The following is a 144,179-nucleotide window of genomic DNA, read 5'->3' as shown; positions in this document are numbered from 1 at the left end:
AATAGTAGATTTGTAATCTGATTGGTCTATTTTTAGATGTAGCTTGTTATGGGCTAAAATTGAATAGAAAAAATGTGATGGCTTAACTCAATGATATGATTAACTCATGTTTTATAAAGAAGGACAATATAATCAAATTCTTTTAACAATTTAAATTTTAATTCATATCGGGATATCTATATATTCTCATTGATATTGAAGTCAATTTATTCTGCTAATTTAATTTTTATTTAATTAAATTCTAAACTTACTCTTTATTATAATAACCAATTTAATTATTATTTAGTTAAACTTCAAAATAATTATTATAATATATATTATGTAGATATTATAAATATCTATATCTATACTATCAAAAGATAATTTGTTACGCGTTATAATGGTATCGGGATAAAATGAAATAATCTACACTTTTCATCAGGATTAAAACAAAATTATATTATTGATTCGGGTTAAGAAAAACTTTAAACAAACTAAATATAATAGTTAAATTTGGTTGATATAATGTTATTCGGGTTAAGAAAAAAAAAGTAAAAAGATTATTCATCCAATTAAATTTTTTTATACAATTGAACCAGGATAAAATAAAATAATTTATATTATTCATTCATACTAAAAAAATATTATAGAGTTAATTGAAAAGAAAATAAAATTAAAATAAAAATATAATTTGACCAACTAAAATATAATCATAAATATTGTTTATCTAGATTAAAATAAAGTAATATATATTATTCATCCAGGCTGAAAAATATATTATATAATTGATCCAAACTAAAACAAAATCAAAATTAAAATATAATTCGACCAACTAAAACATTATCATATAACACATTTATCCAGGCTAAAAAAAATATCATATTGATTCAGGATTTAAAAAAAATAAAATCAAACTAAAACTAATTAGTTGGATTTTGGATGTGTAACGATTCTCGGATTAAAATACAATAATGTAAACTATTGATTCGGTATAAAATAAAGATAATATAAGACTAAACATAATTCGCATACTATTGATCCGGAAAAATACTTAATTTTTAATTAAAACTTAATTATATTTTATAAAAACGCATATATCAAAAAAATTATATTGTTCAGTAACATTGGTTTTTTCAAATTCACCTTATTAAAAAACTTCAAGATGTATTAATACATTTATCACTAAATAATATCATTTAAATATTTTAAATAAATAAATTTAACAATTCAATTCAAATTAAATTTTAAATATATATATATATACATACATAATATTGAAAATAGATTCGTGCATCGCACGGGTTGCTAGGTAAACCTAATATATAGAATTTAATATTTCAAATACAATGCATAATTTATATAAAATTCAAAATAAAATTTAACAATTTTTTTATTTTTTTTCATTAATAATAAAATTATGTGTATTTATAATAAATTTAATTCTAATTTTTTCTTAGATTTTTTTATTATATAATCCTTTTGGTGTAAAAAAATAGAATTTAAAAATGATTTTATTTAATATTTAATAATATTTTTTATATAATTGTATTTATCATGGAACAATGATATATATAAATATATCAAAATTTTATGGAGATGTATATACATATATATATATATATACAATAAAATTTAATAGAGTACTTTTATTAAGTCATAATAAAGTTGTAAATAGAAGTGAATATAACTATTTCTCATAGGTGGGCCTAAAAAGCCCGCCCAAACAAAATAAACAAATAAATTATACACAGAAAAATATCTCGGCCCGGTTAGGAACATAAAACATTTCGATACACGGTTTAAATGTTAGGGCGAAAACATGCGCTAATATTCACGCAAGTATACGCGTTCGCAAGTAATATAGAATACTTTCTAGTTCGTTCCCACAGAGACTCAGACTAATTATTGTCTAATTAAACTCACGCACCAATGTATGATTACTTCTCAATGTTAAGACACTAACACTTAGAATTGTTGACTAAATATTAACTATAATTAATTACTTAATTAATCACTTAATTAACACTTCAAATTAACAATATTAAAACACTCATGAGATCACAACTTCATTACTACTTCCTTCAATAGTTATCGTTATTACCTTTAGCATGTGACAGTGATGATATTAATCGAATAACACGAAACTGATAAAAGCCAACTTTCATTGTACTAATACCATTCTACCAAACATCCACAATTAAGATAGAAGTTGAATAGTCATCAATTATGTTGAGTTCCTATATGTCTACAGAAATTGACAACACAACGATTTAAGCACAAGTTATTCCTTTTGATTACACAGGGCAAATAAAACTGTTAGAGTTACCCACTAATCATGCACATCATACATGAACCTATGCTAGCATGGCAAGTTCTAAATCTCAAGATCCACCGTCGCTTCACAAGAGATTAACACCCTATCTTATATGTTCGCGACGCACATAAGACGAATACGCACAACCAATACTAGATATCATATAATCATCACACACTAAAGTATTAAACAATTAACTAAAGAATTCCATAGTAAATCCGTTGCAACCCCATGATCACGATTAGCCCATAATAGCACTTATCGTCATCATGGGTTCATATGAAATCATGATAAACAAATACAAGAAAATAATAACTAAACTAATTATATTAAACCAGAGCACGTCACAAGAGTAAATAGGTTCAAAGTAAGAAAACTAGCATCCAACGTTACAACGAAACAAGAATCACAAGAAAATATGCTTCCTTTTCGTTGCTGTGTGCTAAAACGGTCTTCTTCCTTATCTCCTTCGCTCCTTGCTTAACGCCACGATCCAACCTCGTGAAAACGTCTCCAAATCTACTTATATACTAGTCCCATAAAACTCAGATTACATAGAAGTTGGAAGCCAAACAGAAGTAGAAGTCTGAAAATAATTATTTAATTTCCCGACCCTGCGCGGCCGCTCAGCATAGCTGAGCGGGCGCTCAGCTTTCTGCGCGGCCACTCAGCATTGTTGAGCGGGCGCTCAGGACCCTACTGGAAAAATCCTGAGTTTGCTCCGTTTCTTCGCCGTAATCTGCCCCTTCCTTTCCTCTCTCAATGGTGAACACATGCCAAGGCATATTCTTGATGATTACTCCTCCGAAATACAACTAATACCCTGAAATGCATAAACACTAGAAAAATGCATCAAATACACAAAATACTTGATTTAAAGGCACCAATTTAAGCCATTTTAAGATGTTCTAAGTGGTATAAAATGCCACTTATCACACCCCCAAACTTAAATCGATGCTTGTCCTCAAGCGTCACAGACTCAAAAACAAATAAAAAAAATGCATGAATGCAATCTATATGAAAATGCAGCGATCCCCCTTACTACGAACAAACCAACCAAATTGCAACATATCAACAAATGCAGTTAGGCGACTAAAGATCAATAAACTCATGCAAACGAACATACAGCCAAAAACGTGGTGTGTGCAGATGCTTAACAGATATGCTTCGGAACTAGACCAGTTATTATGACTCAACTATTATCAAGGCAATCACATGATTATATAAAGAATAAAAATTCTAGGCACAAAGTGACATATAACACTACAAGAATTTTGGAGCTTATTACGGAATCATACTTTTTATTCACGACAATAATGCTTATTTGACCGTGCAATGAGTGAGGTCCACAAAAGACTTACACAATAGTATCCATGTAACGAGCGTTAGGCTAGCGGATCCCAGACTCTAAAAGCCTTGGGTCACTAGGCACAAAGTCCCCTAAGAACTTAATAACTCGAATACCAAAGAGCCCACTCGTGATCAATTATGCATAAACAACACAAATTTTTTTTTTTTTTTTTTTTTTTAAATTTCTGAGCAAGTGCGTTTCGCTCCATCTTGCTCAACCCTAGACTACTCGCATAACATGCGAGCCGGCTACTAGCCATTTGACGCCTAGCCACAACTAGCAACAAATTCCATTTTTACTCCATTTTTTTTTTCATGCCTTTATCACTAAGAACCTATTATCGAATTCTAAGCATAATAAATAGATTAACCTCGAAAACAATCAGATCATAACAACAATCTAGCCCTTAAGCATTCTCTAAGACTTAGTGAAACTACAAGTGCTTCTAGCATGCATATCAACCTACACGACTCAATATCACTTTAATCCTATCACTACACTCGCATCAATATCACAATTCAGTCGATGAATCATCGCAAAAGGGATCATGGTATATGCATGAGCTACATGACATGACAAACAAATAAAGCTATAAAAAAAACTATATGGCAAAATTATGCAACTATATGAACTAAACTATCATGAATATGCAGCTATATGACACACACAAAATATTCCTTAACTACCACCCCCAAACTTAAAATCTTCACTGTCCCCAGTGAAGGTAGTAGAAAGGAACACAGGGTATACCTACTCGGAGTCATCATCATCATCACCCTCAGTGGGTGGAGTATCAGGCGGCGGGTATGCAGAGTCCTCACCAAAAACTGGCCACCGGATATCAGCTCCAAGGCCCCGAAAAGCAGTCCCTAACGCAAGGGTGAGCTCCTGAGCAAACCTGCTCTGAGTCTCGTACATGGCATCCATCCACCGTGAAAGCCTCTTATATTGGGTATCAGCCATCCCAGCACCCTCCTGAGCTCTCGAAGAACCAGCCTCATCACGCTTAGGCCTAGCCATAGTAGCACCTCGTGCTGGACGCCCTCCTGGAAGACGATAACCCAGCCATGCTCCTCGGGCTCACCACCGGTCCACTTCTGCATCCCATTCAGAGTCCCAGAATCAATCGGACCGGCCGGCAACTGCAACTGCTCATGAGCCGGCCAGTTCACTCCCACTGCTCGGCAAAGCTTCGTAACCGTGGATGCATAAGGGATGTTCATATGCTTAGCTCCCCTCAAAAACTTCAGAATTCCTTGGTAGATAAACTCACCAAGGTCCACATAGTACTCCTCATTAAGAATTCCCCACAACAACTGTGCTCTCTCAACTGTGACCTCGTGTGAATGCGAAGAAGGCAAAATATTAGCACAAATAAATGCATTCCATGCACGGGCATACCTGTTCATAGCGATCGCCGGGAAGTGACGATACTCATTAGTGCCGGTCTTGAAGGTCCAAACTGTGCCCGGCCTACAGAGAGTAGCACAAATCAAATCCAAGTCAAAATCCTCAGCAGTCTTCTCATTCCAGTTCTCCTCCTCGGGCTTCCTCTCTCGCTGCCCAATCACACGGCGAATCGCCGCTAGGTGATAATCAACCGTCAGCTCTCGGACCACAGAAAACCCATTCTTTTCGGCCTTCGCGTTCACATAGAACTCGCGAACCACGCTCATCGGCACTGCTTCGGGCGACTCACAAAAAGCTATCCACCCCTTCTCTGCAATCATGGGTAGCAACTCACCATCCCTCCCCGATGGTAAAAACCCTCTCTCCTTCAGAATCGGCTTCCCCAAAAGCCTAGTGTACTCCTCCTCAGCAGCTCTGTCATTCAACCGAGGCCTTGCAGCAGTACCCCTCGATGAATCAACAGTAGGGACTGTGCTGCTGCTATCAATAGTTCGTGCTCTCTTGGGTGCCATTGAATCTTGAATAAAAGTGTTTAAGAACTGAGTTTTTGTGTTTGGGAGAGAGTTTAAGTGTAGAAAGTTTGTGGGAGATATGTAGGATAGGTGTATGTATATATAGGGTGTGGATTAGGTTAAATTAGATTAGGAGTGGGGTTGAGGGATAAAATGATGGGGTAGTAGGAACAAATCGTGGGTTTATGGGCTAAAATTGGTTTTTTTACTTTTCTGATTTTTTTTGTATTTTTATGAACTGTAAAAAAAATTTCTGGCAACCGACCCCTGAGCGGTCGCTCAGCAGAGCTGAGCGGGCGCTCAGGGGGTCACTGGAGAATTTTTTTTTCAGTCCCGATTTTCTGATTTTTTTGTGTTTTTGGATAGGTTATTAACTTCTAAGGGTTCCTGTAACAACAAATCATGGGTTGCCTCCCACGCAGCGCTTCTTTTTCGTCATTAGCTTGACGTTGCGTACCTTTCTCAAGTAGTCAATAAAATGGCACTAACCACTTCTCGGTTTGCCATGTCCCCATAGTAGTGCTTCAAACGCTGACCATTAACCTTGAATGCTTGGTCCGGATCATTCTCAAAAATTTCCACCGCTCCATGTGGAAACACAGTTTTGACAATAAAAGGTCCAGACCACCTTGATTTCAACTTTCCTGGAAAAAGTCGGAGACGAGAGTTGAATAAGAGAACTTGTTGCCCCGACACGAATAACTTAGGATGTAGCTTCCTATCGTGCCACCTCTTCACCTTTTCCTTGTGCATTTTGTTATTCTCGTACGCTTGAAGTCGGAATTCATCAAGTTCATTAAGCTGAAGCATTCTTTTCTTACCAGCTGCATCTAAATCCAGGTTCAACTTTTTCAACGCCCAGTAGGCCTTATGCTCAAGCTCCGCAGGTAATTGACATCCCTTACCGTACACCAACTGAAACGGGGACATACCAAGTGGAGTTTTGTATGCTGTTCTGTAAGCCCAAATAGCTTCATCGAGCTTTAAGGACCAATCCTTCCTTGACGGACAAACAACCTTCTCTAGAATGTGCTTGATCTCTCTGTTAGACACTTCCGCTTGACCATTTGTTTGCGGATGATAGGCAGTAGCAACTCGATCATTCACATTATAACGCTGCATCATAGAAGTGAACTTACAGTTGCAGAAATGCGACCCTTCATCACTTATGATTACCCGAGGTGTTCCAAACCTTGTGAAAATCTGCTTATGAAGAAAATTCAGCACTGCCTTTGCATCATTTGTCGGTAAAGCTTTGACTTCTACCCATTTTGAGATATAATCGACTGCCAGCAAGATGTACTGATTATTGCAGGACGAGACAAAAGGCCCCATGAAATCGATTCCCCAAACATCAAAGACCTCGACTTCAAGCATCACATTTAACGGCATCTCATCCTTTCTCGTCAAATTTCCCACTCTTTGGCAACGATCACACCTTAAAACAAACTGATGAGCATCCTTAAACAAAGTAGGCCAGAAAAAACCTGCTTGCAGAATACGAGCTGACGTGTTCTTACCACCATAGTGTCCACCATAAACCGTGGAGTGGCAGTCTCGTAATATCCCCTCCGTCTCACAGAACGGGATACATCTCCTGATGATCTGGTCAGCTCCCTGTCTAAACAAATATGGTTCATCCCACATATACCACTTCACCTCATGCAAAAACTTCTTCTTTTGAGCCGAGGTCAAATTATGAGGCATTATATTGCTGACAAGATAGTTTACAATTTCTGCAAACCATGGCTCTTCCTCCTGAACTGCGAACAACTGCTCATCCGGAAAAGATTCATTGATTAATGTCCTATCTTGTGAAGTAGACTCGGGATTCTCCAACCTAGAGAGATGGTCAGCTACTTGATTCTCAGTACCTTTTCGATCCTTGATTTCTAACTCAAATTCCTGAAGTAAGAGCACCCAACGAATGAGTCTCGGCTTTGAATCCTTCTTGGAAACCAAATAGCGAATGGCCACATAATCAGTGAATACTGTTACTTTAGTCCCAAGCAAATAAGATCAAAATTTCTCGAAACCAAAGACTATATCCAAGAGCTCCTTCTCCGTAGTGGTGTAGTTCATTTGGGCCCCATTTAAGGTCTTACTCGCATAGTAGACCACATGAAAGAGATTATTCTTGCGCTCCCCCAGAACTGCACCTACCGCATAATTACTCGCATCACACATCATCTCAAATGGCTCTGTCCAATCTGGTGCTGTAATAACTGGTGCAGTGATCAAACTCTTCTTGAGAGTCTCGAATGCCGCCAAACATTTATCATCAAATTTGAAAGGCACATCTTTCTCAAGCAAATTGCACAACGGCTTAGATATCTTCGAAAAGTCCTTGATGAATCGCCGATAAAAACCCGCATGACCAAGAAAACTACGGATTCCCTTCACAGAAATAGGTGGTGGAAGATTTTCAATGACTCCCACCTTGGCCTTGTCCACCTCCAGACCCTTGCTAGAGACCTTATGCCCAAGAATAATGCCTTCACGCACCATAAAATGACATTTCTCCCAATTGAGCACCAAATTAGTTTCCACGCACCTTTTGAGTACGGTACGAAGATTATTCAAACATTCATCATACGAATGTCCAAAGACGGAGAAGTCATCCATGAACACCTCGACATTATTTCCAATCATGTCAGAGAATATAGCCATCATACATCTCTGAAAAGTGGTCGGGGCGCCACATAACCCAAACGAAACTCTGCGAAAAGCAAACGTGCCAAATGGACAAGTGAAGGTAGTCTTTTCCTGATCCTCTGGTGCAATACAAATCTGATTATACCCTGAATAGCCATCTAGAAGGCAATAATACTCATGACCAGCCAACCTGTCAAGCATCTGATCAATGAAAGGAAGAGGGAAATGATCCTTCCTCGTGGCTTTGTTCAACTTTCGATAATCCATGCATACTCTCCATCCTGTAACTGTTCGAGTGGGGATGAGCTCATTCTTCTCATTTGCTACCATAGTGATACCTCCTTTCTTAGGTACACATTGTACGGGGCTCACCCAAGAACTGTCAGAAATAGGATAAATGATGCCTGCATCTAGCCATTTCAGAATTTCTTTCTTCACCACCTCCTTCATGATAGGATTAAGTCTGTGCTGCTGTTCAACGGTCGGCTTACTACCTTCCTCTAGCAGAATTTTATGCATACAATATGAAGGGCTGATCCCCTTGATGTCTGCTATGGTCCATCCAATAGCCGATTTGAATTCTCTCAAAATCCTTAAGAGCTTGTCTTCCTCACTACCTGAAAGGTCAGATGCAATAATTACAGGTAAAGTAGATGCATCACCTAAAAAAGCATACCTCAAGTGTTCAGGTAATGGCTTGAGCTCCAAGGTAGGTGCTTCCTCTATTGATGGTTTGAGCTTTCCTTCAGCATTCTTGAGGTCAGAAGCACCAAGAGATTCAAACGGCATGTCCAGCTTTCGCTTCCAGGGAGAAGCATTCAGATATTGTAATTGCTCATTGCCATCTTCATCATCACTGTCAAAATCCCCCACTAAGGCCTTTTCCAATGCATCAGACATTAGCATGCGATCGAGTTCTGAAGTAACCGCAGAATCAATCACATCCACTTTTAAGCACTCCTCATCTTCTGTAGGAAATTTCATTGCCTTGAACACGTTGAAGGTCACATCCTGATCTTGTACCCGCATAGTAAGTTCACCTTTCTGCACATCTATCAAGGTACGGCCAGTAGCCAAGAAAGGTCTTCCCAAGATTATGGGAATCTTCTTATCTTCCTCAAAATCCAGAATAACAAAATCTGCAGGAAAGAAGAGCTTATCCACCTTGACTAGCACATCCTCCACTATGCCCCTTGGGTAAGTAATAGAACGATCAGCCAATTGTAGAGACATGTATGTGGGTTTTGGATCAGGCAAATCCAACTTTTTAAAGATCGACAACGGCATCAGATTGATGCTTGCTCCCAAATCACAAAGGCACTTGTCAAAAGTCAACTTTCCAATGGTGCAAGGAATGGTGAAGCTACCTGGATCTTTAAGCTTTGGAGGTAACTTTTGCTGCAGAACAGCGCTGCATTCTTCCGTGAGAGCAACGGTCTCAAGGTCATCCAGTTTCACCTTCCTTGAAAGAATACTCTTCATAAACTTTGCATAACTAGGCATTTGCTCCAGAGCCTCAGCGAAAGGTATATTGATGTGAAGTTTCTTGAACACCTCCAGAAACTTACCGAACTGTCTATCCAGCTTTTGTTGCTGCAATCTCTTAGCAAAAGGTGGTGGAGGATAGAGCTGTTTCTCCCCTGTATTACCCTCAGGCAGAGTGTGTTCAACAGTAGTCTTCCTTGGTTCCGCCGCTTTCTCCTTTTGCTTAGCTTCTTTCATCCATAATTTCAGCTTCTCCTTCTTTTGGCTTTTCAGCATCAACAACTTTCCCAGACCTTAAGGTAATAGCCTTGACTTGCTCTTTAGCTTCCTTCCTGCCTGGTACTTCCGTGTCACTAGGGAGTGTTCCAGGTTGACGATTAAGCACTGCATTGGCTATTTGACACATTTGATTTTCCAAGGTCTTGATAGAAACCGCCCGACTCTTGCATAACAGCTTAAGTTCCTCAAAATCAGCACTAGTAGGTGCAGCTGCACTTCCCTGTTGAGGATATGATTGCCTTTGAGCATACTACTATGTTTGCTGGAATCCAGGTGGATTAAACTGTTTACTCACACCTTGCTGATATGGTGGCTGAATAGCATTCTGATTATTACCCCAGCTGAAATTTGGATGATTTCTGTTATTAGGATGATAAGTAGCTGGCACAGGCTGCTGTTGTCGCTGATAATTATTCACATACTGAACAGATTCGTTGACAAGAGAACACTGATCCATAGCATGAGAACCTACACAAAGCTCACAAACCATAGCTATTTGATTAACTCCATATGTAGCCAGAGAATCAACCTTCATCGACAGCGTTTGGAGCTGCGCTGCAATAGCGGTGGCTGCATCGACTTTCAGAATACCTGCTACCTTCCCAGGCATCATCCTCTGAGTTGGGTTTTGTTGGATTTTTAATCGCAGCGGGGCATGGAAAAACACTTTTACACATATAAAATCCAAATAAAAGCATATAAATCGTGGTAAAAACGTAGGGATCGAATCTAACCTTTAAAATAATTCGGAGACAATGATCAGAGATCCTTAGCAGTTGCTCCTCAAGTGTGAAGCACTCCACCCGTATCCACCAAGAAAACGATGTTAAGGAGGAGGAAGGAGGTGGAGAGAATTGGGTTTTCCAAACTTTTTGGGTTTTGGGGTTCTTGTGTTAGAATAAAAATAGGGTCTATAATAGTGTATTTATAGGCAAAATTTTCAGCTGAAATTTTCCCATAAATATTATTATTATTATCCCATTTATTATTCTCATTAATAATTAAAACACCTTTTAATTATTAATTCTTTTTCTAAACACTTTAGAAATAATTATCTCTCTTGATTTAATTTCCAAAAATTAAATCCTTTAATTAATAATATTAAGAACTTTTCTTAATTAATTTATAATCAATTAAATCTCATTTAATCAATTATTAAATTTGCCAATTAATTATTTATTTTACAAATAAATAATTATTAGCCATTATTAATTAATTCCTCCACCATTAAATCATTCTCTTTTTATGGTGTGACCCTATAGGTTCAATATTAAGCCGGTAGTAGAAATAAATAATAATAAAACTATTTTATCATTATTTATATAAATTCTCTAATTTATTAAATATGATTAATTAATTAATCACATTTATTCTACATTGTGAGGGATACTTCTCAGCATATCGCGACTATCCGGATAATATGAATTCACTGCTTAGAATACCAAGAACCTATTTAGTGAATAGTTACCGTACAATAAACTCCTTCTACCCTACAATGTCCCGATTAAATACAAGGCATGGATCTCGTGTCAAGCCTATCTAATTTAATCACTTGCTTACCATTTACTATACGTAGTTCTATACAAATTAGAAACTCCTTTCTAATTTCATTCACTCTGGCCAGAGATTCCTGAACTAGCATAAGTGGATCAGCCTTGAACATTCGCTTCCTTCACTGGAAGGGGTAGATCCTATATTGATCATACACTATCTTCGTGTACAAATTCCTATACCCAGTAGAGCCCTAATAATTATCCCTGGAGACTAAGAACTAAACCAAAGCATAGTTCAGTGTACACAAGATGACTATGATGACCTCAAGTCTAAGGATACTTGTACAACTATCACTATGTGAACAACTACTGACACGTGAGTGAACTCCATCAGTTGTTCAGCTGTGCGAGTCATGTTCAGTGAACTTATTCTATAATAAGCACCTACATACTAGCTATAGTGTCACCACACAAATGTCTATGAGAACAGACATCCTTCATAATGAAGCAATCATAGTATGTACCGATCTTTGCGGATTATTAATTACCAGTTAGTAATCCTATGACCAGGAACTATTTAAGTTTAGAGTTATCATCTTTTTAGGTCTCACTATTATGATCTCATCATAATCCATAAAAAGCTTTACTCTAAACTATGGTATATCTTATTTAAACACTTAAATAGATAAAGCCCGTAATAAAAACAAAACAAGTCTTTTATTAATATCAATGAAATCAAAATAGATTATTAAAAAGTTATTCCTAAATCCTCATACATGATTGGACTTAGGACATATTCCTTTCAATCTCCCACTTGTACTAAAGCCAATCACTCTGGTATCTAATACCCATCTTGTCTTTATGACGATCAAAGTGACTTTCATAAAGTAGCTTTGTGAGTGGGTCTACTATGTTGTTATGTGTGTCAACTCTAATTCAATACAATATAAGAAATGTTACCGCGCTCCCACTAACCCTTTTGTAGACGCATGGTTCATCTACGTTTTTGATAAAATCAAACTCTTTGATTGTCTCATCAAAACGAATGTTCCATCTACGAGAAGCTTGCTTTAAACCACATATGGTTCGCAGTAACTTACACACTAGGTTTTCATTTCCCTCGGAAAGAAAACCATCTAGCTATATGCCAGATCTCATAGTCGTAGTAAGCAGCAATCGCAAGCAAAATCCGAACTGATTTTAACAGGGCTATAGGTAAAAAGTTTCATCAAAGTCAATCCATTGCCTTTGTTTGAATCCTTTTGCCAAAAGCCTGGCCTTAAAGGTCTCCACCTGGCCATCTGCTACAATCTATCTTTTATATACCGTATACATAGATTCCATTCCGGATTTCATGGCACTATGCCATTTCTCTAAGTCAACACTACTCATAGCCTCATTATAGGTCACAGGGTCGTCATCATCAATGATCGACAACTCATTGTCATTCTCAATGAAAAGGCCATATTACCTCTCAGGTTGGAGAGACACTCTCCCTGTTCTATGAATGGGCTGTTCCACAAAAGGTTGTTCAGTCAGAACAGGTGTTTCCACTTGATCCGTAGTAGTTTGTGCTTCTTGAACTTCATCAAGTTCAAATTTTGCTCCCACTGTTTCCTTCAAGGATAAACTCCTTTTCCAAGAAGGTAGCATGTCTGGAGACAAACACCCAATGATCGGTATAAAAGTAATACCCTAAAGTCTCTTTAGGATATCCCATAAAACTACATTTTACGGATCGATATTCCAGCTTATCTGGGTCAACTTTCTTGACATAAGCTGGACATCCCCAAATCTTAACGTGTTTAAGACTCGGTTTCCTTTCTTTCCATATCTCATACGGAGTTTGAGGAAAGATTTGGAAGGCACCATATTCAGTAAATATGCTGAGGTTTCCAATGCATAACCCCATAGGAATACTGGAAGATTTGTATAGCTCATCATGGACCGAACTATATCTAACAAAGTTCGATTTCTCCTTTCAGATACCAATCTGGAGGAGTCCACTGGGAGACTATACCATTTACTTTGAGATAATCTAGAAATACTCCATTAAAGTATTCACCACCTCGATCTGATCGAAGAGTTATAATACTATGTTTGGTTGTTTCTCCACTTCATACTTATACTCTTTGAACTTTTTAAAGGCTTCAAACTTGTGTTTCATCAAACACATATCCGAATCTAGATCTATCATCTATGAAAGTAATGAAGTATGAAAATCCACCCATGGCTTGCTTAGACATTGGTCCATATACATTTGTGTGTACCATTCCTAGCAAATTTGCAGTCCTCTCTCCATGTCTACTAAATGGAGACTGCAGTGCCACAATAAAGTGAGATTTTCATCATCCCTTTTCTTTTATTAGTTTGTTCAATCTGAAGTAAATTATGTCACATTTATACAGACCATTATTTAAAGTACCACGTCCATAAAGAATATTATCTCTAAGAATAGAACATTCATTATTCTCAATAATAAATGAAAATCCATCCAAGTCTAACATGGGAATAATATACCTCACAATCGAGGGAACAAAATAACAATTATTTAAAACAATAGTCTTGCCCGTAGGCATATGTAAATGAAATGATTCTACATCTTCAGCAGCAACTCTTGCTCCATTTCCCATCAGTAGAATTACCTCCTCTTCCTCAAGAGTCCTACTTCTCCTTGGTCCCTGCAACAAATTGCAGATTTGAGAACCACAGGCGGTATCTAATACCCAAGTAGAAATTTGATTTAATGATATATTCACTTCTATCATGAACATACCTGAATCAGAAGCGGTAGTCTCACTACCCTTCTTCTTCTTCAATTCTGCAAGGTAAACCTTGCAGTTCCTCTTCCAGTGCCCCACCTTGTTACAGTGAAAGCAAACAACTTTGCTCTTAGGGTCTTCAGCTTTTGGTGGAACCGGCTTTTCTTCACCTACGTTCTTCTTCTTGGAAGAGTTCCTCTTCCTTTTCTTAGGATTGGAACCTTCACCAATTAGAAGAACAGAACTCTTCTTAGGGGGAAAATTCGATTCCGCAGTCTTCAACATGTTGTGGAGTTCAGGCAGGCTGACATCCAACTTATTCATGTGAAAGTTCACAACAAACTGCGAGAACGAACTCGGAAGCGATTGCAAGACCAAGTCTTGGCTCAGCTCCCCATCCATGGCAAAACCAAGTTGTCCAAGACGTTCAATCAAATTGATCATCTTAAGTACATGGTCATTCACAAATGATCGCTCAGACATCCTACAACCGAACAGCTCCTTCGATATCTCATATCGAGCTGTCCTCCCCGCCACATCATACAACTCTTGTAGATGCATGAGGATAGTGTGAGCATCCATATGCTCATGTTGCTTCTGTAGCTCAATGTTCATGGAAGCTAGCATGATGCATTGAACAACATTTGCATCATCTATCCACTTACGATACACAACATGTTCATCATTATGTGCATCACTAGCAGGTTCAGTAGGCTTAGGTGAGTCAATCACGTATTCCAGCTTCTCAATCCTGAGAACAATTCTCAAGTTTCGAAGCCAGTCAGCATAATTAGGACCAGTCAATTTGTGAGCATCTAGTATGCTCCTGAGTGATAGTGCAGAAGACATTATGTATATTGTAAATCTGTAAATGATAAACACATAACAACACTTAGCAAATATTCGATTTCATTTTAAAACACTATATGAATTGGGTCTTTATTCATAAGTGGTTCCCACTAGTTTATCTAATTTATTCAACCCTCTACGTGAAAAATTAAGCATTCATAATGCTAGTGGGAATAGGGATCCTACATTCCATTACACAACCCCGGCTGTAGCACGAACCGCCATGCAATGTTCAATAGGCAGACAACTCTTGTCAATTACATCTTATGTTATTCCCTAATCAAACTTTAGCCTCTTGAATAATTGAGTCTCGGCTGTAGCACGACAAACTCAATATTCTAAGTCAAGTCTAACCCAACATTCCGTACAGTTAAATCAGTCCCCAAAGGCCCACGGCTGTAGCACGTACCGACCTTTAGATTCTTATTCAATGTACACATCTCTATGTAATAGACAAGTATTTCTTATTTCAAAATCAAAGCCCTCGGCTGTAGCACGAACCGACAATGATTCAAAAATAAGAACTACTTTTCTATCATGTTGGAAGGCTATGACCGACACAAGCCCGTTGTATCATTGGCCAATTACTACTTGATCTTATTTAATTTTAGAGGGATTATATTACGTTACAATCATAATCATATTATAAAGAGATTCTTCCTTTTAAATTAAATATTTCAAATCAATAATCAATAATCAGATGATTCCCAGATCGGGTGGAGCATTGTCAAGAGGCGTCACTTAATAACCCTTTCTTACAGATAGAAATCTGTTGTTGACAGAATCATCCTTTCTTTCATATCAAAAATTCATATTCAATTACGTGTTTCACAAACACAAGATCTCATAATTGTATTCATAATATTATTATTAAGGTTATGAAACTATTTCACTATACTAGGTTGTCTAACAAGCGCCTTATGTTCATTTAAGTTCACCTAAATCTATCATCGCATGATAAACTAAGCATATATCACATATATCAACATGAATAAACATCAAGGTATGCATGTTACATCATCTAGCACATTAGTCTAAGCATTATACATCTCTATGTATCACATGAAGCATTTAAAAGCAGTTAAAACAGTTAAAAAACAGCTTTAAAACACTTCATAGAAATATAAACAGTTCAAAACTTTTATATTAACTAAAATTGATCACTCCATTAGATCCGTCTCAGAAAAACGAATCCAACGGTATATTGCACGCCTAAAACGGAGTTACGAAACTCCCAGAAAATCAATTTGAAAATCAACAGGAGGGCTATAACGCATTACAGGAACGCGTTACAGTACCTGTAACGCATTCCGGTGATGCGTTACACCCCTTTTCAGCCATTAAAGGGTGTAACGCATTTCGTGAATGCGCCACAGGTGTGTAACGCATTTTCGGAATGCGTTACACCCCTATTTTTTTTTCAGCCGCCGCCGTCCTCCTCGAACTGCGTGCGTGACAACGCCTGACAGCCGACAAAAGCTTCTGCTATCTTCTTTGCTTTTCACAGGTAATAGCAGATAACAGACATAATATATATATACAACATATTATATATATATATATATATATATATATATATATAATTACGAATTTAATTACAAGAACTTCAAAAATTCATAATAAAAAATCTATACATCATAAAATTATGAAAAAAATACCCAGACGATCTACAACACTTGTAGAACCCAGATCAACAATGAAAATTATTCTGAGAAACGATTTCTCATCAGACAAAAATAATCCATAATATAACTTGTAAAAATCATAATTAATTCATACAAGCACATAAAATTCTTAAATTTTTACCACAGATCTATATGCATACAACCTATGCTCTGATACCATTGTTGGATTTTTAATCGTAGCGGGGCATGGCAAAACACTTTTACACATATAAAATCCAAATAAAAACATATAAATCGTGGTAAAAACGAAGGGATCGAATCTAACCTTTAAAATAATTCGGAGACAACGATCAGAGATCCTTAGCAGTTGCTCCTCAAGTGTGAAGCACTCCACCGGTATCCACCAAGAAAACGATGTTAAGGAGGAGGAAGGAGGTGGAGACAATTGGGTTTTCCAAACTTTTTGGGTTTTGGGGTTCTTGTGTTAGAATAAAAATAGGGTCTATAATAGTGTATTTATAGGCAAAATTTTCAGCTGAAATTTTCCCATAAATATTATTATTATTATCCCATTTATTATTCTCATTAATAATTATAACACCTTTTAATTATTAATCCTTTTTCTAAACACTTTAGAAATAATTCTCTCTCTTGATTTAATTTTCAAAAATTAAATCCTTTAATTAATAATATTAAGAACTTTTCTTAATTAATTTATAATCAATTAAATCTCATTTAATCAATTATTAAATTTGCCAATTAATTATTTATTTCACAAATAAATAATTATTAGCCATTATTAATTAATTCCTCCACCATTAAATCATTCTCTTTTTATGGTGTGACCCTATAGGTTCAATATTAAGCCGGTAGTAGAAATAAATAATAATAAAACTATTTTATCATTATTTATATAAATTCTCTAATTTATTAAATTTGATTAATTAATTAATCACATTTATTCTACATCGTGAGGGATACTTCTCAGCATATCGCGACTATCCGGATAATATGAATTCACTGCTTAGAATACCAAGAACCTATTCAGTGAATAGTTACCGTACAATAAACTCCTTCTACCCTACAATGTCCCGATTAAATACAAGGCATGGATCTCGTGTCAAGCCTATCTAATTTAATCACTTGCTTACCATTTACTATGCGTAGTTCTATACAAATTAGAAACTCCTTTCTAATTTCATTCACTCTGGCCAGAGATTCCTGAACTAGCATAAGTAGATCAGCCTTGAACATTCGCTTCCTTCACTGGAAGGGGTAGATCCTATATTGATCATACACTATCTTCGTGTACAAATTCCTATACCCAGTAGAGCCCTAATAATTGTCCCTGGAGACTAAGAACTAAACCAAAGCATAGTTCAGTGTACACAAGATGACTATGATGACCTCAAGTCTAAGGATACTTGTACAACTATCACTATGTGAACAGCTGACACGTGAGTGAACTCCATCAGTTGTTCAGCTATGCGAGTCATGTTCAGTGAACTTATTCTATAATAAGCACCTACATACTAGCTATAGTGTCACCACACAAATGTCTATGAGAACAGACATCCTTCATAATGAAGCAAGCATAGTATGTACCGATCTTTGCGGATTATTAATTACCAGTTAGTAATCCTATGACCAGGAACTATTTAAATTTAGAGTTATCATCTTTTTAGGTCTCACTATTATGATCTCATCATAATCCATAAAAAGCTTTACTCTAAACTATGGTATATCTTATTTAAACACTTAAATAGATAAAGCCCGTAATAAAAACAAAACAAGTCTTTTATTAATATCAATGAAATCAAAACAGATTATTGAAAAGTTATTCCTAAATCCTCATACATGATTGGACTTAGGACAAATTTTCTTTCAGGTTTTGATGCTCATTTGCAGCCATAGTCTCGATGAGATTATAAGCCTCAGTATAGCTTTTAGCCCATAAGAAACCAGTGATCACCATCCAATCGGGCATTCCATGATGTGGACACTTCCTCAACATTTCCTTGTAGCGTTCCCAAGCTTCGCACATAGATTCTGAAGGTTGCTGCGCAAACTGAGTAAGAGTACTCCTCATAGCAGCAGTCTTTGCCATCGGATAAAACTTCACCAGAAACTTTTGCGCAAGATCTTGCCAAGTAGTGATGGACCCAGCTGGTTCAGAATGTAACCAGTTTTTAGCTTTGTCCCTCAGTGAGAATGTGAAAAGCCTCAGCTTGATAGCCTCATCAGTCACGCCATTATACTTAAAAGTGCTGCAGATCTCGACAAAATTCCTTATGTGCATGTTGGGGTCTTCAGTTGCAGCTCCTCCAAAAGAAACAAAATTCTGCACCATCTGAATAGTGCCCGACTTGATTTCAAAGGTGTTAGCTTGAATAGCCGGATGAAGAATGCTTGACTGAATATCATCAATTTTTGGCCGAGAAAAGTCCATAAGAGCTGGATCAGCCTGAACAATATGATCACCCATGATTACTGGTTCTTTTTGCTCAGTTCCTGAATCCGAATCTTCAAAATCTATCTTCTCCGGAATATCAAGAACTTCGTCTGTCTCCTCAGCTGTATCTAAAGTCCTCTTACGAGTACGAGAACGAGTTTGCATAAACGCTCGCTAAAGTACCTGAAACACAACCGAAAACAATAAGTAACAACTATGTCCTAATCACTGAGTCCTAATGACCAATGATGGTAAGTACATAAACTAAACAAATACGCCGAGTCCCCGGCAGCGGCGCCAAAAACTTGTTAGGGCGAAAACACGCGCTAATATTCACGCAAGTATACGCGTTCGCAAGTAATATAGAATACTTTCTAGTTCGTTCCCACAGAGACTCAGACTAATTATTGTCTAATTAAACTCACACACCAATATATGATTACTTCTCAATGTTAAGACACTAACACTTAGAATTGTTGACTAAATATTAACTACAATTAATTACTTAATTAATCACTTAATTAACACTTCAAATTAACAATATTAAAACACTCATGAGATCACAACTTCATTACTACTTCCTTCAATAGTTATTGTTATTACCTTTAGCATGTGATAGTGATGATATTAATCGAATAACATGAAACTGATAAAAGCCAACTTTCATTGTACTAATACCATTCTACCAAACATCCACAATTAAGATAGAAGTTGAATAGTCATCAATTATGTTGAGTTCCTATATGTCTACAGAAATTGACAACACAACGATTTAAGCACAAGTTATTCCTTTTGATTACACAGGGCAAATAAAACTGTTAGAGTTACCCACTAATCATGCACATCATACATGAACCTATGCTAGCATGGCAAGTTCTAAATCTCAAGATCCACCATCGCTTCACAAGAGATTAACACCCTATCTTATATATTCGTGACGCACATAAGACGAATATGTACAACCAATACTAGATATCATACAATCATCACATACTAAAGTATTAAACAATTAACTAAAGAATTCCATAGTAAATCCGTTGCAACCCCATGATCACGATTAGCCCATAATAGCACTTATCGTCATCATAGGTTCATATGAAATCATGATAAACAAACACAAGAAAAAAATAACTAAACTAATTATATTAAACCAGAGTACGTCACAAGAGTAGATAGGTTCAAAGTAAGAAAACTAGCATCCAACGTTACAACGAAACAAGAATCACAAGAAAATATGCTTCCTCTTCGTTGCTGTGTGCTAAAACGGTCTTCTTCCTTATCTCCTTCGCTCCTTGCTTAACACCACGATCCAACCTCGTGAAAACGTCTCCAAATCTAATTATATACTAGTCCCATAAAACTCAAATTACATAGAAGTTAGAAGCCAAACAGAAGTAGAAGTCTGAAAATAATTATTTAATTTCCCGACCCTGCGCGGCCGCTCAGCATAGCTGAGCGGGCGCTCAGCTTTCTGCGCGGCCGCTCAGCATTGCTGAGCGGGCGCTCAGGACCCTACTGGAAAAATCCTGAGTTTGCTCCGTTTCTTCGCCGTAATCTGCCCCTTCCTTTCCTCTCTCAATGGTGAACACATGCCAAGGCTTATTCTTGATGATTACTCCTCCGAAATACAACTAATACCCTGAAATGCATAAACACTAGAAAAACGCATCAAATACACAAAATACTTGATTTCAAGGCACCAATTTAAGCCATTTTAAGATGTTCTAAGTGGTATAAAATACCACTTATCATTAAACTAACATCGAATCGACAGGGACAATTAGCAGCCCACACGTGAAGATCTTGATACCGTCATTTGTCAGCAATCAACACCAGGCTACTTGCCACCGTTTCCCGTCAATGTCGTCCCACCTGAAAGCCAAACACGCATGTCTACATGTATGTGCTTCCTGCATAAAAAAGCCCCTATAAATTTTTAATAAATCAACATATGTAAGGATCTCATTTTTTACACATTATAATAAGCTCAATTTTCTCTTCTCTCTCTATAATTTGACTGAAATAATTATTATCACGCAGAAGGTGTCCTCATAAATCTAATCTACACGGGGCATTTCATTTCACATAGCTTAGAATTTGGACTCGACCCAAATATAGAGGAATGAAGGTCTACAAGAATTTTCAAATTTATTATTTGGCACTAGAATCAGAACTTCCAAAGCTCGTCCCCCAGCATTCCCGCTTAGATTCAGTTTCTCCCACTCTCGATTGATAAGTAATTAACTAGGACTCGACGCGGTTAACATCCAATCAATACATGAGGTCAAAATCTCGCATATATCTATCAACAAGTCTAGCCAAACAAATCAGAACGGCAAAGAGGATCATGAACTAGTACCAATATTACACCCTCTCATCCCGCCGTCATCACGAACCAGGGAGAAGTTTAATGAAGAAAGCTTGATCAGTAAGTAGCCGTCGCGAGCAAGAGTTGGCTCGAAAACGAGCCATAAATGCTTAGGCTCAAGCCGTTTTAATAGCACAACCGTCTCCCATTCCACCCAAACAGCCACAATCTCTTATACAATCCCAACTAGAGGCCTTTGTTGGATTGTATCAAACCGTCATTCAGGAAGGAGCGACCATGATTCCACCAACAGTTCTTACCCCCAACCTGATACTTAACCTTATATATAGAAAAAGATGTATTCGAGTCTCAGGACTTAGATGAGAGCTCTCATGTCGGGTCTCAATGACGTCATGTATTATATAAATTAAGTCCCATTGGAGGGGTCGTAGGGTCCTGAATTAATCCTATATACCAGCCATACCACATAAAAGAAATTTTGGACTACTACATAACAATCCCTGAGAACCTTCGTATCATGATTATCCAAAACTAGCCCAAGGGTCATGATAAGTACGATCAGCCCCCGCCTCGCCATCGAGAGAAAGTGGCAAGATCTGTGATTAGAAGTTTTTCGAGAGAAGACAGTCTTATATCTCAATTCATAACAGCCCTCCCCGGAACTAGAGAAAATCTTCATTCGACCAACATCAGACTTTCTATAAGGATATCCAAAAATAGATTGATTAGCTTCATTGTCGCGTTAATGACGAAGAAGACTGCGACCCAAGAGAGTCCCCGTTCACGACTAAGCTGGAAGCCCAAAAACGGAAAATCAAACACCCACAACTCCTGTTTCATAGTGGAGTTCAAAAATCGAAAGATCATATTCAATTTTTTCGACCAACAAATGGACATGTATGTCTACAATGACTTGATCAAGTGTCAATTGTTCGTGTCCAATTATGAGGGTCAGGCTCAAAAGGTGGTTTTGGCCTGCTGTTGGCCTGTAGCACAACGCTTGTGCCAAGTTCCGATCATCCTTGTTCAAATGATTCGGATCCAACCCGACCCTATGACATTCATGCTTGGGTGCCCTTCCCCAACCATGGTTGGTTGGGATCTATTTAGGAGACAACCCGTATTTCCGTAATGATTCATTGCGTAAGGGCTCCTGACTTCCGCAATGAATCATTGCGGAAGGTAAGAGGCTTCCGCAATGAATTATTGCGGATAAATCGAAATTACCCTTTTGCCCTTAATACTTCCGCAATGAATCATTGCGGAAGTCGTTAACTGATAAACACAACCAGCGACTGTTAAAAGTTTTCATTCGATTAAAACACTAAAAACACACACAGCCACACCGATTTCAGGCGATTTCAAGGTTATTTTCAGGCGATTGATTATTCTTCTCCCTCCTTGATTTTCCGAGGTTTGTTTTTCTCACCGTATACACACACACATACCGTATACACACACGAGATGTATGTATATATACGACTATAAACACATACACACACAAGATTGTTCTTGATTATACACACACATGATGTACTTGATTTTTTTTAAATTTGTTTCGAATTATATGTTGAATTGATGATTATTAGTTCGAATTTTGTGTTCTTGATTTTTTTGGTGATTTAATTCGAATTTAGGTTTATTTAACAATTAGGGTTAGGATTATTTCGAATTAAATGTTGATGTTATGCTTTTTAGTTCGAATTATATGTTGATTTGATTCTTTTTAGTTCGAATTTTATGTTCTTCATTATTTGTGGTGATTTAATTCGAATTTGGGTTGAATTTTGGATTTTATAACAATTATGGTTAGGATTAATTAGGTCAAATAAATTAGTTGAGAAATTAGTTTAGGTTTAATTTTGAGTTGTGAATTTCATTCGAATAATTAGGTTAAATTTATATAGGGGAAAGTTTTTAAGTTTAGTTAATTGTAGTGAATTGCGCGGTGAAATGTAGTTCCTGAAAATGGAAGGTTTAGTAATAAATTTAAGGTTATGATTGTGTTTTCGTTAATTTATTTTTAGTTGGATGTTTTGGTGCTTATAAGTACATTGATAAGAATTGCATTTTGGATCAAAGCATTTGAGCTTGTGCAGTGTAGTGCATTTAATTAATATTAGTTTGCACAGTCTAATGTGGAATCTGGAAATGGAAATGCTTATAGTGAATCTCGACCTATATTGGTTTCTCTTGTCGTCTTTTCACTTTTTTTTGTTTTAATTGTATGTTTCCATGCTGATGAGTAGATAGATTGCTGATAAGAAGTTTTGAATTTTTATATAAATTGGAACCCATAAATTGGTTTCGCTTGTCGCTTGTGCAGTTATTTGTTTAGTTGCTTGTTATTCTGCCCTTATTTGTGCATTATAATATCAAACTGAAATAATTCTTGTTTTGAAAATTGCAGATAAAATGAATATGGAATGCGGGCCTATGGATCGATCATTGCTTACCATGCAGGATGATCACATTAGTACTCTTATATGGCATGGGGGTGAGAGGGAGACGCTCGATGTTAGACAGTTGACTGCTAACATGGGTAACTGGGTATTGGATGAGGAGCAGATACATTTGCTTACAGGCTGGGGTTTCGGGGTGTTTGTTAACCCCTTGGTTGTTCCGCAGAATGATATTCGCTTGATCACTGCACTGGTGGAGAGGTGGAGGCCAGAGACTAACTCTTTTCACTTCACATTCGGTGAGATGACCATTACATTGGAGGATGTTTACATGATCTTGGGGCTTCCTATTACTGGTTGTGCTGTTACCCATACGGAGCTTGATAATCTGAAACCGTATTGGGTGACCAACTGGGAGGATTTGAGGATGACTGAGAAGGAGCGGGCTGAGATGTATGGTCGAGGCGGGGTGACTCTTCACAAGTTACGCACGAGATATGGTTCTAGGCCAGAGGGGGAGCAGAGTCCAGAGTTTCTTCAGCAGGATCCTATAGTTTACACCCGGGCATATCTTCTGTTTCTGATTGGAGGTATATTATTTCCTACCTCATCTCGGGATGTGGTGCACCCTCGATATCTACAGCTTATACAGGACACTGATCATATTATCGATTATGCTTGGGGGGCTGCTGTTCTGAGCTACTTGTATAGATGCTTGTCGAAGGCTATGCATAAGTCTTCAGGCAGTCTGAACGGGTGTACTATGTTGTTGATGTTGTGGGCTTGGGAGAGGGTATTGCCTGGCCGTCCGGAGATTGCACCGCGTACGAGGTTTGTGTTGCCGAGGGCTACAACGTGGGCTAGACCGGTAGCTAACAGGAGGAGTAACCCTCACCATCACACAGGAGGTTATCGGGGAGATTTTGATAGCTTTCAGATGAGTTGGTTGACATGGCAGCCATATCGGAGGTTTTATAGGAGGATTGATTATAGTGCCGATGATTATGATACTGACATGATGGATATGTTGCATACGGCACTCGGTCGCATACCGATGATTCATTTTGAGATGGTGGAGTATGTCATGCCGGACAGGGTTCTGAGACAGTTCGGTATGCTGCAGCATATTCCTGAGGAGCCGGTGGATCACGGTTTTCTACGTGTGGAGAGGTTGTCCCGTATGCAATGGGATAACCATACTGTTTTGTTGAGACAGTTTATATTGGAGTGGGATTCTTTTGTTGACACGGGTATTCCTATTGTTACAGAAGGGGCTTACGTACCGATGACAGAGTATATGTACTGGTATAGGAGGGTGAGTAAATTGAAGATAGTACCGTTTGTAGCTGAGCATGCCACTAAGATACGGCCTCGTGATTGGTATAACCAACAGAATATGGTTGATGCGGTATATTTTATAACTCTTCCTTAACTCTTGCAATTTTACCCCTTAAATTGATTAAATCTTGCATTTTTAGGAATAAAATGCCTAATAATTTCATATTTAGGACTTAAAAAAAGAATTAATGCATTTTACCCCTTGAATTGGTTAAATCTTGCATTTTTAGGAATAAAATGCCTAATTATTTCATATTTAGGACTTAAAAAAAGAATTAATGCATTTTAACCCTTTGATTGATTAAATCTTGCATTTTTAGGAATAAAATGCCTAATTATTTATCATTTTTTTATATTTTAGTTGGAGAGTGCTATGAGGTTGGCTCATGTGGTACACAGTCATGATGTTGGAGACTGGTTTTATGAGGCGGTTCCTGATTTTTTGACTCGATATGATCGAGTCATGACCGAGTGGAGGGGTCATTTGGTTGATAGACCCTCCTTTAAAAGACCTGATCATGGCACTGTATCTCATAAACGTGCACGCGAGGTAGTATTATTTATTTGTCATAAATTTCACAATAAACTTGTTTACAATTGATAATGTATTGAAATGTTGTAAATGTTACCGCATGCTGAGACTAGTGATGCACAGTCTTCCGAGGACCCACTTCATGTCTCCCAGAAACGCTTACGCCAGGTACTCCTTAATAAACTTCTTAAATAATGCATTGATATGGTACTCTCTTCTTAAATAATGCATTGATATGTATTAACATGTTATTGTATGGTGAGACTGTTGATGTTCATACTACCCATCCTGTCGGTAGTACAGCACCTCCTCCATCCCAGCAAACCCCTCATACCTCGGCTCCACCTCCCACATCTGTTCCACCTCCTACATCCGCTACCCCTCCTACATTTGTTCCACCTCCAACATCCTCTCCCATTTCTACCTCTGTTCCAGTCGGTGTTGAGGTAGTGTGTTAGGTCCCAATGTGTTTGTAGAAGGGGGGTTGAATACAAACTACACCGAATAATCGAATTTAGTGCGGAATAAAAAGGTGAAACAAAATTCAAGTTAAATAAAAATATTATTAAACTTGAAAGGTGTTACAACAACTGTATCGATTACAAGGAATTAATCTCAAATTAATTATCACAAATTTAGAATAAATTCGACATGAACTTTTTCTATTTTTGTAATAATTAGAATCAAATGCTAAACGCGATTTGAGATTAAGTTCTAGGGATTTTGATCCGCTAGATTGTTATACAAGAACAAGATAAAGATTTCTAGTTGATTGGATTTAACTTTACAATCTAGAAATTGATCTTGAAGTTTTGCAGAGAAGAATAAAATGTTTGTTGCGGCTGCTCTGTTCTTGTTTGTTGACTTGTGTATTTTTATGATTATTTCTTTATGCTGCTTCTGTGTCTTTTTAATTCATTCAACAGAATTGAATTGAACTGGAATGACAATCCTATAGCTGGCAAGACTTTCGGTAGGACAATGGATTGAACTAGCAAGACAATCTGATTGAACTACAATGACTTTCGGTATGACAATCAGTTGAACTAGAAAGACTATCTCCTTCCCAGTAGAACTTTCGGTAGGACAATTGAAATGACTTGGCATGACAATCCTGATTGTCATGCTAGTTCATTTTCAATTGTCTTGCTGATTTAAGACTGTTTTTAATCCAATTTAAATTCTGAAAAATCCTTAATATTAATTCTGAATTAATTAATCAATTAATTCAATTAATGAATAAATTAATCTTTGCAGATATAATTTATTTTCTTAATTAAATTATATGACTTAATTAATTAATAGAGAATTAATACTAATCCTGAGCAGCAACCAATCTTCTGAATATCTTCTGAAAATCACTGAAAATTATGAATCAATTCCACCACTTCAATGTTGACACTCGATGTACTGTCTGGTTCATGAGTGACTAACTTCCGTGACGTTTCTTCATGTCTTGACTTTGATACTTTGATTTTCTTCAGATTAAATCCTTGTAAATAATGATACTCTGACGAGATCTCTGTCACTTGATTAAATCCACACTCTTGATTTATATCACTGAGGCATGATCAATTTCTTGAACTTCTTCCAGTGAATTAATTCCTCAAGTCTGTAGATGAACCTTGTCTCTGAATCCTTTGACAGATATTACTTTGCGAGATCTCTTTGACGGTAGATCCACTATTTACTTATTACATTCTTATTTGAGTTGAGTTAAATCCTCGAATATACAAATAGGCCTATGACATATGCCTTACAATCTCCCCCTATTTGTTTGTTAGACAATAACACACAAATACCTAGAGGATAACTCAACTAACAAATAAGAAAAAGATATAAAAAGAAATACAAAGTAAATAGTAGAACAGTTCTGGACTAGATTTAACATTTTCCAGATTCCAAGTAGATGTTCCTCTAGACTGAACATATCTTCAAGTAGTTCCATCTTCATTTGTACAACCACATTTCTTGTTGAGAAGCACATATCTCTCTTGCTTCTCCCCCTATGAGAATCAACTGATTAAAGAAGATCACCTTCGTTTACCACCTCTCCCGTACAATAGGATCCGCAGATAAAAGCCAATGGTACTCCCCTTTTAAAAACAGCTTCTTCCCTTACTTAGAAAATCACCTTGTGTTTACCACCTCTCCCGTACAATAGGATCCGTAGTTACAAACAACAATGGTGTGGTGTAGTGTACATGTAGGATCTTTTTCTTACTCCCTGCTATTTCTCCCCCTTAGTTGAGGAATCCTCCAAACTATTACTTAAGCTTTTATCTCCCCCTTAGTGAAGGAATGTATGCCGTCGTCTAAAGAAGTTCTCATATTTCACTTGGTTGGAAAAGAAATAACAAGTAGTTTCTCTTTCTCACTGTGAGTGTGTGATTCTGTTTAGTGTACCTCACATGTGTTTCACTCTTCTCTCCACTCGTGTTTACACTCATTCTCACAAGTGTATCACTCTTCTCTTATAGCTCCATAATTCAGCTATACCTGCAAGGAAAATCACCTTAGCCATCCTTAAGGAGGTCATAGGTGGTGCAATGGGAGTTCGCAAATCCCCATCCTTGTTAAACTCGTCAGATGAATCTGAGTCATAATCTACAAGTTGCTAGTTTCCCTTTTAGGGTTCCAGATTTGAATTCTTGGAAGGTAAACAATGATCCAATAAATTTAGCATAAAGATCAAAGTTCCCTTCTAATGTCTGTGAAGACATTTCCTTGTGACTCATCAGGTAATATCTGAATCATTGTCAACAAGTTGCCGATCTGCGCCTATGTCAGATCCACTATCCGCAGATGCATCCAGGGGATTTAAGCCTGGGGAGGTAGACACTGACCACTGACATATGGCTTTTGGATCAGTATCCTCTCCTAACACCTGTAAAGGCAATTGGTCCATTAACGAACCTTAAACAATCGAATTTGACCTTAAAATGGTCGAAACTCTTGTTTCCGTCAACTCATCCTTTGTGTGTGTAACCTCTCCTTGTGTATCAAGAATTGTTTATGTTTGAAGTGGTGACACTACATCGGATGCCTTGGCCGACAGGCAAAATTCAATAGACGCACCATGTTGAGAGAATGAATCTAGTAACTATTTTTGTGCCTTTTCAGCCATTACATCTTTTTGAGAAGATGTATGGGGGCTAGCAGTTGTCTCGGTTTAAATACTACTCATCTATGTAGGAGACAGAGCTACTGGGTTGACTACAGAACCTTCCTTATGTGGTGCACTAAGGCACTATCTCCCTCACGCTCATTCATACTACATTTAGTGGTAAGAGAGTGTTGGTTGGTTCTGTTTCTGTGTTTGTCTTTACAGTCTGGGATAGATGTTGTGGGTTTTCAACCTCATGACTGTCAATGAAAGAAAGTCATTGGAGACTGAACCTGTATCACAGAACATAGAGCAATATAGAGAGATAAAATGTACTTAAGATCCATAATGAATGAAAATTATACATTTAATCTTTTGAGAGTAATGATGTACAATAGTGATTTCAAAAGATTTTACATGAAATAAGAAATCACTAATGTAGAAAGAAGTTTGATTTACTCCTAAAACTCACTGCACATATAAAACAATATGATTGTGCCTAGTGATAAGAGAGTTAAAAATATGACGACTCTACTAGTTCATATTAAACAATAACTTCAGTTAGAGTGCCATACCATGTCCTTGACGATTTCTTGAGTAGTACACTAGTTCATACCAACCTGAAGTGAGACTGTGAAGAAGAGATTGCATAGTCCAATAGATCTGCAGCTGCAAAGTCCATGAACTGTGGGGCATTGACTTCCTCTTTTGACTCACCAACCAGGAGTACACTTGTACACATCTTACTAGAGTCCAATTCCAAGTGTAATGTGTAGCAGGTGCCTGATATGTCGTAATATTCTCAAGTCTCGTCACTGGTGCTATATGTTAGATACTGCTTCCTGATAATAACCTAGCACAATATACAAAATTACAATGATAACATTCCCAGCTTGCAAACAGCCATATCCCTCAGATAAACCTTTGCTGTTATCTCCAAAGGTAGCCATGGGGCCAGCTTTCTCAACCACATTTGATAGCAGGGCTCAATCTCCGGTCATATGTCTTGATGATCCACTGTCAAGAATCCACACTACCGGTTATACCTGTTTAATGCCCTGCACTACAAATGGATTAGACCTTCTTCGGAACCCAAACTTGGTTGGGCCCGGCATACTTGTAGAACTGTCCTTTGTCAGGCAAAACAACATTTTTAATTTTAATTGTCTCAACTTTCTCAATGACTGAACATTTGACCTTGTAAACAGCCTTAACAAATTTCTGTTTAAGCTTAGGCACAAATGTCTCCTTTCTAGCCTTAGAAGGACTAGCAGTCTTAGACCTATCATGCTTCTTGTTATTCACATGCTGACGAGGAGTAGTCTCATCATTAGAAACATGCTTACCATTAAAATAAGCATACATCATATTAAAAGCACAAGACATACAATTAGAAACACCACATGATTTATGAGAGTATTTAATAGCAGGCAATTTATGCATGGCAGACATGGCATTTTTGTTATCCAACTCATGTGTGTCTGAGTTAGTCTCAGTTGCTTTCACAACTTTGACTGGAACTTTTGACACACTTGACTTGGAAACAACCTTCTCATTAGCATGATCTTCAGCACGTATTTCTTCCTGAATAACAGAAGAGGTCGCATCAAATGGTTCAGCAATTGATGGTTTATAGAGGGGTTCATCAACACCCTTAAGCACATGTGGTACTTCCCTCCCTTTAGCACAGACACGAGGAGGGGAGTTTATGCCTAATTCTCCAATAGCAACATTGTAATCATAACCTATTCCAGATGTTTGATTAACAGATTGCTTACTATAGAACTCTTTAGCCTTCGAACAAGAATTGAAGTAGGCTCTAACCTTAGTCTCAAGACCGGTGATCTTGTCTTTGAGAATAGTTTCGAGTTTTCTATAACAGTCAACTCTATTCTCTAGAAAAGATACTTGTTCTTTTAATTTGTCTTGATTAATGTGCACAAGTCTTAATTCATTGACCTCTTTCTCAAGGTCTGTGATCTGTAAACTTAACAGTTCATTATCACGACGTGCACAATCTAAGTTATCTCTTAGATGATAAACCATTTCAGCATCAGAAAGTTTTACCTCTATTCTTGATGATGAAGCTTTTCCATCAATAGCCATAAAAGCAAGATTTCCTTCATCTTCATCTTCACTGTCAGTATCATCCCAGCTTCTTCCCTTTGCCAGATAAGCCCTTTCAGAGTTCTTTCTTACTTGCTTTGGCTTTCTACATTCTGTGGCAAAGTGTCCCAACTCATTGCAGTTATAGCATCTAATGGTGCTCCGATCAACCATCTTTGTTTTGTATCCACCACTGCTGGTGTTAGAGGATGAAGATCCACCTTTCTGGAATTTATTGTAGTTGGACTTGTACTTAAGCTTGGGATTCCTCTTGAATCTGACATGGGAGAATCTCTTGACAATTTGGGCCATTGACTCGTCTTCCAATTGCTCCAGCTCTTCCAAGGAATAAAAATCATCACTTGATTGATTTGTAGTAGGAGGATCATATTCTGCTACTAACATATTTTCCTCAGCCTTGGAACACTGTACCATTCTCTCCAATTGTTGAGATTGCTGTTGTTGTTGACCTTCAGCTACAAGTACAGTAGATGTGCTGACCATTCTATCCTTCCCGTAGACTTCCTTCTGTTGAATCTGCTCCAACTCATAGGTTTTTAACACTCCATAGAGCCTGTCCAAAGAAATCTCACTCAGATCTCTAGCTTCTCTAATGGCAGTGATTCTATGTTCAAGATGAGTTGGCAGTGTTAAAAGGAACATTTTTTTGACCTCCCTGATTGAATAATATTTCCCATTTATGTTCAGGTTGTTGATCAACGCATTGTACCTCTCAAACACTTCAGTAATTCCTTCTCCTGGATTTGATTTAAAATATTCATACTCAGAGGTTAGGATCTCCAACTTGTTCTCCCTAACTTCCTCTGTGCCTTCATTAATCACCTCAATAGTTTCCCACATGTGTTTGGAATTTTTACAGTTCATCACATGTCTGTTCATCAAGGGATCAAGGGAATCAATTAATATTAATTGAAGGCTGGCATCCAAGGAGGCTTCTTCTTTTTCAGCAGGAGTAAAATCTTCAGGCTCTTTTGGATAGGTTCTAGCTTTGGTAATCACAACATCATCTACTATCACCTCTGGTTCAATAACCATCGGAGTTTTTATCCTCTTCTTTAACAAGTTTGAATATCTGGGATTTGCCACTTGTAAAAACAAGAGCATCTTCTTCTTCCACATAATATAATTCTCTTTATCAAATTGTGGAATTTTAACGGTTCCAACTTTTTGTGAAGTCATTATGAATTTTTGAATGAATAAAAATTCAAGGAGTTGAAAAATCATAAAAGTCTAGGATCTTGATTTGTTCGTTAATCAAAAGGCTCTGATACCAATTGTTAGGTCCCAATGTGTTTGTAGAAGGCGGGGTTGAATACAAACTACACCGAATAATCGAATTTAGTGCGGAATAAAAAGGTGAAACAAAATTCAAGTTAAATAAAAATATTGTTAAACTTGAAAGGTGTTACAACAACTGTATCGATTACAAGGAATTAATCTCAAATTAATTATCACAAATTTAGAATAAATTCGACATGAACTTTTTCTATTTTTGTAATAATTAGAATCAAATGCTAAACGCGATTTGAGATTAAGTTCTAGGGATTTTGATCCGCTAGATTGTTACACAAGAACAAGATAAAGATTTCTAGTTGATTGGATTTAACTTTACAATCTAGAAATTGATCTTGAAGTTTTGCAGAGAAGAATAAAATGTTTGCTGCGGCTGCTCTGTTCTTGTTTGTTGACTTGTGTATTTTTATGATTATTTCTTTCTGCTGCTTCTGTGTCTTTTTAATTCATTCAACAAAATTGAATTGAACTGGAATGACAATCCTATAGCTGGCAAGACTTTCGGTAGGACAATGGATTGAACTAGCAAGACAATCTGATTGAACTACAATGACTTTCGGTATGACAATCAGTTGAACTAGCAAGACTATCTCCTTCCCAGTAGAACTTTCGGTAGGACAATTGAAATGACTTGGCATGACAATCGGTATGACAATCCTGATTGTCATGCTAGTTCATTTTCAATTGTCTTGCTGATTTAAGACTGTTTTGAATCCAATTTAAATTCTGAAAAATCCTTAATATTAATTCTGAATTAATTAATCAATTAATTCAATTAATGAATAAATTAATCTTTGCAGATATAATTTATTTTCTTAATTAAATTATATGACTTAATTAATTAATAGAGAATTAATACTAATCCTGAGCAGCAACCAATCTTCTGAATATCTTCTGAAAATCACTGAAAATTATGAATCAATTCCACCACTTCAATGTTGACACTCGATGTACTGTCTGGTTCATGAGTGACTAACTTCCATGACGTTTCTTCATGTCTTGACTTTGATACTTTGATTTTCTTCAGATTAAATCCTTGTAAATAATGATACTCTGACGAGATCTCTGTCACTTGATTAAATCCACACTCTTGATTTATATCACTGAGGCATGATCAATTTCTTGAACTTCTTCCAGTGAATTAATTCCTCAAGTCTGTAGATGAACCTTGTCTCTGAATCCTTTGACAGATATTACTTTGCGAGATCTCTTTGACGGTAGATCCACTATTTACTTATTACATTCTTATTTGAGTTGAGTTAAATCCTCGAATATACAAATAGGCCTATGACATATGCCTTACATAGTGTATTAATTTGGATCTTTAAAACTGCATTTGTGCATTGTGTGCATTGTGTGTGATTATTATTTTTTATTATTTTAGGAGGTTGAGACTGGTACTCCTCTGACACAGCTGACCACTCCTGTCACTCATCCTCCCGGCGTTCAGGTACTAATCAGTATATTTAATCACAACCACCACTTAGTTAGTATTTCTTATATGGGACTAAATTGTTTTGCTGATTCATATTTACTGCATATTGATAGTACTACACCTGCTTTTGCTACACCATCTCTCCCGATTGCTTTTCATCCTGTTGATATGGAGGTATCATTTATTTCTCAGTGTTGAGTTAAAATTCATCATGTATAACTACTCTTGAATGGTTGCATGATGTTTGTTGATTTAATTACAGCTTGCTAGTGGTACTCTTGTTACACGAGGATTTGTTGATTTTCGTGGTAATGTTACAAGTGTTCCTGCTAAGTTAGCCTCCATATTCGAGGTACAATTTAAAAGAATTAATGCATTTTGACATATTTAGTTACTCCTGTTACATGTGTTCATTATTTTGACATGTATTTGCAGATCGACAGAAGTGAAGACTTTTATAAAGATAAGGAGAGGCGCGGTGGTGAGGACAGACGGGGTGATTTGACTAGGCCAATTAAGAACCGAAAGATCGACTGGATTTTTACACATTGGTGGGCTGGTGATCTGCCATATGTTTTTGAAAGACACACAGATATTACCATGTTCCTCAGTAAGAAGCAAGTGCAGACCCTGGCACCCGGGAATGAATTGGAGGATGATGTTGTCAATGCTTATATGGAGTTGGTAAGGCTTCAAAAAAGGTATATGTGGCAAAACGGGGATCTACATTCGCCGGCAAAGAGGTTTTTCATTGCTCCTAGTTTCCTCATGTTCCAGACAAAGCATCTTAGCACAAATCTGAATGTACTAACATCTAATACCTACCTCTCTTTAATTACAAATGTCTATTATTTCTTGAATTGTGTTGTTACTGACGTCTAATTTACATATGGATCCATACAAGAAGACAGGAGAGGAGCTTGCTGAACAGATTGACTTCTTTAAGACCTACCATAGGCAATTTCAAGGGCCAGATATCCAGTTATGTGATTATGCTTTATTTCCTACATGCACTGGAGGTCATTGGATCTTGTTTATTGTGGACCTGAACAAGATTAAACTTCTATTAATTGATCCACTTCGTGAGGATGGGCCCTTCTATAATTTCAAGATGCTTTACTCCGTCCAGTATTACTTCATGGTAACCTCTAATCTTTGCATAATAAAGCCTTATAGAAAAGAATTCATGTCTTTTAGACCTTAATTTGATTTATTATTTGCATATTTAGGATAAAATGCATAATAAAGACTTATAGAAAAGAATTCATGTCTTTTAGCACTTAATTTGATTTATTATTTGCATATTTAGGATAAAATGCATAATAAAGACTTATAGAAAAGAATTCATGTCTTTTAGACCTTAATTTTATTTATTACTTGCATATTTAGGATAAAATGCATAATAAAGACTTATAGAAAAGAATTCATGTCTTTTAGCCCTTAATTTGATTTATTATTTGCTTATTTAGGATAAAATGCATAATAAAGACTTATAGAAAAGAATTCATGTCTTTTAGACCTTAATTTGATTTATTATTTGCATATTTAGGATAAAATGCATAATAAAGACTTATAAAAAAGAATTCATGTCTTTTAGCCCTTAATTTTATTTATTACTTGCATATTTAGGATAAAATGCATAATAAAGACTTATAGAAAAGAATTCATGTCTTTTAGACCTTAATTTGATTTATTATTTGCATATTTAGGATAAAATGCATAATAAAGACTTATAGAAAAGAATTCATGTCTTTTAGACCTTAATTTAATTTATTATTTGCATATTTAGGATAAAATGCATAATAAAGACTTATAGAAAAGAATTCATGTCTTTTAGCCCTTAATTTGATTTATTATTTGCATATTTAGGATAAAATGCATAATAAAGACTTATAGAAAAGAATTCATGTCTTTTAGACCTTAATTTGATTTATTATTTGCATATTTAGGATAAAATGCATAATAAAGACTTATAGAAAAGAATTCATGTCTTTTAGACCTTAATTTGATTTATTATTTGCATATTTAGGATAAAATGCATAATAAAGACTTATAGAAAAGAATTCATGTCTTTTAGACCTTAATTTGATTTATTATTTGCATATTTAGGATAAAATGCATAATAAAGACTTATAGAAAAAAATTCATGTCTTTTAGACCTTAATTTGATTTATTATTTGCATATTTAGGATAAAATGCATAATAAAGACTTATAGAAAAGAATTCATGTCAAGAATTCATATCTTTTAGACCTTAATTTTATTTATTATTTGCATATTTAGGCTAAAATGCATAATAAAGACTTATAGAAAAGAATTCATGTCTTTTAGCCCTTAATTTGATTTATTATTTGCATATTTAGGATAAAATGCATAATAAAGACTTATAGAAAAGAATTCATGTCTTTTAGACCTTAATTTGATTTAATATTTGCATATTTAGGATAAAATGCATAATAAAGACTTATAGAAAAGAATTCATGTCTTTTAGACCTTAATTTGATTTATTATTTGCATATTTAGGATAAAATGCATAATAAAGACTTATAGAAAAGAATTCATGTCTTTTAGACCTTAATTTGATTTATTATTTGCATATTTAGGATAAAATGCATAATAAAGACTTATAGAAAAGAATTCATGTCAAGAATTCATGTATTTTAGCCCTTAATTTTATTTATTATTTGCATATTTAGGCTAAAATGCATAATAAAGACTTATAGAAAAGAATTCATGTCTTTTAGACCTTAATTTGATTTATTATTTGCATATTTAGGATAAAATGCATAATAAAGACTTATAGAAAAAAATTCATGTCTTTTAGACCTTAATTTGATTTATTATTTGCATATTTAGGATAAAATGCATAATAAAGACTTATAGAAAAGAATTCATGTCAAGAATTCATATCTTTTAGACCTTAATTTTATTTATTATTTGCATATTTAGGCTAAAATGCATAATAAAGACTTATAGAAAAGAATTCATGTCTTTTAGCCCTTAATTTGATTTATTATTTGCATATTTAGGATAAAATGCATAATAAAGACTTATAGAAAAGAATTCATGTCTTTTAGACCTTAATTTGATTTAATATTTGCATATTTAGGATAAAATGCATAATAAAGACTTATAGAAAAGAATTCATGTCTTTTAGACCTTAATTTGATTTATTATTTGCATATTTAGGATAAAATGCATAATAAAGACTTATAGAAAAGAATTCATGTCTTTTAGACCTTAATTTGATTTATTATTTGCATATTTAGGATAAAATGCATAATAAAGACTTATAGAAAAGAATTCATGTCAAGAATTCATGTATTTTAGCCCTTAATTTTATTTATTATTTGCATATTTAGGCTAAAATGCATAATAAAGACTTATAGAAAAGAATTCATGTCTTTTAGCCCTTAATTTGATTTATTATTTGCATATTTAGGATAAAATGCATAATAAAGAGTTATAGAAAAGAATTCATGTCTTTTAGACCTTAATTTGATTTATTATTTGCATATTTAGGATAAAATGCATAATAAAGACTTATAGAAAAGAATTCATGTCTTTTAGACCTTAATTTGATTTATTATTTGCATATTTAGGATAAAATGTATAATAAAGACTTATAGAAAAGAATTCATGTCTTTTAGATCTTAATTTGATTTATTATTTGCATATTTAGGATAAAATGCATAATAAAGACTTATAGAAAAGAATTCATGTCTTTTAGCCCTTAATTTGATTTATTATTTGCATATTTAGGATAAAATGCATAATAAAGAGTTATAGAAAAGAATTCGTGTCTTTTAGCCCTTAATTTGATTTATTATTTGCATATTTAGGATAAAATGCATAATAAAGACTTATAGAAAAGAATTCATGTCTTTTAGACCTTAATTTGATTTATTATTTGCATATTTAGGATAAAATGCATAATAAAGACTTATAGAAAAGAATTCATGTCTTTTAGACCTTAATTTGATTTATATTTGCATATTTAGGATAAAATGCTTAATAAAGACTTATAGAAAAGAATTCATGTCTTTTAGCTCTTAATTTTATTTATTACTTGCATATTTAGGATAAAATGCATAATAAAGACTTATAGAAAAGAATTCATGTCTTTTAGACCTTAATTTGATTTATTATTTGCATATTTAGGATAAAATGCATAATAAAGACTTATAGAAAAGAATTCATGTCTTTAAGACCTTAATTTGATTTATTATTTGCATATTTAGGATAAAATGCATAATAAAGACTTATAGAAAAGAATTCATGTCTTTTAGACCTTAATTTGATTTATTATTTGCATATTTAGGATAAAATGCATAATAAAGACTTATAGAAAAGAATTCATGTCTTTTAGACCTTAATTTGATTTATTATTTGCATATTTAGGATAAAATGCATAATAAAGACTTATAGAAAAGAATTCATGTCTTTTAGCCCTTAATTTGATTTATTATTTGCATATTTAGGATAAAATGCATAATAAAGACTTATAAAAAAAAATTCATGTCTTTTAGTCCTTAATTTGATTTATTATTTGTATATTTATGATAAAATGCATAATAAAGACTTATAGAAAAGAATTCATGTCTTTTAGACCTTAATTTGATTTATTATTTGCATATTTAGGATAAAATGCATAATAAAGACTTATAGAAAAGAATTCATGTCTTTTAGACCTTAATTTGATTTATTATTTGCATATTTAGGATAAAATGCATAATAAAGACTTATAGAAAAGAATTCATGTCAAGAATTCATATCTTTTAGACCTTAATTTTATTTATTATTTGCATATTTAGGCTAAAATGCATAATAAAGACTTATAGAAAAGAATTCATGTCTTTTAGCCCTTAATTTGATTTATTATTTGCATATTTAGGATAAAATGCATAATAAAGACTTATAGAAAAGAATTCATGTCTTTTAGACCTTAATTTGATTTAATATTTGCATATTTAGGATAAAATGCATAATAAAGACTTATAGAAAAGAATTCATGTCTTTTAGACCTTAATTTGATTTATTATTTGCATATTTAGGATAAAATGCATAATAAAGACTTATAGAAAAGAATTCATGTCTTTTAGACCTTAATTTGATTTATTATTTGCATATTTAGGATAAAATGCATAATAAAGACTTATAGAAAAGAATTCATGTCAAGAATTCATGTATTTTAGCCCTTAATTTTATTTATTATTTGCATATTTAGGCTAAAATGCATAATAAAGACTTATAGAAAAGAATTCATGTCTTTTAGCCCTTAATTTGATTTATTATTTGCATATTTAGGATAAAATGCATAATAAAGAGTTATAGAAAAGAATTCATGTCTTTTAGACCTTAATTTGATTTATTATTTGCATATTTAGGATAAAATGCATAATAAAGACTTATAGAAAAGAATTCATGTCTTTTAGACCTTAATTTGATTTATTATTTGCATATTTAGGATAAAATGTATAATAAAGACTTATAGAAAAGAATTCATGTCTTTTAGATCTTAATTTGATTTATTATTTGCATATTTAGGATAAAATGCATAATAAAGACTTATAGAAAAGAATTCATGTCTTTTAGCCCTTAATTTGATTTATTATTTGCATATTTAGGATAAAATGCATAATAAAGAGTTATAGAAAAGAATTCGTGTCTTTTAGCCCTTAATTTGATTTATTATTTGCATATTTAGGATAAAATGCATAATAAAGACTTATAGAAAAGAATTCATGTCTTTTAGACCTTAATTTGATTTATTATTTGCATATTTAGGATAAAATGCATAATAAAGACTTATAGAAAAGAATTCATGTCTTTTAGACCTTAATTTGATTTATATTTGCATATTTAGGATAAAATGCTTAATAAAGACTTATAGAAAAGAATTCATGTCTTTTAGCTCTTAATTTTATTTATTACTTGCATATTTAGGATAAAATGCATAATAAAGACTTATAGAAAAGAATTCATGTCTTTTAGACCTTAATTTGATTTATTATTTGCATATTTAGGATAAAATGCATAATAAAGACTTATAGAAAAGAATTCATGTCTTTAAGACCTTAATTTGATTTATTATTTGCATATTTAGGATAAAATGCATAATAAAGACTTATAGAAAAGAATTCATGTCTTTTAGACCTTAATTTGATTTATTATTTGCATATTTAGGATAAAATGCATAATAAAGACTTATAGAAAAGAATTCATGTCTTTTAGACCTTAATTTGATTTATTATTTGCATATTTAGGATAAAATGCATAATAAAGACTTATAGAAAAGAATTCATGTCTTTTAGCCCTTAATTTGATTTATTATTTGCATATTTAGGATAAAATGCATAATAAAGACTTATAAAAAAAAATTCATGTCTTTTAGTCCTTAATTTGATTTATTATTTGTATATTTATGATAAAATGCATAATAAAGACTTATAGAAAAGAATTCATGTCTTTTAGACCTTAATTTGATTTATTATTTGCATATTTAGGATAAAATGCATAATAAAGACTTATAGAAAAGAATTCATGCTTAATTATTTCATATTTGTTACTAATTATTTGAAATTGTAGGAGAAAGTCCTCCCGTGCTGGCTAAATTACTTGGACCCCCAGAGATTTACAAAGAAATTCATGAAGATGGCTATAGTTACGGCTCGGCCGAAGCAAGATACTGGAGTCGACTGCGGCGTCTATGTATGCAAGTATGTGGATGTCATTCTTAATGGGATTAGATTGGAGCACACTTTCTGGCATCCATATGATGATGTAGAGACATTTCGTTATCGCATTACTTGGGAATTGCGTAGGGGGCGTGCTCGTCATCTTTCAGCATGGGGATTGACCCAAAGAAATTTGTGTTTATGATTTATTTCTTAAATTTAGAAGATTTATTGGACTTGTATTTGTATACTTATGTTGGTTCTTGTAGTACTTTTTCGATTGTTCATGTTGGTATGAACTTATTTAGAATGGTTAAATTGTTCGTATGGATTTGGGTTGCATTTTTGATTTGGATTTGGTTTGGATTTTTGATTTGGTTAGCTTTTGAATGTTAGAATAAATGGATAGAATGTTTATCATTTTCGATGAGGATTGGTGTTTGATTTGTTGGATTGGTTAATTTGGATTGGTGTTTGATTTTTTGGAATGGTTATGTATTTTTATTCTTGAGTTTGTAGCGTAAAAACAGGGACAAGAAAACTAGGAATTGCAGAAAACTTCAGAAAACTGCAGGCTGCAGAAACAGCAAAATTTGCAGTCTGCAGATTTCAGTACCCTTCCGCAATGAATCATTGCGGAAACAAGTCCCATCCGAAAATTTTAAACAATAATTTCTGTATTTTTTTCACCATTTCTCATTTTTTTTTCATTTTATTTTGATTTTTTCCTTGAATAATATGTAATAATTCGAATTAAAAATAAAGAAAAAAATAAAAAAAATGGACTTTTCTTTAAAATTAATCAAAAATTAGAGAAGGCGCTGGAATTATCAAAAAATAGTGTCACTAATTTTTTTCACCATTTCTGACTTTTTTCCTTTTTTTTTTATTTTTTTCCTTTAATAATATGTATTAATTCGAATTAAAAATAAAGAAAAAAAATAAAAAAATGGACTTTTCTTAAAAATTAATCAAAAATTAGAGGAGATACTGAAATTATAAAAAAATAGTGTCACTAATTTTTTTTTACCATTTTTCTTTTTTTTGATTTTTTCCTTTTATTGTATTAATTTGAATTAAAAATAAAGAAAAAAATATAAAAATGGACTTTTATTAAAAATTAATCAAAAATTAGAGGAGACACTGAAATTATCAAAAAATAGTGTCACTAATTTTTTTTCACCATTTTTCTTTTTTTTTTTGATTTTTTTCCTTTAATTGTATTAATTTGAATTAAAAATAAAGAAAAAAAATATAAAAATGGACTTTTATTAATAAATAATCAAAAATTAGAGGAGAGACTGAAATTATCAAAAAATATTGTCACTGATTTGTTTTCACCATTTCTGACTTTTTCCATTTAATTTTAAATTTTTTAAAAATTTAAAATTGAATTAATTCCTTAAAAATTCGAAGCTAAGGAAAAACAGGGGAAAACATGGAAAACAGGGGACCTTCCGCAATGAATCATTGCGGAAAGAAAAGCATTCCGCAATGAATCATTGCGGAAGTAGGTATTACTCCCCTGTTTTTTCAGCTATTAATTTTTTAAAATTTGTACTTATAAAAAAAGTAAATTATAGCTCCAATACATACCAAATAATATTTAAAAGCCAAATTCAAATATGACATTCCAAATTCAAATATTACATTCCATTAATTTAAATTTCTACATTCAAATAGAATTAAATCATTTAAAATTTCAATTTGGATTTTTAAGACAACGCCTCCTATCATGTCCGGCCACACCACAAAAACCGCAATAACGGATTTTTTCAGTTGACGTCTCAATACCACTTTTAGACCTTCCTGAATTTTTCTTTGCTGTTGACGTCTCAATGCCACTTTTATACCTTGCTGAATCCTTCTTTCTTCCCTTTGTTTGTGACATTGGAGGATTGAATATTGGATCATGTTCATCGTAAACTTGGAACTCCTCCTCCATTCTTGAATTATTTTCTTCTTCACGAAACTTTTCAATCACGTAACATTTTCCTTTCTCAATCAAATCCATGATGTAATTGTATTGTGGTTTTGAACAACTTCCAAGAGCACCCAAACCTTGAAAAGATTTACACAAAGCACTATATCTTGCCGTTGTTGAATCATCAACATCAACAAGAACGGGAGGATTATAAGGCGAAAAACCATTAATTTTATTTGCGCTCGCCGTCCATCTTGATTTGATAAAAATTGTTGGTATCATAGTTTTTTGTTTCTTGTCAAGATAGCGTAGGATATGTTTGCAAAGCATCCCGGAATGTTCAAATTTTTTACATTCACAATCAATATTTCCTTCCAAATAAACCATTACCCGATACCTTCTTCTAAGATTCTCCGGCACATTGTACTTCTCAACTAAATACAACTTCCACATGTAATTGGAACCATCTTTGCAACTATTTACCACATAAGATGTGCTTTTTCTAAGCTCATTTTGAAATTGCCTAAACATTTCTTTTGTGTAAATAGAAGAAGCATGATTTTCCAAGGGGGAATTAAATATCAATCTCCTTTCCTTATACTCGGTCTCGTAGTCGGCTTTAACCTCATTAAGAATTTGTGTTTCCAAAGCCTTTTGTGAATTCTCAATGAATTCTTTCAATCCGGTTGAAGCTTTCACATACTCGTCAAAAAATAAATTCATGGACTCGCTTCTTGAGGTGGTGGTCATACCGGCGGAGAAATGTTGTTTTGTGTAAGCACGAATCCATTTATCTTTTATGGCATACATATCGTTTAGCCAAACATGATCCTTGAGTCCATACTTATCAACCAAAACCTCCCACTTACCAACAAATTCCGTGGGTGACAACGACTTGTACAAACAATCATTAAAATCCCCTTTAAATTACGGATATTGTGTGTACAAAGCCGAAAATTTTTCGGGAAATTTATTACTTATGTGCCACGAACATAATATATGCTTGGTATCCGGCAAAATCTCGGCAATAGCATTTCCCAATGCTATATCTTGATCCGTAATAATAGTGAGGGGAGGTTTGTTTCCGACGGCTTCAAACCATGTCTTCAAAACCCATTTATATGAAATCTCCGTCTCATCCCGCATGAGTGCAAACCCGAACAAGATATTTTGGTAATGGTGATTGACCCCGGTTATTGGTATAAACGGCATACAATACCTATTGGTCCTATATGTGGAGTCAAATGAAACAACATCTCCAAAATTCGTGTATGCGTTCAATGATCGATGATCAACCCAAACCAAACCTCTAACTCTATTTTCTTCATCCAAATCAACTCGATAGAAAAAGTTTCCAAAACTTTTTTCTTTCAATTGTCGTAGCAATGCCATTCCACTCCCCGCATCACCGGAATCGAACACCCGTCGTCAAATATCATGAATTACGTTACGAACATCTTGATTAGAAAATCCAAGTTTTTCCACACCACCCCATATTTCACCAAGAAATCTCATCGCTTTAGCGGTTTCAATGCCCGATTTATCAAATAACTCAAGCAATGCTCGGGTAACCGGATCTATATTTTTGGACCTTTGCATGAATTGTACTTTATCCGAGGTTACCATATCATGATTATGCTCTAATTTAACCAAAGTTACTTCCCATTTATCATTTTTAACTCTATGAGTGACACACATTCGAGCACTACAATTTGTTCTCGGAATTACATCTCTAATCCTTCTTTTTTCCTTTCTTTCATCATCAACATCCAATTTCGTACTAGAACCTAGTCTTCCACCCTTACGACAAATATACAAACGAGAGGAGATACCATTACCCCGTGAATGTCTATGAGTACTCCTAATAATAATCTCAAATCCAACACTTCTACCATAATCTCTATAAAAAATTTCGGCTTCATCCAAAGTGTTAAAAAACATACCAACGCAAGGCACAACACTATTCATATTTGATTTTGAAAAACCGTAACCTTTTTTGTCAAAACTCATATCATCATTTTCATCATCATCATCAACATCATCATCACTTATATTCATTTTCTCTTCTCTACAAAAATCATCATCATTCATTTTTCCTTTTCCCTTACAATCTCCCTCTTCTTTTTTATGATATTTCTCTTTTTCCATATACTCAATATCATCATCATCATCATCCATATCCAATTTTTTCTTACATTTATAATTATCAACATCAATCAATTCATTAACATCATCTACAATAAGTTTACGATAAACCGGATTTTTCCCAACGGGTGTAAAATAATCAAAATCGTCATGCTCACTAGATGAACTTGAATAATTAAATAAATGAGATGCCATAGTAAAAAAAAACTAACCTCTTTTTGGCTCCAAATTGAAAAATGATAGAGAAAAATGGTGAAATTGGGTTTATAAAGTAAAAAACGAAGCTGGTAAATTTAATGCACACTTCCGCAATGAATCATTGCGGAAGGTGTAGTTAATGCTTCAGCCAACCCACGCGCTAAAACGCGCATAAATTATCAAAATATTAGTTCCTTCCGCAATGAATCATTGCGGAAGCAAAAGTTTACGCTATGATTCATTGCGGATGCAGTTTTGATAATTGTTTATTTTTTGTTTTTTTTTTGGTGAAGAAAATAATTAGTAAAAAAATTTTAAAATTCATAATAACATTCATGTTACTTGTCAATATTACATAATTTTTTTATATCAAAAAATTAATTTTTTTTTATTATTATTGTATATTTTGCCTTTTTTATGAAAATAATACATTAAATATTTAAAAAAATTGTCTAAACATATAATACTTAATTTTAATTTGTTTGTTATAATATAGGTATGTCAAAAAATAAATAAATATTATTTTGTTTAGAACATATATTAAGCACTTGATAAGTATGAATGAAGTACAATGTCTATTAGTAAGTTGTATCATTTCATTTGAAATTTCTAATATTGAATGTTTCATGTTATCTTCAACATTTAAATCTCCATTATTAAATTTGATGATAAATAAATTTGAATTTATAGTTTTATGTTTGATTTTTATATTTTTTAAAAATTAAGTACTTAATAAACCGGGTATACGTCCCTCGAACTAATATGATGGTAAGTAAGGGAAGTGGTTCTTTTTTTATTTTAAATTTTATTCAATGTTTAATTCAATATAAATATCTTTCTTAAATTTTATTAAGTACTTTATTTTTAAAAAATAACATAATTGTTTTAAAATATAAATATTATTTTTGTTTTAAAATATAAATATTATTTTTGTTTTAAATTATAAATATATTTAAATCAAAAACACATTTAAAGCACATATTATTAAATAATTAAAGAAAAACAAAATTCTTCCGCAATGTTTCAAGACGGAAGACTTCCGCTTTGAAATATTGCGGATGTATTCCGCATTGTTTCATTGCGGAAGTCTTCCGCCTTCAAATATTGCGGAAGTCTTTTCCTGTTGGCTGCCAACACGTGGAGCCAACCGTGACTATGGAATTTTACCCTTCATGCTTAATCGAAAGTTTCAAAGAACATTGTTATATACGCGTTGTCAAAATTTAATATTATCTATTATCATATTTAAATAAAGTATTCTATTAATAATAAAAATATATTACTTTTAAAAAATAATCTAAATTCATTGAAATACAAATAAAAACTTTAAATAATTATTAATTTATATTATTAAAAAATCATTTTAGCCAACATTCAATATTATTTAGCAACAAAAATAATAAAAATATTAAGTTTTAATGTGTATCTCCTTTTCTTCCCTAATTAGAAAAATAAAAGATAAAGAATACAATATAAAAATTATAATATAATTTAATTACATCAATTATGAAATATAATATATTTTTAAAATAAAATATTAAAAAATTCTTGATACTATATATATTTGAATTTTCCAATTTATAAATTATACGAGTAACATGAATTGAAAAATAAATTTAAATAGTAAAATATTATAATTTTGACGATACGTGTACTTACTCAATATCATGGACTTATATTCAAATTATCTTACAGTTTGGTTTAACTTAAAAATACACTAACCTTTTTACTTATAATTTATAAGTTAGATAATCTAAACATGTATTTTTGACATGATTATCGATTAATTTTATTCGTAAATCATATTTAAAAATAGTTCATTATCGAGAATGTTATAATAAAGTCATATTTTTGGTCATCCCTGATTTAGAAGTATTTTGATTACAGCATCATAACATCATATATTACGTAAAATTGTCACTGCACGTTAGTTGGTCAAGATAATTTTTATAATCGCCAATTATATACTTGTTTCACGTACCTATACACCTTTTACCGCCAATATAAAATCGAGTCTTAACTAGAAAAAAATCACATAATTGATATTTATCTGAAAAAACTTGCGTGATTGCTTTTTATAAATTTCATACTAGTTTAAGGTTTTTCTTATAAATACTTATAATACAAATAATTACGTTTCAAAGTGTAAATAAGGTATTATATATTTTCCAAACAAGTAAGTGATTTATATTAAAGATATATCCTTATCAAAAATTTTATTTGTAACTATTTAATAGAAAAATGTGCTATTTAATAAAATTTTAATTAGTTTTCATTGTCCTATTAATTTAAAATATTGTTTGGGGAGCTCAATCACTTGTCAATCAAGAAGTTTCTTTCAAATTTGTAATATTTATTACAAAACTCAAGGAGGTAATTTATTCACGATTATCACAAATTTAAAGATCATGAATTTTTTAATTTTTTTTAGAAATAATAAAAAAGAGGGAATAAGAGATAAAAATGGGTATTATGGTCCATTGAATAATAAGATATGAAATCATATCCTCCAAAAGAAAGAAATATAATAAAGGAAAGGGAGAATACAATGAAAGGCAGTTTCTCCGTTGCGGAGAGAGATAGAGATAAAATAAAGGAGAGAGATAAAATAAAGGAGAGAGATAAACAAAGAGTCAGAAAATCAAATTAAAATTTGGAGAGAAAATTTAAATAAATCATGGAGAGAAAACAAGGAGCTTTTTAGATTCAATCAAGGAGAGTTGGTTGGCTCGTGATTTATATATACATACACACATATATATAATCATCTTCTACACCACCACTTTCCGATCTCTCCGATATGCGACGTAACAACAGATCGAAGCCGGCGCCGGAGACGCCGATCGCCGCCGCTGTCAACGAGCCGAGATATCGCGGCGTTCGTCGGCGTCCTTGGGGCCGATTCGCCGCCGAGATTCGCGATCCGTGGAAGAAAACGCGTGTTTGGCTCGGTACGTTTGACTCGGCGGAGGACGCTGCACGCGCTTACGATGCTGCAGCGAGATCTCTCCGTGGACCGAAGGCGAAAACAAATTTTCCGACTTTCTCGGAGAATCGTCACGGCGGAGATCGGAGTAATCTCGGCCAGCCGATATATGTGTTCCGGCCGACGAGTAGTAGTCTGAGCAGTACGGTGGAGTCGTCTTGTGGTCCGAGAGCGGCGGTGTCGAGTACAGCGCCGGCGCGTGTTAAAAACGTGTTTAAGCCGAGGATTCAAGTGGAGGATTTTCATAGTGATTGCGATTCATCTTCTTCTGTGGTGGATGATTGTGACACGGCATCGTTTCATAAGCCGTTAGCGTTTGATTTGAATTTACCTCCACCGTTGGATGATGATATGGATATCGAAAATTCGGATGATTTACAAGCCACAGCTTTGTGTCTCTAATTAAATGAAGACCAAGACGATGATGATAAAAATATCTAATGGTTATATTTCTTTTTTGTTTAATGAGAGAAACTTGTTTTTAATTACTCTTTTAAACCTTTTTTATAGACAATGATAATATTTAGATTAGCGGATTTGATGAACTAGGGTTTGCTTCAACTCTACTATATATGTTGGAGTTTGGAATGTAGAGTTAAATAGCGCACCCCTCAATTTGTATGTGTATTACAGAAGAAAACATTTGAGATCTGATCTTGAGTTTTGTATCTCTTGATCTCATTTCTATCAACCCGCCTTCTTGTTTGTGTTCTTCCCTTTCCCCTCCCCTTCCCCTGTATAAAGATTTTAATAAGATTTTACTTGTTTATACGAAATTCTCTATCCATTTTTTCTTGAGCTTTTTATCTTGTTCCTACGTGCTATATGGTATGTCATAGTTAGGTTTAATTGTATTGGTTGTTTTGGTTTGATTTGTAAGGAGTTTGTTTAATTATCTTGTGAACGGGAAATAAGTGATTCGTACTACTTGGTTATTAGTAATTTACATGACCATTTTAATGGTGATTTGCACTTTTGACGCATAATTTCTATTGGTACGACTAGTCATTTGTAGCTTGTTCTACTGTGATAGTTTGTGTTAATGCCACTAGTGATTTGTAATGGTGTTTTGGACGGCTTTGAAGGATAACTTGTACTAAATTGACTAGATAATTTGTCACTAGAGATTTTTTTTAGGTTGTAAGGGATAGAGCGTTGTTGTACCAATATGGCTGATAATTTGTGGAACAGCCAGGTAGCTGTTAATCCCTCCACCTTGATTATCAAGTTTTAGATTGTAACGGAGAATGTGTTTCAAATTGTTTGGGCTCTTTGAGTTTGTTTTTGGCCTTTCGGTAGTTGATGGTGCTTATAATGAGAACCAGGTATTGGCTATTGCATATGTGATTGTGGAGTATTACATATCCCATTATATTTTCATAAAAGGATTTGTCAAATGCAACAAGTGGTATATCAACACATATCATGGTTAATAGGTGTTGATACACCTCCATACCTTATCAGATAGAAACTTGTAGACACTTTATTATCTTCTATACCACTTGCCTGCATAAAATCTTGGTAATATAGTATGTGTGGTTGAAGATCTGAACATAGACATAATTGGTGTTGGCCAACTAATATTTGTGCACCACTGTAAATTCTCTAGGTTAGAACTCGAATTCTCTGGTTAGTGTAACTTCTTCATGATTTTTAAAGTTTTTCTTGGATGTATATTTTGGACTATGGCGTTATTTTGTATCATTTTTGTGCATCTGTTATAAGACATAAAATAGACTTTTTCAAGTCCAGCTGTTATAATCTGTTGTATTAGTACAATTGTTCAACCACCAGATTTTACGATTCTACATACCTTTAGACCCAAGAGTCTTGATGTTTCATTTGACAAAAGAAAGAAGAATAAGCAAAGATACAATCTTATTGAAACAAGAGGTCAGATGAACAAGTTTTACAGAACAATGGCATTTTCCAACTCCCTTAATTTAAAGGCAAGTGTTATAACTTCGACTCTTGCCTGGGATGCTAAAAAATTGCAGTCCTCTAGTTTTTTTTTAGTCTTCAGTATCTCCTTAATAGTCTGAAAGTGTTTCTTCAAGTTCCAATGCCAATTCATCTTCAGTATCTAGTTCCGTTGGCAGTTCATCTTCACTGTCTCCTCCACTGTGTGCGAGTGCCTGTTCTAGTTCCATTGCCAACTCGTCGTCAGTACCATCTTCTTCCAGTTGAATATCGTCGTTGTTCCCCTGATGTTTGGAGTTCTCCAATTCACTATTTTCACTGTCTTGCTGGTGTCGAAGGTTGTCAGACTCCCTGTATTCACAAAGTTAATTAAAAGGATGTTGGCCATATTTCGTATGTTGATAAAAAAACTTCCTTCACAGTGCTCCACTCTTGAGCAGTGTCTTCCACCAGATACCCTATCAATCTCCGGTTTTCAGTCAGGTGTTTCATGTCCCGAATATCTACCATATCACTGACCTCTTTTACAGCTAACTTCTTGGCTGCTTCATAATCCTCTGACATTTTCTTATGGTAATAAACATCAAGTTCGATACCCAAGTCCATGTGAATAAAATGCTTGAGCTGGCTGTTTTCAAATAACTTTTTCTGTGCAATTCGAATGGTGGCATCCTCTTTAGCTCTTTTCAAGCATTCTGTCGACTAAAGCTAAGGCAACATTCACATTTTTCTTTTTCGAGTCCTAAACAAGTTTCCTGAGCCTCCTAAGCGTTGGACAAACTTAGTATTTTAGACTAAGTTGTGAATCATTTTGAGACTCTATATGAGTGAGACACATTATGTGTTAGTAGTGTGTATTTATTGGAACGTATTCTTCTCTTCGAGGGGATTCCAACGCATATTAATACGCTCAAAATGAGTAAAAGGTGAATGAGAACTAATATTACAAAGTTTTACCTTTTAATATGAAAAGTGGTTTGGTACCCCATCGAGAGTAGCACAAATCTATTCCTTAGTTTTTCTTATAAATACCATGTACCACATCGAAAAGAAAAACAAGTCCTTTCAAGCCTCTCTTTATAAATAGAGTCTTAGGGCACCAGTTTTATTAAGTCAAGGAAATAAGAGTCATCTCTTTCATTCTTGGTCTCTTTAGTCTTAAATTTTTTCAATATTCCGGTGATAGTTCTCGGGCTCAGTTCAAGTTCGCTGAGAGTATATTCGATCTATCGATTATACTAGTATCTCGTTTTATCCTGGGAAGCAGGTCGCTAAACACGGATGGTGCGGGGCGAAACTGCTTTAAGGAGACAGTTTTCTGGACTCGAGATTAAATCCAATCTCTGTTTGTTTTCTCAAACCCTTCTCCTAATTTAATTGTTAATTCTTATATGCTTATGTGATTTAAGAATTAGCAATGTTCTTATGAATTAGTTATATATTCAATATATATATAATAATGTCTTTATCGTACAAGATTGATAACACTAAGTTCTCGTACAGAAATATAAATCCGGAAAAGAGGCTTATATGGTTGAGTCTCGTGGAGACAATAAAGACAATAGAGGCCACCCAACCTAGTAGACAACGACGCATTAGACACCACATAACCAGTGCAATGAGAATAGAGAGACCGCATAAAACAAGCAATGTTAGTTGTAGGCCTCGCCTCATAAATGAACGAGAATTTCTTACAGGTCCATACTTTCTTCATATCAGCTAATGTTGTTAAATCATCTTTGGCGAACTCACCAAGAAGCTCGTCGATGTCTAGTTTGAAGGTTTCGATGTCGAATGTCGGAGCATTCTTTCTCTTTTTAAGCGTGATTTTATTAGGGCCCCATTTGGTCTCGAATATGAATTAAGCAATTGAATCTGAATGATTCCTGCAAGGGTTTGTCAAAGACAAAAGAAGAACTGAGGAAGAAACAACTACTCCTGTGATGGCATCAAAATTACGATTACCCTACGGTCATGATCGTTAATATCTCAATACTACATACCTTTCCAATCATCCCCCTCACAATAGCTCTGCATAACGTATCACATGATGAAGGGCCTGCGTCTACCGAAGGCATGACCGTGCGCTCGGAATCCGTAGGCCCCTAATATTCACAAACCACGAACACCAAGAGGTTGTAACCGTAGGTGTTATTTTCGTAAGCGTTTGGTCCCACGTCACGATCTTATCATCTAAATATTACACATGTTACTCACTGGTATACCCTTTGATCCCCTTCCCCTTTTCTTGTCTTCCACGTGTTAGTAGCCTATAACAGTCACACCTATCTACTAACCTTGGGAATAGATGGCTAATAATAGGGGAATAAAGAACATCGAGGAGAGAGAAATATAGACACAACAAGACAACTAAAAATAAAACACACCCCCTACGGACAATACACAGAAACAATAACACAACCATCAGATTAGCGCCGTCGCCGGGGAACCAACAAAGAATACTAATCATCATACCACAACGACATCCCCTTTTTCTTATCTAAAAACCCCAAAGAAATATGAGTAACGGATCAGATAATGAATCCCACACTTATAGTAATTCCTCTAAAACACCTAATAATTCTCCTACGCATAGTATGTTGTCCAACTTGAGAGCCCAACAGAATTATATGCAACATCAAATGGATTATCTGATGGCACAGATGGCTGCAAATCAACAGGAAGCCCATCACCCCCCCCTCATATTACCCTGAAGTCGTTTCCGAGTCTTATACTGGACGACACTTTCGATCTCCCTCTCCTGTGCGTTCCCAACAGAACTCACAAGATGAGTACTCCCAAAACTCTTATCCTAGCTATAACACCCTACGATATGGAGAACGTCCCCCTCATAGGGCCGAAAGGACTTTATACTCCGAATCATCGGGCAACGACACCTCACATGAAAAGACAGGAGGATTAGATGATCCCTGTATTTACCAAGGAGGGTTAGATGATCCCCTTATCAACCAAGGAGGGTCCATCGAACCGCAACCCCTGTAGAAAGGCAGGAGGATATGATAACCTGTTTAACCAGACTGAAAGGCTTATACCCTGGGGATGCTGTTGATATGACCGCAGGAGGATCGCCTTTTACTAAAGCCTTGGAAGCCATTCCTGTTAATCTTGGAGTGAAAATCATTGTCCTGGAGTCATTCAACGGTACTTCTGACCCAAATGATCATTTGAGTTATTATAAAAATTTAATGATATGTCATATGTATAATGACATCACCAAATGCCAATTGTTCAATTCAACCTTCAAAGCCTATGCTAGGACTTGGTTCTCGAGTTTGGCTCTCAGATCTATCAGCTCTTGGGAGGAGTTTAAGGTATTGTTCCTGTTAAAGTTTGGTGTTAATACCCCTCATGCAGTTCATACGATATCTTTGGAGAATATAAAGCAGGAACAAGGTGAAACCCTACAGGACTACATTGAAAAATTTAAGATTGCGGCTTCCAAGGTTAAAGAACTAAAGCAAACGAGTGTTGTGGATTCCTTTATTCGCAACATGAATTATCAAGAGTGCAAAGATTGTTGTAAAGAGTTATGTAACCGGGAGCCTACAGATCTTTTTGAGGCCTACACCATAGCATCAGCCTACATAGCGACGGACGAAAGGATCTGTGCTTACTACCCTTCGGCTCGAGGAGAATCTTCCTCGCCAGGCCGAAGAGTTATGCAAGTAGATGGAATGGATGATTTTTGAGGTAGAGGCCAAAGGAACTTCCCCACAGATCAAAGGGCCATCCCCAGGAAAATCTGAGAAGAACCAAATTTTACCCCGCTAACCCAAACCCCGTCCTATGTGCTTCAACAAATAAGAGCAAAGAAATTCTTCCAACCACCAAACCCTATGAGAACGCACGCAGAAAAGAGAGACCGAACCCGTTTTTATGATAATCTTGTTGGGATCGGACATAATAGAGATGAGTGCACTTCTCCCAAATATTTTCTAGAAAGGTTGGTAAAGAGGGGGATCTTTAATGATTATCTCCCCTCTCGGGATCGACAGAATCCTCAACACCCGGAAGGTCCCGCAAGTATTGTTCCACCCAGGCATGTGGTTGATATGATCGTAGGAGGAAACATAACACGCCATGAAATTATGCAGCTGGATACCCCTCTTCAGGCCTTTCATCTCACTGGCACTTCCATCTCTTTTTCGGATGTCAACTACCCTGAGGGAAATGTTTGCCAGAACGGTCCACTCACTGTTAACCTCGATTTGGCCAATCAGGATGTTAGGAAGGTCTTGATAGATAACAGCTCCACTATATATATATCATCTTTAGACATGCTCTCAGAATAATGATCCTAAGTACTCCTTTGGAGGAGATGAAGTTCGAGGATGTACAGGGGCCTCTCTACGGATTTAGAAACCATGTCGTGCCAGTTCAAGATGCCATCGACATTACCACCACCTTCGGCACCCCTCCGCAGGAGGTAACCGCTATGGTCAAATACTATATTATCGATATGGCTTCTCCCTAAAATGCTTTTATTGGCCAACCCACCTTATTTTTTTAGGAGCTATTATATTCTCCCCCATATGAAAGTGAAATTCCCTACTCCTATGGGACCTGGTGAACTGATAACTGATCTCGTAGCCTCCCAGTACTGCTATTCCACTTCCTCAAGCTTGGCTCAAACTCAACCAAAGAACAGGAAACCTTACGGAGAACTGAAAGAAGGAAGCTCCCCTAAGGAATCTAATATTTTGAAAGTTGAAACCTCACAAATATTTATGATCGAAAGATCGTTCTCTTATTCAGAAACTTCCCTGACAAAGGCTGAGTTACATTGTACACCAAAAGTCGAGCCTGGAGAGCCCGTAAAAAATATTGAGCTGACAGAGGGAGATCATGCATGGAGTATTTCTATAGGATCATATCTTCAACCTTCCCTAAAGCAAGAACTCATTCAACTTCTACCAGAGTTCCCGAACATATTTGCTTGGAAGCCTGAAGACAATCTTGGCCTTGATGAATCCATCACTGTCCACAGACTCCATGTTGACCCCAATAAAATAGTATTAAAGCATAAAAGGAGGAATTTCGCAGTCAAAAGACAACAAGCCATATATGAAGAAATCAATAAACTGTTGAAATACAAGTTTATATATGAGATACAATTTCCCGAATGGATATCAAATGTTGTGTTGGTCAAGAAAGCTAGCGGCAAATGGCGAGTCTGTATTGATTACACAGACCTAAACAAAGCTACCCCCAAAGATTATTATCCTCTCCCCACCATCGATCAGCTGGTGGATGCGACTGCAGGAAATGTTCTCTTCAGCTTTCTGGATGCTTTTTCAGGGTATAACCAGATCAAACTGGCTCTGGAAGACAGACCAAGACCGCATTCATCACCCATCGAGCGACATATGCCTACTGAGTCCTTCCTATGGGATTAATGAATGCCGGAGCTGTAGGATTTTATACATCACAGAAGCATGGTAAAACATTTTCTTGATATAAAATCCATATAAACGCATACAAATCGTGAATAAATTGAGGGATCGATTACTAATCTTTAATAGCGATCCAAGAACGATGAATGGAGATCCCTAGCAGCTGCTCCTCAATTGTGAAGCACTCCACCGGTATCCACCAAGAGATCAAAATAATGGAGGAAGAGGTTGAGAGAATTAGTTGCCTCCTTTTGTACTTTAGAATTAGGGTTTATTATTTGGGTTGAGGCAAATAAGGTTTATAATAGTATATTTATAGGCAAAATTTTCAGCTGAAAATTTTCCCATAAAATATTATTATTATTAACCCTTTAATTGATTATTCTTATTAACCAATTAACTAATTATTAAAACATCTTTTAATCATTAACCAATTTTCTAAACACTTTAGAAAAATAATTCTCTCACTTGATTTAATTTCCAAAATTAAATTCTTAATTAATAATATTAAGAACTTTTCTTAATTAATTTATAATTAATTAAATCTCATTTAATGAATTATTAAATTTGCTAATTAATTATTTATTTCACAAATAAATAATTACCAGCCATTATTAATTAATTCCTCCACCATTAAATCATTCTCTTTTATGGTGTGACCCTGTAGGCTCAATATTAAGCCGGTACTAGAAATAACTAATAATAAAATTATTTTATCATTATTTATATAAATTCTCTAATTTATTAAATATGATTAATTAATAAATTAATCATGTTTATTCTACATCGTGAGGGATACTTCTCAACATATCGCGACTATCCGGATAATACGAATTCACTGCTTAGAATACCAAGAACCTATTCAGTGAATAGTTACCGTACAATTAATTCCTTCTATCCTGCAATGTCATGATTAAATACAAGGCATGGAACTCGTGTCAAGCCTATCTTATTTAATCATATACTTTCCCATTTACTATGTTTAGTTCTAATGTGAATTAGAAACTCCTTTCTAATTTCATTCACTCTGGCCAGAGATTCATGAACTAGCATAAGTGGATCAACATTGAACATTCTCTTCCTTTCACTGGAAGGGGTAGATCCTTTATTGATCATACACTATCTTCGTGTACAAATTCCTACACTCAGTAGAGCCCTTATTATTGTCCCTGGAGACTAAGAACTAAACCAAAGTATAGTTCAGTGTACACAAGATGACTATGATGACCTCAAGTCTAAGGATACTTGTACAATTATCACTATGTGAACATCTGCTGACACGTGAGTGAACTCCATCAGTTGTTCAGCTGTGTGAGTCATGTTCAGTGAACTTAGTCTATAATAGGCACCTACATACTAGCTATAGTGTCACCACACAAATGTCTATGAGAACAGGCATCCTTCATAATGAAGCAAGCATAGTATGTACCGATCTTTGCGGATTACTAATTACCAGTTAGTAATCCTACGACCAGGAAATATTCAAGTTCAGAGTTATCATCTTTTAGGTCTCATTATTATGATCTCATCATAATCCATAAAAAGCTTTACTCTAAACTATGGTATATCTTATTTAAACACTTAAATAGATAAAGCCCACAATAATACCAAAACAAGTCTTTTATTAATATCAATGAAATCAAAACAGATTACATAAAAGTTATTCCTAAATCATCATACATGATTGGACTTATGACACATCTCTTTCAGGAGCTACATATCAACGGACCATGAATAAGATATTATCTAACCAAATCGGAAGGAATTTGGAAGTATATGTAGACGACATGATTGTCAAGTCCAAATTTGAAGAAGGACACTTGCATGATCTGAAAGGGACCTTCTTAACTATCTGAAGTCATGGCCTCCAATTAAATCCCTCCAAATGCACCTTCGGAATATCCCGCGGGAAGTTCTTAGGCCACATGATCAGCTGGCGTGGTATATAAGTAAATCCCAAAAAGGTTAGAGCTATATTGGAAATGCCCCCCCCCAATGACTCCTAGACAGATTCAATCATTGAATGGATGTTTGACCTCCCTACGAAGGTTCGTCTCTAAGTTGGCCGAAAAAAGTATCCCCTTCTTTGACGCTCTGAAAGGAGTGAATAAATCAAAAGAAGTGCAGTGGACTCCTTCTTGTCAAGAAGCTTTCGATTCCTTGAATAATTACTTGTCATCTCCACATATTCTCTCCCAGCCTCTTTCCGAAGAACCTCTATGTCTATATCTGGTCGTAGCCCTAGGGGTTGTAAGCTCATGCCTAATCCGTGAGGAGGGAGATAAGCAGTTTCTTGTATACTATGTCAGCCACATTTTGTGAGATGCGGAGACTAGATACCACACTATTGAGAAGATGGTATACTCTCTTCTGCCTGCTAGCAAAAAGCTTCGTCCATAATTTCAAGGGCACGACATCAAAGTATACACCAATCAACCCCTACGGAAAATTCTCCATAAACCGGATCTTTCTGGAAGATTAGTAAATTGGGTTGTAGAGCTCAGCCAGTTCAATATTACTTATCTTCCTTGACCATCTATCAAAGGTCAATCTTTGGTCGATTTCTTGATCGAATGCTCTGTACCTCGGAAGCTGAAGCCCTTCCGGAGGACCCCCCCCCCAAGTTGACCCATCTCCCTCTTCCTTGGTTGTTATTTGTTGACGGGTCCTCCACTTCAGACAACAGTGGAGATGGAGTCCTATTGATAAGCCCCGAAGAATTTGAAATCTAACAATCTATAAGATTCAACTTTCCTGCCACCAATAACTGCTCAGAATATGAAGCCCTTCTGGTTGGTCTTCGATTAGCTAAAGATCTTCAAGTTCAACATTTGAAAGCTCACAGTGACTCCCAACTCATTGTAAACCAAGTCCTTGGTGGCTTTATCGCAAAATCCCCTTTGATGATAAAGTTTCTTGAAGAAACTCGAGCCAAGCTTCTGGAATTCCGCATTGCCTCCCTCGAAGGAGTTGTGAGAGAAGAAAACCAAAGGGCTGGTGTTCTAGCAAGGCTAGCCACGGATGAAGTCTTCTCCCCTTCAATTAGTCTTACTTTAGCAAGATAACTATCATCGAAATTAGGCGGCTTGTTAATATATTCCAGATCTCCTAAAAATTTCCATAATGTATCATCAGGAACATTCCCATACCTTTTCGCTTGGTAATAGTTAATATAACCTAAACACTTAAAGTAATCATCTCTCTGAACGTTCTTAGAAGTTTTCACAAACTTCTGGATACAATCTATCCAACCCTGATCTCCAACCAAACTCCCTATCGCTATACGTACTCTACCTTTCCCCTTCTCACTTTCTTGTCTCTGCACCTTAGCCAATTCAACAATTTCTTTTCATCTCCCTCGACCTATCCCGGAAAAATTCAACTCCTCTATTTTCTCCTTCCCCTGGCCGTGGGAGTAGAAATGACCTCTTTATGACTATGCAACCCCCCTGAGAACGGCCATAGGCCTGCTCCCTTAGACACCACCTCTCGAAGGGAACGATCGTCTTTGTCTGATGATTCCCCCTTCGCCGAAGAATCACTCTTAGAGGTTTCGTCGCTTTCGGTATCTTCATCCCCAATTTACGATGTAGACAAGGCTTCATTCTCAGAATCTGTCAAACTCTCGCTCTCACTCTCCTTCACCACAAATCTCCCACGCTTCCCCATCCCTAGATTCTCTACAAATAAAAAGAAAGGGCCTTGTCAATAAAATGGCCACAACATGAAAAATAAAAACGGAAAATATATAAAAAATAATAACAAGCAAAACCCTTTCCCCGTCCACATCTAAAACGCAGATCCCTGAACTCATCCCTAATTCCTATACCAGATTAATGCTACTCTCCAAACATTTGAATCTCTGATCTTTATCCACCATGCATTCCCCGGGAAATCCCCATTTTCCTCAGGACAATGTCGACTTACATGCTCTATACCTTTCAACCCTAAATTATTTCTTAGCCCCTTACACACCCACCACCCACCATTCTACTCACAAATTAGAAGGAAAGCAATACAAAAAATCAATTATAGCAGAATTAAAGCAAGTACCTGTTTGGAAAAATAGCGACTATGCAAACCGAGCAAACTGCTTATGTTTTTCTCCCTTCGTGCGCCCTCCTCAATTTTGTCTTGTCCAAAGGATAAACAAGGAGGAAAATAGAACTAAAAGAGTGTATATATTTAAAGTTTAATAACTTCCCCCGCTTTTCAAGGAAATGAACCGTTGAAATTATAAAAATAAATGATTTACGGGGCCCACAAAAAAGGGAAAGGCAGGCGCGTGAAACCCACTTCCCCTCAAAACCTGTGCCTTTTTCAAAAGGCCCCTCATGGGACACGTCGTCTCCCCTCACACCCTTAAGTATTATTACGCAACCGCTCCTGTTAACCGTTTAGAAGATTAAAATTTATTCAAGACATTATAAATAATTCATTTTCGAATTTAATCGCTTCCTAAAGAATTCTACACTTATGGAAGGGGCAATTGATGGCATCGGAATTACGATTACCCAATGGTCATAATCGTTAATATCTCAATACTACATGCCTTTCGAATCATCCCCTCCCAATGGTTCCGCAGAACGTATCACATGATGAAGGGCATGCGTCTACCGAAGGCATGACCGTGTGCTTAGAATCCGTAGGCCCCTAACATTCACAAACCACGAACACCAAGAGGTTGTAACCGTAGGCGTTAGTTCTGTAAGCGTTTGATCCCACATCACGATCTTATCCTCTAAATATTACACGTGTTACTCACTGGGATATCTTGTCACCCCCTTCCCCTTTCCTTTTTTCCACGTGTCAGTAGCATATAACAGTCATCTATCTACTAACCTAGGGGACAGCTCGCTAATAATAGGGGAATAAAAAAGAACATCGAGAAGAGAGAAACACCAACACAACAAGACAACGAAAAATAAAACACACACCCTACGGACAATACACAAAAACAATAAGACAACCATCATCCTCCAATTTATTACCCCGTTGTTTAAACCTCAACCCAAGCAAAATCTTTAACGTGAATAAATGTATAATTTTACGTCTGTCACAAATGTTTTTCTATATTCCCCTATGTTTGTCACAAATGTTTTTCTATATTCCCCTATGTCTGTGCCGTTTTTTTTACGGGTTAAATATCAAAATAGTCACTGTCATATATCACTTCTTTCAGTGATCTTAACGGAGTATCATTTTGATAACTAAAGTCATATAAATATCAAATAAATAATTTTAAAAATGCGATGAGAAAGTAAATATTATCGTCTGTTATTTTTCTACACATTTTTCTTTAACGCTACTATAACGCTAGTATAACCAAATGAAAATTTATGAACTCTAGTATTTTAAATAATATATCTAGATTTAAAAAAATTATTTACTATTTATTTTAAATTTTACAGTTATTTTATTTTACTTAAAATTATCAATAAATTATTTTAAAGATGATTTAAATTATCGTAATTTTAAATATTTTGAGTAAAAATTACGTAAATAAAATTTCGATTGTTTTAAATTACATAAGTTAAAATAAATTATTATAATTTTTTTACAGTTATTATCTAGATATATTACTTACGATTTATACACAAATAAAAGGAGTCTTTTATTTTACTTGTGGACCATTGTTTGATATTAAAATATCTAGAATATATTTATTTTATTTTACAGTTATTTTAAATAGCCGTAAAATGTTTAGATAATATCAATAAATTATTTAATCTAAAATTTACCGTTACAAATTTTAAATTTATAACCAAATGAGAACTTATGTTAAAATTACAATTTAAAATTTATTGGAAAATTATGTATTAATCGAAATGATTTATGAGAGGAAAATACAATATATTTTACCATGTTAATTATATTTGATTCAAAATTCTATTAGTAACTGATAAATTAATATATTTATTATATTATATAATTGATATTTATTTAAATTTTATTAAAATTTTTGGATATCAAATACTTTATTTTCAATATAGAGATCAACACGAATTTAAGAAATGGGATGGAAGAATTAATAAGAAACTTTTAGAACTCTATACTTTTCAGAAAATTATTTAAAGTCCTTCAACAAATAAACATGTAAAGTAGCTCGCTCATCAGTCATCATCGTTGGGTCACACAATTTCATCCTGCCCTTCCAATTAAATCAATTCAATTGTCTGCTTTTGCCCTAATTCAACTCTGTTGTATTGAGTCTTATTATAGACTTGACATTATAATACAATTTTTCAACCGGGCGTGTAAAGTTTAATAACATAATTGTTGTAATAGGAGCAGTATGTATCGATTTAGGACCTCCTCAGGGTCCGCCAAATTGAATCTACCTCACTTTAAGAAAAAAGCTTTGAATTCATGGACTGCTGTTCAGGACACTTATTTCTCCACCAAGGTTTAACACAATCTTTGAATTGTCTTTTTTTTTGCTAATTAATTACACGCACGCACGCAACAGGAGTCGAACTCGTTGTAAATGTACTTGTGATATTGAATTTATGTTTTGTGATTACAGGATACATTTGAGAGGCACAAAGTGGTTTTTACTGTCTCTACATCTGTTGCTTCTGTTGCTACAGCATGGCTTGGTAATTTATGCCTCTTTTGTTTTGCTGATTGTTATTGATTTTAATGGGATTTATGAGGTTTTGTTAGGATGTATTATTTGTACAGATTGATATAGGAATTAGGTTTTGGGATCGATTTGTGTTTGTAAGACTTGGTTTGACTTGAATGTTATGATTTTATAGGTTATACTTTACGACACATGCACGAGAAGAAAGTCGAACAGAGGCTCAATTCAATTGAAAATGCTGTGAGTATATGTTATGGTGTTTGATTGTATCTGTTCATATTGGTGTTTCTTTACTGTGTGTTTACAATTAGACTTTGAGTTTAAGTATGTGGTATAAACTAATAAAGTATGGACATTTACCTAGCTGGCGTCAGGATTATCGTGTTCACTTTGAAGCTTTGTCTATCATACTGGAATAACTAGACTTAACTTAATTAATCATCTGTAAGCAGTTTATTTCTGACAGCTGTTATGTTTTGTTGTCCAAAATGCTCAAAGTAGCATCCTTGTTACAAACAGGGAATTCTGTCAGGCGACTTAACCTTAACTTATTATGTTCTCAGTACTCCAACCTTGGTTCCTCCTCTTTCTCGCAATCATGGTTGTCACGTCGATGAGTCGAGGCGAGTCGACGGACCTCCCGCTAGTCGACTAGTCGTAGACTAGTCGACAAAAAATAATATATTATTATAAATTAAAAATATAATATACATATATATCCACATACACAAATGTATATATATTATGTTTTTTAGATTTCTAAGTTCTAGGTTCAAAGTTCCAACTCCTTCCACAATGTTTTCTTTAAGATTCTAAGGAATTAAGAATCCAACACTTGGAGAGAATGATGAAAAAACTAGAAGAGTTAAGAAATGACAACAAAGAAAAGTACTTGCAATCATCTAACAATTTAGTGCAACAAAGAAAAGTATTTGCAATCATGTGAAATATGTAACAATTAATCAATACCAATTGTCTGAACAAAGAAAAGTATTCGCAATCATGTCAAATATGCAAAAACAATTTTGCAGAATTTTTTTTTACACTGAGCAGCTCGACTAGTCGACCGATTAGTCGACCAGGCGACCGAAATATCGACATTCAGATAGTCGATATGTTGAGTCGACATCCAATCACCGCTACAACCATGCTCGCAATGCATTAAATGTTGTTCAAGTGCTGCAGTCTTTTGTTCGTAGTATGTGTCTTAAACAAGCACCTCAGAAAATTCCTCCCCAATTAATTTTTTTCATGCAGAATCTGTAGAATCCGTCGCTCATAATGTTTTCATTAGTTATTACTAAGTTTCTTCTCTCTTCATATTTGAGCCATATATTCATGTTACCATTTATTATGGGACACTAGAATATGTTAATGGAAATGTTGAGAAAGTTTGAGAAAGTTCACTGTAGAGCTCGACTTGCGGCGGTCGACTAGTCGACGAGTCAGTTTGAGAAAGTTCACTGTAGAGCTCGACTTGCGAATTGTCGAGACTAGTCGGTCGACTAGTGCAAAATCCAATCAAAATTATAAATGAAAAAAATAAAAATAAATTCTAAAACATACTCAACATCAGCAACAATCAACATGCTAATTTCAACTTATATATCTTTATGTGGGTGTGGGTGTGTTTGTATAAATTGATTAAAACTGAATATACATGTAGTATAATCTGTTTATATATTTGTATAGTCAGCTTATCTATGTGAGTATATAGAATGGAAAATAGATATGTCTGTGTTTAACATCTTTATTTTTTTGTTGATATACATATGAGTATAAGAATGTTAGACTTTTGTTGTGAAAAGCCACGTATCTAAGAAATATATTAATATATATTATTTAATTAATTATTATTAATTCGTGGCATTTGTTTGTATCTGTTGCCATTGGTGTTTCTTTAATGTGTTTATAATTAGACTTTGAGCTTTAGTATGTGGTATAGAGTATGGACATTTGCTTGTAAGTATTGGTCGGGTCAGCTGGCATCAGGAGTATGGTGTTCACTTTGAAACTTTGTCTATCATACTGGAATAACTAGATTTAACTTAATTAATCCTCTGTAAGCGGTTCATTTCTGACAATTGCTATGTTTTGTTGTCTAATTTGCTCATAGTAGCATCCTTGTTACATATAGGGAATTCTGTCAGGGGTCTTGACCTTAACTTATTAGTTATTATGTTGTTCTTATTACTCCAACCTAGGATCCTCTTCTTCCTCGCAATGCTTAATATGTTGTTCAACTGCTGCAGTAGTTTGTTCGTAGCATGGGTCTTAACAACTACATCAGAAAATTCCTTATCAATTCATTTTTTTTTTCCAAAGCAGAAACAATCGCTCATAATGTTTTCATTACCAAGTTTCTCCCCTCTTTTCATATTTGAGCCACATATTCATGTCAATCTGTATTACTGGACACTAGAATATGTAAAGGGAAATGTTGGAACTAGAATTTAATTGTAGAAATATCTTGTTGGCTATGTTTACTCTTCATTTTTTTCTTGCTTCAAAACTTGTCGATATGTTTTAATATAATTTTTAGTTTCTAATCAGTGTAACCTAGGTGATTACTGGTTAGTGGTCAAAATATGTGAAAAACATTAGAGCCTTTCATCATTTTATTTATACAGTTTAAAATTATTTCACCTATTTGTATTTGCAATATGCAAACAAGAAAGAAACCTAGCATCCGGATGAGGATCATAAAGAGCTGATTTGATCTCTATGTGTTATTCTTCGTCATTCTTATATTGAACATCCTCATTGTTCCTTAGTTATTCTCCTTTTGTTGCATTAATCGCTCTTGATTGTGCTTCCCTGAATATACACACTTCAGTGACTCTTTAAAAAATACGCTTCGCTTTTTTGATGCTAAGCCCGAAGCACACCTTTTGCACTTACACTGCACATTTAATAACACTGAGAGAACCTGAACTTCTCCGGGCTGTGGTATGAGGTCCTTCTGAGCTAGCCAAAGCATTTTTGAATAAATGATAATTCTTTTAGAAGTCCCTAATGGGGTACAAATCATCACTTCCTTGTTAAGAGGATAAATCGTACAATTGTCGAAGTTTCTAGACGTTTTTCCACTATTTTTTATGTGCCTAATCTTCTTCAAAGCTTAGGTCCACATTATTTTAAGCTTTGTATGAGTTTTTTGTTTTCCTTTCTACAATGATGACACATGTCCAATATCTTATATCCTCATTCTTATTAATTTTGACAGATATATTCCAGTGTCAGTTTGCTGAAGCAGATTTTCAATAGATGTATATATTTACAGACCATTAGGAGGATAATTTGGATTTTAATAGATAAGCTGTTATTTTTGAGATCAGTATTTGGATTAGGATGATAAGTGTTATCCACCAAGTAGAGAGATTTACTATTTGCAAATAATAATTCTTGAAGATAAATATACCAGAATCATAATTTAAATATCTTCCAAAACAAGGGTTATTAATATTTACATCATCATCAAAACCTTGCAATTTGATGGGGGCAATAAGTCATTGGACAGATTTTTATGAAGTTTTTGGATAGTTTTTGTGAAATTTTAAAGGGAAGCAAATTAGCAGTAATCCCTTAGGATATAGTGCAATATGACAACATCGAATACGAGTAGTTAATTTCACAGATGATAATTGATAGATGTTTATCGACTGTATTAGTTAATAAGCCCCTTAGGGGAGTTGCAGTAGTACTTTTACTTGAGTACCAAATGTTCAAGTTAATTTACAGGATGCTGCTGTGATTATCATGAATTATTCATTCACAGCATTTCCTCCCTGTTATCCCCTCTGATAGGTACGTGTGCTAAAATATTTGATTTAATTATGAGACTTAACCATAACATATCTGCTCGTGTAGTGATGCTTTTGAAGTCTTGCTATTTGAGATTAATGTTGTGTGTTCTTTGAGGGAATTAAATTGGGAGGGAGTGCGATAAAAATTAAAATATTTAATGTGTGAACATGTATAATTTTCATTATGTCCTCCATTATGTTCCTACTGATTTAAATTAAAGTTCACACTTTCCGATTTGAAGATAAATGCTCCATTATCCTTCCCTCATTTCTTCACGCCCCTCAACATTAAGATGCTTCGCTCATTTATTTCCACCATTCTTTCTTACATCCTTTTCTTTTCCATAAATTAGTTCACAATTTCTCATTGAGGAATCCAACATCATATTTTTTTTCTCTCCAGAGCTTAAGGATATTTTATGTATCTTGCTTCTATCTTGTGGTTTTTTGTACCTGTTGATGTTTTTTATAATTTCCCAAGACCTCCTACATTCTTTTTTTTCGGAATTGGATTGGACCTGATATGTATATTTTTTATTATTGTAGATGAAAAGCAATTTTGATATGGAACACAGCGAGTTTAAGAAACTTGTTGGAACAAGTGGTACTACTACTGCAGCCTATATTGCAACAGCTGGAACCAGTTTAATCCTCGGGTTTGTTCGTTTTCCTTTGCTGTTGTCGGTTTTTAAATATTGGAAAAGGATTAGACTCAGGTTTTATTGTACATGACTCGTGTTATCATTTTATTCATGGACTTTAGTTGCAACGAGGGCCAAGTATACTAAATGAATATTACCCGATTACTAAAAGCTTTATTACTTGATAAAATATTTTGGTTATTGCTTTATGTTTATCTGCTTAAATATGTAATCCGAGTCTTCCAGAGTAAATTGGTAGAGATTTGATAGAACTCATTTTGCCAATGATGTGATGACTAGTATTCATCCCAGTATCCCAGTCCTAATTACTTGGACACTAAGCTTCTTTGAAGGCAATTTGCAGTTTCTGACAAGTTAAGAGAACTTATATGAGTACTCTTAAGATAATGAGTTGTTTAGCCTTGTTTCTTTTTAGTCCTCCGTGGTTTCTCTTATTCATTCTCTTGATTTATAACATTAGCTTCTACCTTGTGTATAAGTGACACTATTATTCATTAAAGTATGTTGCATCAACTGGGCTTAGTAATACGTATTTCAAACACACGTAAATGCCAAAGGTGACTATTTATTGGAAAAGAAGTAGTTATCTTTGTCTAAAAGCGGGGACTGCCTTTAATTTACTTTATATATATATATATATATACACCATTGTTTGGTACTTGGGGTTCTACTCTTTTATATTTTAGTTTTAAACTGAATGTTTAGTCTTTGGATATGCGTGCAGGTATGGGCTTGGTTGGCGAGGAGGAAGATGGTTTGCAAATAGGAAGTTTAGAAGGGAGCAGATGAAATTGTTAGGACAGATAAAACCTAGAAGATGGCCCCTCAAGTTCCTAAGAAGACCATCGCTGAGATTTAAAGCAGATAGTTCAGTTAAAACATCAGAACCATTGCCAAATGATGTGCCCCATGCACATGCACCCACCAAACCTCATCCAATATGTTAATCGATATAGATATATGCAACAGCTCTTTAAATTATTATCGAATTACATATACACAGAGAGTCGGCGGTATTACCAAATGTATAAATTACATGTTCTTCTGTAATCATCTGATTGAGAAGAAATATATTCTATTCGCTTGTCATATGTTAAATAAGTGTAAGTACTCGCTGTTCTGATTAGTTTGTGCAGTTTAATGTGCATTCTTGCCTTCGGAAAAGTAGTTGTAATCTCACCGGAGGAGTATTATGCTTTAGAAAAGGAATTAGAAAGTTTACGTTGAATATTATTGTTTCTATGGTATCCTTCCTCTACAGTCAGCTTGCTGCATGATTTTGGCTTGAATGCTACTAGCGTTGGATATTTGCAATTTGCCCATGTAAAGATAACCTTCTGTAACATATCTCCTTTTATTATATTGATTCTCCTTACTATATTCCCCGTGACTCCTGAGTCTTGTCCTGTCTTGTTTTGTTTGATCGTAGTTGTAAATATATTTTATCATTTAATCTACCAAACCAAAAATGTCTAATGTATCTTGGACTTAAAATTCACTTTTCGGTCTACATGCATCGTGGAAATAAGTTATACTATTTCTTTCTTGTCATGGCCAATAGTAGGATTTAATTATAATGTGCCTATGCGCCGTATGCTAAGTTTTGTAGATCACTGAGCTGTTTATGTCTAGTGAATCTCGTATTTGATTGCAAAGCAGCTACATTTCTGTAGCGGTTTGGCCAAATCGGAGGTCTGTCGTGATCTATAAATTGCCAAATCGGTCTGTAGTGATCTGAAAATTGAGACAAGCATGAGAGCCTCAAGTTGATTTGTAGAACAACAGTCTGCTGCAGGAAGTCATTGGATTTATACGCGGCATCAAGATAATGAACCCTAGACTTTGCCAATAAGACAAAAAGCTGACTGCCGGAATACATGTTTGTGATTAACCAAAGGAATTTTAATTAATAAACTCTAATGAGCAGCATAAGGTAAAAGTCCATTCATTCATGTATATATGTGCTTTTGTTTTTATTCAGTAACTTTTGGAACAATTTTACATTCATCTAGTCTTTTTATCACCTATAAATCATGCTCGGTAGTTGGGTGTTTACCTTGCAGGAGTAAACCACTAATATGGCCGGTGGTTTTGTCTTCGAAATTCTACTGGTTATGTTCTGTTTCTGTGAGTCAGCTGTTGGAACCAGGACAAAGTTGCTCGGGGCCAAGAAAGCCTTATCTGCAGCATCTGATGATGGCATATGTAAGTCGGTGGTTGATCCTCAAGGATACGTTTGTCAAGAACACACTGTAATACCCCTAAGCTTTGACGATGTTTCATGTTTTCTTGCACGATTTACAATGCTTTACTGAGAAAACACTTGAATTACAGGTGACTACACAAGATGGTTATATTCTTAGTATGCAGAATATTCCACATGGGCGGTCGGGTGGGAGTACAAGGAACAGGCCACCAGTCCTACTGCAGCATGGGCTCCTGATGGTAAGAAGGCGTTTTTCTTTGCACTTTAGTCTCAAAAATTGAATGTTGTTTGATGGAAATATGTAATGAATGTTGTGGTAGGATGCAATAACATGGTTGCTGAGTCCTCCAGACCAATCTTTGGCATTGCTCTTAGCTGATAACGGATTTGATGTGTGGCTAAGTAGCACCCGTGGAACTAAATACAGCAGGGGACATACTTCTCTAAGTACAAATGACGCTGTTAGTTTTTTCCTGCAGTCATATCACACAATGAATAGCTTAGTTGTTCTTCATTCTTATTGCCAATTAAAATTGATGTGTAATGTTTGCAGGCTTATTGGGATTGGTCATGGGATGAATTGGCAGCTTATGATCTTCCTGCTATATTTTTGTATGTCAGTTCAAAAACAAGACAGAAGTTGCATTACGTTGGGCATTCCTTGGTAATCCATTGCTATAATATTCAGGATATTTTTCTCATTCTTCATGTAGCAGCTCCTTTTATTGATTATGTAACTATTTGAATCTTTCTAGGGAACTTTAACTGCCTTAGCTTCATTCTCGAAAGGTCAACTGGTTAGCAAACTTCGTTCAGCTGCACTTCTAAGCCCAATTGCGTATATTGGTCAAATGACCTCTCCGCTGGCAACAAATGCTGCAGATAACTTTCTTGCTGAGGTATGGACTCTTTTACTATTGGATTGCGATTTTATTTTCCATCAAAGCATGTACAAACAGTAAAGTACATCTTTGATTATATCCTAATAGGCTTTGAAGTGGCTGGGGATTCTTGAATTTAATCCTAGGGGGTAAGAGTTATTCACCTTTGTTACCTTTCTCATCATATTACTGTTTGACTGAGGACTCTGAAATCTATAGTCTATATGACTCCAAGAATGATAGTCTTCTTCAATGCAGTATATTATCTGATCTTTTTCCCACGCAAGGCATATAGAAAACAATTTCAGTGCAGAGCTCTTTAAATGATTTTTTGTGATAAAAATTTCCTCCTGATTGTTCAGAAATGCGGTACTCGATCTGCTTAAGGATATATGTGCAAAACCAGGTGTTGACTGCACAAAATTACTCACATCTTTCACAGGTAGGTGTGTATCCAAATAAGTGTTATCGTATTAGGCATCAGATTCTTGACCTTGATTATTTTAGCATCACTTTATGAGTATTTACTATGACTACAGGTCAGAATTGCTGCCTGAATTCTTCTGTAGTCAGTTCCTTTCTAGAACACGAGCCTCAGTCATCATCAACGAAGAACATGATTCATGTGGCTCAGAGTAAGTAATCAGAATCTTATTTGCGAAAAAAATGCATGGTCAAATTCTGATATGAAGGCTTAAATTGCAGTGATCAGAAAAGGAACCATCCAAATGTACGATTATGGCAATGCCGATGATAACAATCGACGCTATGGACAGCCCACTCCACCTGCCTATGATATGTCAAGCATTCCAAATGACCTTCCTCTGTTTGTTGCTTACGGAGGGGCTGATACACTTTCGGATGTCAAAGATGTGAAGCTCTTGAATGACAGCCTGAAAGATCATGATGGAGATAAGTTAGTTTTTCAATACCGAGAGGATTACGCTCATGCAGATTATGTAATGGCTGTCAATGCTAAACAAGCTGTGTATAATCCTCTCATGACTTTCTTTAGGCTTCAATGATTATATAATTGTGACATCCATCAGTATATTTTTTGTCTTATTTTTCTTATAGTGTTCTGCTATTTAACTTCTGTCAAGACAATAAGTGTATAACCATTGAGTAAGTGTAATTTATTGAATAAACCGAAAGTGACTGAATTTTAGATAATCTCTTATTCTTTTCTGTTTCATAGCTTAGCATGCTACGAACCCTGTTTTATTTTGTCATTTAAACTCTGTTTATTAGCCAGTAGCAATTGGATTAATCTGGCGTGTACATCTGTGATTAGTTCAATCCATAAGCAAAATTTCAAATTTAAACAAAAATGAACGGTGTGCAATTTAAAAATCAATATATGGCCAACACAAACAGCAATGTGGATGAAATAAAGACAAATTGCAACAAGGAACTTGGCATCTCGGGCATATTGATTGATAGTTACATTATTGTTCAAGCAATGAAATCTAAAGTTCTATGGACATTGGCAAGCTGCAGATGTAATCAGCTAGCTCTACGTAATTTATTTGTGAAGAGCACACTGTAAGAACTGAATCTCCATGACTTCTTACATATAATTAATTTAAATTTCTGTTATGTCATCCACCGAAAGGTCTCTGTGTTATGATACAACATGGGTTGCTCATCGTTGATATCTTGCTGTCTGCGTTTTTTCCTCCCCAAAACAGTCATATTTTTAGTTTTAAATCCACTTCTATTGTTATTTTTGATACACAAAGCAGCTCATATAAGTAACTATTTTGTGACAGGATGGAATAACATGGCTGTTGAATTCTCCAAATGAGTCTTTAGCTTTCATTTTGGCTGATAATGGATATGATGTTTGGATAGGCAACACAAGGGGAACTAGTTACAGCCGTGGACATACATCACTTACCCCTGCTAATCCAGTTCTCTTTCAACTTATGTGTTCTACATAGTGTTCCTCACCAAATCCAGTTAAGTCTTCGACTAATCTGGCTCTTATATGTTTTACAGGCCTAGTGGGATTGGTCGTGGGATGAATTAGTATCATATGACTTTCCAGCCACATTCCAGTATGTTCATGATCAAGCAGGCCTAACATTGCACTATGTTGGGCATTCATTGGTAATACAAAAGATTTTCTTGCATTCTGTTTGTTCTATTTTTCCTGGTTCCAAGCCATGCTAACACTTAAAGTATAAAAGAGGTTTTTTCTGGTGATACTTCTAATCAGGGAACCTTGATTGCTTTGCTTCTTTTTCCCAAGACAAGACATTGAATATGTTACGTTCAGCTGCAATTGCTAGCATAGGCAAGGATTGCTGTGTGAACTCCTCCGCGACAGATATTTTTCTGCAACATGAGCCTTAATCAACAGCAACAAAGAACATGATTCATCTAGCTAGCTCAGAGTAAGTAAATGTCTAGTAAACCAAACCAAAATAATTCAGTATGTCCTACTCGGAAGGGTATAAATTGTGATGTACTTGTGAACGTTGCTCGTTGATCCTGTTTTAATATCGTGTTGTGTTTCATTGGACAGTGATCAGACAAACCCCTCCGGAATACAAAATGGCAAGCATTCCACCAAATGTTCCGCTTTTTCTGAGCAATGAAGGCCAGAACTTGCTTTCTGATGTGAAGTATGTGCAGACTCTGATCACGAAAGCCACAAGCTTGTAGTCCAGTTCACCGCAGACTATGCACAGGCTGACTATGTTTTTGCTGGGAATGCAAAGCAAGTTGTTTATGATCCTCTCATGGCCTTTTTCAAACTTCATCAACAAATTCACCTCCACAAATGTGGATTGACTTTGAAAATCGTGTACTGCTACCAGTTTGGTCATGCCACAAGAACTTGCTGTAAAATATAGACCATGTCCATAATTTAGGTTAGACTTCGTTACTTTAATTTTCAATATTAAATATTTTATTTTTTTATTTCATTACGCAAAAATATTGTGGCAAATATTTTTAGCTTTCCTTGAGCAAATATGCAAAAAAATAATTCTAATGCAAAAACTTAGTTAAATTTTTTATCACTCTCTTAATACAGATGATAAGTTTGTTAGGGACCACAATCACTACTCAAAAATTAAAATACAAAACATTAACTACTTATGAATCTATGTTATAGAAATCAGTTAATTTTTTAAAAATTGTCGATAAATTGCTCAAAAATCGGTCAAAAATATTGATCTTATTTGACCAATTCCCGATAAATCGCCGATAAATTATTCGATTCTTTAAAAATCATCCGATAAATCATAAATCGGGATATCTCAACCGAATAATTTTAACTTCCGATATCTATAAGGCTGCTTATGACAAAGCTACTTATGTTCATTTCTTATTTAAAAATTATATATATTCAAAATATTAGGAAGTCAAATTTATTAAAAAATTTATAAATTTTAAATGTTCCTGTATTGGGTAGAAAAATAAAAGATGGTATGGATTACGTGTAAGCCTCTTATTGGGCAATACACGTAGCTCAATTCAGCAAATAGAGAGAGCAACTTAAATCAACCCCAGGGTTTTTTATTTCTCCTCCTCACTCGCTCACCTCGTCGGAACTCGGATCAGTTGACTCACCGAATCACCCTTCGAATAAATAAAAAATGCATAAATCTTCAGCTATATTCATAACCATTTCATCAATCTTATACTTATCTCTATTTAGCGCCACCGTTGAGGCATTGTATGGATCATCATCACCTGTGCTTCAGCTTACTCCCGACAATTTCAAGTCCAAGGTACTATACACACAGCTTTTATGTACGTATTTATACATTTATTTGCTTAGATATTTCATTTTCACTTGATTAAATGATTTATAGTAGATCTGATGTGTTAAATTTCTAATTAGCAATCACTAATCTAAAATTTGCATATAGTAGATATTGTGTATAGTATGTTATACTGATGAAAGTGAACACTCACATTAGGTTTCTTCGTAAAACAGTAATCGACTTATCGGTAATTTAGAACGTATTGTTTTTGCTTGTGTATACTGCACACGGATTTTGTTAGTCAGTTTTTCTGTACTTGTCTATTATTAGGTTTTTACTTGAAACTCGTTTTTGCTTTTACTATTTTTAGCATTTTGCTATATAAAAATCCGAAGATGAAAAAGTAAAAACCGTAAGAGTTAACATATTAGTGCTTATAGTGTGTTTTGCTTCTGCGTATGTGTTTACTTAAGTGGATGTATTTGATTTTTATATTTATAAATTTGACATTAATACATTACTTTTGTGCGTGCTCAGATAAATATTTGTTATGAATTTGTCCTCTGGCCTTATTAATGCTTATCTACTTAGTTTGTATGCTAGCATTTGATACTATGTCAGCAATTATAGGCGAAAAAGCAAAAATGCATAAGCATAACATGTTTTCAATAATGTTATCCTTTTGCAAATGGTTGCAGGTTCTGAATTCAAATCGCGTAGTATTAGTTGAATTTTTTGCACCTTGGTGTGGTCATTGTAAAGCTCTTACCCCCGTCTGGGAAAAGGCTGCTACCGTCTTAAAAGGTGTTGCAACTGTAGCAGCTCTTGATGCTGATGCTCACAAATCACTTGCTCAGGTTTGATATAGCTGGACAAATAATCTTTTAAATGTGTTATCTGAACATCTTTTCGTGCATGGATTCTTTACTGGATTGTTATCACTGAATCTTATTCATAATTGGCGAATGTCTACAATTAATGGGAAATAATTGGAGGAAAACTGTTAGCATGAGTGCATAATTATACCAATACATGGTATTTATATACTTCGGCTTAATGCTGTCATTTTCTTTGCCTTGTTTAAAGGTCTTTATGTTTTGTATTTTCAACTTCTCATATTGTGAAATTACACGTATAGTCATAATGAATAGGGTACAGATAGATAAACACAAGGAACTTACGTATCATTGTACATGATCTTTCATACTAGTATCGATTTACAGAAATTCTCTCTACAAGCTTTCTTGTCCTGTTAACTTGCTCTCGTACAGGCAGTTCCTATCTGTTCAAGTTTTTATATAATACTGTACTTGTTATTTCTGACCTAGTCTTCTTTCTTTATCAACTCTAGGAATACGGGATTCAAGGATTTCCAACAATCAAGGTGTTTTTACCTGGAAAACCTCCTGTAGATTACCAGGGTGCTAGGGATGCCAAAGCAATTTCAAATTTTGCATATCAACAGGTTGGCGCTTGTAATCTGAGTAGTCGATTTATTATCCCACCTCTTGTTGCTTAAGGTTGATAATGATAAGTTACATGAACCGGGGAGGAGCGTCTACTTGGACATGTATTCTCTGAAGTCTCCAGCATCTTTTCCAATTTTCTACATTAAGATGATGGTCCCGGAAGTATTAGAACCTTTATGCATGTCCAAGTGTCAACAATGGTCGAGAATAGTACTGTGACTAAAGTTTTCATTTAACGTTATCTTTTGCTACAATAATATGTGATGGGGCAACGTCAGATCATTTTTCATTAGATGAGAACCCGTATTACCTTCTATATATTATTAGCGTAAGAGGGTTAATGTGTTGTGGTAACTTTGACATCTTGATTTTCAAAATTGCATTTATAAAGCTAAATTTAGACGCAACATATAATATTTTTTTTCTTTGTTGTGCATATTGATCATTTTCAAGATTGATGGAGCTTAGGGCCAGCCCTGAGGTTGACGCCGCCATAGTCAAATCCATATTAGGGGACCCTAATACATATGCATACTAAATGTTCACTGATTTATATGTGTATATATATAGAGAGAGAGATTTAGAAATTCTGAGGCCCTTAAGTTCGGGGGGCCTAGACGCAAGTCTTGTTCACCTAAAATCAGGGCCACCCCTGATAGAGCTTTAATTGTTGATCCCTGTATATCTCCCATGTTAGCTAGTCTATATGGGAGGGTGAGACTTGAGAGCTTAGCATTTATTTACATGTTATACTAATTGTAAGTAATATTTATGATGATGTACGAAAAGTTGCCTAGCTAAAATATTGTTTGCTGATGTGTGCTGCTTTATACAGATTAAGGTGCTTTTAAAGGAGCGGTTAGATGGAAAAGCAACAGGAAATTCAGGTGAAAAATCGAGTGCGAAATCAGAGCCCAGTGCATCAGTAGAATTAACTTCTCTGAATTTTGATGAGTTGGTGCTTAAAAGCAAAGAGCTTTGGGTTGTGGAGTTCTTTGCACCTTGGTAAGTAGTAAGTCATCTGTGTTGAATCCCATATATAGTTGTGGAAAGGAAGTTATACCTTTATTCTTTACTCTGAAATATCTTGTTTCATAATTTTGGCAAGCTAGCGTAACTGAAGAGGTCCTAAACCTTAAATATTGTGGTAGTTTGTGAGGATACAAACTAGTGTAGGTACTATTGTAGTAACTATAGTCTATAGCATGAAAATGTATTTTATGGAGGCTTTATGTTTCTAAGACTTCTGCAATTGAAGAAGCAAATGACAAGCCAGGTGTGATAAAGTTACTTTTATTAAGAAGACCAGAACATTGATGGATTAAAATTGTAAATCAAGTAATATGAAAACCTGTAAACAGTAAAACAGATTTACTGAATAGGTTACCTACACTTTAAGTTATGCCTCAACTAAGTACATTATTAGATTTTTAGAGTAAAAATTTATGAATACAAAAAGTAGTTTATATAGGGAAAATTTGGTTAATGTCTTCAGATGGGAGTTGGACCTTGTTGTGAACATTTACCAAGCCATCCCGTGTAATACTATAACAACATTAAGAGGAACTAAGCAGTGAAGTACCTTTAGCACCTACTTACTGAAGTGGACACATAAGTGGGTATGTCATTTTGTTGTCCCACCCTTATAATAAGAAGATTAACAATTTTATTATTGTAGACATTACTGTATGAAAGTGTCTATATTTCTAGTTTACTAGATTTTTTAGCTCTTTATTATGTACTTAATTAATATTCACTATTTATTGTTCAATTATAATTTACTTGGTTACTTGTTCTATAGGTATCCGTATACCAGATCTCGTTAATCTTGATTCTTCTTAATTGGGTCAATAATACACTACTTAATCTACTCTTCTAAAACACCGAATTCGAGTCCAGCTTTGTTAAGTCCAATTAGATTCCCTGTTATAGTATTTGGTTATATTAAGCTTGCCTCATATTTTAAAGTCATTCTATGGTCTTGTCTTTAGCTGTCCAAGCATAACGTGAATGAACTTCAAACTATCCTGATTAGTCTGGTTATACACGGACATATTATGTCTCACTGTGTATATCATGTTATATCACGAGTTCTACGTGATAATTTTTTCCATTTCAAGGTGTGGACACTGTAAGAAGCTTGCTCCAGAGTGGAAGAAGGCATCAATTAACTTGAAAGGCAAGGTGAAGCTGGGTCATATTGATTGTGAAGCTGATAAGGTACCATTTGGTTATTCTGTTTCTTTTTTGTTCTGTCTGTTCGATTGTTAAATATTTGTAACTGTTTGTTTGTTTAATTTTTTTTTTGCTGAATAACTAATTGCTTGACCAATATGCTATCATGTAATGCTTTTCAATTTGGTTATAGTTTTTCGCTATTGATTGCTGACTTGAGCAAATTATATAGTTATTTGCCTTCAATCACATTTTCTTTGTTCTTTTTATGCGAACATTTTATGGAGCACCAATTTGCATTATGACAGTCGGTTAATTTGGAATGTGTTCATCTGATTCTTGTTGTGGTTTTGGATTACCAGACTCTTATGAGCAGGTTCAACGTAGAAGGTTTCCCTACTATCTTGGTATTTGGTGCAGACAAAGACAGACCCTCTAGATATGAAGGAGCAAGATCTGCCTCCGCAATTGAATCATTTGCTCTTGAGCAACTGGAAACTAACCTTCCACCTCCAGAAGTTACCGAGTTAACAAGCCAAGTAAGCTTTTTTAAAATCATGTATTGCAATTGACAATCGTTGGTATATATCATTTTCTTTTCTTTGACAAGTATCAATACCTAAAGTGCCAAGTGTACAATCTTATACTGTTTCTTTTTTATATTTTTATATAGGACATAATGGAAGATAAGTGTGGCTCAGCTGCCATCTGTTTTGTTGCTTTTCTTCCTGACATCTTGGACTCAAAGGCCGAGGGAAGGAATAAATACCTAGAGCTGTTGTTATCAGTTGCTGAGAAGTTCAAAAAGAGTCCTTATAGGCAAGAGAGCACTATCCTTTATTCTTGTCTAAATTATATCTGAAATCAGAGTTGTATATGTTATCCTTTGACGTACCAAAATCCCAATATCCAAGCTAGTAGCATGTGATTGTTAGAAGATATAAGAACTAAGATAAGCACTAACATCATACACATATGTTAGCTGAGAGAAACATGATAGACTGGTAATTTGTGTAGGGAAATTATAACGAGATTTTTATCTCTTGCAGCTATGTCTGGGCAGCAGCAGGTATGCAGCCGGAGCTTGAGAAGCAGGTAGGGGTTGGTGGTTATGGGTATCCGGCTTTGGTAGCTCTGAATGTGAAGAAAGGAGCTTATGCCCCACTTCGCAGTGCTTTCGAACGTGATCAGATTATGTAAGCATACTTTGATGTCAATCTTACATTATTCTGTTAATTTGACGGGATTGTGAACCTATATTGTTGGATCTCGTTTTCAGAGATTTTATCAGGGAAGCTGGACTTGGGGGAAAGGGTAATCTGGCTCTTGGGAGTGCACCCCAGATTGTAAAGACTGAACCTTGGGATGGAAAGGATGGGCAAATTATTGAGGAAGACGAGTTCTCTCTTGATGAACTAATGGGGGAAGAGAGCAAGGATGAGTTGTGAACTTTTGGACTACATGAACAGCACAGAAAATGAATTGAAAGTGTTGCAAGATTTTGATCTTAACAGCATGTATTGTATTTTATAGATAAATTTGAAGTAAGAAACCGATAATCACCTTCCTTTTTTTGGTCATGAAACTGATAATTACCTTATATTCATCAAATTATTGCAATGGTGTTTTGACTTAAATTTAAATCCCACGTTCTCGTTTTGTCCAATTTGACCGATTTCCAATAAATCGCCGATAAATCATCTGATTTTTTAAAAATAATTTGATAAATTGCAAATCGATACCTCAACCCAATAATTTCAATTTCCGAAATCTGTAACATTGGTGAGAAGCAATGCAATCAAATTCTCATATCTTGTAGCTACTGGTCATAGTTGGAGAATGGATAATGCCCATTCGAAATTATTACATGTATTGTTTAACGATATGAAAGCTTAATAAATTTCTTTTTTGTGGCAAAATAATAAATATTGAATGAAATATATAGACTTGAATGATAAATAAAATTTCAGTTTTATATAATTATCGGCTTGGACAAGTCTACGATTGAAAACTTGGAAGGGCGGTCCAAAATGTTACTTCTTCTCTTCTGTCCTATTCATTTTTATACATTTTTCCTTTTCGGATATCCTATTCAATTCTGCACATTTCAAAACTTATCAAAAATAGTAAAAAATTTATAATATAAAATTAACTACACCCACTTAGAGAAAGTCCAATGCAATGTTATAAGTGATGTTATTTCTATAATTTGAAATCAAATGTCAAAAATTTCAACTCCAAAGTAGTTCTATACTTGGATGCAAATATGTATATATGCATACTTGTTCTAAATTTGAAACCAATGATGCATTTATTCATCTATCCACATCATCATACTCAAAGAGAGAGAAAGTTCGAAAGGTATCTGGAACTAGTATCGGAAGATGAAATTAAGCGGGCAATATTTGCTATGCACACAGAAAAATCACCGGGAATTGACGGGCTCAATCCGGCTTTTTTTCAAACATATTGGGATATTGTGAAAAGAGTAATGCTAGATAACCCAAAAGTTGTACCAAAATAGTTACAAAATGACGTGGCATAACATATGTTGAAATATAATTCGTGGGTACATATGAAAGCACGCGGGTCTCGTATTATTACGAGGAAAGTTAACCTTTATAAAGGATGTTACCCACTTATGTCAGAAGTTTTTTGATACAGGCGAATTACCTGAGGGCATAAATCGCACTCTTATTTGTGTAATTCCAAAATTTAAGAAGCCGAAACAGATGTCGGACCTTCGACCTATCTCCTTGTGTAACGTTCCCATGAGAATCCTGTCAAAAGTCATGACGAATAGATTAAAGCCCTGCTTGAAGTCAATAATCTCTAAAAATCAAAGTGCCTTCATTGAAGTTCGCTTACTCACAGATAATGCATTGATACTTTTCGAGTTAAATCATCATATTCGGAGAAAACCCAGGGGGTGGCTGGTTTAAAGATCGATGTATCGAAGGCCTATGATCATTTGGAATGGCAATTTGTGGAGCACATGTTGAACAAATTCGGTTTTCACTCAGTTTGGGTAAGCAGGTTAATGGCTTGTGTTACTATAGTATCTTACAGTTTTCTTCATAATGGGATATTTTTGGGGAGATTAAGCCCTCAGAAAGGGGTTCGTCAGGGAGATCATATCTCTCCTTATCTCTACATCCTATGTGCTGCAGCATTGTCGGCCATCTTGAGACGCTGTGAAGAATGTAATTTAATTCGAGGTTGTAAAATTGCAAGAGGAGCTCCAAGTGTTTCTCACCTCCTCTTCGCCGACGATTGTTATTTTTTCTTCAGGGCAACACAAACGGAAGCAGGAATTATGAAGACAATCCTAAACATATATGAGAACTTATCAGGTCAGGCAATTAACTATGAGAAATCAAACATTGTATTTAGCTCGAATACAAGTATGGAGGATAGAGGTTTGGTCTGTAATAGCTTGGGCGTTAGTGAAGCTAGTAGTCCTGGTAAATACCTTGGAATGCCAATGACCGTTGGGAGAAATAAGGGGGAAGTCTTCGGTTTTCTGACTGATCGTGTAAGGAAGAAATTGGAGGCATGGGTTAATAAGGAGTTAGCAAAAGCAGGAAAAATCACGTTATTGAAATCAGCTGCACATGCGTTGCCAAACTTTTGGATGTCCTTGTTCTTGATCCCAAGTAATATAATTGATGCAATAGAAAAGTTAATGAATGTGTTTTATTGGGGGGGGCAATGCGAGTGGTAAAGGTATTGTTTGGTTAGAATGAGATAAATTTTGTAGCCCGAAAGCTGGAGGTTGTTTGGGGTTGAAAAACTTAAAAGAACTTTAATATAGCTATGTTAGCGAGTGACTGCGATTATGAAGGCACGGTATTTCCCTACGTCGGATTTTCTAAATACAGAACTAGGGGCTAACCCTACTTATGTTTGGCGCAGTATTGTCAGTGCTCAGGAAGCTTTAAAAGCGGGATGTCGTATAAAAATTGGAGATGGTAAATCTACAAATGTATGGAGAACTCCGTGGCTTCCAGATCAAGATCATGATAATAGTTTTATGTCGACTGAGATGCCTTACCAACTACATGATGCTTCAGTTGCAGGCTTTATGTGTATGGAAGGTAGGAGATGGGATTTAGAAGTGCTGCAAGATATCTGCAATGACATGGACTTAGAGCTTATTAAATGAATTCCAATTCCATTGATGGAACGTAAAGATACTTGGTTCTAGATTAAGGATGAGAAAGGCTTATTTACTGTAAAGAGCTGCTACTAGTGGCTGCAAGGGGAGTCTACTATGGTCTTTGAAAATTTATGGAAAAAGTTGTGGTCATTGAAAGTGCCAGGAAAAGTCAGTGATTTCATGTGGCGTCTCTGTCGTGGGTGCTTACCAACAGCTAGTGCTTTGGTCATGAGAAGAGTTGACATTGATGTTTTATGTCCTTGGTGCCACAGTGAAGTGGAAACTGATGGGCATGTTTTGTTTGCTTGTGGTTTCTCCAAGTCTGTCTGGCAAGCTTCAGATGTTAATTCTTTGATCCAATTTGTTCCTGGTGACTCTGCGTTTAATGTCCTGAATAAATGTTTCTCTGTTGGTACGAATGAGCAATGTGTTCTTATTGGAATGATATGGTGGAGTTTGTGGAATAGAAGAAATAAATAGGTTTGGGGAGAGTGAATGGGTCGGATTTTGGGGTTTTGGTTGCTGCTTGTAATTTATTTTATGATTGGAGGGAAGCTCAAACCACAGCCAGTTTGTCTGTGACGCAAGAAAGGAACCAGGCATTGAAGAAATGGCGGAAACCCCCAGATGGTTGGTTTAAAATAAATGTGACGCCTCAGGAGTTGTTAATGGCTGTGTGAGAATATGTTGTGTCATTCATGATACTCGAGGAAACTTTGTGGGAACTAGATGCTCCAAGGTTAAAGGACGATGACAGCCTAGGGAAGCTGAAGCCAACAGCCTTAAATAAGCAATATCCTGGACTAGACTGCTCGGCCTCAAATGCTGTAGTTTTGAAATTGATTCGCAGATGCTAGCTCAGGCCTGCAAGGGGCAATCTGGTGATTCATATTTTCATACCCTTATTTTAGATTGTATTCAAGAATTAAAGCACATTGATCAAGTGCTAATAGATTTCGTTTATCGGTTTGCGAATTGTATAGCTCATTTGCTTGTAAATACTGCGCATTCTTTGTCAGGCTGTGAAGAGTGACTTGTCATTCCTCCTGATTTTATTAATCATGTACTCATAATTGATACTTCTTAAGTAATGCAAGTATGACGTGTTAAAAAAAATGAAACTTATAACAAAATGACAAAATGACAAAATTTAGGCAAATAAGAAAATATTTGATTTCAAAATATATTTATCATTAGAGTTAGTTTTGTTTTAGCACCAAAATACACTTTTTGATACCAAATTATAGCAATAATAACTATAATTATTTTGCAGTTATTTTGCATTTTGCATTGAATTGGCTCTTACATACATTATTTTCTTCCACTACACTAAATTTATATATTTAATATTGATTGATTAACCCCACTGCTTTTCCCATTTTTTTTAATTTTTTTTATAACATTTCACATTTTTTTAACATACTGTACATGTCAAAAACCAAAAGTATACTACTTAAATTTAGGCCCATGGCAAGAGAGCCCACTCTCACTGACCCGCACTGAAGTAGTCCAATTTCTAAAACCCACAAATACAAATCGCCGGTGCCGGAAAATCATCTCCGCCGTCACAATAATTCTGGTAAATTTTATTGTAATTATAATTTTATTTTTTAATAATTACGTGGTTCTTATATAAGTTGTTTATTCTTTTTATGTAATGTCTGCAATTATAAGCGTATCAATTGATATTTAAGTTGTAGCTCTAGACATGATATTATTTATGTGTGTCTTTGTTCAGGGAGATCTGAAGATGTTTAGAACATTAGATTTTTATGAAAGAGTGAACAGTGTTTGTTTATTTGCACAAGTGAAAAGATGGTTTTCGTATTCTGCGGTAGATTTGGCTTTTAAAGATGGAGAATTAAGGGTTTTTATAGTTGCTGGAGAGGTTTCTGGAGACTCTATTGCTTCTCGTTTGATGGCTTCTTTGAAAAGCCTCTCTCCGTATCCTACTCGCTTTGCTGGTGTTGGAGGGTAAGCTACATTAGCCCCCTATTACACCTCATGCTTATTTTCCGTAATATATGTGGAAACACCCCGTAATATATGTGTATTATGTTAATTTCCCAATGCTGTCGCGGCCTGGTCTGGTATAGTGATTTTAAAAACATTTATGTTTGTGAAGCTTTTAGTATGATCAAAGGCGTATTTTTTGTTGTTTGAAAATGTTAATACTATTACTGAGCGGTGATATTGACTATGGGATTTCTGTCGTCATGCTTATTAAATTGTCTGCCTAATTAGTTGAACAAACTACTTGGAAATTATTCTCTTCCATGGTTGAAGGAATGTAGGTTAGTCATTAACATAATCCTGAAACAAGAGAGCCGAAGACAACAAAAGTTTGTGGGAAAAACCTGAAAGGCGTAAGAATTATGATTGAGACCATGCTGAAGCAATATTATCTTCAGAATGTTCTTTCTCCAGATATGACTATTTAAGATCTTTTGCTATATACAGACTTAGACCGCTATATGTACGTGAACTGATGACCTTTAGACCATGACGCCCCTCACTTAGTTCTCAAACACCCTGTTTACCAATGTCGGGACAAGGGCATCAAAATGAATCAAATGCCTTTTAGCATCAAGGCGAGCATATCCTAGAACAACACCATCTAACTCGTGCAACTCAGCTACTCCCTCCGTCCCGTTAAACGTTTCCCCTTTTGACTTTTTGTACTGTTCACGGTAAGCGATTGACTACTAATTTACGTCTAATCTATAATATCAAACATAGTCATGAGTGATTTTGTTGGATTCGTATTTATGAGTACTATAATATGGTGAAGTTTTTATATTTAATACTAATACGAAATTAAAGATATTAACAATCAAAAATGTGCATTGGCAAACGTGTCCAACACAAATAGGAAACGTATTTAGGGACGGAGGGAGTACTTGTTAATTTGTTACCCATGTTTGAATTGGGAAAAAATGGCAGCAGTGTTCAGAACTTCCATGCATAAAGTGTAATAAAAATTAAATTTCAAAAATCAGGTTTGTAACAAAAGATATTAACTTAGGCAGTTCTGACAATTTGGGTTTGCATGGCGTAAATCACCAATGTTCTTTGATGTCATACTGCAGTGGTTGTAACATGTAGTCAGGGATCTTCAATAGAATGTGCTGTTGTTTTCAGACTTAATCAGTGCTAACTAATATTCTGTGCCTTGCAGGGTTATGATGTCGAAGCAAGGGTTAAAATCTCTATTCCCCATAGAGGATATAGCAGTGATGGGGATCTGGGAACTACTGCCACATCTTTATAAGTTCAAAGTAGTTATATGTCTTCAACTAATCTAAACTTGTAGTACAAGCAAAATAGTGGCGAAGTTTGGTGCTTCCTTTTATCAGTAAAGTTTTGTTTATAGGCAGGTTAGGTTTCCTGAAACAGTGAATCTGATCGGGACTAATCTTGTATTAAAATTTGTTATGGCAGGTTCGTTTGAAAGAGACAATAAAAGCAGCAGAGTTGTTTCAACCTCATGTTGTGGTGACAGTAGATTCGAAGGGGTTCTCATTTCGTCTTCTAAAGCAATTACGGGGTACATATTCAGCCACCAGAGATTGATTAATTCCTAAACCTTGTTCTTATTTATCTAAAGTATGTTGTAGGAAAATTGCGGAATCCTTTTTGCAGTTAGATATGCTCAGCAAGGATTGGTTGGTCCTCCACAGTTCCACTATGTAGCACCATCGTTCTGGGCCTGGAAAGGAGGTGAAAAGAGACTCAAAGGGCTTTCTCAATTTGTTGATCATGTTTTGTGCATCCTTCCATTTGAGGAGTATGTTTGCAAACTAAATGGACTACCTGCAACTTTTGTGGGCCACCCTACACTGGAAGATGTTTTAGAGTTAAAGCTGGTAATAATGCATTTTTAATTTTTTTGTTCTCTGTTAAAAACTTATTATATAAGATAGTGTTGAAGGGCATACATAATGGAGCAAGTGCCGGTTCATGATGCTCATGTCAACTATCCATCAGTTACATCGGATTTAGATATTAAATAAGATTTTTTTGATCTTTATTAGGCAAAGAATGTTGCAATTGATTGGAAGGTGCTAGGAAATGCCGAAAATTTTAAAACTAAATATGGAATATCTTCAGGTAGAGTGGCTGATCTTTACCAAACTTTAATTGTTAAGGACACATGTAAATTTCGCTTGCAACTGTAGGAGTAAATCTTAATTTTTTTTTATCTGTTTGAGGTTGCCCCTATACAAAAAGAAAGTTTGATGTGTATTTGAGCAAAGTTTCCTCCACTAAATCCATCTACTCATGATTTTTTAAGGATCCACTATTGTTACCCTGCTTCCTGGGAGCAGATTACAAGAGGTTACCCGAATGCTTTCTGTCTTCTCAAGCACTATGGAATTACTAAAGAGCTCATTTCCAGAGTTGACTGCAGTAATTCATGTAGCACCTAATCGGCATGTGGAAGACTATATCAGCAAAGTTGTTGACGAGTGGCCTGTACCAGTTGTATTGATACCTGGGGAGATATCACGCCTCAAGTACGACGCATTTGCTGTAAGGCATCTTAACCTATTTACGTTTCTTCTGGAACTCTACCATTAGTTACTGGCAGAGTACATTTCAAGCATCTTCTTTTATAGGAATATGAAGATTGGGCATCTGTAGTAATTCTAACCCAAGACTTCAATAACATGTAGTCTTGTTCTGAAAAGTTTACCGTATGATCCAAAGAGAAGTGATGACTGATGACATTCTTTTTTTCCCAAGTGATGACATTCTTTCTTTGTAAGGAGAGAGGAGACAAATATCAAATATATCCCTGGTTAGCAAATTGCTTATTCGTTGCAAAATCTCTTCTACATTTTTTCCTTTTCACGCTAACCCAAAATATTTCCCGCTGGATAGATAATGCCACTTAAAATAGTGCTTGTGTGGTTCATCGTAGGATTTGGATTTCATTGGAACTTGGTGTTAAATTCCTTTACAAAATTCCTAGGATGTTGAAAAACACGTTTGGTTGACATATAGGAATCTATATTTCGTGGTTGACATGTGGGTACCCAACATACGATGTTGGGTTCTTGCAAGTTTCACTTGGGTCCCATATCTGGATTTGCACAAAAGGCCCACCGGGCCGGGCTTTGACCGGACCTTAAAAAGCCCGGGCTTTGACCGGGCCGGGCTTTTCGGGCTTTGACTTTGACCCGGCCGGGCCGGGCTTTCCGAAAATGTCAGAGCCCGTTTGGGCCCTCGAGGCGGGCCTAACCGGGCTTTTTTTCGGGCGGGATCGGATCGGGCCGGGCTTTTTTCTAATTTAAATCGGATCGAGTATTATTAGAGATTCTGAAGAATATATATATTAGCAACTAGATCATCATAAAAATGTATTAGTTTACATGAAATATTTTATGAAAGCATTACTTCGTTGAAAACATTTAAGTTCGGCAAAAAGTAAACATGTTTATAGAATAATATGTTTTATCATTGTTATGATAACAATGATATCCAAATATATACAGTGTACTTATTATATCTTCTTTCATTATTTATGTAACGAAGTATATAAATATTATTAATCACAAATATGTAAATATATATGTGTTTAAAATATTATTTATATTTATAGTAAATGTGAATTTATAAATATATAATAAAATATATTAGAATAATCAAATTATAACCGGGTTTTTTCGGGCTTTTAATCGGGCCGGGCCGGGCTGAAGCCCGGGATTTTAACCGGGCCGGGCCGGGCTTTGCCTAAAAATATAGGGCCCGTCGAGGCCCGAAGCCCGGGCCGGGCTTTGACCGGATCGGGCCGGGCCAGATTTTCGGGCCCGGGCTTTTTATGCATCTCTGAATTCTGGATATAGACTGAAACATAGAGATTCTTTTAGATTTTTTTTAAGTTTGATTTTATTTTTTTATATTAATAGTTGTTTTTTTTACTGAGAACGTTTCTGTATTCATGTAGGCAAGCAGAGTAGCATTATGTACATCAGGGACAGTGGCTTTGGAATTGCAGCTTGCACAATTACCATGTGTAGTTGCATATCGTGCCCATCTATTAACTGAGCTGTTCATACGTTATAAAGCTAAAGTATCACATATCTCCCTGCCGAATATTCTTCTGGGCTCGTCTGTCATCCCTGAAGCTCTCTTCACAGCGTGCACTCCCTCAAAGCTGGCACCGCTGCTTATGTAAGATGTGTTATTGTAACAGAAATGCTTTTTTTTATCAAGTCTTCTTAGAAGTATGAAATCAGAGGTCTGGACAAATACTTTCTTATTGTCACAGTGATGAAGAATTTCAATAAGAATATAAACCTGTTTGTTATGAGCATTTACCTCGTTAGAAGTCTAATAGAAGTGTTTATTACTACATGAGGTTGACAAATCACCTAGATCTAAAAAATTATGAAAAAGTGGTGTATGAAAGAGTCTTGTGTGGATTGTTCCCCTCTGTGCCACGTAACATTGTCAAAAAGTATAGTAAATTCTTGTATTAAGTATAGCATTACTCAAGATATTGTCAATATTTTGTTTTAATGCTATCTCGTTAATAAAATATGCTTTAATTTTAGTAGTAATTATTTCTAACCCGTCCTTACTTCAAAGATGTGCTGTTTACAGGGACCTCATAAACAATGAAGCCTGTCGAGAACAACAGATTGCTGCTGCTAAAAAGGTTATTAAATCATTGTGTCCAATGAAACGACTTGAATCGATTGGCTCTGGACTGAATAATCCAGAAAGTTTGTTGCCATATTACACGCCAAGCTCTATTGCTGCCCATACTGTTTTATACAATCAGAGAATTTTATGACTTGCAGTTCAGTCATTGTAGTTGAAAGTAGTGCCCCTGTTCAGAATGGAGATCAATACCACAACAGTTGGGCAAAAAGGAGATGTTTTTTGAAACTTGAAGGTCCAAAATGCAGTTGGTCTTAGAAAGGAATTTTTGCCAAGTCAATTCGATAGCTTGTAGTCTGTGCTACAGGTTGTAGTTTGAAAACCACCAAATTTTTAAAAGCTTGCTATCTTATTCTTAATATTAACAAATTTCTACTGTACCCCGGGGTAGCTGAATAACTCATTTTTCTTATAATCTTCGCTTGAAATGGCATTTTTGTATATTTACCTATTTTGAAGTGTTTGTATACATTGGTCAAATAGTAGCAATTAAAATAGGGAGCTGATACGTGCATACCCTAAATTTAGACTTAATTGCAGTAACCCGCATAACTGAAATTTTAATTTTTTTAACGGACGATTGCATTCCGTCAAATCAGTTTAACAGACGTTAGTTTGCAGGGGTAAATTCGGAAATCTAAAACTAAAGCTGTTAGGTAATGAATTATACACAGGGGTGAATATGTTTTTGTGTTTTTATACTTTTCTTGAATTATTTTGGCTGTGAACAAAGTAAATCAATTGTTGTAGTAAAATGTGTTCATGCATAAATTAAACATGCAATGATAAAGAACACATATCTTTTCAAAACTCACTTAATTTTATATTAAAATTAAGAATGTTTTGCTACAAAATTTCTAGACTCTTTGTTGATAAAGAGCTTAACTTCAATCTTGAGAGAATACAAGAGTTCCTTATCTAAAATTGTCACAACTAACAAAGGACCAGTGTTAACTTTATAATTTAGTTAACTGCTAGTTTACACAGTGTATAATAAGACATGCTATTAACGTTAGTAAGCTGTCATTTGTCATTTCCATTTAAGAAAAAGTATATCTTCCATTTCTGGCTTAGCATATCTTTGCATACTATGTTAACTTTGATCTTCCTTTGTCAGTTAATCTTCATCCTTGATCTTGCACACACTTCAAACTGCTTTTTGTAGACTTGTCAATCCAGATGGTTGGATTGTTTGTTGATTGTAAATCTTGGATATTGAATAGGTCTGCAATTTTGTACTTTGGGATTTTACCCCGAGATCTCCATTTTGGTCTATAGAGAACTTGAAATCTCGATAAGTATATTGGCTTATCGAGATCTCTAATACTCCATTATAAGTTTGACTTCTAGAAGTCTCTCAGTTCTCTATAAGAGAATTTGGCTTGTCGAGATCTCTAGTCTTCATATCTTCACTTAGACTTATCGATATCTCTGGGTTCTCTAGTGGCTTATTGACTTATCGATAACTCAGATTTTCCTAGTCAAATTTGACTTGTCGATAACTCAGAGTTCTCTAGTGAAATTTGACTTATCGATAACTCAGGGTTCTCTAATGAATGTTGACTTGTCGATAACTCTGAGTTCTCTAGTGAAGAAGTGACTTGTCGATATCTCCAATCTTTATGTCTTCAATTTGGCTTGTCGATATCTCTGAGTTCTCTAATAGCTTTCCTGACTTCTCGATAAGTCATTTGGAGTTCTCGAAAGACTTCTCTATAACACTAAATCTGTGACTTGTAGAGATCTTGACTTAGAGTATTTTTCCCAGAACAGATTTATTCAACTCCAAGCTTCTTCATAATTCTTCTGAGGCATGATCTTCTTGATCTTCTTCCAGATAGAATTCTTAGACTTGATACTGTTTACAGAAAATACCCCAGTCTGCTCTTTTGACATTTTTACAGACTTTAAATGTTACAAGTACAAAATACAAATTAAGATTAAAATACAACTTACTTAGGGTTGTCAATTTGACTTAGTCTTGTTGAAGTACAGACATGTTTTGCACAACAATCTCCCCCAATTTGTGAGAAGATTGATTAACACAAATTCATGCATGTTAACAAGACTAACCCCAAGTTTAAAATGGAAAATGAAATTAATACACAAAACTTGACAGAATTACAACTTTTATACATTAGGAGATTTACAGAGTTTAAGTGGTTACAAGTATCAGGTAAAGATAATTTTTTGCTTCTGCTTCTTCTCTAAGGAGATCCTTTAAGTAATCAAGAATTTCAAGTTCTATAATAGGTGTCCCACTTAGAGCTTCCACAAGTTTTTGTCTTGCTGCCTTTGGATAACCACTGTCTAGTAAATCAATCCTAAATCTTGGGAATCCACCAACTTTAATGTTTAGAAATTTCCCATCGTTAGAGATTCTGCTCATTCCTTTGGCCTTGAGCTCTTCTGATCTTTTTATGAACATTTCAATTTCCTCATCATACTTCCTCACTCTTTCTTCAGATTCAGCCTCATTTCTTTTTCTTCTTTCCTCCCTTGTAATCAACCATTCAGTTAGAAATGATCTCCATGCCCTTGTAGCAGTATCTTTGTCCTTTAGCAAACTTATCATTCTCTTAATATCTGTGGGAGAAAGAGCATCCACTAAATCACAGCCAAGGAAGGTGAAGGACCCATCTTCATAGTAAATTCTAACTTCCCTTAGAAATACAGCCCAGACTCTGACTATTTCTTCAGCTAGATGTTGGAAATAATCTTCATCTGAGATGCACCAATTTAAAGGTAGAAAGTCACTTTGCTTGAAGCAGTTCCAGATGGCCGTTTCAGTAATTTTAACTTTTTCAGTAGACTTGGCCTTCTTAGGTTTTCTCCAAACAGTCTTAAAATGAGTTTTGTGTGATGGTTTGACAGAGGGTAGACTGAGATTTTCTTTAGAGATGTTTGGCTTGTGGTGATTGGAATTTTTAGGAAAGGGTTAGCAGTTTGCTTGTATAGAAATTTAGGCTTAGAGGCTTGAGGTATTTTGATGTTTGAGATAGTTGATTTTGAAGGTTGAGCTGAAGGTTGAGCAAAAGGTTGAGCTAGTTGTGTTTGGATTTTTAGGGTTTGGTGTGGTTTTGAGTCATCATGTCTCCTCTTACTCCTTCTCCCATTTGCTCTTTTCTTGTCATCATTTTTCTTCTTGTTCTCTCCACCCTTGCTTCCAGATGGCTTAGTGGATTGACTTGGATTTGAGCCAGAAGGATTTTGATCATCTTTCTTCGGCTCATCATCATCCAAATTATCCTTGTTGATTTGAGTTTTGGGCAAGTTGGCTTCAGCATCACTCAGGTATCTCCCCAACAGCTTTATCATCTCTACATCATCATAATTCTTATTCTTCTTTGATTTTAAGTCAATTTCCAGAATCATGATAAGCTTCTTGTTTTCCATGATACATTGTTTAGGGATTTGGAAATGTTTGAAGTGTTTGTTGTTTGGACAGATTTATGCTATTCCTTTGCTTGGCTGTAGGTATGCTTCAGGAAAAGCAGCCACTTGTGCATTCTTCAATTCAGTTAGTAGCAAGGTGTCTTCATGAGTCACAACTCTGACTTTGTTTATCATAATGTCCAACTCAGATGCCCTTCTTGAGACAAGATAATTGAGGGACACCTGCATACATCTGTCTATCCTAGAGTCATTTGTATTTACCACAATCCTCTTTTGTAGAAAATTATCTTGATTCACCATAATCACCCTTAAGAAGTTTATTGTCTTGTCCATGGCCTTCTTGTAAGTGAAGTGATTATTGTTGAGGGAAGCATTTAGGGCCTTGATCAATTCATCAAATTCTCTGCTCAGACTAGGTCCTTCAGCAGCCCTAATAAGTCTCTCCATATCAAGATCTACTTCTTGATTTGAGTTCTTTTCAGCACCCTGGACTTGTTGAGTAGATGCTCTGGATCTTGTTAGCCTAGCCTCTATCTCCCCCTTAGTCTTGTTGGCAGGCATGAGGAGGGGAGTAGGAATTTCAGGCCTTATCTGTTCTGGAAGTGATGGTAGAGGGATGTTGAGTTTTCCCATGATGGCTCCCAAAACAACAGAGTTTTGCATTTGAAGGTGCTTGTGAGAGTCCACCAGGGTCTTTATGTTTGTTTGTTGACTTTTGAATAGAGAAGTCAAAGCCTGAACCTGAGTATGGAGAGATGCATTGGAGGTTTCCAGAGAAGCTACTTGAGTCTTGAAGTCTTGAATGTCTTGTGAAGAGGAGCTTGTAGTAGAGATAGCAGTAGATTGACCAAAAGTAGCTTGCACAAATTTCTGAATTTCATCCATGACCAAAGGTGAAGGATTGTATCTTGCAGTGTGCATTTGATCCAACTTCCACCTTGTATCATTGGTTTTTACTGATATGATCTTGAACAACTTTGTGCAAGGCTACAACTGATACCTTGAGTTAATTTACACTTTTATCAATCCCACTGAGATCATACCTAGACATTTGTTCTGAGAAGATCTTAAATTGGTTTTTGATCTCAGTTCGTGAAGGGATTATTTGGTCCATCTTTTCTGTGACCATCTTCATTACTTTGTCTTGATGTCCATTCAATGTTATTTGTAGAGCTTTTCCAAAGTTGTGGAAAGCCTTGATTTGAGCCTTGTAGACCTCATTGATGGCATCATATACCTCTTGTGGAGTAAGAGATCTGGCAGTGCTTCCCAAAATTATAATGTACTCCTCCCTGAATTTTGCCAACACAACATCCATCTCAATTGTGAACTCCTTATCCAACCAAGCATCACAGTTAGCATCCGGACTAGCTTCATCAACAATCTTTGCTTGATTATCTTCTACATCATCCTGATAGGAGATCATGATAGCTTGGTAGTCTTGATTGGACATATTGGATGTGAGTAGCTGTTGTGAGATTTGAGCCAGGCCTCCAAGTTGATCAACTCTAAGATCTTCAATAGTAGTTGGTTGATTTTCAGTGTCTTGGAGCCACTGAGAGATGAGGTGTGATTGAGAGGTAGAGGGATGTGAATCAGAACCACCTGTGACTGAAATCACAGTTTTATTCACAGATTGCTCTGCGGTTTTGACAAGTTGTTGTTCCTTACATAAAGTGGGAACCTCCAATTGAATTGGAGGGGATTTGACTGGGTTACTGTCATGTGCATCAGTCTCAAACCCTTGTGCTTCTTGCAAAGCACTGTCACTTGAATGTGATAAACTTGCCTCCCCCATAACATGATCATTAACGATTGTGCTCCTAGCATCTACTACCACGACAATTTCTGCTAGGGTTTTGAGGAGAGTTGGTCCTACATGAGGAACCTCTAATTGAATTGGAGAGGATTTAGATAGCTCCCCCTCAGGAGTACTACCCCCCAAACCTTACAGTCTGTGAAGACTGATTTGCACATGAAGGTGCATTTAGTATCTCCATGGGGTCTTCAGTAAAAACTGATGAATCTCCCATAGTTTTGATGGTATCATTAAGGTCTACCCCAACTAGTAGCCTCTTACCATCTAATTGAAGTGTCTGGGTGGTGAGCAAGGTTTCTTGAACCAAGTCACTTGATTGAGCTTGTACTTGAGAATTTGATTCAAGTGCTGTTGGTAGAGAAGAAATTTGAGATATGAGAGATTGTTGCTCAGATGTGAGTATTGGAAGCTCCCCCTGAATGGATAAGGGAGCTTCAAAAGATGTGCCCTCACTGTGTGTGCCATCCATATTCCTCCTACCATACAATTGAATTGCTTCAGGTGCAGGCTGTGCAGACTCTGTACAAGGTGCATTGGGGTGAATGCTCTTTTCAATAGACACATCCTGTTGAAATGATGTATCTAGAGTCTGTTTAGCCCCCATTTTTACAACTACATCCTGCTGGGAGGATACAGAGGTGGCTTGAGTGGTCAGCTCAGATTTCTTATTCTTCTTTGATCTCTTGACCAAGGGTGACTCAGTTTCTGTTTGATCCTCACCACTCTCAGTTATAACTGTTAAAGTTACCTCATTTCTCTTCCTTTTACTCACCTCATCATTTTGAGAAGATGAGGTGGTTGGTTTCCTAGCAACTAAGGGTTTTGAAGAAATGGTTTCAGCTTGGGAAGATCCCTGTGGGTGTTCCTGTCAGGGGCGGAACCAATATAAGACCAAGGGTGGCCTTGGTCCCCCCCATTTTTTTAGCACCATAGTAGTAATATGAGGTGTGTTGTTTATATGTGGATTCTATTTTCTAAAATGGCCCCTCCCAATTTAAGTTGGCCCATTTAAGGCCCAATAAACAAGTCCAGAGATAAGGTAAAAAAATAATTATTGGTGAACACGTACACATTTCCACTGCTAGGTCTCTTTAATGCTCCACCAGGCACCATATCAAACCTTCTTTCCATTGAAGTTCAAGAAGGCAGGAGGCAGGAGCTAATTTAAAAAGGTACACATAATTCTACAAAACCTTTGTTAATTTGATATATGTTATTTGTATTGTAATCCCTAATTTCTTTCATAATTCTATTAGGTAATGAGCAGATTTTAGAAATTAAGGTATCTTACTTGCTAGTTCTTAGTGTTATTTTTAAGATTATAGTCGTGTCTCTGATCTTGATTACTATTGTCAATTTGACTCTGATTAATGGTTATTATAGATGGTAAAACTGACTAAAATTGAAGCATTTTTCAAAAGAAAGAATGTTGAAATTTCCCGGCCTCAATCTAGACCTCAGTCTGTTGATCAGGAAACCAATGTTCATAATTCTAGTAACTTAAATTCAGCAAGTCAGGCTCAACCCAATAAAATTGCAAGGATTGATAAAAGTAGAAATGATGATATAAATTTATTGAAGCGGGATCCAGGATTACGACCTCCCATTTGGGATTCTCCTATTGACAAATGTGATGAAATCCGAAGAGCTTACATCAAGGCAGGCCCGTATCAAATTATTCTTTTAAAGTATCCTAGATCAAAAGAAAAACACCCGCGTAATTTTCAAGCATCATGGTTTAAGCTTTTTCCCACCAGGTTAGCATATTCACCAACCAAGGATGCTGCTTTCTGCCTTCCATGTTACCTCTTTTGACCGCAACACGGGCCTTATGAAATTGATGCATTCACAATTAATGGTTTTCAATCTTGGAAAAAAGTGAGGGATGGAAGAAATTGTGCATTACTAGCACATATTGGCAAAGATTCATCTTCTTTTTATCGCAATGCCGAGAGAGCATGTGACGATCTTATGGATCAATCTCAACATATTATTCAAAGGTTTGAGAAACATACTTCTGAACAACTTATTGAGAACAGACTTAGATTGGAAGTTTCAATTACTGCAGCCAAGTATCTAGCATTTCAAGGAAGTGCTTTTAGGGGTCATGATGAAACCAATGATTCGTTAAATATTGGAAATTTTAAAGAATTTCTGAATGTCATAGCCTCTTACAGTGATAAAGTAGCAAAAGTGATAGCTAATGCTCCAAAAAATGCTACATACACATCACCAAGAGTGCAAAAAGAAATTCTGCATGTCTTCTCAACCAAGGTAAAGAAGGTAATTCGTGATGAAATAGGCGATGCAAAATTCTGTTTGATCGTTGATGAATCTCGGGATGAATCTAAATGTGAATAAATGTCTATTGTGTTCCGATATGTTGACAAATATGGCTATGTGCGGGACATATTTTTTGGTGTGGTCTATGTTAAAGACACTGCAACAATTATATTAAAGGAAGCAATTTTTAATGTTTTATCTAGTCACAATCTTAATGTCCAAAATATAAGGGGACAAAGTTATGACGGTGCAAGCAACATGTGAGGTGAATGGAATGGTTTACAGGTTTTAATATTGAGAGATTTTCCGTATGCATATTATGTTCATTGTATGGCTCATCGCCTACAATTGGCATTAGTTGCTTCTGCAAAAGAAGTCATCCCTGTGCATCATTTTTTTACTAAATTGAATAATATAATCAATATTGTTGGATCCTCGTGTAAGCGTAATGATCAATTGAAAGCTGCCCATGCTTCCAATATTGCTTACTTTCTTGCAAATGACGAGCTTCAGAGTGGTAAAGGAAACAATCATATTGGTTCTTTACAAAGGGCTGGAGATACTCGTTGGAGTTCCTATTTAAAATCAGTTACCAACTTGTTAAAAATATTTAGTGCTACTTGTGAAGTCTTGCTTAATATTATTGAATATGGAGTTATACCAACTTAACGTGCAGATGCAGATGCGGCGTACGAGGCACTAACTTCGTTTCAGTTTATTCTAATTTTGCATATTATGAGGAAAATTTTGGAGATTACGGATTTGCTTTGTCAAGCTCTACAAAATAAAGCTCAAGACATATTAAACGCAATGCAACTTATTTCTTCAACTAAATTATTAATTCAAAGGTTGCGAGATGAAGGGTAGGATCAACTACTATTAGATGTGAAGGCTTTGTATGAATCAGTTAGTATATCATTACCAGACTTGAGTGCTCAATATATTGCAAGAAAAGGAAGAGCTCGACATCAAGAAGAAAATTTTACAATCGAGCATCACTACAAGGTTAATATATTTCTTGCTGTGCTAGACTGTCAGTTACAAGAATTAAATAATAGGTTCAATGAACGGACAATTGAGTTGCTTGTTTTGGGTACTGCTTTAGATCCAAAAGAAATGCAAGAATCAATTAGGATTGATGATGTCCTAAAGTTAGCTCAGAAATTTTACCCTCAAGATTTTGCTGAATTTGAGATGGCTCAATTAAGGATGCAATTCGAGCATTTTGATCATGAACGACAACATCAAATATTTGGAACTTTGTCAACAATTTCAGATTTGTCTCAATGGCTAAAGAAGACGAGAAAAGCAGACATATATCCGCTTGTGCATAAACTAGTTGCTCTTATTCTAACACTTTCTGTTTCTACAGCTACAATAGAGCGATCTTTCTCAGCCATGAGCTTCGTTAAAAACAAGCTTCGCAACAAAATACATGATGAATATCTCACAGATTGTCTAATATTGTTTCTTGAAAAAGAAATTGCTCGTACTATCACCATAAATTCGATTATAAATGATTTTCGTGACTTGAAAGAGCGAAGATCTTTATTTTGATGTAGTATTAATGATAATATGAATTTATACTCTCCTGGTAAAAAAAATATTTGGCCCCCGTCGTGGGTTGAGTCTGCGTCCGGCCCTGGTTCCTGTGTTTGTACTTCCACAGGTTTAGGAATCATAGCTGTGCTAGATTGTACATTTGATCTCATGTCAGACATTGGGTAAGGGTAAGTCCTAAACCTCTCCAACATGAATGAAGTGATTTTAAGACTTACATTTACCTTGTTCTTTGTAGTAAGTGAACTAATATTATTTTGGACACTTGTTTATAATTGCCTATTTTTGTGCTATCTATACCATTTAATAAATGTATGTCTGCTACTTTATGATTTAAAGTGGACATAATAAATCTAGAAAATAAAATTTCCTTACCTCTAGCTGACAGGGGCATGGTCAGCTTGGTTGCAAGTTCTTCCAGGATCAATAGACCAACATTCAAGTGTTTGTTGTGTGCTATTGAATACACCAACTTCTGTACCACACTTAAAATATTGTCATACCCTGTCTTCCTGCATGTGAAGGCCCTCACCACAGAATCAAAGACAAAGGACTACTCCTTCCTTAGATTGGTCATGTTCAAGCTTGACAAGTTGATTCTTCCACCATAATTGATGAAGTCCAGAAACTCAGTCAGCTCATCAGGAGTTGGCACCTCCACCAGATTTGCAGTTGGCAGCCTCAGAGCTTTATTCACATCTTGCTCACTAAACTCAATTTGTTGGCCTCCAACTGAGCAAGTTACCACCAAAGATACAAAATTGTCATTCATAACAGTCCTTACCACAGCTGTAGTCCAAAACTCATGCAGCACATCCAAGTACGATACCGGGTTAGCAGTTAAAGCTTCCGCAAGATAAGATTCAGACAGAAACTTTACAAACCGCTTGAAACTATCAGGGGCTTGGTTAGCATCAGTAAAAGCTAGGTAGTTTGTTCCTTTTTCTGGGATAGTTGCTCTAATAGTGTTTTGTGCCATTGTTGTTTAGTGAGTGTGAATGGGTAAGAAAAATTAGTGAGAAATGAGTAAAAACGAGAGAGAAATCGGTTTAGGATTGAAAACTAGGTCACTTGAGATCTCGAAAGTTGTAAGTATGTATATGTATCGAGATGTCTGGGTATTTATAGTAAAAGCAAATGACTTGTCGAGAACTCAAATATAGATGTTTGGAATTAGTCAATCGAAAAGTCATTTTAAGAAATGAAATTATATATCGAGAAGTCATTTTTAAAATTACTCTAATAGATAACTAAAAATTGACTTATCGAGATGTCAAATAAATACTCAGTTTGTCCAGAAATGGACTGAATTAATTTCAACTTTTATTTGAATAAATCAAAATAAAATCAGAATAAATTTGCCAAAAGTATTTTACCAAAATAATTTATTAAATTAAATTATTCCAGTTCTGAGTTATTGATAAGTCTAGAAGTTGTATTTGTAGAGAACTCTGTGAATTAACACTACTAGAGAACTCTTCAAGGACTTATCTGTTAGATATATTTGATAATGTCATGACTAATATGATTTATGTTTAGTTTTCAGATCTTACTTAAACAGGACAAATCAGTACTTAACTGAAATCAGCACTTATACTGAAGTCAGAACTTAAGTCATCAGTACTTAAGGTTCAGGAGATATTTATCAGGAGATAATATCAGGACTTAAAGGAAACGTTCAGATAAGGAAGGCGGCTGATTGAAAGGAAAGAAGATCAAGACAAACGTAAGAAGAGATATGCATGAAGAAGGAATTCTATGAAGAATGGAATACTTGGAAGAAAAGATATCTGATTGATATATTTTAGGAAGCAGAATTATATTCCATATCAATTAGCGATTATCTTGTAACTGTGAAGTATATAAACACAGACATAGGGTTTACACTATAGGTGTTATCATTATCGAGAATATTATTCATTGTAACCCTAACAGCTCTCGTGATATTTGTTCATCACTGAGAGAGGACAATTCCATATTGTAACAGAGTTCATTGCTTTGAATAAAGTCTGTTTTCTGTTACTTGTGTTATTTGAATTCGATTTGATTGTGCTATACACTGTATTCAACCCCCTTCTACAGTGTGTGTGACCTAACAAGTGGTATTAGAGCCGATCTGTTAACACACAAATAGTTTAAGATCCAAAAACAATCATGTCTGAAGTAGAAACTCCAACTAAGCCCACCAAAACTGAAGAACCTCCAAAGACACAAATCCATAGTCGATATGAGGCAATTAGAGTTCGCATATTGAAACCATCTGAATATCCCATATGGAAGGTGAGGATGACTATGTTTCTGGAAGCTACAGATCCAGAATATCTTGATAGAATCAAGTTAGGACCTCACAATCCAACAAAACTCGCAGTTGCAGTTGCAGGTGAAGTAGCAAAGTCTGTACCAAAAGAGAAGAGTGATTACACTGCTGAAGATATCGCATCAATTGCTAAGGATGCTAAGGTATGACACTTGCTGCATAGTGCCATTGATAATATAATGTCAAACAGGGTAATAAACTGTAAAACTGCAAAGGAGATATGGGATGCCTTGGAAACAAGATGTCAGGGAACTGATTCAATTAAGAAGAACAGGAAGACAATACTCACTCAAGGGTATGAACACTTTGACTCAAAGGCTAATGAGTCATTGACTGATTTATATGATAGATTTGTCAAACTCTTGAATGATTTGTCACTGGTTGATAAGGAGTATGATCTTGAAGATTCAAACCTTAAATTCCTGTTAGCTCTTCCTGAAAACTGGGATTTGAAGGCCACAATCATAAGAGACAACTATAGTCTTGAAGAAACAACTCTTGGTGAAATCTATGGGATGCTCAAGACTCATGACCTTGAGATGGAACAAAGAAGCAAGAGGAAAGGAGGAAAGTCAAGGACAGTTGCTCTTAAGGCTGAAAAAGAATCTCCCAAGACAGCTACCTCAAGGAAAGGCAAGGGTAAAGCGCTATTCACAAAGTCTGATACTGAGTCATCAAGTTCTAATAGTGATGGTGACTCAGAAACTGAAAGCTCACCTGAGATGGATGCTGATGAAGAGATGATGAAGCTGTGTGCTCTTATGGTAAAAGGAATCACAAGGATTGTATACAGGAAGTTCAGGAAGGGAAAGAAGTTTTCCAGGAAAGGTGCAAGTTCTGATAAGAAGAATTTCAGAAAATCTGAAGGCAAAGGAGGGAAGTCTGACAGAGGAGACTACACAAATGTCAAATGCTATAACTGTGGTGAGAAAGGCCACATATCTCCTGATTGCAAGAAAGTGAAGAGTGACAAAGGCAAGGCTCTTGTCACAAAGAAGAAAAGCTGGACAGACACTTCAGATTCTGAAAGTCAGGAGAACTATGCCTTAATGGCAAATGCTGATAGCAGTCCTGAAGCTGCTGAGTTAAAGGTACCTCAAACTACTTATGCCTTTCATACTGATGATATTAATGAGTTGAGAAGATATCTTAAAACCATGTTCATTAGCTATATAGATCAAACTTTAACATGTGAAAGATTAACTTCTGAAAATCTTGCTTGTAAAAAGAGGAATGATTATTTAGAAAAAGAGTTAGTCATGTTCCATCAAACTCAGAAAGATAGAGATGTTGCTATCTATGTTAGGGATGAAGTACTTAAAATGAATGAATCTCTAAAAGTTGAGTTAGAAAAGGAAAGAGATATTATCAGGACTTGGACTAACTCTGGCAGAACAACTCAGAATTTGTTAAGTAGTGGAAACTGGGAAGAAGGCTTAGGTTATGGAGATGATAAGAATGATAAAGGAACTGTAGATATTAAGCCTATAGTTGTTAAACAAAAGCCAAAGTTAAAACCTGTTAAGTTTGTAGCTGTAAAGTCTGATACTGAGAAATCAGAAGTTAAAAAGGAATTAACTTCTGACAAACTAAAACAGGAAAAGACAACTGAAGTAAACGTAGGCTTAATGACTAAGAAGCAGCTTAAGCACAAGCTGAAAGATGTTAAGAATGCAAACAAGGTAAAATCACCTAGAAAAAATAGGAATAGAAAGGAAGGTGTGAATAAAAGCAATGATTATAAGCCTGTTCCTGATGCTCCTAGAAAAACGTGTTATAACTGTGGAAGTTCTAACCATCTGGCTTCTTTTTGTAGGAAGAATAAGAATATAAACTCCTTACCTTCAAAGTCAGGAGTTAAGAGTCAGTCTGTTAGATATAAGCCACAAAATCCTTGTTTTCATTATGGTAGTTTATGGCATTCCATTTATACTTGTAAGGAATATCATAGTTTGTACTATGATTATTATCAAATAAAACCTTCTTTAAAGAAAGTTAACATTGTGCCTTCTAGTGTAAGTTCTGATTTAAAGTCTGATAGTGTAAATTCTGATAAGAAAAATGTTAACATAAACTCTGATGCTAAAACCGCTGCAAATGTTAACAAACTTAATAAGGCCAAATGATCCAAGCAAGTCTGGGTCCTTAAAACTAATCATTAGTGGTCTTTGTGATTGCAGGGCAACAGGAAACATATCCTAGTTCTGGACAGTGGATGTTCAGGATATATGACTGGAAATAAAGCTCTGCTATCAGACTTTGTGGAGAAGGCTGGCCCAAGTGTTTCTTATGGAGATGGCAACATTGGAAAAACATTGGGATATGGCAATATCAATCTTGGGAATGTCATCATTAAAGAAGTAGCTCTGGTCTCAGGATTTAAACACAATCTGCTAAGTGGTAGTCAAATCTGTGACATAGGTTATCATGTGGATTTCTTTGAAGAACACTGTGAAGTTGTAAGTAAATCTAAAGGCAAAGTTGTTCTGAAAGGATACAGGCATGGTAACATTTATGAAGCCAAGCTTTCAACAAGTACTGATGGTTCTGCAATCTGTCTGATGAGTAGAGCATCAATTGAAGAAAGCTGGAACTGGCACAAGAAACTCTCTCATTTAAATTTCAACAATATAAATGAATTAGTCAAGAAAGATCTTGTGAGAGGACTGCCAAAGTCATTATTTACTCCTGATGGCCTTTGTGATTCTTATCAGAAGGCTAAACAAAGAAAATCTTCTTTCAAGAGCAAGACTGAATCATCAATTCTTGAGCCTTATCACCTACTACATGTTGATCTATTTGGTCTAGTAAATGTCATGTCTATTGCAAAGAAGAAATATGATATGGTCATAGTGGATGAGTTCACCAGATACACATGGGTGTATTTCTTGCACACAAAAAGTGAAACTCCATCTATCTTGATTGATCATGTCAAGCAACTGGATAAATTGGACAAAGATTCTGTGAAGAAAATAAGAAGTGACAATGGCACTGAGTTCAAGAATTTGATAATGGAAGAGTTCTGCAAAAACCATGGAATCAAGGAGGAATTTTCTGCTCCTGGAACTCCACAGCAAAATGGAGTTGTTGAAAGAAAGAATAGAACTCTTATTGAAGCTGCACGAACTATGCTTGATGAAGCAAAACTTTCAACCTATTTTTGGGCTGAAGCTGTGCAGACTGCTTGTTTTACTCAGAATGCAACACTCATTAACAAGCATGGAAAGACACCATATGAGATGGTGAAGAAAAAGAAGCCAAATCTGAAGTATTTTCATGTATTTGGATGCAAGTGTTTTTTTCTTAAGACTCATCCTGAACAACTATCTAAATTTGATTTAAAAGCTGATGAAGGAATTTTTGTTGGATATCCACTTTCCACAAAAGCCTTTAGAGTCTACAATTTAAGAACAAGAGTTGTCATGGAATCAATCAATGTCTCCTTTGATGATAAAAAGATTACTGGACTTGAAGATTTCTATGATCATGATCAGCTGAGATTCGAAAATGAAGACTTAAATTCTGATACTGAAAATCCTGACAGTCTAAATTCTGATACAGCAAACTCTGATGGATTAAACTCTGATGTTATTGAAACTGTGGTGACTACGCAAAAGGAAAATGCACCTGTGCAGGGGGAGCATACTGAAGATATAACCACATCTCAAGAAGCATCAGAACATATAACTGGCTCTTCAATTTCTGATTCATCAAGTTCTGATAAGCCAAGTTTTGATAATTCTGAAAATTTAAATTCTGAAGAATCCAATTCGGAGAGCATACTTTCAGGGGGAGCATCAGAAGATGTTGATGAAGATGGCATGGATCATGGGGGAGCATCCAGTTCTAGAGAAAACCTTCCATATGCAAGGAAGTGGACTAAATCACATACACCTGATTTAATTATTGGAAATGCCGATGAAGGTGTCAGAACTAGAACAGCTACTTCAAGCGAATGTCTCTACAATTCTTTTCTTTCTCAGACTGAACCAAAGAAAGTGGAAGAAGCTCTTCAAGATGCTGATTGGGTGCAAGCAATGCAGGAAGAGTTAAATGAATTTGAAAGAAACAAAGTCTGGACCCTAGTGCCAAGACCAAAGAACAGATCTGTTGTTGGTATAAAGTGGGTGTTCAGAAAAAAAACTGATAGTGATGGCATAATTACAAGGAATAAAGCAAGGTTGGTTGCAAAAGGATATTCTCAACAGGAGGAAATTGATTATGATGAAACTTTTGCACCAGTTGCAAGATTGGAAGCCATAAGAATATTTTTGGCTTATACTGCTCACAAAAAGTTTACTGTCTTTCAAATGGATGTGAAAAGTGCTTTTCTCAATGGAGAATTGGAGGAGGAAGTATATATTGAACAACCTCCTGGCTTTGTAGATCCCAAATATCCAAATCATGTCTACAGGCTTGATAAAGCACTTTATGGCCTTAAGCAAGCTCCAAGAGCATGGTACGAGACTTTAGCTCAGTTTCTTCTGGAAAGTGGATTTAACAGAGGAACTATAGATAAAACACTGTTCTACCTCAACCATGGAAAGGACTTACTTTTGGTTCAGATATATGTTGATGATATCATCTTTGGTTCTACAAATGACAGACTTTGCAAGAAGTTTGCCAAACTGATGCAGTCAAGATATCAAATGAGTATGATGGGAGAACTTAGCTATTTTCTGGGCCTTCAAGTCAAGCAGAATGAAGAAGGCACTTTCATTTGTCAAACCAAGTACACCAGAAACTTGCTGAAGAAATTTGGAATGCAAGATTGTTCAAGTGCATCCACTCTCCTGGCCACTGCAACAAAACTGGATAAGGATACTGGTAAATCAGTAGATATTACTGATTACAGAGGTATGATTGGCTCTTTACTCTATCTAACTGCTAGTAGACCTGATATCATGTATGCTACCTGTCTTTGTGCAAGATTTCAAGCAGATCCAAGAGAACCTCACTTAACAGTTGTGAAAAGAATATTTAACTATCTTAAGGGAATAGCTAATCTGGGAGTGTGGTATCCCAGAGAATCAGATTTTAAACTAATAGGTTACTCAGATGCAGATTTTGCAGGTTGCAAAATTGACAGGAAGAGCACAAGTGGAAGCTGGCAATTTCTTGGAGGCAGATTGGTTTCTTGGTTTATCAAGAAACAAAAGTCAATTTCCACATCAACTGCAGAAGCAAAGTACATTGCTACATGAAGCTGTTGTGCACAGATTCTTTGGATGAAGAATCAGTTACTGGATTATGGGTTAACATATTTTAAAATCCCTATTTACTGTGATAATCAAAGTGCTATTGCTATGACAGGTAATCCATTTCAACACTCAATGACAAAGCACATCAGCATAAGGTATCACTTCATAAGGGAACATGTGGATGAAGGTACATTGGAATTGCACTTTGTTCCAACAGATCAACAACTAGCAGATATCTTCACAAAACCACTATATGAAGCTACTTTTACAAGATTGGTAAATGAACTTGGAATGGTTTCAGGTTCTTTCTTTAAATTTGCTTAGCTTTTGTTCTGATGCATCAGACTTTATGAATCAGTATTTACAGATATTACTATCTTTGTATGTTCTGTGCTTAATTGAAAATTGCTTAAGTACTGATTGTTGTCTGATGTGAACTTCTAAACTCTGATAGTGATATAAATGTTTCTGTGATGAGTCAATCCAATGAGGATAACTGTGCTAGATGCTGACCCAATAGTCTTTAATATGCTAAAGATCCCATGATTGAAGTAATTGTTTATGTGGAAATCTCTTAACACAAGCAAATTCTGATATTGAGCTTAGTTCAATTTACTTTGTGTATCTTATTACTAAGACAAAAACTAGAATAATGCTTCTTATCTGTTAAGTTCTGATGTTAGTAAATCTGATGGATGTACTAAGTGCTGATAAACCTCTAGAGATCTAGAGTAAAGAATGTGAAAGGGACGACCCAAGTGCATTGCTGGTATTAAGTAATATGTATCAGAAAAGCAAATAAAAATTTTCTTGGTGACTTTTCACACTCTATGATTACTGGAGAAATACTCTGATAATAGCATAAATTCTGATAAGCAGTCATGACTCACTTACACTGAGAAGCCACTGTAAAATGGAATTTCAAAAGATGCATAAAATGAGCACAAAATAGTTGAGGTAGACTCATGCACGAACTCATTCTAAAGTAGACTTCAGAATTTTGACAAATTTTGAGCAAAGTTCTTAGTTATGCCTTATTTCTAAGATGTACTGAAGTGAATCAGACTTTAATCTTTATCTGATATTTAGCTTACTGCACACACATACACTCCATATGAATGATGAAAATTACTGTGGTGATAAATGATGTTTTAGATGAACAATTTATGTGTCAGATTGCATACATTCTGAGGACAGGTTCTGATGATTAAATTCTGAAGAACCGAAATCAGAATTTGTGTGAAGAATTACAGAGATAGGCATTCACTTTTCGAGTTAAGAAATCATGTTCTGATGACTGTTAAGTTCTGATATAAGTCTAAGTTCTGATATTAACACCTGATTCTTTACTTGACTTATTTGTGGTTAAAATCTGAAACAGTCGTATTTGAAATCAGAATATGTTTAGGTGAGATATTAACAGTCAATATAATTTGGATTAGTTGTACACAACTATGCACAATAATTTTTACTTGTTTCATGTGCACATTAATTCCTGTTTTACACTTCAGATGACTGTTTTTCTTCTCCTAAATCTAGGGAGACGAGGTAGAATTATTTCTACCTATAATCATTAAAATTTTCCTTGCGTCTCCTGACATTCCATTGGCTATAAAAACCAACACTTCATTTCAGCCAACACATATATCATTTACTCACAAAACTCACTCTCGTCTTATTCTTATCACCAAAAATGGCTGCGTTTGGCTGGTTCTACAATTATGGCGATGAGACTGTACATGTCTTTATAAATGGAATTCCAACTCCATACCCTATCAACAACATCCCTCACAATCTCTGGATTCAATTTCCAGAGATTATTAAACGTGATCTGTTGACAGTTCGAAGAGAACTACATCTCCGTCGTCTTCGACAGCAGGAGCGAATCATTCGTCTCGCTGTTCTTTTTGTTGAGAGTAGGAAGAAGAAATAGTTTCTGCTCCCTATTTCTCTTCACCGTCAGCTTTGTCAGGCTTCTTAGCTTGGACAATAGTTATTGATGTTAGGAGTTGTAGCTTAGGACAATCTTGTAATTTTGTGATGTAATTTAAATTTCATGAAATGTATTCACTCAATATATTAATGAAATTTTATATTGTTGCAAGATTTTGTCTCTGAGTTGTTTGATATTTTGATGCGTTTTTAAATCCTGATTTATCCATATTCTGATGACCGTTTTATCTCTGATACAAATCAAGTTCTGATTCTGACGTGTCAGTACCTGTTTACTTGATTTTTTTTGGTCATTCTCTCACTCATTGTATTCTTACAGGATATTGGACTCGCAGTAAAAATGATTTACTAAGTGGGAACAGTTTTAAATTTTAAAATTAAAACTGAACTACCTTAATTAATGGGATTACTTGATAAATGAAACAGTTTTTTCCTTGAAAAACTGCATGTGATAAGTAATGATTACTGTTTTCCCGTGCCCATTAATTATTCTTTACTGCTGCATGTCTGACAAGTGTCCAACGGTTACTTTTTCCACCGTGTATAAGTAAAAGAGAGAGAAGATTGTAAAATCTTTTATTTACTTTCACACTTTATCTCTCTTTCTTTACTTCTATTCTCTCTCATCTCCTGACGTTTTTTTTTCATTCAGACATTTTATCAAACACCTTACAGGCAACCATATTTCTCAATTTTTCTCATGGCACCTAAGGATTTAATTATATATGGAGCCAAGTTTGTACCCAACAACTATGCTGCGATCTTAAACCATGATGAAGCTCCATCTGATTTGTACTTTGTGCAAGATCTTCTAGCACACAGTGAGATTGGGTATGCATTGACCCAACCTCAAGTCATTTCCAGCCAACAAGTTCTGACGTTATGGAGGACTGGGCATTTTGATAATGGTAGTGTTACTGGTACTCCAAGCATTATTTTGAAGTAAATAATGTTGAGCATGTGGTAACTCCTGGAGCAGTTCGTAAAGCTACATTTACCAGAAGGCTGCATTTTCTCAATAGCGGAGGAACCCGTTCTACAACAGATCATGGCCAATTTGGGGTATGAGAAGAGTTTGGCCAAGCTTGGACAGTTAAAACGAGCACATATCAGAAAGGAATGGAGCTTTTTCTTCGACTGTATCACTAAAGCATTCGGAAATAAGTGTTCAAACTTTGATGCCATTCCTATTATGAGTCAGCACACCTGGTATGCTATTATTCACCAAACTCATTTTGATTTTGCAAGTGCTGTGCTAGGATTTATAGGGGATAGGATGACAGAGGATAGGAATGTAGTATACTTTGCTACATTATGTCAGCTTATATATACTTTTTGCTGTGCTGATGAACCTCAACTAGCCAGTTCTTTATTTCCACCCTTTGAACTTGCAAAACAGGCTTTTAATGACTTGGTAAATGCCGACCTTAAGAAGAAGGTGGTTAGACCCTTACAGATACCTCAGTCTGTAAAACAGATCCTGGTAAATGCTGATCCTCAAACTTACAGATCTGTTTACCCTGATATTCAACCCATCACCACATCCCAGACACCACAACAACCATCAGAACATACCACCAATACACCTCAAACTACTCAACCCTCTATCCGAACACATCTCAAACCTTCACAGATAACACAACCTTCATCATCAGCACATACAGTGAAGCCTTCATCTTCCAAGCCCAAGAGGACAAAGACTGTACCTCAGACACCATAGAAGAGAAGGAGGATTATTCTGAGAGATGAGTCAGACAGTGAGGAATAGGTTTCTGTATCAGAACCTGTTATTAAAGAAGCTGAGAAGGTCTCTTCTCAGAAGGATACTGGAATTGGGGGATCTAAGCTTCTCAAACGGCTTAGAAGGATGTATTCTGATGAAACACCCAAGGTATCTCCATCTTCAAAGAAAAGAAAGAAACAGAGAGCTCACATACCAGTTTTAGAGGATGAGGATGAAGCAGCTAAGGAAGGAGATCAAGAATCTCTGATCTCAAAAGAGCCAGAATTTGCTGAAGCTACTGCATCTCCACCTCCATTGTCACCAACTCAGGAAGCTGCTACAGATAAAGCATCTACACCACCTGTGTCTCCTGTACATGAACCAGTATCTACTGCAGACCCAGGCACAAGTGCTGAGATTGATATTCACAACCTAATTGTGCCTGAGGTTCTCTACTTAGAAGCTCCACCAGCTCCACTCAATCCATTAACAACACCAATTCCTGATGCTATTGATACTCTAGAATTGTCTACAACACCTTCTCTGCATCTAGACATTGAAGATCAGACTATAGGTGAGCATCAAAATATGGCTGTTGATCAGAACTTGGAAGCAGATCAGCACTTAGAGGATGATGTTGAAGCCTTCATAGCCTCTCATACTGTTCTTTTATCAGAGGATGCTGAATCTGTAAGTTCTGATGCTGCAAATGCTGATGATACTGGTGATGCTGCTACAAATGCAGATGCTGATGAAGCTGGTCCTTCAGGACATGCACCTCAACAAACTGTTCCTAAATCTGAACTAGTCAAAAAGTTTGTTCGAGGAGATGCACCAGTACCTTGGAGTGAAAGTCTTAGAGGACAGGAGTGGACTAAGGAGTGGAACACAGTTACCTTTGTTCCATCTGACAATATTCTTGCTGAGCACTTGGCAAAAGCTGATGAGATGCTAGCTAATGATGATTTCAAGTCACAGCTGAGAGTTACTGCATTGAGTACACGACATCTTCAAGGTCAACACTCAACAACTCAAGCTGAGTTGCATAAAATTCAAGAAGCCTTACTCAAGCAAGAAATGACTATGAAAATTGAAAAGAAAAGTTTTTTCAAACCTACCTTTGACAGAGTTGCTTACATTGAGAAATTCCAAGAGAAGCAACAATCTCAGATTGATGAAATTTTGAAAAATCAAGCTTCTCAGCAATCTCAACTCGATAAAATCCAATCCTCAGTGGAATTGCTTGTCTCTCTTCTTTTACCTGCTGATGCCAAAAAGGGGGAGAAAGAAATTAAGTCCAAATGCAAAACTGTTAAGATACTGAAGGGGAAGGATGATGAAAAAGATGACCAGGGAAACTCTGGAATGGGTGGAGGTCATGGTCAAGGTAGAAGTCTCTCATCAAGAAGAGCTGGAACTACAAGTCATAAAACAAGTTCTGATACCGGGAGAAGAATAACCTCTGATACCGGTAAAAGGATAAGTTCTGATGAACTTTTGGATCTTGATGAAGAAATTTCAAGACAGTTATTTCTGAAAGAAAATCCAGGAATGGACTTTCAGAGTCTGATGGAAGAAGAAGCTAGACTTAAGTCAGAAAAAGTCAATTCTAAATCTGAAGCTTCTGTTGGTAAAAAGAAACTTCCTAAGGCCAAAGGCATTGTGATAAAAGAAAGGACAAATTTTGAGGCAACCAAGGCTAAATCACAATTGCAGATAGATCCAAGGTCCAAGGGCAAAGAAAAAGTTGGTGAACCTATAAAGGTTTATGTACCTCCTGTGGATGATGAAATTTCTATTGAAGATGCTGATATTACTCTAACTTCAATAAATATTTCTAAGACAACCTCTGACATGGCTCAAGTTGTTCAGAGTCAAGATATAGTTAGTTTAGATATAACCTTGAAGTAAGCAACCTCTGACATAGCTCAAGTTGACTTGATATCAGAAGATAAGGAAAAGGAAACCTTTGACATTGCTCATGTTAAACCTTCAAAGATACTTCTACCAGGTTTCACCAAAGCCAAACAGACTCAACCTTTGAAGACTGCAGTAAGTGGTTTTGAAGCAAGAGTGGTTACTGGAAAGGAAGCAAGAGATAAATCTGGATTGAGTAGTGCTGATGAAAGAAGAGTACAGAACACAACCAATGATCCAACTTCCTTAAGTGAACCAGGTGTTGGAGCAACTCCTGAAAGATTGAATCAACTAGAATCTGTACAAATGGTTTACCATACTTACTTGAAAGAACACATCTTGTTATATTTCATGACAGTTGGTAGGTTTTACCATATAAGGGAAAATGTTATTCCACTGAAGTATTTTGAAGAACTGGAACATGTATTATTCTTACTTCAAGTTAATGACAGAATAACAGAAAGTGCTGCAAACTATTTGAAGACTCAAATTCAGAGACAAAAAAAGCTTTATTCTGTAAATTCTGACAGCACATATCTTCCAAAGTACAGAGATCACAAAGGTGATATTGTTGAGATGAAGCCTAACTTTGCTAAGATTATAACTACCTTTCTGGGTTATAAGGCTGTAGAATTCAATCTTGAGTCTAACAAGGCGTATTTGATCAGACCGGATCAAGACATAAGGAAAGCTAGAATAAATGATCTCAGGGCTGCTATCTTCCAAACTGGTGAAGATTCTGCAGAACTCAAAGATGCTAAAAGGAGGATGGTTGATGAACTCAGATATGCTGAGAGATGTTTGTTAAAGAACTATCTCAGAACAACTCCTGACATCAGAGAGATCAGAAAGTGAAGCCAAGTCAAGATCTACAACTGCTCAAATTCTGATATGTATACAGACTGAAGTTGTTATCGGAAGTTAAAGTTGGTAAAGCTTTAAGGACTGTAATTTGTAGTTATCTAGTCAATTTCTCATGCATTTGTACTTAATGTTTTTGACATCATCAAATATCTGTTAAACTTGTATATTATGCTAATTTACAAGTTGGGGGAGATTGTTAGATATATTTGATAATGTCATGGCTGATATGATTTATGTTTAGTTTTCAGATCTTACTTAAACAGGACAAATCAATACTTAACTGAAATCATCACTTATACTGAAGTCAGAACTTAAGTCATCAGTACTTAAGGTTCAGGAGATATTTATTAGGAGATAATATCAGGACTTAAAGGAAACATTCAGATATGGAAGGCGGCTGATTGAAAGGAAAGAAGATCAAGATAAATGTAAGAAGAGATATGCATGAAGAAGGAATTCTATGAAGAATGGAATACTTAGAAGAAAAGATATCTGATTGATATATTTTAGGAAGCAGAATTATATTCCATATCAATTAGCGATTATCTTATAACTGTGTAGTATATAAACACAGATATAGGGTTTACACTATAGGTGTTATCATTATCGAGAATATTATTCATTATAACCCTAGCAGCTCTCGTGATATTTGTTCATCACTGAGAGAGGACAGTTCCATATTGTAACAGAGTTTATTGCTTTGAATAAAGTCTGTTTTCTGTTACTTGTGTTATTTGAATTCAATTTGATTGTGCTATACACTGTATTCAACCCCCTTCTACAGTGTGTGTGACCTAATATTATCGATAAGTCATAATTAAGCTTATCGAGAAGTCACTCAAGAAGTCAGTAAATTGACTTATCGAGAACTCACTCGAGAAGTCTTAAAATGACTTGTCGATAAGTCAGTTAGACTTATCAAAAACTCAGTTCTCTATATACTTTTGATCACTGCAATTCTGCCTTGTATTAATTTTACATATTAAAGATGTAAATTAACAACTGAGCAGTTTACTTAGAATTTGAAAAATTTCAAGTTAAATTTTGAATTTTGAAAAATAAATATGCAAAGATTTCTAAAATATTTATAATTCATATTTCAGTTAATTTCCAATTAAATCAAATAAAATTTGATTTATTAGAAATTGATCTGTTGCAAAACATTAGCTGAGTTCTTGCCTTAGGATGAAGAATTAAGCATACCAATTTCACCTACAAGTCTAGTGAAAGTTGCTTTATCTAGAGGTTTAGTAAAAATTTCAGCTAACTATTTTTTTGTTGGAACAAAAATGAGCTAAATGGTACCATTTGTAGCATGTTCTCTAATAAAATGGTACCTTACATCAATGTGCTTTGTTCTAGAATGATTAACTGAATTAGCCACTATAAATATAACACTAGTATTGTCACACATGATAGGTATTTTGTGTAACACTAGGCCATAATCCATTAGCTGATTTCCAATCCAAAGCACTTGAGCACAACAACTTCCTGCAACTATGTATTCAGCCTCTGCTGTAGAAGTTGATACAAATTGTTGTTTCTTGCTATACCAGGATAAAATTCTTGACAGCTTCCACTAGTACTCTTTCTGTCAACCTTGCATTCAGCAAAATCTGCATCTGTGTAACCAATGACTTCAAAACCAGTTCCCTTTGGATACTATAATCCCAAGTTTGGAGTCCCCTACAAGTATCTGAAAATCCTTTTCACAGCCATTAAGTGTGATTCTTTTGAATTGGCTTGAAATCTTGTACATAGACATGTAGCAAACATGATGTCTGGTCTACTTATAGTTAAATAAAGCAATGATCCAATCATCCCTCCATAGCTTGAGATATCTACACTCTTGCCCTTTTTATCTTCGTCCAACTTTGTTGCAGTAGACATATATGTAGATGCAGGTGAACAATCAACCATGCCAAACTTCTTTATTAAATCTTTAACATATTTAGTTTGGCTGATGAAGATTCCATCACTTCTTTGACTGACTGGAATTCCAAGAAAGTAACTTAATTCCCCCATCATGCTCATTTCATATTCACTCTGCATAAGCCTGGAGAATCTTTGGCACAACTTTTTATTAGTAGAACCAAAGATGATATCATCCACATAGATCTGACATATGATCATATCTTCACCATGTTTCTTGTAGAAGAGTGTCTTGTCTATAGTACCTCCAGTAAAACCATGTTTAAGTAGGACATCTAACAATGTATCATACCAAGCTCTAGGTGTCTGCTTTAGTCCATATAGAGCCTTGAGTAGCTTGTACACAAAATCTGGAAATTCTGGATCTTCAAAGCCAGGTGGCTGTTGCACATAAAACTCTTCTTCTAGCTCACCATTTAGGAAGGCACTCTTGACATCCATTTGATACACTTTAAAATTTGAATGTGCAACAAATGCTAGAAAAATTCTTATTGCTCCAAGTCTTGCAACTGGAGCAAATGTTTCATCATAATCAATTCATTCTTCTTGTGAGTAGCCTTTTGCAACCAACCTTGCCTTGTTTCTGGTAACTACACCATTTTCATCCATCATGTTCCTGAACACCCATTTTGTTCCAATTATGCTTTTATTCTTTGGTGCAGGAACTAACTCCCAAACTTTATTTCTTTCAAACTGATTCAGCTCTTCCTGCATGGCAGATATCCAATCAGGATCTAGTAGAGCTTCATCAATTTTCTTAGGCTCTACTTGAGACTGAAAACATGCATGTAGGCACTCATTATCAGTTGCACTTCTAATCCTCACTCTAGCAGTAGGATCACCAATAATTGTTTCTATAGTGTGACTCATATCCCACTTCCTTGTATGAGTTTGTTGACTTGTGCCTTCATCATTTTCTTCATTATTGATAAGACTGGTAGATCCTTCTTCTCTTTCTCCCCCTGAGTTTGTTCTATCAAATTCAGGTGTGTGAGATGAGCTTCCATTCCCATGATTTTCTTGTTCAGTAGTCTATTCATTTGTTATTTGTTGTACATTATCTTCATCTTCTCCATCAGAATCACTATCAATGTTGAGATTTTCAAATACAAGGGCTTCAGCTTCATTATCATCAAAGCATTCCAAGCCTGGACACTTGTCATCATCAAAAGTCACATCTGTGCTTTCCATAATTTTCTTTTAATCAATCACATAAACCTTGTAGGCTATTCTCTCCAATGAATATCCCAGAAAAATTGCTTCAAAAACCTTTGAGTCAAATTTTCCCACATATTCAGAGTTGTCTTTCAAAATGTAACACTTGCTTCCAAACACATGAAGATGCTTTACAGTAGGCTTTCTCTTAGACATGATTAAGTAAGGTGACTTGCCATTAACCTTGTTAATGAGATATCTGTTTTGATTATAGCATGCAGTGTTAACAGCCTCTTCCCAAAAACTTGTTGGCAGCTTGGCATCTTGCAGCATGGTTCTAACAGCTTCAACTAATGTTCTGTTCTTTTTTTCAACTACTCCATTTTGTCGAGGTGTTCTAGTAGCTGAAAATTCTTGAACCATGCCTTTGTTTTTGCAAAATTCATTCAATGTTGCATTTCTGAATTCTGTTGCATTGTCACTTCTTAATCTTTTTTTACAATTGTGATCTTCATCCTGTTATTCTATCTTCTTGATGTGCTCAATTATGATGTGTGGAGTCTCATCCTTAGAGTGCATGAACTCTACCCAAGTGTATCTTGAGAAATCATCCACCATCACAAGTGCATATTTATTTCGTGAAATTGATAAGACATTTACTGGTCCGAACAAGCCCATGTGAATGAGTTGCAATGGTGCACTTATAGAATTCACAGTTTTTGACTTGTGACTTGATCATTTCATTTTTCCTTTCTGACAAGCTTCAAAAACTTCAACTTGAGCAAACTCCAGTTTAGGCATGTATCTTACTAACTCCTTTTTGACCAAGGTGTTAATTGCCTTGAAATTCAAGTGAGACAACTTCTTATACCGTAACTTGCTTTGTTCTTCTGATGCCTTGGTGTAGAAGCAACAAATTCCATCCTTATTTGTTGAGTCCAAGCCTGCAACAAACAAGATTCCTTTCCTTGCTCCTTTCAGAGCTACTTCACCAGTTTTCTTGCTGATAAAGGTGCATTCTTCTTTGTTGAATAAAACTTCAAAACCTTTGTCTGCAAACTGGCTAACACTGAGAAGAATCACTTCAAGACCAACTACCAGTGCTACATCATCAATAAAAACATTTCTAGAAACAATTTTGCTATATCCCATTGTGAATCCTTTTCTATTATCTCCAAAGGTCACCAAAGGGCCATCCTTCTCCTCAAACTGTGATAGCAGGGCCTTATCACCTGTCATATGTCTGGAACATCCACTGTCAATGATTCATATGACCTTCTTCATTTTGACCTGTGTTTTAGATGAGGTCGATTCTCCTTGCTCCAAGGCCATAAGTGCATAATTTCCAAATTCTTCATATTCATCATTTTCAGAATCATCCTAACTCTTTCCCTCTGCAATATAAGCTTTGCTTTGCTGTTTCTTTAGAAGAGGTTCATACTTTGCATCCAATTCAAGATAAACTTTATCTTTCTTTGATTTCTTGGGTTTCCTGCATCCTGTAGTAAAATGGCCTAGTTCATCACAGTTGAAGCACCTTATCTTTGATATGTCAACATATCTAGTTTTATAACCATTTTTGCTATCAGATGTGTACTTCCCTTTTCCTTTCCAGTTGCTGTCTTTGTTGAAAGTCTGTCCTTTACCCTTGAAGAATCTTGGCTTCTTTACTCTAATGTTAGAGAACTTTCTTGCCAGATAGGCCATTATCTGATCAAGCTCATCAAGTTCATCCAAGGTGTAGAACTCATCTTCTTCCAGTTCCAGAATGACTTGTTCTTGTGAATCATTTATTCTTTGCTCACTTGTTCAGACAACTAGAGTTTAAGATCTCGGATCATCATTAGAGATCTAGCTTTCATTGACAATTAGAGCACTTGAACCATCTACAACATGTCCTTGACCGGATCTCAATGATTTTCTTTGAATTATTTCTAGTTCATATGTTTTGAGAATTCCATATAAAACTTCCAGTGTTATTCTGCTCAAGTCCCTCCCTTCTATGATTGCTTAAATTTTATGTTCTAAATGCTCAGGGAGTGTAAGAAAAAATTTTAAGTTCACTTCTTCAGCTTCATAGTATTTGTCATGGAGCTGTAAGTCATTTATCAGCTTATTAAACCTTTCAAACACATCAATGATACTTTCTTTTGGCTTGGCCATGAAACCCTCATATTGTGAAATCAGTATCCTTCTTTGATTAGATCTAACTTCTTTAGTTCCCTCGTAGAGTATTTCAATCTTTTCCCAGATTTGCTTGGCAGTGTCACAATTGACAATGTTATTATACATTACATTGTCAAGTGACTCTATCAATATCAGCCGCAAGCCACTATCCAGGGAAACTTTTTCTTTTTCAAGCTCAGTGTACTCAAAAGGATCTTTTGGAGCATAATGAGCTGGAATAACCATGTCTCCATCTGTAGATTCCTCAACTCTAACCAGAGGAATGAAGGGTCCATTTTTGAGAATCTGAATGTAGAGTGGATTGGCCATCTTGATAAATAACAATATTTTCTTTTTCCAAAGAGTGTAGTTAGCTTTGTCAAAAGTAGGAATTTTGATGCTACTGATTTTCTGTGTATTCATTCTTCCAAGATCTTAAATCTGTTTGCTTTCAGATTTTGCTCTGATACCAGTTGTTAGGTAATGAATTACACACAGGGGGGTGAATGTATTTTTATGTTTTTATGCTTTTCTTGAACTATTTTGGTTGTGAACAAAGTAAATCAATTGTTGTAGTGAAATATGTTCATGCAAAAATTAAACATGCAATGATAAAGAACACAAATCTTTTCAAAACTCACTTAATTTCATATTAAAATTAAGAATGTTTTGATACAAAATTTCTAGGCTCTTTGTTGATAAAAAGCTTAGCTTCAATCTTGAAAGAATACAAGAGTTTCTTATCTAAAATTTTAACAACTAACAGAGGACCAGTGTTAACTTTATAATTTAATTAAATACTGGTTTACACAGTGTATAATAAGACATGCTATTAACTTTAGTAAACTGTCACTTGTGATTTCCATTTAAGGAAAAGTATATCTTCCATTTATGGCTTAGCATATCTTTGCATACTGTGTTAACTTTGATCTTCTTTTGTTAGTTAATCTTCACCCTTGATCTTGCACACTCTTCAAGCTGCTTTTCGTGGACTTGTCAATCCAGATGGTTGGATTGTTTGTTGATTGTAAATCTTGGATATTGAACTGGTCTGCAATTTTGTACTTTGAGATTTTACCTCGAGATCTCCATTTTAGTCTATAGAGAACTTGAAATCTCTAATACTCCATTGTAATTTTGACTTGTAGAAGTCTCTGAGTTCTCTATAAGAGAATTTGGCTTGTTGAGATCTCTAGTCTTCATATCTTTACTTAGACTTATCGAAATCTCTGAGTTCTCTAGTGGCTTATTGACTTATCGATAACTCAGAGTTTCCTAGTCAAATTTGACTTGTCGATAACTCAGAGTTCTCTAGTAAATTTTGGCTTATCGATATCTCTGAGTTCTCTAGTGGAATTTGACTTATCGATAACTCAAAGTTCTTGAATGAATGTTGACTTGTCGATAACTCTGAGTTCTCTAGTGAAGAAGTGACTTGTCGATATCTTTAATCTTCATGTCTTCAATTTGGCTTGTCGACATCTCTGAGTTCTCTAATAGCTTTCCTGGATTCTCGATAAGTCATTTGGAGTTCTCGAAAAACTTCTCTATAACACTAAATTTGTGACTTGTAGAGATCTTGACTTAAAACATTTTTCCAAAAACAGATTTATTCAACTCAAAGCTTCTTCATAATTTTTCCGAGGCATGATCTTCTTGATCTTCTTCCATATAGAATTCTTAGGCTTGATACTGTGTACAGAAAAATACTCCAGTATGCTCTTTTGATATTTTTACAGACTTTAAATGTTACAAGTACAAAATACAAATTAAGATTATAATACAACTTACTTAGGGTTGCCAATTTGACTTAGTCTTGTTAAAGTACATGCATATCTTGCACAACAAAAGCTATACATACATATTTGTATATATAATCAGAAGGGAGGAAGGGAAAGTTACAAAGCTTGATGAAATCAAATTATTTTTGACAGAGTATCATCTCATACTAATTAAGGATTAATAGTTAGTTGAGTGGTGAACATTTTATCACTGAAAGTCTTGAAATTTTGAGTTGAACTTCCATTTGGTCCTGTACTTTCTAGCAAAAGGCTTCTTACTATTCCAACATTATCAATCAGGCCACTGAATCACTCCCCCCTCTGATATAGAAAACATCCCCACTCTAAGCTTGTTTTTTGATATCAATCAGGCCACTGGACCAAAGCAAGTAACCACTTACTCCCTAAGTGATACTGGTAGTTGCATATGCTATACAAGAGCAGTTTTCCAAGCACTTTATCTTACATTCCTCAAGCTTCATGCTCATATGATATGATGAGCTCCCTATATCTGGAAATTTCATGTTTGACTGCCGTTTAAAGTCATCTTTATTATTGCAATTTAATGGTATCTTTCGGGCACACCCCTCTGAAAAATTTAAACTACTCCATGCCTTAATTGTAATATCCCATATTTTCAAAAATTATTATTATTATTATTTGGAATTGTTTATATGATTTTATGTGAATTTAGGGGATTATCTGGTAATTGGAGTTGATGCTTTGAATGTTTATATGTGATATTTTTTGAGTATTCTAATTTTATATGTGCAGAATAAAGTATAGATAATTATAGTATTTTTCTGGTAATTTTTGGACTGTTATATGATTTTACAATGATTTATGGATGTATTAATTATTTTCTGAGTAATTATAAAACTATTTTATAAAGCCGGGAATCGTCCAATCTCAACCGTTATTACGTTTTTACAACCCGAAACTCTTCCGAAAACTCCTTCCTAACCGAACCTGGATATTCTGAACATTTTCCGTATTTTAACTTTTTCAATCCGGATTACGGTTTGACCCGTACGAGTCCCGGCGTGAAATTTTCAATACGCTAATCATTTTATAGATCGATAAAAATCCGAATTCTCGGAAGGTGAGATAATATTACTTTATTTTTGTATAAAGTATTTTATAGGAAGCCCAGTTTTGATAATTATCCATATAGGGTATTAAATTGTATCGTTATATAGTTACTTAACGGATAAGTCATCTAATTTCGAATCTGATATGTAAAGGTAATTATCGAATTATTAAATAAATAAATTATGTGCATGGGTTATGTGAGCTGGATATTATTTTGGTTAATATTTTTTTTATTAATTACGTAAGATTATTGATGTTCGAGTATCGTTTGTGTAATTAGTTGTGACGCTGTGTTACTTTGTTTTTATAGTTAAAAGTGATTTTATTAAAGAACCATTTTCATAAATATTTGGATCATCTCTAAAATCATTTTTATTGCTTCATAATCTTATTTATTATTTTAAGAGTTTATAAAATTTAGAAATCATTATTTTATTGATTATTAATCTTTAAATGATTTTCTGATTTCATTTAATTATAAAGTCAGTATTAAATTCTAAAATTTCTCAAAAATTATGAAATTCATATTTTATTAATTTTATGATATTCTTTGAATTTTTAAAATTTGTTCGAAGATTTTTGGGATCAAATTAACCCAAGCATTTTTTCGTTTAATCATCAAAATACGGGTCCGATAAGCATTTCAAAAATGGTTTATAAATTCCAGCAATTTTATTTTATTAACCACTAATTATTCCGAGGCCTTCAAATTTATTTTATGAATTCTCGAGTTATTTTACTCATTAAAGATTTGTTAAGTCGATAAATTGCGATAGTTTTAGGGTTAATAATCAGATAAGGGTTATTGTTTTATTACTTTATTTTTCTTCCCCTGTTTTTCCTACACGAGTCGTCTGTCTCTCTCTCTTCGCGACTTTATCTTCTTCAATCTCCTTTCTCTCGAATCTCTCCCTCCTTCAATCTCTTGTGTTCTGATTCTTTGATTCTTTATACTCCCATCTGAACCCCGTTTTTTGGTAAGTGTTGCTTTCATTTTTTTTGGTTCACGCCGCCCCGTTGCCGCCGGTTTCCGGCGAAGTAACGGCGGTGGCGCATTTCTCTCGCCGCGTGTGTGTTCAGTCTGTGTATATTCATGCTTCTGTGCAGCCATGTATATATATGTGTGTTATTCTGGATTGTACCCTCGTGTTCTAACTTATAATCGCCGCCCTCACCATTTTCCGGTGAGAACGGCGGTGTGTGGTCGATAAACCCCCCTCCCTGAGCTGTTGCCTTGTAACGTTGCCTGTTGTTGCTGTTTTCTCTTCCCTGTTCCGGTGAATTGTCACCGCTGCCGCGCGTGTCGCGCGTGTTGGTAGCGGGATATTTCCCGGGTGGTTGCCGTAGTTGTTTATGCGTAATTGATTGACATTATTTCGATTAAATTACTTAATTTCTGAAAAAAATTAATTAATTGATTGGTGATTCATGAAATAAAATATTTTATTGCGAGACTTATAGTAATTAATTGATGAAATTTACGAGGAATGCCCGATAATTACGGGAACCCGTAAATTTTATTGCCTTCGGCGATGAGTTTCGGCGAGCCGACAGTGGAATATGATGATTCGATTTGAGTCCTACGATTTAAAACACAAAATACGAATAAAAATTATAAAATACGGATTAAAACATAAAAATATGGATGATAACGATTACTAATTGTATTTAATTGGTATTTTTGAATTTGCGAATTGACATTGTTGACTGAAGTGGGTGATTGGATTTTTGGATTGTGATTAATTACGGTTGTGATTGATTTGACGTCGGGACGTTCGACGAGTAGGCCGATAAACAAAGGAGACGCTGCCCGATTTTTGGGGAATTAATTTCGAAAATACGGGACGTAACCTATAATTATCGGAGATGTCGAACGAGGATATGTAATTAAATTTTACGAAACCTAATTATGTGTTGGGACAAGATATTTTATAAATAAACTGTTCATCCGTTTAACACGAAACAAACGCGTACAGACTCAGAAAAATATTCCGCATTCAATAAAAATACTTTCGAGACCCAAATTCTTTTGTTTCGAAAGGTCGCTTATTTTATGAATCATTCTGAGTCAATTTTTAATTGATAAATCATATTTTTGACCCAATTTCAGTTTTAAACGTACCTAGTTGAACCTTTTGATGAACCGAGTCATATGTGATATGAATTATGTGATACGTGGATTATGTGCTTACGTGTTATATGAATTACGTGCGTATGTTAGTCAGAATTCTTGTGTTTGACTGTTTTCTTTATGTGTGGGCTATCGTATGGGTAGACGATAGGGTTTTGACGCGCCATTCGTCGAGTAATTATCTTTTAGATGATTAAATTGTATCTTTTAATTATAGATACGGATCGTTCGAGTGATCAGGACAAGGTGTTGGATAAAGAATGAGATGGAATGGTATTGGATATCTGGCTTCTAGCAATCGTAGGAGCAGCATATTAGTGAAGTGTTGAAAAGAAGGACGGTGATATTTTGAGACAGAATGTCAGAATAGATGCGTCTTTGCGAGTGTGACTAAATACTAAATCCCAAAGGGAAATATCCCTATAATCACTTATTGTTCAAGTGATATTTATTTTGAATCTTATCATGCAAGTATTGCTTTTCCTATTCTCAGTTCAGAATAGATAAATATTTTATGTATCGCTGAATTAAATCATTCTGTTTATGCAAATATTTTTCTGCTATTCTATGTTCAGAATAGCTAAGTGATTTTACTTATCAAATCACTGGATTTATAAATATTTTGGATTTTGAGAAAGATGAATTTGTTGCGAGTATTTCTGCCCCAAGTGAATGGGGGAATAAAAATTATTTAGGATGTCAATCGATTCGGCTCCTTTTTAAATAAAAAGGTTTTTAAGATTGGAATGATTACTGGTTACTGGTTACAACGTAGGTGATCGAGATATCGGTCCCGCTGTAATATCTTTCAAGGCGAGTATATGCCTTTTCTGGCGCTCTATAGGTACCGTATGACTGCGGGATACGGGTAGTACCTATATTTACGGTATGGCTGTGGGATATCGGTGCTGTTTCATGACTGATCATCAGGAACAACATGAAATATAATTGGTTCCAATCTAAACTGTTGTTTATAGATTGTTTTGATATTCATAGAATAAATGATTTATCAACTGTTTCCGTTTTGGACTAATGGTAAAATGCAGTTTTGATTCAGTTTCTGATTTAAGTTGATACTTACTTTGTTGTTAAATATCAAAGGTGGTATTAGTATAGATGATTGATGTTGACTTCAGTATGGGATGTGGTGAGCATCAAAGTTCGTATTGATATCTAATTTGATATGACAGCAAAATGAGTATTAATTTCAAGAGTTCGGTTTTGAGTAAAGTTTATGTCTCATTCCATAATCATTGCTTCTTGTTATTGTTGTTTACGGATATTCCCGTAAACACTGTTTTACGAGTTTTATTCTCGCCAATATTCAAAGTATTGTTGAAGCATTTCGCTCAAAAATATCAAAATGGTTTTGAATACAATTAAGGAACCAATTCTGGGGTTCCTCAACTAAAATTTTATGATTCAGCAAGTGTGATTTTAAAATGTTCTGCGCTATTGCAGATGTTGGTTTAATATCAAAATGACCCTATAATTGTCATAATGATCTTGTTGAACATTTCTTCTGCTCATACTTGCCTGTTTTAAATTTGACCTCCAGTGAGGATTAGCTTGCGCTATTTAGCCGCGTAATTCGAGGAAACAAAGAAGAAGCTCTTGGAAGGTGGTTGGTCCAGGGTTGCGGGGTAGTGCTATTGCAGATGTTGGTTTAATATCAAAATGACCCTATAATTGTCATAATGATCTTGCTGAGCATTTCTTCTGCTCATACTTGCCTGTTTTTGAATTTGACCTCCAGTGAGGATTAGCTTGCGCTATTTAGCCGCGTAATTCGAGGAAGCAAAGAAGAAGCTCTTGGAAGGTGGTCGGTCCAGGGTTGCGGGGTAGTGTAAGTTTTATTGTATAAAGTTGTTTATATTATATTATATTATGATTGTGTTATTTTATAGTTGGGCCTAGCATACTTTTTTCGAAGTTATACTAACGGGTTAGTATTATATTGGAATTTATTGAAAAGAGTTTTAAAAGAAAGTGAAAAATTTATTGGTGGAATTTGGATATCTTGTTTCTAGAACTGTAACCTTAAAAGATCTTGGATTAGTTGGGATCATAGATGCTAAATATCTTCCGCTGGCATTTACATTTTGATTTAATAGGTTAATTTGGATTGAGGTTTTATAGTGACGACCAAATCCTCTGACCCCGGATTTGGGGGTGTTACATTAATGTTTTTGGGTTGAAATCCATCTAAACAGATATAAAGAGAGTCATCATTACAACTCCCAAATTCCCCACAATGTGCGTAAACCTTACAGTATTTAGCCTAAAGTAATACAAACGGATTCCATGTTCTATAGCCGTCAGTCCATGTGTAGAGTATTACTTGCCCATCAGGCTCTGTGCTTATCATGATCTTTGAAAAAGTTCATACTTATAATATATGTCTTGCTCATTCAACACAAACTAAGATATAAACGTATCACTTGGGTCCCAAGTAGGAAATCCAATGAATCTAACACCATTCCAGGGACCTGTTTGGACGTATCTAGCTGATCCATTCCATAGGACTAATTGTGGATAACCGCTGACATCAAGTTCAAATCAAAAATTTCCTGGAGAAGGATCAATAGTGCTTTTCAATAATTTTTAGTGCCATTCTTGCGCAGTTGCCAAGTTCTTTTCTAACCTTATGCCTGGTAGAAGAGTGTTATCAGGAAAATCAAAACTTTGCCAAAACAAATTTGCTGGATCAGAGTCATTATCTCCTCTAATAACAAGATTTCCCGAGTCTAATAGCCATGCCATGGGATTCTTCAAATATTTTTGATGAGTTTGAAGACCATATTATGTTGTTTCTTCCATCGAGAATATTGAGAGTGCCCTTGCTACTTAAAGTTAACATGCCTGATGAATTAGTAAGGGGTGCATCTCTATTGGAAACCCATGCTATCGTTTCAAATGCCTTATTGTATCGTATGCTCAAGTACCGATTCTTTGAACTTCCCGGACTAAAGAAACCAAGTTCAAAATCACCATTACATAAACTTCTACTGATATCGTAGAACTTGCCCTCCCTCCCTTCCTCCCTTATGATTATATATACATATATATATGTATAGCTTTAATTTTAAATTTTCAAATTTACCCCTATAAAATTAACGTCTGTTAAACTGATTTGATGGAATACAATCGTCTATTAAAAAAATTAAAATTCAGTCATGCGGGTGCCTGTTATTATATTTAAGTTATTTTTGTGCAAAAAAATTAAAATCAGGCCATCATACTGCAATTAAGTCCTAAATTTATAGGTGCACACCCTTGTTATGCAAGACATGCCTGTACTATAACAAGACTAAGTCAAATTGACAACCTTAAGTAAGTTGTATGATAATCTAAGTTTGCATTTTGTGTTCTATCACTTAAGTCTGTAAAATGTAAATAGATTAGACTGGAGTATTTTTCTGTAAACAGTCTCAAGCCTAAGAATAAACTCTGGAAGAAGATCATGAAGATCATGCCTCAGAGAAAGTTTGAAGAAGCTTGGAGTTGAATAAATCTGTTTTGGGAAAAACATTCTAAGTCAAGAAATCTATAAGTCACAGATTAAGTGTTATAGAGAAGTCATTCGAGAACTCCATAATGACTTATCAAGAAGTCAAGAAAAGCTTATAGAGAAGTCTCAAAGATATCGACAAGCCAAATTGAAGACATGAAGATTGGAGATATCGACAAGTCATTTCTTTACTAGAGAACTCTGCGATATCGACAAGTCAAAATATCACTAGAGAACTCAGAGATATTGATAAGTTAATTCTGCATACAAAGAAATGGAGACCTCGACAAGTCAAGCTCATTCGAGAACTCAGAGATCTCGATAAGTCATGATTATACTCGAGAACTCATAGATCTCGATAAGCCAATTTTACATTCGAGAACTCAGAGATTCCGATAAGTCACAACGACTATAGAGTAATAAGAGATCTCGATAAGTCATTATACTTGTCGAGATGTCTAGTTCTTTATATACCAAATTGGAAATCTCGAGGTAAAACTCAAAGTACAAAGTGCAGACCAGTTAAATATCAAAGATTATCAATCAACAAATAAATCAATCACTGATTTGAAAAGTCTACAAAAGCAGCTTGAAGAGTACAAGATCAAAGGCCAAGATTATCTGACAAAGTAAAGTCATAGACATGCATGATTTGCAAAGATACACTAAGCCATAAATAAAATGTTTTAGTTAACTTAAAGTAGGGTTTATGACATGCTTATGTATGATGTGTAAAACAAGCGTTTACTGTTCTATAAAGTAAACACTGTATGCTTTGTTTTAAGTATAACAAACAGATCTAAATTCTTGTAACTCTCAAGAGAGAAGCTGAGTTCTTAACATAACAAGAACCCAATAATTTATAGCAAAACACATACTTGATTTTAATATAAAATTAAGTGGGTTTTGAAAGATAGTGTGTTCCTGTGCATGTTTTATTATTCTTGTTGAAACACATTATCTCTAAAAGTTAGATTACTTTGTTCACCATCTAAAAACAACTCAAAAAGATTAAAATTGTCCAAAACACATTCATCCCCCCATATGTGTTGTATTCATTACCTAACAAGTGGTATCAGAGCAAAATCTGAAAGCAAACAGATTAAATATCTTGGAAGAATGAATACACAGAAGATTAGCGGTATCAAAATCCCCACCTTTAACAGATCTAACTATACACTTTGGAAAAAGAAAATGCTACTATTTATCAGGTTGGCCAATCCATTATACATTCAGATCCTCAAGAATGGGCCTTTCACTCCCATGGAAAGAGTTGAGGAATCTACAGATGGGGACATGGTCATTCCAGCACACTATGCTCCTAAAGATCCTTCAGAATACACTGAACCTGAAAAAGAAAAGGTCTCTTTGGATAGTGGCTTGCAGCTGATCTTGATAGAGTCACTTGACAATGTAATGTACAATAACATTGTCAACTGTGACACAACCAAATAAATCTGGGAGAAAATAGAGATCTTATGTGAAGGAACAGAGGAGGTTGGGTCAAACCAAAGGAGGATTCTTCAGTATGAGGGGTTTATGGCTAAACAAAAAGAAGGAATCACTGAAGTTTTTGAAAGGTTTAATAAATTGATAAATAACTTGCAGCTACATGATAAATATTATGAGGCTGAGGAGGTTAACCTAAAGTTTCTGCTAGCTCTTCCTGACCATCTTGAACAAAAAATATTAGCTATTAAAGAAGGAAGAGATTTAAGCTGAATAACTTTGGAAGTTCTATATGGAATCTTGAAAACTTATGAACTTCAAATGATGCAAAGAAAGTCATTGAAAGCACACCATGATCATGTTATTGATGGTTCAAGTGCTTTAATTGTGAATGACAGAGAAGAAAGTGAAGATGAGCAAGATGATCAAGTTTCAGTTGTTCAAGATATGGAACAAAAGAACAAAGGACCTCAGAAGCAAGTTGTGTTAGAGCTGGAGGAAGATGAATATTATACCTTGGATGAGCTAGATGAAATAGACCAATCCATGGCTTATTTGGATAGGAGGTTATCCATCATAAGAGTCAAGAAGCCAAGATTTTTTAAAGGCAAGGGACAATATTCCAACAGCAATAATTGGAAACCATAAACTCAGTACAATTCAGTTAGCAAAGGTGGCTACAAAACAGGATCCGTGGACAGATCAAAGATAAGGTGCTTCAACTGTGATGAGTTGGGTCACTTTTCTACTAAATGCAGAAAGCTTAAAAACGTGAAGAAGGACAAAGCTTACTTGGAACTGGAAGCAAAGTATGAAGCTCTTTTGAAAAAGCAGTCTGGAAAAGCTTATATTGCAGAAGGAAATAGTTGGGATGATACTGATGTTGATGATGAGGATGAAGAAGTTGGAAACTATGCACTCATGGCTTTTGAGTAAGGAGAAGCATCTACTTTAAAATCAAAGGTACCAACTCTAACCACTATTGATTTAAATGCTAGTCAATATAAGGAGACTGTGGAAAAGATTTGTGTGGAGATGTTTCACATACACACTAGCTTAGTAGCAGCTAATGAGGAAGTCAAAAGGCTAACTAAAGCAAATAAGAAGCTTGAGAGTGAAAAACAAAAGATGGATCTACTGCTTATGGAGCTTGAGTCAGTTAAGCAAGAAAATGAATATTTGAAAAACAAGCTAAAGTGTGCCAATGAGATTGAAACTGTGTTAAAAGAAAAGATTGAGAAAAATGAGGTGAAATTGAAATCATTCAGGAATGCATCTGAGTTGGTTGGACAATATCATGAGAAGAACAAGCCATGTGCTAATATAGCCATTGGTCTTGATTATGATGCTTTGAACATCAAGAAGAAAGATATAAGTTGTAAATGACAAACAATAGAAAATGAAGATGTTCCAGCTATGCTGAAAAAGGTTGGTTCACCTATGTTCAAAGCATGTGAAGTAGATTTCAGTGAAGAATAGTTGATCATAAAGCAAGAAATTGCTGATGAAGATAATGAAAAGAAAAATGCAGAAGTAACTCTAGCATCAAAAGCTTAAAAGAAACCCATGGTCAACCAAGATTCCAAGACACATGTTAAGGAAATAAAAACTGAAGATGCAAGAAAGAAGAAGAAGAATAAAAATGGGAAGATAGGGATAAACAAAAGAAACAACTTTGCTTATGTTGCAGATTCTCCAAGAAAACAATGTCAAAAATGTGGCTCTATGAATTATCTAACTCACCTTTGCAAAAAGGTTGTTAGTAATTCAGGAGCAGGAGCATGCAAATATAATGAAGCAAACACTGAAGATCCCTACTCATTCTGTGACAAGTTTGATTGCATACCTTGCAACATGAAAGTAATGACAAGTTGTCACAAGCTGAGAGTTGATCTTAAGGAAATCAATTTTAAATCTTCAACTAAAAAGGATAATGCACTTCATTCAATAAACTCTATTCTATATGAATCATCAAACTCTACCTCTATCAAATCTCTTAACAAGAAGAAAGTACCCAACACTGCTTGGGTTGCTAAACACACTAAACTCATTGTGTGCAGGGCAAAAAGAAGAAATTCATATGGATCATAGACAGTGGATGCTCAAGATATATGATAGGTGATATGGCCCTGCTATCACAGTTTGAGGAGAAGGCTGGCCCATTAGTGACCTTTGGAGACAACATCAAAGGTTTCACAATGGGATATGACAAATTGATTTCCAAAAATGTTGTCATTGAAGATGTAGCACTGGGAGCTGGTCTAGAAGTGAATCTTCTCAGTGTCAGCCAATTTGCAGACAAAGGTTTCAAGGTTTTATATAACAAAAAAGAATGAACTTTTATTAGCAAGAAAACTGGTGAAGTTGCTCTGAAAGGAGCAAGGAAAGGAAGCTTATTTGTTGCAGTCTTGGACTCAGCAAATGAGGATGGAATCTGTTGCTTTTATACCAAGGCAATTATAGAGCAAAGCAAGTTATGGCATAAAAAATTGTCTTATTTGAATTTCAAGGCAATCAATACCCTAGTCAAAAAGGAGTTGGTGAGAGACACGCCTAATCTAGAATTTGTTCAAGATGAAGTTTGTGATGCTTGTCAAAAAGGAAAAATGAAAAGATCAAGTCACAAAAGTAAAACTGTAAATTCTATAAGTGCACCTTTGCAACTCATTCACATGGACTTATTTGGACCAGTCAATGTCCAGTCAATTTCAAGAAAAAGATATGCACTTGTGATGGTGGATGACTACTCCAGATACACATGAGTATAATTTATGCACTCCTAAGATGAAACTCCACACATCATAATTGAACACATCAAGAAGATTGAAAAGCAGGTTGAAGATCAAAATTGTGTGAAAAGATTAAGGAGTGACAATGGAACAGAATTCAGGAATGCAACCTTAACTGAATTATGCAAAGACAAAGGCATTGTTCAAGAATTCTCACCATCTAAGACACCTCAAAAAAATGGTGTAGTTGAGAGAAAGAACAGAATATTGGTGGAAGCTGCTAGAACAATGCTGCAAGATGCAAAGTTGCCAACTAGTTTTTGGAAGGAAGCTGTGAACACTGCATGATATACTCAAAACATATATCTCATTAACAAGAATCTTGAAAAATCACCCTACTCAATCTTATCTAAGAGGAAGCCTACTGTGAAGCATCTTCATATTTTTGGAAGCAAGTGCTATGTATTGAAGGACAACTCTGAATATGTGGGAAAATTTGACTCTAAAGTTTTTGAGGCAATTTTTCTGGGATATTCATTGGAAAGAACTACATACAAAGTTTATGTGATTGAATAAAAGAAGATTATGGAAAACACATATATCACTTTTGATGATGACAAGTGCCCAGGCTTGGAATGCCTTGATGAAAATGAAGGTGAAGCCGCCAAGTTTGAAAATCTCAACATTGATAGTGATTCTGATGATGAAGCTGAAGTCAACACAAACCACAGAGTTGATGAAGAGTCTACTGAACAAGTGAATCATAAGAATGAAAGCTCATTATTGAGTGGCATTTATTTTACTTTATAACACTCCGTAAAACTTTAAATTGGTGTTTTGTACACAAGTTGTTGGTGTTTTTGATGTGTTTTGCGAGATCAACTTAAATCAGCAAGAAAGAAGAAGTCAGAAAATTCTCCAGAGAGTCAGCGCGCCCGCGCCAGTGGTGGTCAAGCACGCGGCCACACCGGGTCGGGATTTCAGAATCCTGATTCTCTTGTGATATTGATTCGTTGGACTTCTACTCTGCATGGGCTGCTATATAAACATAACTTAAGGTCGTTTTTAATAACAAGACGTACCAGAGCTTAAGGAGAAGGCGTAAGAAGACTATAGAGCACAATTCAAGCAAGGCAAAGATGATCTAGTTTAATCTTGTGATTCTTTGTTTTAAGTTGTAACTGTGTATGCTAGTTTTCTTGCTTGTGAACCTATACTCTTGTTTCGTACTTGGTTTATTATTTATTCAGTATAAAGACTACGTTTATTATACCATGCTTTCATCAGAACCCACGTTGATGATGAGTCCGATTATGGGCTAATCATTATTGTGGGATTCTAATGGATTTATTTATGGAATTCTTTAGTTAATTTGTTCAATGCCTTAGTGTGTGGTGATTGTATGATAACCTAGTATTGGTTGTGCTTATTCATCTTATGAGCGTCGAGAACTTATAAGATAGCGTGTTAATCTTTAATGAAGCAAAAGTGAATTTAAGGGTTTAGAACTTGCCATGCTAGCATAGGTTTATGTATTAGTTATGCATGATTCGTAGGTAATTTTAACCATCTTACTTGCCCTATATAATCACGATAGATAACTTGTGCATTAAACCGTTATGTTGTCAAATTCTATAGACATATAGGGTCTCAATATTATTGGTGTCTATTCAGCTTCTATCTCTTTTGTGGATGTCTGGTAGTATGGTATTCGTACAACGAAAGTTGGCGTTATTCAGTTTCGTGTTATCTGATTAATGTCATCACCATTGCATGCTAAGGTTAAGAACGAAAAGGCTATTGAATTAAGTATTTAATGAAGTTAGAATCCCATGTTTGTGTCATATAGTATTCAATCCCCTTTATTCTCTTAGTTAATGTTCTTTAGTATAATTCCTTAGTTAATCATAGTTAAATAACCTCAATTTGTTATTTATCTTAGCATTGGATAATAATCATACCATTCTTGCATAAGTACATTGATTGAAATTAACCTAAACCAGTCCCTGTGGGAACGAACTAGAAATAATTCTATATTACGTGTGAACACGTATACTTGTGTGAATATTAGCGCGTGTTCTAGCTTTAACAAGTTTTTGGCGCCGCTGCCGGGGACTTCAGTGTTAATTTTTAGTTTATGTTTTTGTCATTATTGGTCGTTAAAATTCAGTAACTCGGACATTGTTACTTACTTATTTCCTTGACGTGTTTCAGGTACTATAGCGAGCGTGTATGCATACGTGTGATGGACCCACACTACTAACTAGCAGAAATATGCATAATATATTAATTGAACAGTAACGTACTATAAAAGATAGAATATTAAAGCTACAACCCTTAACCACAATCCCCGAATACACAGGAATGAGTTTGAACAACATCTAACATCTTCATTATTATAGACCAAAAATATCTTTAAGTCAAATTACTACCAAATTTTTAACCCAAAGTTTATAATCCTTAGGGAACTACTAGTTCCCTACCTACTCCAACATCTGACGGTAGGCATACCCCGAGTCCCCAGAAGTCTTACGCGCGGTTTGTTTGAAACAAACCATCTTGGGGTTTCACTGAAGGGATAACATCAATAACAATATTAATGAGGTTTTAACAGTGACTGGCACCTCAGTCTTACCAGAACATACCATCCAATTCATTTTAATAATTCATTTTAAATTTAAAGGGTTCTTGATCAAGGACAAGATAACAAGGGTTGGTATTGTCAAAGTTCAAATGAGAGGATATTATTAGTGTTTGAGTTTACAAAAGAAATGATTCTAATTTATGAGGGGTTTAAGGTTCACACGATATATTACAGGACTATTGTAGGGTATTCAAATGGATAAGAGGTAATATGAAAGATTTCCCATTCCTTAGCCGGAAAGTTAAAGCATAGTTAAGTGTTGGGGGGGTTGTTCAGCGAACGGGAAGCAAAAGGTGAAAAGGGATCAATTCAAGTATGATAGAGATTAACTAAATTCAAGATCTAATCATTGGGTGATGTCAGGGACTAATTAATCTTAATGAAACTGTAGTCATACATTCACAGGGTATTTAATCACAAGAAACATAATTATAGAGGTAAGTTGAGAGTTTACTTGCCTGAGCTACGCTTACTGATTACTTGAATGGAATCGTCTATGGGTTCCTTTCCTGGCCTCCTACTTGAACCTATGATAAATAGTATTTTCATTACAACTCTTGCTAACCACCCTTTTGCGTATACTATAAATACATATATACACATATACACACTGATAGGGATAGATAAATCCTGATTGTGTAATTAAATATTATATTGATTATACAAGATGTAGGCTGCTAGGCCCAATAAGAAGATGTATGATATTCAGACCAAAAGGTTAACACATTGATCAGGCCTGATGGACCAGATCAGGCCTGATGGACCAGATCAGGCCTGATGGAACAAAGAAGGCCCAAAACCCTGATTATTAATTAATTTCGTAATTAATTAATAAGGGAGAAAAACAACTATTAAGGTAAGTCCTAGTGGGGATATAAATCCTTGTAGATTGACCTCCAAGGAACCTCATAGGATAAGGAATCAACTTCCTACTTTCTAGGACTCCTAAGTCCATCCTAATTCAGAGACTTGACCACCAAGTCTCCTATACCAAGTCCAAATTCAAGGACTCCCAAATCTATATAAGGAGCTTCGCCCCACAGATCAGAACTACGTTTTTTGGCTTGATTCTCTAATTCACAGAGATACGTAGGCATCTTGTAAAGGCAGAGTTAAACTACGAAACATGAGAGCAACCATTAAAGGTCTTGAGCTCACGTTCTTTAGTAATAAATACAGCAAATAATAACCTTAGTTTTTTATCCATAACATTTGGCGCCGTCTGTGGGACGGGCACAACAATAACCATGGCGAGAACACGGAGAACAGTTAGAGCCCTTGAAGGAGGAACACCAACGGGGACAACCCAAGTGATTTCTTCAACTGTGGAGGTGCCTCCTCACTCAACCTATGCAACCACGTAAGGAGAAGCCCATATAGGGGCAACTGAACCTCAGCAACAAGGGATGATCCCCTCGGCTACTCAAGGTACGAATCCTCAAGTTCAACAAGTACATGAAATTGTGAATTCTCGACCTGTCGGGTATGAATATTCAACTGTTGTTTCTACTAACCCCCTTATGGGATGCCCCTTTACCCTGAGGTTGGAGGAAGTGGACATGCTGGGCGGAGTGAAGCTCGAGGGAAATCGCCCCTACATACAAGGTTTGGCTCCTATCCGTGAGGATCGGGAATTTTCTGGTCCTTACATTGAAAGAGACTCCGAGTCTTCGGATGATGAAGTAGCCCAAAGAAGGAGGCGTGCTGGAAAAGAGCCGATGGCTGATGGAAGCCAACGTCCTCAAAGCACCCAAGGGACGAATCCCCAGGAAGTACAGGAAAGGATCAGGGCTCACGAGGCTGAGATTCAAAGGCTGAGGCGCGATTTGGAGGCGCACCAGACCCCAAGCACCTCCTAGGGGGAGAAATCCTCCTCCTGTCATAGACCTGGATGGTCCAGTGTAGAGAAGGGCTGTTGTCCTAAGGGCTGATCCAAGCAATCTTCTTCCTCTTGGAGATCCTGATGATCCTAATCCACCCTTCACTGAAGGAATAATGAATACCCATATCTCAAGGAAGTTCAAGATGCTAACTATCAAAGCTTATGATGGCACGGGAGATCCCGCTAATCATGTTAGAACATTCTCTAATGCACTGCTGTTGCAGCCCGTGAATGATGCTATTAAGTGTCGGGCCTTTCCTCAAACCCTGTCGGGTATGGCTCAGAGGTGGTATAGTCGCTTGCCCCCAAACTCTATTGGATCGTTCAGAGAATTAAGTCAGGCTTTTATTAAGCAATTCATCAGTGGGAGAGTTCATGAGAAAAGTTCAGCATCTCTTATGAGCATTGTGCAGGGAACAAAGGAATCCTTGAGAGATTAGCTGAATCATTTCACAAAGGAGGCTTTAAAAGTTCCAGACCTGGATGATAAGGTAGCCATGATAGCACTGCAACAAGGAACTAGGGATGAGTTTTTTAAGATGTCCTTGGCCAAACGTCCCCCCGAAAGCATGTTGCAGCTCCAGGATAGGGCAGGGAAGTATATCAAGGTTGAAGAAAGCATGAGGAAGACCGTAGTAAGTAATGAGCCCACTGGAGGTAAGAAGCGAAAAAATGATCTGGAGTATATCGCTAAGGACAAGTATTCTAGAACCGAGCAAAACCCTGATTCAACCCCCAAGAAGGGAGGACCTGGGCAAAAGTTCACCGAGTACGCTAAGCTGAATGCTCCTAGGAGCCAGATCTTGATGGAAATCGAGAAAGATCGAGATATTCGTTGGCCTAAGCCCTTGAAGGCTGATCCTGCCAAGCTAGATAAGAGCAAGTAATGCAGATTTCATAAAGATGTTGGTCATGACACCGATGAGTGTAGGCAACTAAAATATGAAATTGAGTTCCTCATTCGAAAAGGAAGATTGAACAAATACACTGGAGAAGGAGGGGATAGAAGCAACAATGTGAGAAGGAATTTTGATGATCGAAGGAGAGATCAAGAAGATCAGGGGCGAAATCCCCAACCTAGGGGACCGGTGGTAATACAATCTTCAGAGGACCGCGCCCCCGAGGGCCTGTGATCAACACAATTTTTAGAGGACCAACTGTTGCTGGATTATCCAAGAACTCCAGGAAAGCATATGCTCGAGAAGTTATGCATATTGTTGGGGAAGCCCTGAAGAGGGCCAGGACAGGAGTAACAATGTCTTTTGATAATTCTGATCTGGAGGGTGTGAAATTTCCCCATGAGGACCCATTGGTCATAACCCCGATAATAGGGAACAGCCCGGTAAGAAGGGTCCTTGTGGATAATGGTGCTTCAGTGGATATTTTGCTTCATGACACCTTTTTAAGGATGGGATATAATGACTCCCAATTGACCCCAACCGACATGCCGATAAATGGATTCACAGGAGTGGAATGCCCTATAGAAGGAATAATCAAGTTGTCAACAACCATAGGGCAGAAACCAAGGCAAGCAACTCAGATGTTGGACTTTGTGGTAGTGAAGGCTAGTTCGACCTACAACGCTATCATGGGAAGAACAGGGATACATGCCTTCAAGGCAGTCCCTTCTTTTTATCATTTAATTATGAAGTTTCCGACTCGATATGGGATTGGAGAAGAAAGAGGAGATCAAAAAATGGCTAGAAGCTGTTATATGGCCTCTTTGAGGGCAGATGGAGTTGGGGGGCAGGTTCTTCCTATTGAAGATCTTGATATTCGAGAGAATGATGAGAAAAGGGGAAAGCCAGCAGAAGACTTGGTTTCAATTCCTTTGGCCCCCGAAGATCTTGGGAAGGTGACTTTTATTGGAGCAACGCTCGAGGAGCCCCTTAGAGGGAAGTTGGTGAGATTTTTGCAAGAAAATAGTGATGTTTTTTGCATGGTCAACAGCTGATATGCCAGACATAGACCCGGAACTGATTACTCACAAGCTGAATGTGGACCCAAATCAGAAGACAGTGAAGCAAAAGAAAAGAAGTTTTGCTCCAGAATGGCAAAAAGCTATAAAACAGGAAGTGGAGAAGCTCATGGAGGCTGGTTTCATTGAGGAGATTCAATTTCCAGAGTGGTTAGTAAACCCTGTAATGGTGAAGAAGGCTAATGGAAAATGGAGGATGTGTGTGGACTTCACTGATCTAAATGATGCCTGTCCTAAGGACTGTTTTCCGTTACCAAGGATCGATACTTTGATAGATGCCACTGCTGGGCATAAAATGCTGAGTTTCATGGATGGATTTAGTGGATACAATCAGATCAAAATGCACCAGGACGACATTCCAAAGGTATCATTCATCACTGACTTTGGTATTTATTATTATCTTGTTATGGCGTTTGGTCTCAAGAATGCAGGAGCCACCTATCAAAGGTTGGTAAATAAAATTTTTAAGGATCTTATTGGCAAGACTATGGAAGTTTATGTTGATGATATGTTAGTCAAGAGTCTAATAAAGACTGATCATATAGCCCATTTATGGGAAGCTTTTGAGGTCCTGAGGTACCACAAAATGATGTTAAATCCTACAAAGTGTGCATTCGGAGTAGGATTTGGAATTTTTTTGGGATTGATGGTCTTCAAGAGGGGGATCGAGGCTAACCCCGATAAAATAAAGGCAATCCTGGACATGGAACCACCAAAAACTATCAAGGATGTTCAGAAGCTTACAGGAAGGGTTGCTACATTGGGACGATTCATCTCCAAGTCAGGAGACAAGTGCCTATCATTCTTCAAGTCACTAAAAAATATTAAGGACTTTGCATGGAGTGAGGAAAACCAGAAGGATTTCGAAGAATTGAAGAAATATATGGCGCATGCCCCGTTATTGGCCAAGCCAGTTTTGAATGAAGTTTTATTCTTGTACTTAGCTGTTTCAGAGAGTGCCTTGAGCGCTGTATTGGTTAAGGAGGAACTGAAATTCCAGAAACCCGTATACTATGTCAGCAAAATTCTGCATGGTGCTGAGTTGAATTATTCAACTATTGAGAAATTTGCTCTAGCCTTGGTAATGGCTTCGAGAAAACTGCGTCCTTACTATCAGGCTCATCAGATTGAGGTGCTAACAAATCAGCCCCTGAGAAATATCATTCACAGTCCCAAGGCAAGTGGGAGATTGATCAAGTGGGCAATAGAGCTGGGAGAGTTCGATCTCAAGTATAAGCCACGAACGGCAATAAAAGCCCAGGCACTAGCTGACTTCGTGGTGGAATGTACAATACCCAACCAAGAAGTCGGGGGGCAGGAAGATAACATACCTCAAGATAAGGAAGTTCATAATGGGGATAAAGAGAAGGTTAATAAGGAAAAAGAATACTGGGTTCTCTATTTTGATGGAGCATCAAAAACGAATTCAAGTGGAGCAGGTTTGGTTTTACAAAGCCCTGATGGGTTCTTAATTGAGTATGCCATGAAGCTAGACTTCCCAACAACCAACAATGAGGCAGAATATGAAGCTCTGATAGCTGGTCTTGGCTTAGCAGGGACACTTAGAGTCAAGAACTTAAAAGTCTGTGGAGACTCGAAGTTGGTCATATCCCAGGTAAAGGGAGAGTTTGAGGCAAGGGATGAGACGATGGCTAAGTATGTCCGCCTAGTAAGGGCCGTGATGACCCAATTTGATGAATGCCATGTTGAGCACATTCCAAGGGAGGAAAATGCTAAGGCAGATGTATTGTCAAAGTTTGCTTCATCTGAGATGGAAGAAAGTTCTGGAAGTGTATACTATCGCGTTTTGAAAACACGGAGCATTGATGTTAAGCTTGTGGCTCCTATAGGCCTAGGGATATCATGGATTGATCCCATTAAGACTCACTTTCAAACCGGCTCGTTACCAAACAATGCTACTGAAACACGAAAATTGGCTGTTCGAGCACTAAGATACTCTTTAATAGATGGGATTTTGTATAAAAGATCTTCTGTAGTTCCTTACTTAAGGTGTCTCAGGCCTGATGAGGCATGTTTGGCTCTTGAAGAAGTACATGAAGGCATATATGGACAACACTTGAGGGGCAGAGCATTAGCTCATAAAATAACCCGTTTAGGCTTTTATTGGCCAGAAATGATGGTTGATGCCAAAGAATATGTGAAGAAGTGTGACCGTTGTCAGAAGCATGCACCTATTGTTAGACAACCCCCTGAGATGCTGACCTTCATCAACTCACCCATCCCCTTTGCTATGTGGGGAATGGATATACTTGAGCCTTTCCCCATGGCCACGACACAAAGGAAGTTCCTGATTGTAGCCATTGATTATTTCACTAAGTGGATTGAAGCCAAACCCTTGGCCAAAATCACAACTAAGAAGGTTGCACAATTCCTGTGGGAAAATATTATGTACCGGTATGGAATTCCCCGTATCCTAGTCACCGATAACGGAACACAATTCAACAACGAGGAGTTCAAGAAGTAATGTGAAGAAAATGAAATTGAGTTACGGTTCACCTCTGTGGCTCACCCGCAAGCCAATGGGCAAGCGGAGGTAGCAAATCGAATAATCCTGGATGGACTAAAGAAGAGGATCGAGAAATCGAGGAATAATTGGGTGGATGAGATACTTCCAATATTATGGGCTTATAGGACTACCTGTAGAGTCACGACTGGAGCAACTCCCTTCATGTTAGCATATGGGGCGGAAACAGTTGTTCCCATGGAGATATCACTTCCTCTCCCAGGATTCAAGCTTTCAATGCTGAGAAGAATGAGGAAGGACAAAGGTTAGCCCTGGACTTAATTGATGAAGTGCGAGATGAGGCACATGCGAAAATAGTAGAATATTAGAAAAAGGCTTCATTCTACTACAACCTGAGAGTTAAAGAAAGATTTTTCAAAAAAGGCGACCTAGTCTTGAGGAAGATAGAAGCTTCTGGTGTAGGACAGAAAGGGAAGCTTGCCCCGAATTGGGAAGGGCCCTACAAAGTCAAGAGTGTTCAAGGTAACCTACAAGCTGAAGACTATGGATGGTTTTGAAGTCCCGAGAACCTGGCATGCACGAAATCTGAAGGTTTAACAATATGTAGGGCAACTGAGTACGATTCTCACTTGTCAAGATGACAAATAGGTTGAAAAGCACCTTGAAGCTTTGCTTGCGTAGGATTTTATATTCTAGTAGAATTTACATTATCGAGTCATTATTGTTAAGGGTCGAACCCATACTATGTAAGGTTTTGGAAAACTATACTTCATATTAATAAGTTTGAAATTATTTCGACATATGAATGTTTAAGTTGTGATAATACCTTGTGTGGTTTTAACAAAAAATCATGCTTTGATCATTGAAAGAAAAAGACTTCAAGGATTCTTTTATAAGAGTGCATGTTGCACAACTCAAAGGGCCAATTAGTTCAAGTTTAAATGCATATTAAGTATTGGAAAGATAAAGGAGAAAGATGTGAATAAGGAAAGCAGCATATAAGGAAAGCAACATATGAAATAACCCCGAAGGGTAATAAGTTCTGATACAAACAAAGTTCAGACATAAGTTAAGGATAAAATTACAAAATAGAAAAACTACTCCTCCATGCGGGAGCCTTCATTTCCTTGCTCCTTATCAGCACCTTCAGCATCCTTCGCAGGAGAAGCGGGAGGAGAAGCAGTGTTAGGATCCAAGATGCGATCATCTGGATGAGGGGATTTAAAGAGGGCATCTATACTGTCCTCCGTCTCAGCCTGCTCAGGACTTATAAAGTCCTTAGGGTCAACTAAGCCTGGATGCCTCTCAGAAACCGCCTTTACGGCCGCATCCCATCCCTGAGTAAACTGAAGGGAGTAAAGACCCTCATCATGAATCTCCATGAGATTCCTAAACTTGTCAGAATCCATGTAGTCATCGATGAGTTTTTCCTTATCGCTTCTCAGTTTCACCAGCTCAGAATGAGCCTTAGCCAGCTCCTCCCTCTTCGTGTCCAACTTCTTCTCCAGGACTTTAGCTCTCTCCTCCCATTTCTTCATCTCCTTCTCAAACTCATCAGAGTTACCCTTCCAGGACCTAGCCTGATGGAGGGCCGCCTGGAAATAGGTGTTACTCTGCAAAGAAATATGAGTTAACACAAGTTCAATGAAATACGAGAAAGTTGGAATTTAGAAAAGAAAGAAAGAGTAGAAAGTTACCGCAGCTTGGGCCTGAGAACCCAGAAGCTCAATAGTCTCGATGTCACTCCCCGTAACGATGTCAGTGAAGTCATGAGGAGTGATGGAATGGTACAACCAATCCTTAGCATGTTTGGTGGATCCAACCACCGTGTTACTTCTCCTAAAGCCCCAGTTAGGCCTGAAGGAGTGTGCCTTAAGTGGAGGATCCACGTCATCCCCCAGCTCCACAACAGGGACGTGGGGCTTAAGGAAAGCAGGAGCATCAGGCTTGCCCCTGGGGTCCCTGTTTAGCTTGGCCCCCTTCTGGTGGCCAGATTCCCCCTCCTTAGGCATGTTGACGTTATTAATAGCCTCACAAGCTGAAAGAAAAAAGTAAAAGGAATAATAAATTTCAGAAGATAATAAAATTGCAATTAAAGGGAAGGAAAAATAGCTACGCAGGTATAAATTTACCCTTATCACTGGCCTGAGAGAGACCAACTTTCTTCAAGGAAAACTCCTCTAAAAGGGTCCAGGTGTCTGTTTTCCCATCATCTGAAATTAAGGATTGATAGGCCACCTCCTCCTCATCAGTTAACATGATGCTACCAGGACTACCATATGATACTTTGCAAAAGGGCCTACGGAAGAGTGTGGCCCAATCACCCCCGGCCCAGGTCAGCCTAACAAACTCATCCCTCCATTTAGGGTTGTTCTCTACTATGGAGTTGCTATCGAAAATATGGGGAATTTTGGGCCGTTGACGAATTAAAACCCAGCCCGGTTGACTCATGGAACTATTATAAAATTGAAAAACTTTCCTAAAGACAGCTACAGAAAGAGGAAAATTGTTTCTAAGACAAAGAACCATAAAACAGAGAATATTCCTCCATGCATTAGGGGGAAGTTGGCAAAGGTTAATTTTTACATCTGCAAGCAGACGAGGAATAAATTCATGAAACAGAAACCTAAGACCCGCGTTCAGGGCTCCTCGATAAATAAACAAGGTATCCCCCTCCCAGTTACATGTCCTATCCCCGGGGGCAGCTGGGGTAATCCTAAGATAAGGTGGAAGTTTATACAGGGTATTCAGGGACTCAATTCTATCCTCTAACTCATGAAAGGTGTTACCATGGTTATAAGAATCTAATTCAGATAGAGAAGGATATTCATCACCTCTAGAGTTTATCATATGAATTAAGGAAGTATACGGAGATTGAATTTGAATGTTTGTACCTCTCTTAGAGACATTCATCTTCCCCAAACGAGCCAAGTCACGATCCGCCATTGATATGCTTCGGATGAATGCTTGAAACCCAGAAAAAACTTGAGAAAGGTAGAGCTGCGATGGCTGAAGCCGCCAAAAATCGCCTTCTTAAGAGAGAACTCTAAAGAGAATTTTGAGAGGAAGTTTGAGAAATGAGGAGTGAAGTGAGGATTCTCACTTCGCACTTCTCTTATATAAGCGAAAAGCTCGGAATACGAGGCATTTTTAGGCCCATATAGCCAGGCTCAACTTAAAAAAGCCCATTATCAAGAGGTGTCAGGAATAATCTAGAAGCACCGATGGAAACTGAAGGGTAAAAAATCGACCAGAATTTTAAAGAAATGATTCGAACAGAGTCCTGATTGACAGAGAAAGGAATCCTGATCGATACTTCATTCGATCAAAAGGGTAGAAATTCACTTAGTTCGATCAGAGTCCTGATCGACAGAGAAAAGAATCCTGATCGATATTTTATTCGATCAGGAGGGTAGAAATTCACTTAGTTCGATCAGAGTCCAGATCGACAAAAAGAAGAATCCTGATCGAAGGTACCGTCGATTAGAGTGGCATATTGTGAGCTAGTTCGACCAGAATCCTGATCGAAATCGATCAGGAATCCTGATCGATTCTGTATAGATCCTGGTCAAAGATACCATCGACTAGAGTGTTACTCTGAGGGCTAGTTCGATCAGAATCCTGATCGAAATCGATCAGGAATTCTGATCGATTCTGCATAAATCCTGGTCGAAGAAACCATCGACTAGAGTGTTACTTTGAGGGCTAGTTCGATCAGAATCCTGATCGAAATCGATCAGGAATTCTGATCGATTCTGCATAAATCCTGGTCGAAGATACCATCGACTAGAGTGTTACTTTGAGGGCTAGTTTGATCAGAATCCAGATCGAAATCGATCAGGAATTCTGATCGATTCTGCATAAATCCTGGTCGAAGATTCCATCGACTAGAGTGTTACTTTCTGAGTTAGTTCGATCAGGATCCTGATCGAAATCGATCAGGATCCTGATCGAAATCGATCAGGAATCCTGATTGAAGATCTAATCGACCAGAATGGTAATATCACAGTAATATCGATCAGGATCTTGATCGATTTTGACCAGGATTCCTGATCGATTCGGCATGAATCCTGATCAATTTTAAGCCAGGAAATTAAGGAAAAATCCCAGAATAAAGGGAAAAATTCCAGAAAATTGAGGAAAAATCCCAGAATAAAGGGAAAAATTCCAGAAAATTGAGGAAAAATCCCAGAATAAAGAAAAAAATTCCTGGAAATTAAGATTATTTCTAAATAAAAAGGGATAAAAGTAAATCGTAGTAAATGTGTAGGTCGCCCCACACTTTACGTAAAAATGATACCCTGTAAGGGAACCAATGAACTTAACTTCTGCGAAACCTAGTCTCTGTTTCCCAAAAGTTGGGGGGCAAATGATAGAGATAAATAAATCCTAATCGTGTAATTAAATATTACATTGATTATACAAGATGTAGGCTGCTAGGCCCAATTAGAAAATGTATGATATTCAGACCAAAAGGTTAACACATTGATCATGCCTGATGGACCAGATCAGGCCTGATGGAACAAAGAAGGGCCAAAACCCTGATTATTAATTAATTTCATAATTAATTAATAAGGGAGAAAAACAGCTATTAAGGTAAGTCCTATTGGGGATATAAATCCTTGTAGATTGGCCTCCAAGGAACCTCATAGGATAAGGAATCAACTTCCTACTTCCTAGGACTCCTAAGTTCATCCTAATTCAGAGACTTGACCACGAAGTCTCCTATACCAAGTCCAAATTCAAGAACTCCCACATCTATATAAGGGGCCTCGCCCCACAGATCAGAACTACATTTTTTGGCTTGATTCTCTAATTCACAGAGATACGTAGGCATCTCGTAAAGGCAGAGTTAAGCTACGAAACACGAGAGCAGCCATTAAAGGCCTTGAGCTCACGTTCTTTAATAATAAATACAGCAAATAATAACCTTAGTTTTTTATCCATAACACACACCTATATATATACACTTAAATTCTAATAATTACAAATAATGTATGCATCACATAAACCACATAACACATAGCAAGAAATGGCATGGCAATTTATCATTTAGTTAATAGTACACACCTAGACTCTATTTACGACCTTAGTCAATTAAGAAATTAATCATATAACATGCAATTATCATGACCAATACTCCTAATCATCCTTCTACAGACCCCAAATAAACCTAAATTTAGTAAGGCACACTTATGCCTCATTTCAAATGACTCAAAAATGCAATGCACACTATTTGACTTACCGAATGAACACCTTGGCACCAAATGTGTGCCTTGGCAAAAATATGAAGTTCTACCTTGGGCCTTTGCTATATTCTGACTCCTATGACTTCTTATGACTTTAAGATAACTTTAGAAATTGGTTTAACATCAAGGCTTCACTTAGAATACACACAAATGCAATGCACTTCTCTAAAGTTTCCAAAGGCAACTCTAATGGTGACTCTCGGGTGTTTTGGTGGAAATAAGGTATCTCCACCTTGGGAATTCACTCTAAACCAACTCTCAAGGGTTATTAAGACTCTAAACTGACTCTCAAAGTTGGAATGACTCAAAGGCCTCACTCAGGCCTCCCTAGGCCTCAAGTGGAAGTTGACACAAAACTGTTTCCCCTAAATACCAAACTGCCCTGATTTTACCAACTTAAAACTCATCTATCCAATTCAATTGCTGGTTTTAATGGATTATTAAGATTCCTAAGACTTCATTATGTCTATTTAGACCAATTCCCCATGAAAGCCAAACCTATGACATGATTATAATCAAACAAAGGTCAAGTTTACTGAAATCTTTCATATCCTGAGCTGCTCTCAGGTTTTTGTGTGTGTACCTAACCAAATGCAAGTTTTTATGCAATCTAAAGCTAATGGAGTCAAGTATGAACGAATTACCAACTCCCTTGAGCTCAGGCCTACCAAGGCCTTGCTAAAACTCACCTAAAATGACCTAAACTTCTAGTACAAAAATCTGCATAGCTATGACCAAGTGACTCCTTCCACCTTAACTCCCTACATTACTCCAAAAACAATCAACAACCAACCTAGGAAAGTCCTAAAATACACTTAAACCTACTGATTGACAACATATAAGGTTCATTTTCAATCCCTTAAGCATGAAAACCAAGTATAAAAACAAGCAAAGTAACACATCACAAGTCGAGCCATCATTTTAGCATTTTTAAGCAAGAATTCGAAGTATGCATGCATGGTAACTTCATGAAACCTACTGAACTTAAGATCATACCATCATATATAATCTAAACTAGAATTTTATCAAAGGAAACATGGCATAAAACTCACAAAAATCAAGTATCGAGAGGTTAAAAGAACAACTATAATAACAACATCATCTTCGAGTTTTTAAGCAAAAATTCGAACTATATAATCAAAATAATCACTTGATATCTACTGAATATAATCACTTATCATCATGGAATACTTCATCTAGAATTTTATAACCAAAAACCACAACATGCATCTCATACAAGTCAAGTACCAAAGCACAAAATCAACAAGTATGGTTTCTACTTTGAAAATCACTTGTAAATCGACATGCAAGTATTATATCCAACATGCAAGTGCTAAAATCAACATGCAAGTACTAAACTTAAGATATATTGAAGGAAAAATGATATGCAAGAGTTTAAACTTGATAAAACAACATTTTTAAAGAACAATACTTTCAAAATCAACATGCATGATCATTCTTTATAAGAACTATCCAATATCAACACTCTAAACATTCGGCTCTGAAGAAATCATTGCCAAATGTTTATGAACAAGATCATGACTTGGCAAAAATAGAAGTTTAACACCTCTCCAAGATCATATCTTGCTCATTTCTACAAGCCACCATGGTTGCAACCTTGAGTTCATAAGAACCAAGG

At 35.7% G+C, this 144,179-nt stretch overlaps 7 protein-coding genes, 1 long non-coding RNA gene, 1 other non-coding gene and 1 pseudogene across 10 annotated transcripts; 8 read left to right on the top strand and 2 right to left on the bottom strand.

Annotated features, from left to right (window-relative positions):
* The first annotated feature begins 18,699 nt into the window (after window positions 1–18,699).
* LOC141699037 (small nucleolar RNA R71) lies at window positions 18,700–18,806 on the top strand. Its single transcript, XR_012565528.1, has one exon. It is a non-coding gene; the product is annotated as a small nucleolar RNA R71 (small nucleolar RNA).
* Window positions 18,807–34,617: 15,811 nt separating this feature from the next.
* On the top strand, window positions 34,618–40,609 carry LOC141695307 (ubiquitin-like-specific protease ESD4). Its single transcript, XM_074499564.1, has 2 exons — window positions 34,618–34,869; window positions 40,316–40,609. The coding sequence occupies exons 1-2, from the start codon at window positions 34,618–34,620 to the stop codon at window positions 40,607–40,609; spliced, it is 546 nt and encodes a 181-aa protein (XP_074355665.1).
* A 1,497-nt stretch (window positions 40,610–42,106) lies between these two features.
* Window positions 42,107–43,720, bottom strand: LOC141695306 (protein FAR1-RELATED SEQUENCE 5-like). Its single transcript, XM_074499563.1, has 2 exons — window positions 43,321–43,720; window positions 42,107–43,248 (listed from the first exon to the last, which is right to left on the bottom strand). The coding sequence occupies exons 1-2, from the start codon at window positions 43,718–43,720 to the stop codon at window positions 42,107–42,109; spliced, it is 1,542 nt and encodes a 513-aa protein (XP_074355664.1).
* A 3,509-nt stretch (window positions 43,721–47,229) lies between these two features.
* Window positions 47,230–48,433, top strand: LOC141697794 (ethylene-responsive transcription factor 3-like). The gene has a single exon (XM_074502340.1). It carries the CDS (start codon window positions 47,472–47,474, stop codon window positions 48,057–48,059), a length of 588 nt encoding a protein of 195 aa, XP_074358441.1. The 5' UTR covers window positions 47,230–47,471; the 3' UTR covers window positions 48,060–48,433.
* A 12,653-nt stretch (window positions 48,434–61,086) lies between these two features.
* Window positions 61,087–70,269, top strand: LOC141695305 (triacylglycerol lipase 2-like). The gene is made up of 15 exons (XM_074499562.1): window positions 61,087–61,397; window positions 61,518–61,590; window positions 61,753–61,817; window positions 65,930–66,039; window positions 66,770–66,987; window positions 67,307–67,368; window positions 68,115–68,297; window positions 68,380–68,490; window positions 68,572–68,712; window positions 68,805–68,915; window positions 69,007–69,150; window positions 69,241–69,281; window positions 69,495–69,574; window positions 69,672–69,767; window positions 69,838–70,269. Exons 1-15 carry the CDS (start codon window positions 61,287–61,289, stop codon window positions 70,155–70,157), a joined length of 1,866 nt encoding a protein of 621 aa, XP_074355663.1. The 5' UTR covers window positions 61,087–61,286; the 3' UTR covers window positions 70,158–70,269.
* A 193-nt stretch (window positions 70,270–70,462) lies between these two features.
* Window positions 70,463–71,993, top strand: LOC141695304 (triacylglycerol lipase 2-like; annotated as a pseudogene).
* A 655-nt stretch (window positions 71,994–72,648) lies between these two features.
* On the top strand, window positions 72,649–78,143 carry LOC141697675 (protein disulfide isomerase-like 2-3). The gene is made up of 9 exons (XM_074502166.1): window positions 72,649–72,875; window positions 73,550–73,708; window positions 74,203–74,316; window positions 75,156–75,325; window positions 76,441–76,540; window positions 76,858–77,034; window positions 77,169–77,314; window positions 77,545–77,691; window positions 77,775–78,143. Exons 1-9 carry the CDS (start codon window positions 72,741–72,743, stop codon window positions 77,941–77,943), a joined length of 1,317 nt encoding a protein of 438 aa, XP_074358267.1. The 5' UTR covers window positions 72,649–72,740; the 3' UTR covers window positions 77,944–78,143.
* A 798-nt stretch (window positions 78,144–78,941) lies between these two features.
* On the bottom strand, window positions 78,942–81,312 carry LOC141698278 (uncharacterized). The gene is made up of 3 exons (XR_012565039.1): window positions 79,968–81,312; window positions 79,368–79,823; window positions 78,942–79,275 (listed from the first exon to the last, which is right to left on the bottom strand). It is a non-coding gene; the product is annotated as an uncharacterized LOC141698278 (long non-coding RNA).
* Window positions 81,313–82,112: 800 nt separating this feature from the next.
* LOC141697719 (putative lipid-A-disaccharide synthase, mitochondrial) lies at window positions 82,113–87,766 on the top strand. 2 transcript variants are annotated; one of them, XM_074502224.1, is made up of 9 exons: window positions 82,113–82,233; window positions 82,393–82,628; window positions 83,833–83,932; window positions 84,096–84,201; window positions 84,297–84,520; window positions 84,689–84,764; window positions 84,949–85,187; window positions 86,605–86,831; window positions 87,264–87,766. In XM_074502224.1, the coding sequence occupies exons 2-9, from the start codon at window positions 82,405–82,407 to the stop codon at window positions 87,454–87,456; spliced, it is 1,389 nt and encodes a 462-aa protein (XP_074358325.1). In that variant the 5' UTR covers window positions 82,113–82,233; window positions 82,393–82,404; the 3' UTR covers window positions 87,457–87,766. The 2 variants fall into 2 exon arrangements, with proteins under 2 accessions (XP_074358325.1, XP_074358326.1); XM_074502225.1 differs by lacking the exons at window positions 86,605–86,831; window positions 87,264–87,766 and adding an exon at window positions 85,274–85,429.
* Window positions 87,767–93,921: 6,155 nt separating this feature from the next.
* LOC141695303 (uncharacterized) lies at window positions 93,922–96,378 on the top strand. The gene is made up of 4 exons (XM_074499561.1): window positions 93,922–94,295; window positions 94,578–94,821; window positions 95,107–95,386; window positions 95,729–96,378. Exons 1-4 carry the CDS (start codon window positions 93,922–93,924, stop codon window positions 96,376–96,378), a joined length of 1,548 nt encoding a protein of 515 aa, XP_074355662.1.
* Window positions 96,379–144,179: the final 47,801 nt, after the last annotated feature.

This window comes from Apium graveolens, chromosome 11 (genome assembly GCF_009905375.1).
Source record: "Apium graveolens cultivar Ventura chromosome 11, ASM990537v1, whole genome shotgun sequence".
In the NCBI taxonomy this organism is placed as follows: Eukaryota; Viridiplantae; Streptophyta; class Magnoliopsida; order Apiales; family Apiaceae; genus Apium; species Apium graveolens.
The sequence above is the reverse complement of the archived record's forward strand: the minus strand, read 5'-3'. Positions and strand labels throughout refer to the sequence as shown.

What these genes read in the sequence shown, in the direction of transcription:
- LOC141695305 (XM_074499562.1), top strand. Translation starts at nt 61,287, where the DNA reads ATGTATCGATTTAGGACCTCCTCAGGGTCCGCCAAATTGAATCTACCT. An exon ending in TGTTGCTACAGCATGGCTTG is followed by an intron (nt 61,591 to 61,752) that starts GTAATTTATGCC and finishes ATGATTTTATAG; the next exon opens with GTTATACTTTACGACACATG. An exon ending in GGAACCAGTTTAATCCTCGG is followed by an intron (nt 66,040 to 66,769) that starts GTTTGTTCGTTT and finishes ATATGCGTGCAG; the next exon opens with GTATGGGCTTGGTTGGCGAG.
- LOC141695306 (XM_074499563.1), bottom strand. Translation starts at nt 43,720, where the DNA reads ATGGCATTGCTACGACAATTGAAAGAAAAAAGTTTTGGAAACTTTTTC. An exon ending in GGATACCAAGCATATATTAT is followed by an intron (nt 43,249 to 43,320) that starts GTTCGTGGCACA and finishes CGTAATTTAAAG; the next exon opens with GGGATTTTAATGATTGTTTG.
- LOC141695307 (XM_074499564.1), top strand. Translation starts at nt 34,618, where the DNA reads ATGGATCCATACAAGAAGACAGGAGAGGAGCTTGCTGAACAGATTGAC. An exon ending in CCGTCCAGTATTACTTCATG is followed by an intron (nt 34,870 to 40,315) that starts GTAACCTCTAAT and finishes TTGAAATTGTAG; the next exon opens with GAGAAAGTCCTCCCGTGCTG.
- LOC141697675 (XM_074502166.1), top strand. Translation starts at nt 72,741, where the DNA reads ATGCATAAATCTTCAGCTATATTCATAACCATTTCATCAATCTTATAC. An exon ending in TTACCGAGTTAACAAGCCAA is followed by an intron (nt 77,035 to 77,168) that starts GTAAGCTTTTTT and finishes ATTTTTATATAG; the next exon opens with GACATAATGGAAGATAAGTG. An exon ending in TTCAAAAAGAGTCCTTATAG is followed by an intron (nt 77,315 to 77,544) that starts GCAAGAGAGCAC and finishes TATCTCTTGCAG; the next exon opens with CTATGTCTGGGCAGCAGCAG.
- LOC141697794 (XM_074502340.1), top strand. Translation starts at nt 47,472, where the DNA reads ATGCGACGTAACAACAGATCGAAGCCGGCGCCGGAGACGCCGATCGCC.
- LOC141697719 (XM_074502224.1), top strand. Translation starts at nt 82,405, where the DNA reads ATGTTTAGAACATTAGATTTTTATGAAAGAGTGAACAGTGTTTGTTTA. An exon ending in TAAATATGGAATATCTTCAG is followed by an intron (nt 84,765 to 84,948) that starts GTAGAGTGGCTG and finishes TGATTTTTTAAG; the next exon opens with GATCCACTATTGTTACCCTG. An exon ending in TCAAGTACGACGCATTTGCT is followed by an intron (nt 85,188 to 86,604) that starts GTAAGGCATCTT and finishes GTATTCATGTAG; the next exon opens with GCAAGCAGAGTAGCATTATG.
- LOC141695303 (XM_074499561.1), top strand. Translation starts at nt 93,922, where the DNA reads ATGGTAAAACTGACTAAAATTGAAGCATTTTTCAAAAGAAAGAATGTT. An exon ending in TTTAAGCTTTTTCCCACCAG is followed by an intron (nt 94,296 to 94,577) that starts GTTAGCATATTC and finishes TATTGAGAACAG; the next exon opens with ACTTAGATTGGAAGTTTCAA. An exon ending in TCTCAACCAAGGTAAAGAAG is followed by an intron (nt 94,822 to 95,106) that starts GTAATTCGTGAT and finishes AATGGTTTACAG; the next exon opens with GTTTTAATATTGAGAGATTT.